Below are 144,179 nucleotides of genomic sequence, written 5' to 3'. Positions count from 1 at the left end.
TGCCTCCATGTCTCTGAAGGTAACATTGTAGCTTTTCCTTAAAATTAATATAATCACATGTTCATTCAGTATCTGGTTCTTGAATTTATTTTCTTTAAGTCTGAAATGTCGCATTAGTTATTAATAAATCAAAATGTCAACGAACGAACCAGCTAAATGCACATACTGTCACGACTTGTTCACTGTAGGAGATCTTTTTATATTTTAGGTTTTTATTTTTTACCAGTTGACAAACTTCCTCTGTAGTTGAAGAAGACACCTCCGACCACTTGCCTGCAAACGACTAATGTATGTGTTTGTGTTTGTTTGTGTGTCTGACTGTACTCGTACTGATTGTAGCTTCACTGTGGCAGCATTAGTGTTGAGCTGTCAGTAAACCCTCCGCTGGAGTGTGATGATGATGATAGCAATGTCGCTGTGGCAGGTGCGGTCCTGCATGCCATGCAGGTGATGTCTCTCATGCTCACTTAGCTAATGACTCCAATTAAAGTAATTAAGAGCTGGCACGGTGAAACCTGCTCACCCACTTGCTGCCAGCCCATCCATTCCCCTTCCTCTTCACCAGCACACATCAGCGCCCACCTCGCACCACAACATGCCACCATCCATCGGGCTACTTCGCTCCCCTGCCTTCCCTTAATCTTCCTCTCTCGGGCACCTCACCCTCTCTTTCATGCCACAACCATCCTCTGCTCCTGCTGAGGCCTTTAAAAGAAACATGAAGCCTAAAATCAACTAAACGCTCCACTCCAGAAGCACTTAAGAGACCCTCAGCTCAACTTATTGTCACAGAGACAGCCACGGAAGGGAGGAGAGCGAAGGACGGGTCCGGCAGGAGAAAGAGGGGAGTTAAATAGAGAGAGCGGATGCGAGCCAGGTCCTAACGAGGGGAGAGATAATTGTTTTGTTTTGTTAGGGGCCCTTCTTCTGCGTGGAGGGAGTTGAAATGACACGCCACACATGGTTTTTGGATGAAGTGGGCGAAGGGAGGGAAGGGGTGGGGGTGCAGGCTTGATGCAAGAGTGCTGAAAGTGTGGAGGAGGGGGTTGCAGCACGGTAAAGGCGGCCATATGTAGCACAGAAAACGACTCTAAAAAGCTGCAGCCACAACTGCAAAACCAATCCAATCGGCAGGATAAACGTTTCATTTAAGTTTCTCCAAGTCACGAATATGTTGCAACTTTACGTGTCTTTGTGTTCAGTTTTAAATTTTATGTTATGTCAGGAGAGGTTGAAGCGCAAAAACCCTTTTAGGCTTAGGGTAAGGATAAGATCATGTTTGGGCTTCTCTCACCACAAACACGGCTGGAAATTGTCCAGCCCATTCACCAGGATATAGTGTTAGCAGTTAATGTCGCTCCAAACCACATACCAAAGCAAGCCAAGGTTGACGTCTGTAGCAAGTGCAGTATATCACGTTCACATCAAATGCTTCTTATCGGCCCTTTACATCAGGAGGTGGAGCGGATGGGGGTGCCGTTATCACAGCCAAATGGCCGATCGCAGTTTACATCACACCTGTGGATATTTTGAAGGACACCTGGGGATATTTCCTTCAGTTCTTGTTGCGAAAAACCTGCCTATTTTTCACGGGAAGTTGGACAATTTGACAATCTCCATCTGTAATCGTGGCGACCAAAAGAGGTATTCTAAGCCAAACCATGATGTTTTTCTAACCCTAACCAAGTGGTCTATGTTCCTAAACCTTAGTGGAGCAGAAGGCTCAGTGTTGTGACGAGAGAGAAATAAGACTTCAACCTAAACAGGCGTAAAGTGTGACATAAAGAAACACCCAGTCACTCATCTATGCGTTTGCTGAAACGTTCTTACATTTATTCTGGTGATTGGGTTGAAATTGTCCCATGTTGCATCAAAAGTATCCAGTGGTTTCACGCTTTTGGATGTTGAAATGCTGTCTCGATGTCTTTCGCACAGTGAGACACGTATTGTAGAAATGTGGATATGGTGCATATGACACGTACAAATCTGAACGTGTTTCTGTTTGCAGAAACTTAACCTGCAATATTTGATTTTAGGCTGCCAGTAAACTGGAATCTGCAAGTGAAAGTGTTTTTTACGCTGACAGATTCACAAGCTCCCATGAATGCATTTGATTATGCACATTATTGTCTTCCACTCACAGAATACCTCCAGAAGATTTCAATGTCAAAATACAGATTAATCACAGAGTTCTTCAATATCACAGTCCACAAATTCCAACAGTGGGAAAGACCACTCAGGGCCAAGCTGGAGACACAACTTTGGCTCCCGAGCCCGGTCAGATTTATCAAAATTTATGAAACCGCAAACATATGAATCTCTGGAGTCTTGGTGTTCTTTCAGCACTTGGATTCCCAGACTGACAGTCGATGTTCCTGGATTTGTAGTTGGCGTGGCCGTGCAGACGTTTCTCTCCAGAATCTCATTACACTCTCTGTGAGGAAAAAGACTCTGATGTGAACCGAGCATTCACCTCCCTCTGTTTTCCTCATGTGTCCATTTCCCTTTTATTTGTCTGCAACATTTGACCAGAAGCTAATGTGAGAAGTGCGTCTGTGGCTCGTTATAAAACATTAAATGTGTTTAAATCTGACCGTAAAACCTTTTTTTTTTTGCAGGATAAGCTGCATCTGTCCCTCGCATAGCGACACAGTGAGAAGCATCGCTGGTGACATTCAGTTTTTCACTGTGAGTTATAAGCAGAAGCCTTGTGAAAACCACCATCATCAAAATTACAGCTGAGCACACTTTGGTAATCTGGCGACCAACAGCATCAAGCAAATTATCCTGGTGGACTGTGTCTTTGAGCCAGGACGGAGAAATCACCTCCAGAAGCCTGTCACCACTTCCATGAAGATAAATGGTATCATTACACAGTCTCCATCATGCATTAACTGATCTGGAATCCACTTTCTGCTCAAAAATGGAAGCGGCTATGGATTACACTCAGTCATCGGATAGCAGTGGCAGAATGCGCGACAAACATTGCAAACTCATTTTGCAACGGCGCTCGTCAGCTGACGTTTGACACCAAAACAGTTTGTTAATGTCCTCATCTTGAATTATGGTCATGAAACAACTGATTCCTGCTCTGTCTGTTAGCAGGATCAATACCAATACAGACACAATTTATCCAACACATTCTGCCAGTGTCATGGATATCTGTCCACAAACAGTCATCCTCACAGCGGGCAGGGGAGGAAGAGTAGCATGCCAGTGTGTGTGAGGGAGAAAGAGGAAGAGTGATTGAGAGACAGACAGACAGATAGACAGACACATAGGAGGTGGGGCGGGGGAGGGAAAGGGGGAGCAGTGAGCCAGTGTTCAAGAGAGATAGGCCAAGTGAGAAAGCGAGGGAGTGTGTGCATGTTTGAGTTTGTGTGGAGGGGTACAGAGGAGGGGTGCAGGTGGCATGGAGCTGGCGCAGGCCTGGCCCACTGTCCCCTGGCAGTGCCAGGCTCCATCTGTCATCAGCAGGAACATCTGCAGCCCAAGGTGCCCTTGTCACCCAGCGTTAGAGTAACGAGTTTGGCGTTTCCATTAGTCCAGGGCCCTCGCCCGCCCGGCCGGCTCTAGCCAAAACCATGGCATTTTGGGTGTGAGCTTGTGTGTGTTTGCCTGTGAGTGAGTGTGTGTCTAGATATGAGACGGAGAGAGGGAGAATGAGGGAGCGAGCTGAGGGGTAACTGGATTTGTTTGTCGGTTTGTGTGCGTGTGTGTGTGTGTGTATGCAGGAGAAGGGAAGCCAAAACAACATGGCAGTGCAGAGCGTTGACCCAGCTGGGCTGAGCCGGCATGTCGAGTCATGTCCCCTCCTGATGTGAGCGTGCCCAGTGCGCTCACACCGCTGCCAGACCCAATCTCTGCTCCCCTGTCCTCCTCGCTCTCTCTCACTCTTCCTCCCTCTCTCATCTTCCTGTCTTCCATCTGTCTGCCTCTCTCTTATGTGCCCTCTCTTCCTCACCTCTCCGTGCCCCTTGTAGTTTCCTCCCCCCTGTACGCAGAGTCCTCTCACACCCGGAGTCTATACTCACATTCTGCCTCTGAGCGCTATACTCACATTTTTATCTTCCTTGTGCCTAAAAAACAGATGGTACTTCTTTCCCGGCTCCCTCTTTTCATCCCTCTCTCTGAGCTCTCCCCCCCCCCCGTCCTCCCTCCCTCCTCCCCTCCCTCCCTCTTGTCCTGTGTTTCTTTCCATCCAGCCGGCGTATCACTGATCCTAACTGGCAGTCCACCTGTTTATTCTGTCCCCCTCCTCTAATTTATAAACCTGAATCATTCTTCTTCTCTCTCAGGGGCAATAAGACGGTTTTATTATTACTTATTGTAGTTATTACTTTTACATGACATTTTGTTAAGACTAAACACACTTATCAACTCCACTTTCTTTCAGCAAGATGGCTGCTGTTTGTGTTTGCACCACATGGTGGCTCTAACGAGCAGCAATCTGTCTTACCATTAATGAACCGAGCTTTGGCTGCAATTGTGTCAATTACCCACAGAATACTAATCAGACTAACATGAGCACATCAGAACGGGATAAGATTGATTATTCCTTTTTCATTTTCTGTATTACATGTAGGCGTGCATCATAAATCAGTTCTGACGGCATCTATGAAGCTAATGTTTAGCCTGAAGGTCTGAGGAGGGAAATTAGACACCGCTTAATAAAAGCCCCACATTCAGGCCTCGAGCAAGTTGGACCCCGTGAGCGTCGTACGCTCGCACGCTCAAATGCATTAACGCTCTTTATACAATATTTAAAAAGTCCCACTTAAAGCTGCAGCTTTGTTCTGCGACGCTTCAAGTCCAGTCACTTCCTGCGAGGGAGCGCAGGGTTTTGAGTTATAGTTAAGATTCCTTTTGCTCTCTTTTTTTCTTGGCCTGTCCTTCAAAGGTTCCCTATTCCCCTATCACAACTTTAAAAGTGTGCGAGCGACGGAGTGAGCGAGGCAGAAAAGGAGAGCCACAGCGAGATAAAGAAAAGGGAAGCGACAACTGCTAATCAATAAGATTTCTCCAACCTTGTTTTTTTTTCTCTCTCTCTCTCTCTCTCTCCCCCCCCCTCCTCCCCGAGGCCCGCGGCATTCAAGACGAGCCAAGACGAGCTTGGCATTGTCGAGCACGCCTTAAAAAGAAACACCTGCGAGGTGGAAGACTTAAAAAACCGGCAGAAAAAAAAAAAAAATCCTGCTTTTCGCAGCTCTTAAAAATGTTGGCAAATGTTCCATGGGTTTTCTGGGAACAAAACAGTAAAAAGAAAGAGCTCCCATGCAAGTGAAGACAAAAGGGGATGGTTTTCCATAGAGATGGAGGTGTCATTACACTTGAGACGGTTGCCAGATTTGGACTTATCTTACCCCCCCTTCTCCCCCACCCCCACAGCCGTCCTTGTATCTATACCATCTAAGTTTATTATCGGTGCCGGAGTGGTGTGGAAAAACAAATAATGAATGGTAATATTTAGCTGTTGACAAAATATGTATGTGGCTTTAGCGGGAGATGGGAACGAGGGAATGTGCAGAGAAACAAAGATGGAGAGGGATGGGAGAGAGGAGAGAGAGAGGAAACTGGAGAGGGGGGGTAACTAAAGCAGATGGCACTCTTGGCATCCACCTCTCTCTTAAATCTGTTTCTGCTGTTTTTCTCATGTGCACGAGGCTTTAACCCTGTGGTAACCTGTGTCCCGGCCTGACCCCGAACCTAACTGCTGTATGTAACAAGCCTGCCGTGTGTGTTTGTGTGTACACGCGCATGTTCATCTCTGGTGTGTCTCTGTCTGCACACTCGTCTAACCGGCACCCTATGGAAGCGAGTATCAGCAGCCTCTCTCAGGGTTTCGATCACAAACTTCCGATTGTGCTGCGTCTCTCTCGTGCTTCACCTGAGAGAGATATTTGGAGTGAGGGTGGCTTCTCGCCTCTCTGTCTCAAAATGATAGCTTGGCTTCACCAGACTGCTTCTTTCTCTCAAGTTTGCACAGTTTTCTGAACTTTTTTTCTTAATGCATTTTCGCCTCCATGCAGAACCAATGATCAAAAGAAGCTGTTATTGACAGGTGTGAATTAATCATGAGGGAAATGTAACTATGTGCATTTCCTCAGGCTCTTCGTTGAAGTATTTAACTTGTGTTTTATGCTACGTGTTCACACTTCTACTCCAATACCTTTATACAACAGCTGTAGTTACTCTGAAGGTTTTATATAATGAAATACTTCATTATTCATTGCTATCGATTAATTAATTCATTAAATGAAAATGAATTATACTTGAATCAGCTCAAAAATCTTGAATACAGAACATTTACTTATAGTTTTGTTACTTAGGATTTGTGTTAGTGCCTCAGTAATGCTTTCTACCACTAGAGATGGAAAGTATCTATACAATTACTACAATACTGTACTGTACAAGTTTTTCCATTTTAAGCTACTTTATACTTCTACTCCGCTGTTTCATAGAATGTACTTTCCATTCCACATTTGTCTGACAGCTATAGCTCCTACTTTTTAGATTCAAATGTGCATAAAAACATATGATCAGTTTATGAAATATGATGCATTACTACATTAAACTGTTCTATCTCATACAACTGAAAGAAAAAGTCCATTGAATTTACTTAATTTTAATGTGTACATCGGTCCGACATTATCAGAAAGAGGCCAACTGACATAGTTTTCCTCTTTTTCTCATTTAATTATTGTTTATCAAACCAAAACATTTCATTCACATTAGACTGTTTAAAAGAGTCATGTTGATCCAACATAATTGTCAGTTACTGTAATACCAATTTGTTGTGTCATTTTAAAGTAGTTTCATGATATTCAGTACCTCATTTTCAGCTGTAACTCCAACTTGTATCTAATATTAATATCCAATGGTATTATGTAACGTTATGTCCCTGGTGCCTCAGTTACATCTGTAGATCTTAGTTGATTTGTTAAAGTTCACTCATGTTTAAGTGTAACTGGTGTTGGTAAATCTGCAACATTTTGCAATAATCCAGTCATATAATATGTAGACATATAACACTGACAGGAGCCATCTATGCAAACAGTAGTACTTTGACTTTTTATACTTTAAGTACATTTTACTGTGAATTCTTGTGTTGTGTGTGTGTATTTATTTAACTTAACCACAGAAATGCAGGACTTTTACATATACCTCCATATTTGTCTTTTTAGTACTGCTCCATTAAAGGATGTGAATACTTTTTAGTGGTATAAAGTATCTATACATTTACTCAAGTACTGCACTTAAGTACAATTTTGAGGTTTTCTATTTTATTTTTCTTTATACTTCTACAAATAATGTTCTTTCTACGTCAGTACATTTTTCTGACAGCCATAGTTTCTACTTTTTATGTTTACTTAACCAATTAAATAACTTATTAACTAATTCATCTTAAATACAGGGTATTTACTTACACTACAGTTATGTTACTTTGTGGTATTGTTCCAACTTTTTATATTCATATATTATATACAAAACATGATCAGTTTATAGAATATGATGCATTACTAGATTAAACTACTTCATGAAGTAGTAAAGCTCAACCAGTAGCATTAATGCATCCATCGTAATGATTTAACAGTATAGTAATAAAACACTGACAGTAACTGTTTTTCTGCACAACTAATACTTTTACTTTAATTTGTTTTTTTGATATTTCTACCTTCACTTCGGTAACAGATCTGGATACTTCTTCCACCACTTGAATTAATCATCCTTTTGATACGACACACATTTTTGACAACTTGTTCAATTAATTTGTTCCAGGCACCATATTGTAAGTCAGTCCATTCACAGCTGCTGCAGATCAGAGAAACGTCTTTTATTTTCTCAGCCGTGAGTCTAGAGATCCGCCTGCGAGCTGAAGGAATATATTTAGTGGTGTAAGCAGAAATTTGCAAAAACATATTTGAGTTTAAAAAAAAAAATAAAAATGAAAGCAGAACATGAAAAGCAGCAATAAAGCTCTGCAGCGTGTGACTGACGGAGAATATTCTAGTGAGGTTCAAACACCTGGGACACCGTCGACTGTTTATTTAGGCCACATCCGTCTCTCAGTGCGTTGGAACATTCATGTGCTGACTCCCATACATGCTCCCGTAGACAGACTATAGATTTCACTGAATGCACATCACTTATATGTGGGGTGCCGCGGTGGTGTGAGCTCATTTGCATAATCTCCCATTTAAAGAGGGATGTGCTGGAAGCCGGTGGGGGGTTGATGGTAAGGGCTGGGGTGGGGAGTTTGGGAGGGGGTGTACAAAGTGCCCATTGTGCAGTCCCAGGATAGGGAAAATGCCCTGTAGGGCCTGGTCTGTGTGTGCGACTGAGAGTGTGTGTGTTTGCGAATGTTTATCTGTGTGTGGGAGCCACACCTGTCAGGAGAGCCTGAGGGAAGCAATGAGACCATGATAATGAGTGTGTCTATATGAGTGTGTGTGAAGACATGAGCATTAAAATCTGTGGGCCATGTCAATCTTTTATGTCCTAATTGTTTCCCTTTATTAACTTGGCTTCTTATTATGCCATTTCTGTCTAACACACACACACACACACACATATATGGTCACACATACTCCCACTCACTTTCTCCCACACTCAGCAGTAACCACACTCTTCGTCATGCCAAATCATAATCTACCCAAGACGCAGCAGGCCGATAGGATCATACTGGAGAAATAATGGTAAAATCTGATTTTTTTTTGGACCGGGAGGGGGGGCTTTCGAGGAAAAACAGCCCAGAAGTGCTGAAATAGCTGGTGGCTGTGTCTCTAATGGTAAAACGTAATGCTCAGCAATCTGCTTTATATCCCCGCCGCACTCATTAGATTAGTGAACATTAAGGAGATTGGAAGATTTGCACTCTATTGTTTTACCATGGCAACACAGGGGCACAGAGGCTACGCTGCTAACGGTGAGGAACAAGAGGTACGAAGAGGCTTTAAATAGACGAGCAGGAGGACACTGAGGGCTAAAGCTGGTATAGAGACTGTGTGAGACAGGTGAGCAGACAGACAGGAACCAAAACGCTCAAATGGAGCAGAGATATGGTGAATAATTCAAAAAATAGTCACACACACTCTCAAAAACAGAGGGGAACATTTCTGAACCCCCTCCCACACACACACACCATCACAAAGGTCATTCTACAATTATATTCTTTCTTCATCAGTCTGGGAAACAGTAGCAGCCTGAAGTTGTCCCCCTATTAATGACTAATTCCTCGGTTGGTTTGGCTCAGGGCAAGACAGAAAGCAGTGTGTGACCACCACCAGTAAAAGCAGCGCCGTGCTGGGATTCAGGAACGTTATCGGAGCTCAAAGTCCTAATTCCACACTGGGAATTCTGCCATCAGTAACATAATAAGTCCACTTTGGCTGTGAGGGAGAGAGAGAAAGGCTTTTTTTTTTTTTGCTCTGGAGTCTTGGCTCTTTCGGTTGTAAAGTTCCTCAGGCGAGCGTAAACAGATCAACAGAAAAACAGCTATTTTATTTCGCAGGCTCCCAGCAGTTGTACGAGCTAATAAGAATAACTATTAAACTCATGTTCTGGGTCCCAGGGAGGGATTTTTTTTTTTTTTTTGCAGGGGGGAGAGTTATATGACCTGAGCTCTGTGGGGTGTTTTACAGTGCTGGGTGAAGCAAAGCTGCACAGAGATTAGCACTGCGCATATCCACTGCAATTGCAGAACTTGTCAGAGGCTTATTTCCCAAAGCCTTCACAATCCTTTCCTCTTATTGGCCTGATTACGTTTCAACCACAAAGCAGAATTTGTCTCATTTTAGGAAAATCTGAAATTTAACCTACATTTTTTTTTGGATAATCATCATCCATAAGTTCATTTTGGCCTGATTTTGTTTGATAAAGCTGTGTTTTCTTAGCTTTTTGCGGACCGAGGCAAACTTTGGCAAAGACCAAGATGATCCACATTCCTCGTAGCTTGGAAAAGGTCACACAAAGCTTTGACAGAGCGAGAATGGACAACTCGGGGGAGACCTCCAAATTATATAAACGTTTACTTAAATTCTAATGAAGGCGCATTTCATTTTTTTCCTTAATATTGCAAAAACTCCTGCATGATCCTACCTGAAGTAATAGTTTTCTGTTGATGTTTTTTTATAAACCTAAATCACCTGAATTACAAACATACAGGCTCACTAAAAACAACGGAGCCTCACAGTATGTGAAGCAGAATTCAACAAAAATCTCTGTTATGTCCAGGTACCTTTCCATTAGCTATACACAGTGACAAGCAGGTTTAAAGTCATCCTTAAAGCTGCTCCAAATAGTTTTTAACATGATATAAACAGTCTCAATTTAATACTGATGCCTCTATAGACCTACATAAGCAAACGAGACCATCAGGGAGAAGATTAACTATTTCTATTTAGTTTTTCTCAGCAGACTGGACTGGAGGATCCTGTGTTGACATTATCCCAGGCAAAGGTACAGTGAGTAGTAAGTTAGCCAGTAAGAAAAGAAAAAAAAAACAGCCTCCTGCTCCTCCAGATTTGTCTTTAGATCATTTTATTTTCGACGTTATATTTTGTGGTTTTGACGGTGGAAACACGACCACTTCTGTCCACAGGGGGCTCTAAAATCAACAAAGTTCCTTGTAGTCGCTTTAAAGAGAAAAGCTTTGTTTCTCACTTGATTTACGTGACAAAAGAAAAAGAAAAACTCCCTTTCATATTTTATTGCTCATTATATCATGTTGTATGACTTGTGTTTTATGAAGTTAACCGTTGTTTTAGTAGATTTATGGTGTTGAGTGAATGGACTGCATGTCAGGTCATATTAGAAAAATGTCTAGTCCTGCAGCACTTTCATTATAAGTCAACTCTTCATACACTTTCTGAGCAGCTTTTTACTACGTGGCGCGTTACTCTGAAAAATTGGCAAAATAAAGTACACTCAAACCAGAGCGTGCAAACTAAATACAGTTTGGAGTGTGCTGCTGATGGGCACTATTCATCAATAATACAATGCACAAAGGAAAATGGGGGAGCACGGTTGTGAAACAGCTCCAGAAAGATCTTGGAAAACATTTTGATGTCTCTTCGTGACATTTAATTGGTCGGTTCTTTCCAAAGTTGCAGTTTGATTCACATCCACTATCGCACGTATTATTTCCTGTGAGTATAAAATGGTTCAGTGATGAGCGTGACCATTAGTACTGTGCCGAATTATGTGGTTGGAGTTTTATTATTGTGTCACGCACAAATATTATTCCCAGCACAAACAGGCTCACAAGACGCCGTTATTTTTGAGGAAAAGAGAACAGAAACCAGAGTAGAAACATCAATTACAAATAATACTAAACAAATAAACCATCCTGACGTTCTTTACAAGCTTTATGAACAACAGCAGCCAATTTATAGGCGTTCAGATTAAACAATCATTCCATTCTGCCATCGTCGGTGTGCCAAAACATTTCTGGATTTTGAACAGACATTTCGTTTAATGTAGATATTCTTAGCTCATCATAATGAGGACAATATAGAGTAAAGTGTGACTCATTCCCCTGGATGATTTAAATCAGATGAAGTATTCCTGATCTTAAAGGGGCACTATGTGGTTTTAGAGAAGAAATTCAAACTCAGAATTTTAATATTTACAATATTAATGAGGTGATAATACAAACTCAGAAATAATGATCTTTTCCTGTGTGTAAATAGACAAGCTGTTCTCAGAGGAAAACAAGGTCCCCATGACACTGTTTGAAGCTAGAAAGGTGGCAGGGTCCGCCAAATACAAGCAAAGTGAAAGAGTATGAAACTGTGTTGTCCTTTAAGGTCAGTGTGTTTATTCAGTTTATTCAGACATGAAAAATCAGTCAATGAAGATCTTTCTCTTCTGATTAAAATGTCTTCCCCAATACTACATAGTGCACCTTTAATTGTCCAATAAAGACATTTGACTCCTTGATAAGTTTGTTATAACAAAAGGTTCAGTGCCATAATTGTGCTTTATTTAAATATATGTTGAACATTTTGAATTTAACCTTTAATCCTTTGGCACATCTAGCGAGTAACTTTCTTCTGCTTGTGAAAAAAAATATTACTACACAAGCAAAATATTGTAATTTAGCTTCCTCAAACAGCACGAAGCTCTGAAGCCCGTGGAGAAATGTGTGATTTACCCCAAAGAAAAACCTTCTTAATGCCCCTGTTTTCTGACATATTAAGCAAATGATTCCACAATCTTTTCATTTCTCATTTTCGCCTCGTTGGTCCAGGAATGGATTTGGGACACAGCTGTGGTCCAGTGAATCTGTTGATGAACATCATAGTAACATCATGTACAAACCACTAGAGGCCACTAGAAGCCCTGTCCGTAGGATTGAATGGACGTAGAGTGTGTATGAGAGCATGCAGAGCATAATTAGTCTGTCTTCAGTGAGTCTTGGTGAAGTTTTTCATTTTCTAAAAAGCTTCACAACAATAATTCCTATTTAGACATGATGCGATGGTTGGTTTTACACACCACCGGCTTAAATAGAGACAAAGAAAAAAACCAAAGCACCATTTTTGCCACTTCTATTACTGAAAAGAAAAATAAATTACAGGGCCAACTGTTATATGTTACACAGTTCAGGAAAAGGCTATGGTTAAGCAGCCTTAATTCAAATCAGAACTTTGTTTCTATGTGTGGAAAAGATTTGGCCAAAATTAGAGACATGCTGCAGTCGCTCTCGGCTCCTATTCATTTCACATTAGTGGAGGCTCAATTGCGCCGAAGTGTGCAGTGACTGCTGAGGCCAGACCACAAAATTGTAGTTTCACTTTGAGCGAACACAATGTTAAGGTCAAGGAGCCATTTGACTATCACGACAAGAACGCAAATTATTGATGTCATGTGTGACTTTGACACAAAACACACACAGATTATTATCAGCATGGCTACTGTGGCTCTGACCTTTACATTCATTACTATCACATGTGTACTGCTGATTATATATAAGTGTATTTATTTATGTTTATTTAATCTAAAAAAGGGACAGTGCGTATTAATTAACACGAGCACTTCTGTGCATCACGTAAATGTGCCAGATTTAGTCACACAGGCTCATTTACATCTGCATTCTCCGGGAGGTTGATGGCAAACAAAAACATTAAAAGAGGACAAGAACCCTTAATAAAAGTTCAAATCGTATACTTAAGCAACGATTAACTAATTCATGATGATTCATAATGATTTAGTGCATGAATGTATCATGAATGTCTGCTGCTCGCCATTAAAAGCTGATCAAGTCACTTGGACTTTATGTGATTTGTTCATCATGAGTCAAGGAACGTTCATTCACAGTTTCTTTATACATGAATTGATATGCGAGTTACATAAACTTTATTTCAGGCTCATGTATTTGCTCAGCCTCCCTGAAATCTGTTCTCATAGAAATATGGAGCCATTTTTTTTTCTCAAAGCGGTTGACAGAAAAGAAAAAAAAAACTGTAAATCCAAAAAAACAGCTAGCTAAATAAACTTTTATGTAACCTGGATGCACATCAACTAATGTGAATTAACATTCCTTCTGATGATATATTATATCAACTGTGAACAAATCACATACAGTCTTGATGCATCCTGCATTAATTTATGCATTTAATCATCATCAGTTATGCATTAGTTAATCATTACTTAAGTATATGATTTGAACCCTTATAAACGTCACCAAGAAAACAGTCAAGAGAGAGAAACAGTCAAACATTGATATAACCACTATACTCTCGATTTAGACAGCATGGTTGGTTCTTCAGTAGCCACTGGTTTGTGTGATGTGATGTTCCTTAGTTCTGTGGGTCTCGTGTTCCCGGTATGTGCTGCTCAAAAGGAGAGAGCTGACTGCCCAAAGGTGCTTTTTGTGTATCTGGTGTTTTATTATCGCTTCGTGTTGTAGCTCTGGTAGATGAGTTTTGAGTGGAGGGTGGGCCAGAGCATGACAAATTTAAGAACCAAGAAAATATTTGCAAAATTGATCATATCTATTTATATTCTTATGAAGTGTTTCTACTCATTGTAATGTGGACTATACATGTCTTTGTCTAGCTGGTAGGACAATAGATGAAATCTGGACAACACATTTCAGATGTTATTACATTTTAAAAGGTAATGTTGTGGACAGAAACAAATTTTCTATCAAATCGACTTTGTAACATTTTTCACTTTGAGTTGTGCCATGTTCCTTTAAACCCTATCAGGTGGGACATACAGGAAAAACATCGGTATAAACTTGAATTGTTTATATTTTTCTTGTTTTTATGTAAAATATCTGACAATGTCCCTTTCAAACATATTGTGTTCTTTATCTGAATACAAAAAGATTTGATTTGTATTATTAATTTTAATGAAATGCTTTACAACAACTCGATGAACAATTTAACTGTTAAAGAAAAGTTTACAGTACAACACAGTTAAAATAGCATTTCTTTGCTGTATTACAAGCATACATTCCCTTTTTGACACAAAGAAAAATATGGGACGGGACGACTTCTGACAGTTAAACCTGACTTGCTTCAATATTGAAGGACTCTGACGTGGCAGACTTCAGGATGTGTTAATGTGCAAAATAATCTGCCAGTTGATCATGCCAGTGACACATGAAACAATATTCACAACTTGTTATGCACAAAAAAAAATAGAAAAAAATTCTGCTAGAGAGAAATTTACTTACCATGATCAAAAACAGAGTATGACATATCAACACTGATTTTTTAGTGGCTCTGGTAAGTTCTGCATGCTGTATGTGCTGACACAGTGAAGCATATCAGAGAACAAATCCATGTTACTTTTGTCCTGCCACCGTGTTGCATTTGTACCCGCTCTACTCCTTTATGTGTGAGAAATAATGGCATTGATGTAGATCCCTGAGGCCTCGGTAGCTAAATTGTTCCTAATGTTTCTAAAATTGAATTTGATTCTGTTCACAACTTTTTTAAACTTGGAGTTTTGAACGTGAGTTGTGAATCTATTATTATGACTAAATATTTAAACGCCTGCACTACCGGTGGGGGAATTTCAGGTTACTTTTGCACTTACTGTTAATTACTTTGGATGGGATAAATGCACACACACAAACACACCAAGTCGCACACACAAACATTAGCAGAAACAAAGAAAGATGCCAGTATGAAAACATTAACCATCAGTGGTAATCCGGAGCCAATTTTAAAGTTAGCACTTGGATTTGAGTCTCTCTGGGGTAAGTTTAACCAAAACAAACACAGAATGTACTTGAAGAAGACGCATGTATGCTGTTTGCTCTCAGCCAGTTCTTTTGTTGTTGAGTTTATTAATCAGTAATATGTCACAGCCAAAAACATGCTATGCTATGTTTTTATTTCATGTTCACACGTATACAGTTTGAGAAGCATTGAAACACTGAGATTAAATGTAAAACCGTCGAGAGGAGAACAGAGTAGAGACGGAGAGGAGAGTAGTCTGCAGTGTGTGCATTTGTGTATATGTGTGTTGGAGGACGTAGCGGTGTGTAAGCATGAGTTGGCGGGCAAAGTTGAACTCGCTGGCTTCGGCGCTGTCCTGGGTTTCCTACCAGTGTCTAAGCATTTAGCCGAGGTTGGCACAAGATGTCCATCACGCACACACACACATACACAATTGTATGCTTTATAAGGTGCCCACCGATGTCATGGCAACCCCATATCCTCAGCAAGAGGGAGGATGCTGTGTGCCAAAAAAATGCCATGGTAACTTTTTTTTTTTTTTTTTTTCAAAGCCACGTTGCCCAGAAACCTTTGAAGCTTATTAAGTGAAACCAGTAGGGAGACAAATGGACAGGGAGGGAGAGAGAGAGAGAGAGAGAGAGGGAGAGAGAGAGAGAGAGAGGGAGATGGGAGTGCGTCCTGTTCCAGGGCCAAAGTGGGTCTTTGTTTTAGGGAAGGGAACATTGTGAACCTGCAGTGAGGAGGCGCAGCTAGCTCGCTAATGGTGCCTTCAATGAGTTTTCCTGCATACGTGACAAGTCCACCTTAACTTATCATCAGTGTGACGGTGCATTCAGTTGTGTCTATCAGAGAAGGTTAACATCCATGTTGAGCTCGCACTCACACTTTCATCTGCTTTAAAAGGTTGCACCCGTCTGCTAGCTGGCATTACACGATGCTGGCAAGAAGTGGCTAATGGGCAGCATTTGATGGAGTGTTGTGAGCTGTGTGTGCGCTCTCTAACATTTGGCTTTTTAATGTGTGTGCTTGTGTGTGTGATTGCATTTTTAGTCATGATTATGTACCTGTATGCAAAGTGTGTGCGCGCGCGTGCTCATGTATGTCTTCCCTGTGCACGTGTGTGTTTGCAGTGTGTGTGTGTGTGTGTATGTGTGTGTGTGCGTGTGCCCTCGCTGTGTAATTAAATCAGTCCATTTCTCCTTGAGTTAGCTTGCGGCGCCAGCGGTGCTGCCCAGTGAGACGGTGTCAGGGTCTGCCAGTTTCATTAGCCCTGATGGATGACCTCATGACAAGCAGTACACTCACCTACACTTCAAAAAGAACACACACAAACTTTGGATGAGTGGAAAAGTGGACGTCTGTGTGTGTGTGTGCGTGTGTGTACACACGCCGGCATGTGTGCCAACAGGGACAACAGCGGGAGTATTTCATTTCATGCCCCTGTGCCCTGAAACTACTTTATGTGTGTGTGTGTGTGTGTTTGCATGTGTGTTGTAATTATGTACACATGTGAACAGGCTGCAATTACTGTTTCATGTTTTTAATCATATGTGTAAGTATGTGTGTATGAGTACAGTCTGCAGAACACCATTGTGAGCTGGGTGTTGTCCCTCTTGCACCATGCATGTGTGTGTGTGTTAGCAACGTTTTGCGCATGTCTGTGTGTACTGTGTACACTGTGCACCAGGGGCAGGGCTCGGCGCTTAGTTAGGATTTTTGGTGGCGATTTCCATATTGCCTGGGGTCATGTGGGCACCGTGCCCACTCCTGGTGCTGTGGGTGCCCGCTGAGGCGTGGGGAGATTAAAGCGGGCGCACGGTGCCACAAAGGGGCCTGTCTAGTGCTTTTTAATTCCCCTAAATTAGGGCACCGTGCCAAGGCAGCTCCCTGCTATGGCAAACACTCCATAACTGGCACCATAACTACTGCTCAGCAAGACACAGAGAGCGAGAGAGAGCGACGCTGAACACTGGAAGAAAACATTCCCTCACTCCCTCTCTTTTTCACACACTTGGACACACATGCTTGCATACTTGTAATTAGCAGTCTGTAGCCTTTGCTAGTTTGCGGGGGGACCGTCTTGGTGATTCGCTATCATTCACATCACTTCGGTCTTATTCAATGAGTTCTGTTGCAGTGATGTCAGAGGCACCAGTGGAATGTGCATGCTGGTGTTGGTTTGTGTGCGTGTGTGTGTGTGTGTGTTTAAATCTGCATACCCTAAGGGCAGTGGCACACCACTAAAGAAACAGTAGGTGGACACTTGGTTGGTATTCGTGTGTGTCTTTGCATATTTGTGTGTGTGTGCATTCATGCCCTCAGGGTAGTGGCATGCTGCTAAAGGGCTAGTGTACGGACACTGGGGTGTGTGTGTATGTCAGGTCTCTGAGGTCCTTTTCTCTGTCTGCCTAATCCAAATCCACTTTCTGAGGTGCTGCGTTGGCATGCGCACATCAACTCAGAGCACTGCCAGGGACTGCTGGTTCGTCACAGGATCTCTGATACCTTTGTATCCCATCTCATACATTTCTGCGTGTGATCCGGCATTTTATTAATGTCATAAAAGAGAGTTCGCAGGTTTAGAGGGAAGCAGATAGCGGATGTTTTTTTTGTCATTCTCACATCATCTTTTTCCGTGCAAGTCTCACTGCGGCTTTGGTCAAAACATTCAACACAAAGCGTGTGAAGTATGATGCAATATATGGGCTGGGAGAATATTTTGTGTGTGTCTGTTTTCCGCGTATGTGTCCGCATACAAACGCCTGTGTTAATCCCAGTCTCTCCCAGCATCTGGAGCCTTGACACAGTTTAAAGGGCTGGCTGTGTCCGCACAGAGCTGGGCCAGTGCTCACAACCACAAACACACATACACACACACACGCACACACACACACACGTAGCTATCTAGGGCACCAGAAGGCCCAGGCAACGCCAAGGCAGAGGCTGCCCACTTTGGCACCGCGAGGTGGGGCTGCGCTGGAGCTTTGGGGGAGAGAGAAATGGCAAGGGTGTGTGGTAGGTGCTGGGATGGATGGGGGGTGAGGTGTATGTGTGTTTGCGTGTGTATGTGTGTGTGTGTGTGTGTAGTACGAAGGCGAGGGTGGGTGGGGGGTTGGGGGCAACTGGCATGTGATAATAACCCTGGGAAAACGCCCATTCCCTCTGAAGAGGAAGGTGCAGAGGGAGGAGGGAGGGTGTAGTCTGTGTGTGTGTGTGTGTGTGAGAGAGAGAGAGAGAGAGAAATGCAGACATGGAGAAGGGTGTGTGTGTCCATAAGTGTGCGTGTGTGAGGTGTTGAAGGCACCAACTCCAGTCTTGGAGCGGTCCATCCTAGTGTTCTTATGCTAATTTTGTCCTAGCTTGGAGGACAGGTGCTGCGTTTCATCCATAGCTTGGCATAGAAGAAGAAGAAGACATGTCATCTCGTCTGTACCTTTCCACATCGATCCAATAATGATCCCTATAACTTCAGGACACACTCGCACACAAACACATATGTACACAGGGCAGAGCGAGGGTACCGTCTCCCTCTCTCGATGCCGTCTGCACCCCCCACACACACACAAACACCCCCCACAGCCCCCGTACTATCCCCTCTCCTCTATGTAGCACCACAGATGCCCATGTTGCCCTGCAACAGCTGTCTCACCATGTGCCCTACCAAGTGTTGCCACCCAATGGAAGGGAGAGGAAGTGAGGAGGAGGGAGGATTTGGGTGGGGAGGGAGAGGAAGGGTGGGTGAATTTGGATGGGAGGGACAGGGTCATGAATATTAATCTTTTTTCTTTCTTTTTTTATCATAAAAAGGAGCTGTCCTCATCTACGCGGTCATCATGCTTCCTTACTTTGTCTTAATTATTTGAATGCATGCACGCTCGCCCAGTGTTTCTGTCTTCCTCTTTCTCTCTGACTCTCTCTCTCTCTCTCTCTGTCTTTCTCTCTCTCTCATTTGGTTCTGGATTCGGTCGAGGTGATGGCCAGCGCCCATGTTTCCCCCCCGGTCACAGGAAGCCCCTGGAAGCAGAGTGGAGAAGGAGGGAACGTCAATCAGAAGGCGCCTTCCTATTGGTGCGACCGGTTAGCGGCACCCGTTGTGACCAATGGCCAGAGGAGGGGTGCATAGTAACAGCGGGGCATGGAGAGAGGGTATTTTCAAATGCAAACACTGGTCCAACAAGTCAGGTGCAGGATCCAGACTCGATCCAGTGACAGAACAAAATGGAGGGCCGGGATGGTGTGCCGCCATTTTGGGGCAAAATATTTTGAGTATGCATGCCATGTCTCCTTATTGAGGCGAAATAAGCGGCGAAAAGCCGTGGCAACAGGGTGACCTCAAGCATTAGTGTTCGCTTGCTAAAAAAAAAATCTCAATAGTGCACAATTAATGAATAATTAACAGTAGATCTGTGCCTTTTTAGAACACAATGTGATTTAAAGGTGCCACAGTCACGACTAAGCCACTCTAAATATTCTGCTAATTACTGAAAATTCTTTCAAAGACAGACATCTGTGCTCACAGAGACAGCCATACCTGTGACTTTCATTTTTATTTTGAAATTGGAAAAGTAAAGCAATGAGGCGCAAAAGATGCCAGGACAGATGGATCCAAGTGTAGAGTACCATCCGAGAAACTGATGCCACATTATGGTCCCCTGTGGTCTTCACTGCACGCTAAATAAATGCGGTTGAGAGCTTGAGACGCCCAATAAAAGAAAACTAATAAAAAAGTATGCGAAAAAGTACGAGAGGAGTTGTGAGCGAGTGTGGCACGGCACCCTCCTTGTGTATTTGTTCATTTAATTTTGAAGGGATGAAAGCAGACAGGCATAAAGAGGGGCAGACGTAGAGAGATCACAGCATCGTGTACCGTATTGGTGGGTAGTGTGCCACACAGTCTGCCTCCTAAAGCAATAAATCTGAAACAGCATAATAGATAAACGCAATTCAGAACACAAAATACCCTGCGAGGGAAAACTAATAAAAAACTGAGTGATTAAGTGGAATCAGAGCTCTTAGGCAGTATCTGGAGATGGGAGCTGTCGCCATACAAAGACCAGAGCGGGCCAACACAACAGATGAGAGAGCATAGGGACGGGGGGCCGAGAAAACGAGGGCTAAAAGCAGAGGGAACGAGAGACAGATGATGGGAGCGAGGAAAGGAGGGATGGAGGAGAGAAAGTGAGGGATGGATGGGGCAGCAGATCAGAGGGAGCCTCTAGTGTGTCTTGCTCTCCCTTTAAAGAAGAGCCAGGAAAACAGATTAGGAGTCCTCTTTTCTCCTGGGGGAGCACACACACACACACACACACACGTGTATACACACACACACACACACACACGTATACACGCACACACACAACCTCCATTCAACCGCCCTCCTCCTCCTCTTCACACGAACAGACAACTAACTAACTTTTACGCTGCACCCGCAGCTGACCTGCCCGGCCCAGAACAAATCCGCTCGGTGCTGAACGTCGTCCCGGCTGACGGAGAGGGTGGAGACATGGAGACACAATGACAGCCTGTGTGTGCCGCAGTCGAGATGACCTCACATCAGGTCACGTTTGCTAACTGTTTACGACACAAAGAGGAGTGATGTCAGGGAGTATCTGCCTCCTTCACCAACACTCAATACACAAATACAGACCGCAGCGTGTCACTGTGTCCTTCAGGGGAGGTTGTGTTTATATAATAATAATAATAATAATAATAATAATAATATGTTAAACTAACAATTATCTTCATTAACAATTAATCTGATTATTTTCTCAATTAATCACATATTAATTTAGTCTATGAAATGTACAAATTCTCAGAGTCCAAAGTAACGTCCTCTTCTGTCTGACCAGCATTATTAATATAATAATAATAATAATAATAATAATAATAAAATATTCAGAGAAAAGCAGCAAATCCTCACATGGGAGAAGCTGAGACCAGCAAATGTGGGTTTTTTTTTGGCATTTTTGCTTGAAAAATAATTAAATATCAAAACATTTTTTCATAGATCAACTTTTTGATTCTTCATGGAAAAGCTTCAGTCTTGATGATTATTATTATTATAACAAAATAACTGGTTTTATTTGAATCCACACAAAATATCAGACTCAGAACTGAAAACCGTGTGTGTGTGTGTGTGTGTGTGTGTGTGTGTGTGTGGTGTGTGTGTTATCAAAGCTGAGCCTAATGTCAGCCATTGATAACCGGTGCACACAAAGACACACGTCACTCTCAGATTCTTGGAAAGGTGAAGTGTTTCTCCAGAAAGACAAACGGCTCGTCGTGGTTCGTGCTCTTCTTCACACACTCTCCTGTTCGACTCTGACTCTCAATCTTTACTGACCACTCACTGCGAAACATGTCGAACTTGACAAAGCATTAAAACCACAGAGGTGGAAGAAGCATTTAGAGCCTTTACTTAAATAAATGTGACAGTATAACATTGTATGTAACAATACTTGATAATAAGTACACCTCTTGCATTTACAATCCTACTTCAGTGACGTCTTATAAGCCAAATGTACTTCAAGTATGAAACACATGAAAAAAACACTTTAGTTGTTTAACATAATAAATTATATTATTATATCATTGTAACTGATTCATTAACACAAAAGCAGCATTTTAATGTTGCAGATGGCAGATGACCAATCACTGCTTTATACACTGTTGTGTAGTTTAATCTACAAAAATCTATTAAAATTTTAGAAAATAAAACTAAAAAAAGAATATTAATCTGTAAAATGACTCAAGCATTAAGTACAATATTTCATAGCATAGAAATACTAAATAAAAGTACCTTCAAATTGAACATAAATGCTTTCCACTTCATTAGCTTTGGCCCAACATTTGGTGTGCGTTATTTATTGTCACTATTATTGCAGTTAAACGAGAAGACATTTATGCATTTATATATTTTTTATAACGGTTTCAAACAATAAGTCGTCAGACATCACTTTAGCTGAGCTTCACACTGATCAAACCCCTTTAAAAAAAAAAGCATCGAGCAGCTCCACGCAGGTTTCCCATGACTACTTTATTCAAGGAATGCATTTTAGAAAACGCCTCACAAAACAAAAGGAGGCTTGATTTTTTTCCCCAGAATTTAACTTGTGTACAGTTGCGGTACGAGAGACGGTGAGTTTCTCTTGTTATAGACACACACTTTTTGACTTAATGTGCCTGTTGTGATGTTAGATATCAGTAGACAGGTATGAATTAATCACCGGCATTATGTCTACTATTTTTCTACATTCTAATATTTTGCGTTTTTATTGTTTTTGCCTGTGTGAATGACCTTGCAAACATACTTACCTCAAATAACCCTCAGATTGAATGAATACATAATATTAAGAATGATGCGATCGGTGTATTTAGTTTGCTTTAACATTGCATTTTAACATTTCATAACATGTGATTTGGTGTCCTGAGGTCACATTTCTGTAAGAATGATGGTACGGCCACATACTGTAAAACATGAACTGCTCAGGACATCCTTCGTGGTCTAAGGCACAGACCATAATCACAACGTTCCCTATTCGTGTCTGGCCGGGAACCCTTTTCACCAAATGCCCTGTATATCGCTGCTGAATAACTACGAAATAAAAAGACTAAAATTCCCTAAAAAAAAAAACGAGAACACATTGTTCAATCTGTTTTTGGCCTCAGCAGATGATTTCAGAGGCCTCTGCTCTACAGCGTTGACACTATTAGACCTATATATTTGTGGGAAAAAACTCTCCTGAAGGCTGCAGCTTCATAATCTGTAGGTTAAAAAGTCTCCATGACTCTGTAGAGGGAATGTGCTCGGCTGGCAGCAGCAATGTGAACATACTCCACCCTCCATCCCATTCTCCTGTGCCAGGGCCGGGCATTCCTCTCCCCTCCAATGGCCGGTTAGCACCCACTCTTTTTCTCTTTCTGTTGCACACAAACACAGACTTACTCTCTTTTTGTCCCTATGCAAGTCCTTCAAACCGTCCATTTCCTCCCTTCCTTACTTGCCACATACATTTCCTCCTTCCCTCCTCGTACTTCTCTCTTCCTTCATTTCCCTTCCATCTTATTTTTTCCCCCCTTCAACAACCCTCCATCTCTGTCTCTCTCTCTCCCTCAGCTGCTCTCTCATTTGGGTTTATTTGCATGGCAGAGCGTAAAGGATGCAGACAGTGTGAGCAGGGCCAGCAGAGCCCTCCTGTGTCCATCCAGGCCAGGGCTGAGATTTGTAATGCTAGACAACACTCGGCAATGCGGGGATAAAAAAACCTCGGCCGCCGCAGACAAAAAGAGCCTTGTTTTTTCCCCTTCCCTTTCCACCGCTTATTGCACTTCTCGCACGGAGACGCAGAATCCTCAGGGTCGTTCCTTTTTAGGCGAACGAGGATTGTAGAGAGGGAAAAAAACCAGTTCCGCTCAGTTTGATATCTTGGTGCAGAGTATATTTTATATAAGGCCAAGTGAGTGTTTAATTTTCCCCTGACTTGGCTGCAGCAGAGGGCAGTGAGATCAGGCTGGGAGTCAGTAGAGCTGCAGCCAGGAGGAGTCAGAGTGAAGTGCTTTTAATAGGTGGCAGCAGGACTGAGGCCTTTGATTTGTATTTGTATTGTGTGTTGTACTTTGTGCAGTGTTCTTTTGTGGACTGCTGGCACCGATACCAATCTAAACTTTGGCTTATCAGCTGGGAAATAATAGTTATCCATTTCTCCAGCTCAGCTATTATTGGCTTTTCTTCATTTCTTACATCTATTTGATTGACTTTTTATGATACTGGTAGGCCCAGTGCCTTATAGCGGTTATAGTAGTTGCGAGTACTTTTGCAAATTTGTGCATAAAATATCGACACTTTGAAGCTGTAGGAGTGAGCTGTCAGTTCGTTTTGCATTTTTTTCCATCTGACATTAAGAGAAAGTCTTTCTGTTCCTCTCAGGCTCGTCAGCACTCCTGAAGAGATTTTCTTAATTTGTTTTTTCGACCTTGGTTAACACTCACTTATATTCGCCTCGCCATCATCTTTTGTAATACTAAATTTCCTTCTATCTATTGTGATGTGAGCCAAACAAACAGGTGAAACGTGAGCATTTTGCTCCCTTTCGCTTGGAAATTTGAGACGTGCTACCCTGTCATATTTTTTTTGTAAACGATAATCAAGGTGTTAAGTTTTGGTTCGGGGAGTGAGAAGGAAACATTTAACTTTTATACCGTGCATAAAACATCAGTTTGATTGATTTCTGATGCATTATTCCCTCAAAATAATCTGACATGTTTCCTCAAATAATTATGCACTTAATTATTCAATAGTCTCTCTGATGAAGCGTGTACCTGTTGATTAGGGTTCATATGTCCGTGCACCACAATCTCAGCTTCTTGCTTACCTTTTTTCCCTCCGCCCGTCCAAACTCGTAAACAAGTGTTGGCGCCAAGTCCATCTTTGATAGGAATGAATATTTATCAGCCACAATTCACCTCAGTGCCGTCCACTGACCGGCAATTTATCGCTTGGTCTCTCCTCTGATGATTACTTCCAACAAGTCAATCACGGTTTGCAGTCGTATTCCAGCCTGGAATCCAAAACTTGTAATTTTGAGGGAAAACGTTCACCCTGATTCATCTCGGGGGTTTACAGACGAGCATTTAGGACTTAGAAAAAGTCCCTCTGTGTTGTCTGAACTTTGCCCGTCTGATCCCACAATGTGCCCTTCTCCTCTCACAGTGAGGCTTTAGGGAACTTATTGCCCACAAAATGCTGGGTCTTAAAACAGTGTGGTATCAGAGCCATTGTGGTCTGCAGTAATGGCTGGTTTTTAAGGGGGCTGTGGTGAGATACACCGCTCAGGGCTTTCATTAACCCAAAGCTCAGCCTAATTGACACTTATAGGTTGCCTTACATGATTAGGGCCGGTGTATGCCAACACATTTCCTACAGTTTGTTTTGAAACTTTTGGAACGTCTCAACTGAATCGTTTTCATTTCTTCCAAGAAACATTAAAAAAGGATAAAACTTGTTAAATGTTCTGGCTCATTTTTTTTATTTAATTTTAACAAGAGAAATCAAATGTTCATGACCAAACCGTGTGCGTTATTTCATTGTTGCTGATGGTTTGGATGTCATAAAGAAAATGACGATAGGAGGATGAAGTTAGATTGAGACCAGCAGTCCACATTTTCAATAACATTATTTTAAGAAATTGAAATGAGGTCAACTGCTACAAACATATGGTGCGTCAGCATTAGGACGAGGCAGGATAAGTTATATTTAAGCCACATTATTAGAAAAAACTAACAGAAAAAAAAACAAGCAAGTCCTGTAGAATGAATGATTCAGTGAGCAGATTTTTAAAGAGCATATTTCAAAGAATTTGGCTCTTTTTTTTTGTGATCAGACTTTTTTATGAATTACACAACTCGTTCTTTAACAAACACCTCGCCAGTTTTCTAATAGTTATTGCTATTTTCACGCTTTTACTGCCATTTAAACACTTTAATGTTCGTCCAGTCTGTTTAAATCTGAGGCCTTTTTCTCAAAATTCCTCTTCATGATAAATTTACGTGATGAATAAACTCAACGCGGTTACGTGACATTTTTAAATGACTTGACATTGGGCGCAGTTTGCCCTCAGGTGTGCTTTGCAGGTAAATGCACCGATAATAGGCAGTTGGTTTTTTTTGTTGCAGTTTTTCGATTTTAGAAATATTTTTGCGAGCCATTTTTTAATATGCACTTTACTTTGAAAAGCTGAGAGCTGAATATTTGATTAGTGGACATGTTGGTGTCAAATAAACACAAATATCAAGTGTCCCTTTCGATCGTACAGCTGCGATACAGACCTGCACATTTTTTTCGTTCTCACAAACACCTTTGCTGGATTTTATGTCGTGTTTCCGGCCGCAGTTTTGTTACCTGGAGCTTGTAGAAAGTGTGTGTGGCCTCCTGCAGCCTCCGGGCTCTGTGGCTGCTCCTGCTGAGCACACAGTGCGCTCTCACTGTACAAACTGTTGTTTGTAAATTTAATTAAGGGTTAAGGAAAAAATCGTGTCGTGGGATTATTTGGGGTTTAGAGGCGCATTCTGGTGATTTTCCAATCAACTGGTCATTCTCCAAACAGGCCGTCGGGCATGTGCGAGCCTCCCAGTGAGCAGCAGCATCTGCAGAGACACCAGAGTTAATATTAAAAAAGGCAAATTTAGGAAGGTCATGATGTAAACTGTGAATATTATCCTACTGAATGATGCTGGTGTCATCCAGCCAATAAAACACCAGAACGCATAGGAATTATGAATTAGATATTTATTATTATTAATATTATCACTATTATTATTATTATTATTATTATTATTATTATTATTATTATTATTACATGTTGAAGTTGTTGTTGTGGTTGTTTAATTTCCATTCATAAAAATTACCCTCTGTACTTTTAATTATGCTTTTTATTATTATTTTATTGTGAAAGAAGCCTTTTTCTTCCTTCACTAACTCCAATAATAATTCCATTATTACATGTGACTGCTTAACTTGCCAACATTACCAACTTGTCACTGCAGCAACTTGAGGTTTGTTTCATGTCCCAGCTGGTGACCAGTGTTCATTTCACAAATAATAATATTAACACTTAAAAATCATTTTAGGGAGAATCATGGGACCATTTGTGTCACAAAATGATATTAAAGACTCATATTTGAGCCTGTACACGTTTATATAGACAACTTAATGAAATTGGCTGAAGTAGGGAATTTTTTATTTAGAAAATAAAATCGAAATAAAGAGTAAAATCTCTCACTTTAGAGCAAAAAATGCCCTGTAAGTATTAACGAACAGGTGAAAGTCTCCAGGTTGTCGTCAGCTCGCATTAATTGTCTTTGTCCTTTATTCTAGTTATGATGAAATGGCCTTTGTTGACCTCCATGTTAAGCCACATTAAAGCACTTTTCTCTCCCTGCTGCTGAGTAAAATGATCCATCACGGCTTCCGTTACATCAAAATCTTCTTTTTTGATTAAAAAAAACAAACAGAAAACGCCTCAAACGTCACCCCACAGCAGACGCACTTTGGTGCTAAACTGAATCCTCCAGATGAGGCTGAAACAAAAACTTAAATCACAAATTCAATTAAAAATGAATTATTGATGTGGCCAAATGTGAGGGGAGGTCAACATTTAATTATTGATAAGCCGTCATGTTGGAGGAATGTCATCAGACGTCTGATTTTTTTTTTCTTTTGTAATAAAAGGACGGATAACGACACACGCATGAGGAACAACACATCCTCTTGGAGCTGATTTATCGATACACCAAGGTTCAATAGTTGTGCATCCGTCTGTGCTGAGAAGGGAAGTCAGACTCGTGCTGTCCTGGTTTAAACTCAGCCTGAAATCACCTGAGCACGACACAGACAGAGGCTGGTTTCAACATTTGATTGGTGCCAAGAGCTGCGCTAAGGTTTTATGTTATATTTGAACATGTTTCTAAAATTGCTTCAATGTTTTACGTTTTCTTGGGTTTGATGAAATCATTTTTTTCATCTACCACAAATGTTTCCAGCCAATTTTTCTTTGTGCCATTCCCCTTTTTTGGGCACCACAGTGTCCCTACAAGTCCTGCTGGCCTGCTTTATTTACATCAGAGATGATTAATGCTCCTCATTCCACGTTTCATTAATAACTCTCTCAATTTTAAAACTTGAACTTCCCTTTGGCTCTTTTCCTAAACAACCAGGGAGCGAGTGTCCACCGGCTCTGCTGCTCCTGCTTCTCCAGGCTTCCAGTCCCCACAACTACAGCACTTTTATTAAAGAACAACACAAAACAAAACCACAAAAAAAAAGGCAAATTTGGAAATCTCCTGCGTTATTTCCCAGAAGTCAGATCTTTTATAGCTTACAATATGTCTGCGATGTCTCAGTCACGTCTAATCCTGTTGCTTCACTGCGTCCTCCTGTTGGGAGACACTGTGACAAGAAATCTGCGCTTGCTGAAGTGTTTAAAAGAAGCTTTCAAGTTAAAGCTCGCTAAACTCCGTCATTAAAATCACCACCAGTGTGAATTAACAGAATAGATTCAACCTCTTTATACAACAAAGCCCGTAATATGATCAGAAACCCTCTGAACCTCCTCTCATCCACTGGATCTCTGGGAACAGACTCTTTTCTTCTATATATTTTGGTGGCTAAGCAGAGACACCGTCCCTTAAATGAGTCTAATGACCTTTTAGTGGCGTGGTCTTCGCTTCAGATCAGAAGATAAGAAAAAACACCACGGAAACCAGAGCGGGAGCAGCTCGGGTCGTGCCCACAGTGCCACTCTGGAAACCTTCAGTACACGCAGGCGGTAGGTAGGAGCCAGTGCAGCCCTAATCCCCGCCGTCCGTGATTTAGCCCCTGGTCCTCCTAATTCTCCTAAAGCCCCAGCTGCTCCCCTGGCCGCTCCGCTCTCTCCGCGACAGCCTGCACACCGCTCGCTTTATTAATAATTCACCTAATAATTCGCCACTTCGACGCTGCTGCCCCCACCGCCCCCCTCCACCTCCACTGTAAACAACTGCCCCTAATTCCTCGTCTATTATTTGTGTGTGTGTGTAAACAGGTCGCACGCTGGTGAGGCGAGCTATTTAGTGGCTGATGTATATATATTTTTTTTCAGTCGGGAGGGAAGTGTAGGCTGTCTGTCGCGCACGGTGAGCTTCCATTTTACGCATCCAGAGCCACGCTGCAGCCCGGACGGAGCGACTACGTGTCGCCGCGCTGCGCTCTGCTGTGCCGTGCCGTGCCGTGCTGTGCTGTGCAGGCATTCTGCTTTATCGTAGCGAAAAAACGCAAGCTGCTCTTTCATCTCGTCAGCTTTGAGGAGGAGGCGGCGAGGGACCAGGGGTGTCCTCCCGTTTTTCTTTTTTCTTTTTTTTTTTTTGTCTGTGTGTGTGTGTGTGTGTGTGTCTATAACACCGCGTGTGTGCGTGCGCGTCGTTTGTGTGTGTGTTGGACCGAGAGAGAGAGAGAGGAGAGCGAGCGAGCGAGAGAGATACGAGGGTAAAACAGATCGGACGCGCGGCGCAGGAGACAGCCGCTTTTGGACACGTTTTGGAGACAGAAGCCGGCCGACCGCAAAGGCTGCGCACGGAAAAATAACAGAAACCAAACTTACTTTGCATCACCTCTCCCGTCCATTCAACGCGTTAGCGTGTTATTAATATTATTTCGGGGGAGTTTTTTGGCGTCTCCCAATCTGCTGGACAAGTTTCCCGCTGAAGGACGCACCTCGGGACTTTGACGCAGACGTCTCCCTGACTTCTTGCTGCTGGACATGGACGCATCTGAGGCCAAACGGCGGTAAACGGAGGGCTCGGAGCTGCTGTCCTCCTTTCCTCCTATCTCTTGCAGAGTGGACCCACTTTTGAAAGAGCGTGTGTTTTTTTTTTCTATCTGGGCCTAAGGCCGACTTGTTTAAAGGTCCCTTTTTTTGCTTCCGGCAACAGCGAAGAGACCAAGTCTTCCTCCCTCAGCCCTCACTCCCTCTCTCACTTTTTTGGAAGCTGAACTTTTAAAGGAAAATGGGGCATTGAGAGGGTTGGCAGATCTCCCCACGCTATAATGGTACGTGCTGTGTAACTCAATAGTTCCCCTTCAGTCGGGTCTATAGGGGTAAAGTCTATAGGACTGAAAATAAACCAAACATCATGTGTTTAAGTGCATCCCCGCGGAGGGTTTTTTTTAATTAAGGTTTCTCGTTTCTTTGTAAAAAGATCTGCACTTTGTTGGACGCGCAGAGTGAGAGTTGGCCGAGGGAGTGTGTGAGGCCATAGATGACGATACAACACACCTGTGAGCGCGTGTGTGTGAGCGTGCGCGCGCGTGTGTGTGTGAGAGAGAGAGAGGTGTGTGTTCACCTCGCTTGCCTGCCAATTTGAATCATTACAAAGCACCAAAACTCACTTTAATTAACATAAATTTAAAAAAAAAAAACATTTACCATGCAGCTCAGCCCAAAGCCTCACGTGCACCTAACAATGTATTTAAACGCAGCTTTTATATTTTAACCTTTAAAACATCTCTCGTTCATCTTTTTTTCCCTCTCAAACCTTCGTCAGAAACATAACGCTGTAATTAAACATGCATCTGGTATTTAACATTTAAAAGAAACAATGAAATGTGTTTCCTAATTGAAGCCGCTCCAGCCTCAGTGGTGGGTTAACAACGTGCAGGCTGGATTGTTTGCAGAGGCGCTTGTAGACACCGATCGACAAACTGGAGGCTGATCTTCCTGCGCTGCTCAGATCAAACAGAATAAAACACACACACGGCCGCACACTGAGGGGATCTGAAAGGCCGGAGCACAGTGATAGTATATGATGATGATGATGATGATGATGATGATGATGATGGTGATGATGATAATCTGCAAGCACCTTATAGTGTGGAGCATTCTGGCTCCACCGGTCTGCACTGTGCGGTTTTTTAGTATCAGAGGCGGCTGCTTTTTTTTTTTTTCCTTTTTTTTCTCCTCTTTTTTTTTTTTTTATCAATGGGCACTTCATTTGCGTAGTCGATGACACTTTATAGAGACTACAAGGGGGTGGGGAGGTGAGGTGACACACAGGCCGTCTTTGTGCCCCCAGAACAAGTGCTGAGAGGGCTTATGAAGAGAGCATCGTGGATGGGAGCACCTCCGAGGTGTTTAATGTTGATCAGGACAAAACAAAAGGAGGAATCTCTGATTGGAAATGATGATTTAATGATCTTTTAAAAAAAAAAAAAAAGTAGAAAGTCCTGCAGCATTTAGAGATAGAAATCTGATATTTGACTCTGTTCCTTTCATTGCTTTTTCTCACAGCATCAACTGATTACTATCTGTCTTCATGATGCTGCAGCTCAAAGCTTTTGAATTATTATGTCCATAAATTATAATCGTAATGTGCTTAAATTGTGACCTACCACATAATTTATCTTCATTACCTACTCAAGAGTAAAGGTGCCACGATGTGGCTCACTGGGTTGATTTGCTTTTTTGGTTTAAAGGTTGAGGGAGGGAAGTTTTTGTCGTAGCGTAGAAATAAAACACTTGGAAGAATTCACATGATCAGAAATCATTTTTTATGAGCAACACAACATTTGCAGGAGACAGAAGCTCGTTAAAGGTGCACTATGTAGTTTGGGAGCTGAAATTTGAATCAGAAGAGAAAGATCTTCATTGGCTGATTTTTCTTTTATACCTAAACAAAGTAAATAATCAAACTTTCTTTATTTACCAGCTGAATAAACAAACTGACCTTAAAGGACAACACAATTTCATACTGTTTGACTTTGTTTATATTTGGCGGACCCTGCCACCTTTCTAGCTTCAGACGAGTTCTGTGGACCTTATTTTCCTCCGAGAACAGCTTGTTTATTCAGTTATGGAAAAATTACATATTTCTGAGTTTGTAATATGACCTCATTAATACTGGAAATATTAAAATTCTTCTCCAAAACTACAAAGTGCCCCTTTAAACACAGCTGACCAAATACTTCCACTGAACATATTAATATTATTGCACAAAACAGGCGTAAAACAGTCGTCTAGGTCAAGGCTTCCTGTGTTCAACATAGAAATGTAATGTAATGGTTTAAATACACTTTAATAATGTGGTTTTTTTTAAAAAAAAAAAGAAATTGCAATTGTTGTCTCATCCATAAGGACAGAGGAAAATCATTTAAAAATAATAAACACGTCAGAAATTATCAGAAGTTCAACAAAATATGTGCGATAGTTGACAGAACTTGTAAATGAAAACTCCTGTCGTGAGCTTATTTTACTGCTGTTTATCCGTTATATTGAATCTATATAATGAATCCCTCGTGTATGTTTTAGTTTGGCTGAGGTTTTTTATATATTGTCCTGAAAACATCATCTGAAAGTGTCATCAACAATCAGCTAAAGTGTCTTTATACGGTGTTGGAGAGATGAGGCTGACATCAGCTAACTTTACAGGAGAAACCTGATTCCTGTCCCCCAGATGAGCGACAAATTGTCAGCTCGCTCTGTAACCCCAGAAGGATGTGAAGACATACTTTCCTGTGTTTAAAATATCAGCGTTACGTAACTTTATTATGGGGTGGGGGGTCACCTGCCAAAAATGTTTGTTGCCCTCGGTCATACCTGCACAACAACACCACTGTCAGGCCTTGAGCGGCTCAAAATGTCAAATTAAAGGGCCGTGTGTGATTTGTGATATCACCCTTCCAACTATCTGTCTGTTTGTCTCAAGGTAAAAGAACCATCAGACAATGCTTCATAATTGGCATGGATAAAACAGTCCTCATTTTGTTTTGATAGTAGGCCTATAATTTCACAGTTGGTTGCGCGGCGCGGTTGTTGCAGAGAAAACCTGCCAACCACAGAACCTGTCAGTCAAACCAAAGCCAAGACTTTTATTGGTGCCAAGCTGGGAGGTGGGCGTGAACCTTAGCATATTATGAAATACATTTTTTAGAGACATTTCAGTTGAAGTGGGTGAGACATTTTACACAAGCTCAACACGCTGCTTTACTGAGTCATACTCTTGTGTGTGTGTGTGTGTGTGTGTGTGTGTGTGTGTTGTAAGGTAACTCTACTCTTCCTGGTCTTTGCGGTAAACTCTGCTGTATTAGAACCATAACCACAAGAAAATCTCCCCACGGATCAGTCCTTGTGTGACACAAAGGGCCGATTGTACCAGCCCAAACCTCATTGTTAAATGCACATAGCCGGTGCGGCGAGGCCTTAACTGAGTGTGGTTTGGCCGTTAAAAGAAGCTTGAATGAGGATCCGTGTTGGGAAAAGGGGTGCCAGTGGCGTTGGGTTACCTAGTGTACGGAGGCGGCGTATGGTGCCACAGCAAAATGTTGCAGTTCAGTGTTACAACTGGCATAGTGTTATCTTAAGGCCAGCCTGTCGAGCAAGATTGGTAGTTGACAGGCGAGGTGCCAAGCCAAGCCGATCTTGGGGTGTGTCACAATGTGTGCTCTGTTCAAACTTGTCAAACAGTTTTGGTGAAAGTTTCTTTCTTTGCGCGGGATGGGGACTGCCATTGTTATGGCTGGCGCAGATCCACACAAGTTTCACCTCACTCAGCTGATTTGCATATAAGCACATTTGATTTGAACCCCCCTCACACCCCCAACCCACTCCATAAACACACATATGATCGAATTTTCAGCGTAAGTCAAATAGTTTTTGCTTGAGTCATCTGGATTTATATTGTACTCCTGCCTCCTGCAGTCAGGCCTCCATAACTGAAACTGTTCACACCGTGTGCCTCATGCCTCCTCCAGAATCCCACCGTTTACTATTGTGTAAAACACAACTGCGCAATTAAGCCTAATGCAATCTTCAGCACTGCGTCTTGGCTGCGCTTCTGACCCAACAAAAAACCTTCAGGACCCACAAGTGGAGTGAAATAATTAGCCCCACTCTGCTCAGCCATCCATCTATCCTTCTTTTTTTAATGCGGCCCCTCAGTTTTCTCATCTTCTTTCTTATTCTTCCCCGTTTTTCCCTTCACCTCCCCCCCCCGAGATGGCTGTGTGAAAAATCGTATTTTTCCAACATTTCTCCCCGAGGTAGCTTTGGCACGCACTCACACGGCGGCCATTTCTGCCTTTCATACACCCCTCACACACCGTGGAACAGATCGCCGGTGCGGCCCGGCGTCTTTGAAGTGGTTGCCATCTCACGCAGGTTGGCTGGACTCTCTCGTTCTCTCTCCCTACCCCACCCCCCCTCCCATTTTCATCCTGTGCCTTAAAGTTGGCAGTGCTATTCTCAGCCACTAAATCCTGATGATAAAAACGTGTTTAAGACACAATGGTGGTGATAATAATTATGGTTTTTAAAAAAGATGGACTGACAGCAGCGCTGATTGTGGCTGATGATTGTGCGGCAGCCAGAATAAATGCTTTCTGGAAACAAGGAGAGGGGCTGCACCAGGTGTGTGAGCAAGTTTTTGGTATGTAGGTGGTGAATTAGTGTGTGTGTGTGTGTGTGTGTGTGTGTGTGTGTGTGTGTGTGTGTGTGTGTGTGTGTGTGTTTGTGTGTAACTGCAAATTGAGATGCAGAGAGACAGAAAGATAGAGAGGAGGATCATTGATATGTTGCCATTCATGTGCTTTAAAATGGAGCCATCTGAGAACAAATTCCACCATCAGGGCCTTTCATACACAAAGCTCTGTGGAGGTGTGTGTGTGTGTGTGTGTGTGTGTGTGTGTGTGTGTGTGTGTGTGTGTGTGTGTGTGTGTGAGAGAGCAGGTTTCGGAGATCTCACCTCCAAAGAATTTGGCCATATGGTCGTCAACACATATACCCAGAGAGAGAGAGCGAGGCAGATAGAGAGCGAGCCAAGGAAGGAGTGTGTGAGAAAGAAAGTGAAAGAGAAGTGTCTTCTTTTGTCAGTGCAGGAAAGGCAGTTTAAAACACATCCTATACCCCTACCTTAGATCAGATGGCTCAGACAAAAAAGAAAAAGAAAAACCCTCCATCGCATCCCCTACTCCACATATTTGTGGAGTGGGAAAATCTGTCTCAATTAACACATTTGCATTGGGCGATGATGGACTCCAAATAGGTCACTGACTCAATCTCCCGCCTCCGAATCTTCCCTCTAAAATGTTAATTAAGGAGGGCTTTGAGATTTTTTCGCTCAGGGCTGGCCATATGGGCCGGGCATATGCTCTATATATATAGTACAATATATAATTCATACACTGCTGCAGGAGAGAGTGTTTGGGGGCCTGGAGTTTTTTGGGGGGTTTACTACAAAGGGAGTCAGTATGTTCTGGCCTCCCCAGTGGCAGGTACAGAGCTTAGCCTATTCATTAGCTTCGTGTTATTCACTGTTGCACAATGGGATTGTGGTTCATCAACACCTGTTTCTTTGGCTGACGACATAAAGAGGCCGTTTAAATTCTTCTTTGTCGGTTGGTTAATATAAAATGAGAGCAAATGATCTATTGTTGGAGTGCGGTGTGATTTATATTGTTTCAAAGAGCTCAAGTTAAAGGACGAGTTACACTGAGAATCTCTCTACATATGCACAAAGATATTCGCAAATAGTTAGCATGTTTCCTCACACTCTCCCAGTTGAACCAGTTGTCCCAGTGCCATCCTCCCAGACACCCATTCACCAGCAGAATGAGGCAGCGGCAGCCAATGAAAACAGCTCTTTCCCACCCGCAGCTTTTTGGGTCCGGCTCAACCAATCAGGGGCGGCTTGCTGGTGCACCTGACCCTGTTTCTGGCCGGGGACAGCCAATGGCAGGCGCTCCAGCACACCTGATGCATTGTGGTCCGTTCGCTGGTGGTCGGCAGGCTCGCGCTGGTGCGGACCCCCACACAGGTGCCGTGGATCCTGGCCATTATTCCGAGCGCCGGCCAATCAGATGCATCGTCTCATTATTATGTGGCCTGGCACACTTGGAGTGTTTGCGTTTTGTCTTGTGTGTGCGTGTGTGAGCATGTATGCGTATGTGTGCATCTGAGGAACTCTGCAACCCCATTCCCATAATGCTTTGCAGCCTTATCAGCAGGCCTCTCTCACTCCGTTCCTGGCTTCATCCTCTTCTTGAGACTCAACAATGGGCACTGTGTTGCCCCCTTAAGGAGCTGGAGGCCTCGGCTATAAAAAGAGACTAAAACTAAAAAAAAAAAAAAAACATGTTTATGGACTAATAAAGATGATTAGAAATCGCACAATTGCAGAAAAATGGAAGGTTTGCGAGTGCAGATTATCTGTAATAAAAAGCTGAGGGGAGAGACGGGGGAGAGAGGGAGAAAGAGAGTTAGCTGTACAGACCTCTCATTGCGAAGGATATGAATAGCCTTTGTTTTCACCACAACTCAGGGCTGTGTGGTCTGCCAATGTCTGGCTCTTATTATGGGGTTTGTGTCTGTGTGTCTGCGTAAGTGGCATGCACGTGTGCGTTGGTGTGTGCTTGTGTGTGTTTGCGCGCGAGGACGTGGAAAAAACGTACATACATATACGTGCAGGTGATTATATTTTCAAGAGCAGCTGAGACTGTGTGCATTTAAACGTTTCCACACAGCAGATACACTGTTTTCTCTCTGCTCCTGTTCAGCTAAATAAATGTGGCATGGGGTCTTGGGCTGGCACAAGCGTGCGTGCACGCTTTTTTATCCGTTAAAGTTGTGAAATGAAATAGGATTTCACAGAACGGCACAGCGGCTGTGGGATTTGGGCTCCCTTCGGCTAAGTAGAGTGGGATAGGTTGATCCAATCAACGGCAGAACTGCAAGGAGAGCCCATTTCACAGCTCCGGGCCCTGCCAGAACCCTGCCTGCCTGCCTGCCTGCCTGCTTGACTTAGAATACAAATGAAGCTCCCTGAATGCACACTTACACACACATGCATGCATGCACACTGGTACTTACAGACAGTCTGGCTGGGGATGTATAGTGTGAGAGTTGTAAGCAGACACTGTGTTTTCTGTGGAGAAATGAAACCAGTAGGGGTTATGAGGCTGTTTCATACAACACAGGTCAGTTTTTAGGGTTGTCTCACAAAGGGGAAGCAAGAAAATCCAGGTTTGATCAGGGTGACTTCAGGACACCATCTGTCACAAATGACCATCCGAATTTCAGCTAATTCTCAGAATTTTGTGAAATTGCACACTTGTTCTTTAACTTGAATATTTCCACTGTAACTGAGCATTTGTTTAAGAGTAAGAATTGTCAGCTCCAACATTTTATTTTGGTAAATACTGAGAGAGGTTCAAGCGGCCATTAAATTAGCAAATGTTTGAATTTCTGGACCCAAAAATGGTAGAGAACTGCTTCTTAAAAGTGTTTTTAATATCACGACAAAGTCACCATTCTAATTAATTAATACAATTTTAATAAACTAACCATCTCTTTGTTTTTTTGTTTTTTTCAGGCTACCGACACCTACCTGGTCAACGACGATCCTTCTAGAGGCCCAGGGATGCCTGAATGTTTCCTCGTTTCTGATACATACAGGGTATACACACACACACCACACACACACTACACACTCTCTGTCCTCGTCATGTCGATGTCTCACAGATTTATTTCCTGGACACTTTAACAAGCCCAGTCCATTAAAAATAATCTCCTTTTTCCTTTGTAAAGATTTACCGCAGTTGAGAGGAGGAGCACAAAAGACTCATCAGTGCATGTTGCAGGATCATTTTTACAGGGTCAGACTTCACCATGGGGATGTTAACCACTATATTATCCTCATTCTTCAGATCTTGAATGGGAGGTTCTGTGGGTTAATGTGTCCAGGAAATACATCACACAAACACACACACACACACTCACACACATTTTTGAGTGTTGACATTCTGCCAGTTAGCATGCACATCTCCTCATCTTGTCGTGAAGCCATGTGTCGATTGACGTGTGGCAACAGTGCCTTGCATGAACACTGTATTTCCTTAACGGGTCAACTTTTCTGATGCATGTATTTTTAACTTTCTTTACCTGATGCCAAGCAGTAGTTTGGCTTTGTGGCAGAGTTCGGACACATTTTCCTCATGTGGACGACAAAGCCAGCAGCCAGTTAAAGATATAATACGTAACATTAATGCATTTGTTATATATTTTGTTGAGTTTTATACTTACATTATCCCAAATGTTTCTCCTGCAGGACAGGTTCTGTGTGTGATCATTTTCATACCTTGTGTAAAAACAGCACGTCCTCCTTCAGGCCCCATTCAAAACTCTCGGGCTCCTTGGAGGACTGCTCCTTCGCCTGTGCGCTGTAATCTGACATGTCGAATTTACCGCTTACATTAAAGAAACGATGACTTCAGTTTTGTTCCTGTTGAATACCACCACGGTAGAGAGGCAGTAATCCAAACCAGTCAAGTTCAACGTATATGCAGCCATTTCACACAGTAAACACATAAAAAGCAGCAGGCGTAACACATTGCTCCGCACACACTCTCAGATTGCAAACAGATCCATATAGAGTCTCTGGGATCCGCACTGTGTATGATATGCTTGTTAGCCATAACGGCCAGTCAGCCATTTCTCTCTGACTGCATATGCCTGTATGCATTTGACTGGCGTGCTCCCTCCCAGAGCACACATAAACAGCTTACTCAAACAATATTTACACTGTACGGTGTAGTAAACGGCACAGTCACACACATTTTCCGTTCGCATATTTCCTGCCTTTTGAAAGGCGGCCTCGACCACCTGTCTCACACATTTAGCATGCTAATGGCAGTATCAGTATGCTACATCACTTTCAATATTTAATGGCCTAGCCACAGGCGATGGTAAACAGCGAGTATACGGGCAGCGCTGTGTGTCAACGGGAGACCACAACATGCTAACTTTAGACACACCATATGGTTTTCTCGTGAGCTTTTTAATGGCGAGCTCAGAAACCCGCCGGAGCCCCGTGTGCACTCGAGGGGCTTTTGTAGGTGATGGTCAGAGAGGACGCGTTTGATCTGAGTTTTGGAAGGAGAACCTGAGCGTCTGTGTTTTGTAACTCCTGTGGTTGCTATAGTTTGTTTGTTGCAGCCAAGCGCCTGTGTCGAATACTGAAATGGTTGTCTCGGGCCAGCCGGAGAGACAAAGACGGCCGGTGAAAGTCAAACAGTGTGTGTGATTAAGACGACAGAAAGAGAGAGAGGCAAAAAGATTATAAGATAGAGAAAGGTCAGTAAAAAGAAGCACGGAGGGATAGAAAAGGGGGTGGACAGAAAGAGAAAGAGGGAAAGCGAGGGAGCACACAAAGGCTCTGGGGTTTGGGCCTGTGCCGTGGCGGGGTGTGGTTTGGAAAGAGGAGAGACTATGGGAAAGGAATTGACTACACCTCAATATGCTTCACTTTCTTCCACTTTTATTTCGTATTTTTCTCCCTTTTCTCAATCTAATTCCTTCTCTAGCTGCTCGCGCCAGCATATCTTTGACCGCAAGACATTTGTGGCCGTGTACGTAGTATGTGTGTGTTGTGTACATACTGTACATTATATGCATGTGTGTCTGTGGTGTGAGTGTCTAAGTATCCAACATAGGCTGAGGTCTCGTAAAGCTGCACAGCTTCATATCCCCCTGAAAAACTTGGCATCCAAGCTCTGGGGTGACTTCAACCCCCGAAACCGCACCCTTACACACACGCACACACACACAGAATTGCATTCACACACACTTCCAAACACTCTCACTCACACACATGCACAAGGCAGGGGCTTATGTATAATTGCAGGCACTCTGCCTGCATATATGAGTTTGATTAGGCTGAGGAGCAGGGAGCGGGCGAGGATAAAGCCAAGCCTGATTAGAAACAGAGTGTATCGCTTCCATACAATACAAGTCACAATGAAACCGGTTTAGACCACTCAGTCCAACTTCAGGTATCTTTTGTCTCCAGATACGCATTCAGAAGACTAGAATATGACTTGGACCGGGTTAACAAATAAGAATCGGAGGAGTATCACAGCTGAATAATTTACAATCTTACAGTGAGTTAACTCACAACTTGCTGTTTGGACTTGTTTAGTTCCTTGAAGAAAATATAATGTGCCGTTGCTTCTACTTTGCCATAAGAAGCTTCCCCTAAACCCCAAACTGTGCAGCTACGGCCGCCCTCAGCCCAGAGTCAGGGCCTTGAATCCAGTCGTGACACCTTGTAAAATGAATTAAACACAAATAACTTTGGTTGCTGATGTTTTTCCGCTGCATCAAACACTTTGTCCACCGCACACTTTTCATTTACAGTAACAAACGCTCGAGTCGAGAATACAAGGGGGGGGGACCCTCTTCCACTTGAGGCACTTGAATGAGTTTACTGTGTGCTGAAAAGCTGAAAAGCTTTGTGTCACACTCCAGCTTGACGGGCCGACCAAACACGGCAGCGGCGGCAGCAGAAATCTCAGCTGTAAAATTCAAACCTTTGTTTCTATTCTGGGTCGCACTTGGGGTTTGCTTCTGCATTTTGTGTGACGGCGAAGGATATGAAAGTGGGAAAAGTTAATTGTGGGGAAATCTGACTCCTCTGTCATTTGAATTCAGACCTAAAGGGGCACTACGTAGTTTTAAGAGAAGGAACTCAAACTCAGAAATGTGATATTTACAATATTAATGAGGTAATGATACGAACTCAGAAATATTTATTTTTTTCACAACTGAATAAAAAAGCTGTTCCCAGAATGCTCTAGAAGAATCTAGAAAGGTGGCAGGGTCCGCCAAATACAAACATAAAACAGAATGAAATTGTGTTTTCCTTCAAGGTCAGTTTATATATTCAGTTTGTTTGGGCATAAAGATCTTTCTCCTCTGATTAAAATGTCTTCCCCAAAACTACACAGTGCACCCGTAAAGATTCAAGACTTATTTATAACACAAAGTCAAAAATATACTTAAAGCACTCGCTGGAAAGAAACTTTAAACACAACAAGGTTCCTTTTAAATATTAAATTGACACCACAAGTGAATTAAAAGTATTTCAAGCAATAAAATGTTCACCTCTGAGTAACAAAGACAAACTATCTATCTCTCTATCTCTCTATCTATCTATCTATCTATATATCTATATATATATATCTATCTATGTGGAAATGTTTGTTGCAGGACAGACAAAGCAAGAACAATCATCCCCTGACAAATGATATATACAGCAGTGGATGTAAACAGGGCGGCTGCTGCAGCGCTGTGCTGACAGATGGACCCACTGAAGAAATATTACAGATATTCCATATGAATTTAATAAAACTGCACAAAGCACGAGGAGGTGACTGAACTCGCCACATGCGCTCTGTGAGCCCCTACAGTATGTGTCGGGATACTGTATCTCGGCTTTTTTTTTTTTTTTTTGCTTTTTTTCTTTAAGCGATTCTTTGACAAAAAATTAAATAAATAAAAGAGAAAGTATTTCTTTTTTTTTTCTTTTTTTTAAACAGAACGATGAACATTTTTAAATACAGTTGGGTCCGTGTCGATCTGAAAGAGAAGCGGGGAGGGAGAGAGAGAGGGAGAGTGAGAGAGAAAGAGGGAGGGAGGGAGGGAGAGCAGTGAAAACTTTCCTCTAAAGTTGGTGCGGAGCTTTCACTGTGAGCGAGGCGGGGTTACAGCCTGGACTGAGCCACAGCGGCTTTGCAATGCGGCACCGCAGCGAACCTCCATCCAACTTTATTATCAACTACTCCAATTTTCATCTCTAGACACAACCATGTACTCCCCTTACTGCTTGACACAGGTATGAACAAATCGCCGTTTTCCACGCTCTTCTTCGTTGCCCTTTTTTTCCGGTATGGTGCGCCTCCGGTCTGTTTCTACTGTATGTGGTTACAGTGTTGTGCTGTGTGCCGTGCTGCTGCTGCTGCTGCTGCTGCTTGTCATTTGTTGCGTTTTTAAGGACCGTTTTTCCAGCTCTGCTCTCTTTTCCCCGATAGTGTTTAGCCTCCCTCTCTCTCCCTCGCCCTCTCTCCCCCTCTCTCCCCTTTCTTTTTAATGGCACTCCTCCAACGGGCTTTTCTTGTGCGTCTCATTGCGCATGGTTTGGAGAGAAAATGGCGCTTCTCCCAAATCTATTTTATATAAAACGGAGGTTGGAGAAAGGGGAAGAAGGGCTCGCTGCCCTGACAGTTGGCGACTAATTACAGTCGCCCCGAGGCAATAATCGGCTCTATCGACAAACATAATAAAGCACGGATCGAGTTTTAACACGGCTCGTTGAGTTGTGGGACAGTTTATTTTTTGATATGGAGGAGGAGGGTTTCTGACTTGCGGCTGTTATCGGAGGGCTGCCGGTCCTCTGCCGCGGTCGGCGCTGGCCGGGGGCCTTTAGGGTCACCGTGGACACGCTCACAACCATCCGACGTTGACTTTATTCCACTTCAGCAGCCTTTGTTTTAAAAACAAAAGTTTCGGGAGGGCGTCCTGAAGGCGACACAAGGAAGGGTGGGCGTGTGTTGTGTGTGCATGGCTGCAGTTTGATTAATCACAAATTGCAGCTGACCTTTAAAGACGCAATATGTTATTTGCCCTTAATTATATGGCTATTAGAGAAAAGGTGGAGATTTTAAAGGGATCACTTACTGTGAAAAGGAAATCTCGCTGCATCCTGTGCGTAATTTCAGAGGCCGTCTGGAGGATATGGCTCAGCTAGAAGTCAAACTGGTGATTACGTGTTAGTTTTTGTTTTAGGTGTCTTGATACAATATTATAAAATGTGTTATATAATTAAGATCTGGACTCTGAATATTCAGCTCGTGTTTTTTAATTAAATGAACAATGCTGGTCTCCGCTTTGACCTTTCGGGCCTCAACCTCTCTGTGCGCACTTCTGTCACTACACAGAAATAAATGGAGATCTATCTTTTTTTTTTATCAGCTCAAAGTCTGAAATCACCTTGAGGTTTATTATATTTTTGTGAAACTATCCACCAGAAATAATCTTTAATTGATCCGTGGCTGCACAAAGAAATTGCTGGAGCAGGTAATCCTTAAACGGCCTGTTCTGCCTTTCTTTCATAATTAATATTTGACGTGTCTCTATAAACTATATTTCCCACATGTGCTGAATTTGCCTCGTCTCCGTGCGCACAGCGTTTGTATCCGCGAGTGAAGCAAACACCATAAAACAGCTCGCAAACAGCAAAGGTCACGTCTTAAATGACCTTTCTGGTTTTCTCTTGCAGCGCCGCGCTTTTTTGCGCCCTTCCTGACCACACATTTGAAGTGGGGTTTTTTTGTCTTAGATGAAGCTTCTGCTCACAGATGCAGACACGTGTGTCTCCAGTCACTGCAGAGTTAACAGAGGAGAGCTGCCGGCGCGCAGAGCTCCAGCTTCAGGCCGCCGCTGGTCCGTTTTTCCCTCCGCCGCTCGGCTCATACCGCAGTACACACCGGACTGAGAGTCGTTTCCATGTTTCGCTATTTTCCCATCAACCCTCTCTTTAAAGATCAAGCTCAGTGTGGTCTTCACATTTTTTTAGTTTTTGTAGGGAGGGATTGTGGTTTTGTCTGAGGTCAGGAGCTTCCGTGAGGCAGTCCAAGAAACTTAATTATCAGGCTCATGCACTATAATTCTTACGCATTAATTCGCACTGATAGCTGATTTTGCATTATAAAGTCCCAGCTGTTCAGCTCCAGGCCTGTACTTACATGTGTGAGAGCTGCAGGGAGGTCACGGCCTGCCGCTCTCCTCTCCTCTCCTCTGCTCTCCCAGTCAACGCTGCCGTCATGTTCTAACACAGACAATCCCATCTCGACTAAATCTTTCAGAGATAATATTAGACCTTTATGTCATGTGTGGCGAAGCAGGGAAATCGCAGTCATTCCGTTCCTTAAACAGAACAGCGTGTGTGACTCGGACGAGCTCCGTGGAAAAACCCCGTCTCAGTATTATTTCAGGCCTTCTGCGCGCAGCTCAATATGTTTTCTGTGATTGTTTATAGATGTCTGAAACAAGGGGACAGCACTGCTCAGACTGCAAAATGAAATGTCATCACATCTTTCTTTTTTTTCTTTTTTTTTTGGTACTAGAATCAGAAGCTGCAAAATGTGTCTCCTTCATTTCTCCCTTCTTTCTTTTTTTTTTTTATTTCCTCCTGACCTTTTCTGGCGTCTGCTGAGCTCTAAACAGTGAGCGAGACATTTTCTAATCAATAGTCTATTTGATTTGCTCCGTAAAATAAGTCCAACAGCCCTACTGCATATTTAGCACAGATAATTTTCCAAGCCTGGTGGTATGAGGCAGAGGTCCGCATCGAGTTTCCTCTTTCTTTCCATTAATTAAAATTAATTGGCAGCAGATCCTCTCACACGAGCGCCGCATGGACGCGTGCTGCCCATATGCGCGATACATATTGATCTGCTTAGTGCTGCTGTTATTGCGTCTCCCGGTCCTGCTGATGGGTATCAAGCGGAGCTGAGTTTGTTTTGCGTGCTCTCAGATCTCCTCGACAGACTTGCGAGGATATTATTGGTCAGAAATGAACTTGAAGCCCGTCGTGCGCGCGTGTACGAGCGACGAGCTATACCTCTCCGCGTCACACCTGTCGTTTGAACTGGAAGGGCGAACATCCGCCTTTAATTCGCTTTAAATGGCTGTTTTAATGATCTGAAGCGGGATTGTTTGTAGTTTCTTTAAGTGTGTGTGTGTTTGGTGTCCACACCCGGCCACACACAGATGAATTATACTAAAGTGCATAATGCACGACTATGACTCCATTAAGACTGTAAATAATTCACAAATCACAGAAAACATGCAAAACCGGTGTAAACAATCTACAATGTATTATTAATGCTGATAAAAGCTTTGCTGGAAGGGCCTGGTAGGTGACGGACCCGGGCGGCCAAGAGTGGCGCACGCATGTGCACTTGCCAAACAGCACCGGGAGGTTTTTTGCGGGGCTACGTGGCATTGTTTCACATCCCTGTGACGGAAATGCATTTGCATAAAGTTTTAATGCGGTCTGAAGGTCGTCGTTAATTAAAACTTTTATGTGCTGCGTTCTGAAATCAATTATTTCAGACTCCACTTTAAGTCCCGCTTATCCAAATGAGATGTGGGCTGCTGATACACAAGCGCGTCTCACAAACACTGCCAACTTCTGAAGCTTTGCCGCAAACTCTCTCTTTCCCTCTCTTTCCGTCTCTCTGAGATGTTTTAACACTGTGCGGGAGATTGTTTAACTGTTTCCCCGCAAAGAAACAAACGCACACACAAAAAGTGTTTTGTTCGCTCTTAAGTGCTTCGTGTCCATCTCTTTGCGCTTCTAAAAGTGTGGTTTTTTATTATTATTATTTTTTTTTTTTAGAGTGGGAGATCAAATGAGTCCTTGAAATTCACTCGGCAGTGCAGATTGGCAAAGCACTTGAAAGCATGCAGTGAAAGCCATACATACTGTAGCCATGCCATATAGCCATAGCAACAGATAAAAAAAAAAAATAGAAAAAATGTGGAGATTTTGTAGTCAGTGTCTTTGGTGATGGAGATAAAGGAACCTGTCATCTGGACAAAATTATGTTAGTGCATGAAGTGTGTGCGAGCTCACGCGAGCAAGTTTGTATGTTGTCCGAAGCGTCTTCTTCCTTCAGTCGATTTTTGTCTCAGCGTCAGCTTCGTCTGCAGCTCCTCAACTAGACAAGAAAACAAACACATAAAAAAACAATTCAGCGATCATACATTTGTAATATGATCTATTGTGTCTACTCGTTTCGGTTAAAACTCTCGTTCGAGGCCTAAAAGTCCACACCAGGCTGCATTTGTGTGTAAAGTACATGTGTGCGTGCGTGTGTGTGTTTATTACTCCTGTCCCGTTTTGGGCCGATGGCTCTCCTGCGTCAGCCCTCGGTTCTGGTTTCACTGGGACCGGACGGTGACAGCGGCGGTGCTGGTGTAAGCCGAGGTGGGCCTGCGTGATCTGGTAACATACCAAGCCTTCGCCGGCGTCACTTTGCACCAAACACACACACACTAATCCTGCTCACACACACACACACACACACACAGAGAGCTAGTTGGTAGGCACAGCACAGGCAGGCGGAGAATAGGTTTGCTGTAGTGGACGGTAGACGGGGTAAGAAGCGGCCTGCCAACTGTGCCAGGACGACAGGCAGGCAGTGGGTTGCAGGCAGAACCCAGGGGTACATTGTGTTCTTTTTACTTATTCATCCTTTCTGCTGGAGGCAGACCAGGTCCACCTTACACTGCTTTGGCCCAGAGTGAGAGCTGGTAGGCAGGGACGGAGGGATGGGACGGAGGAAGGAGTGCAGGGAAGTGGGAGATGGCACAACATGTCCGTGTCAGTTAGACAGTGGCTGAATACATTTTGATTACATGGAAAGGAAAGTACTTGAATCTGTGAGGGACCGTTGGAGTTCATCCTCAGTTCAGATATTTTAAATTACATGCTGCGCATCATGTTCGTCAAGAGTTATATATGTGTGCAAGAACAAAAAATATGTTTAAAAATGTAGCCAGAGAAGAGCCTACTCCTCCACATCCGTGTGTGTGTGTTTGTGTGTGTGAGTCTGTCTTGGAGGTGTGTTAAATCCAGCACTGCGCTGCTCTGCTCATCCCTTATCTGTGCAGTCTTGCTGACCGCCCATAGAAAATGGATTTATCATGCTCAACTGAGGCAATTGGCACACCAGGGTAATAGGTGGCTGTCCCCTGGATGGATGGGCATGTGTGTGTGTCCGATACGTGTCTGTGTGAATATGTGTAGCCCCCCTCCTCCTGCCTCCTAGTGTGGATTAGGTTTAGGCTGATCTGTGGCCAGTAAGAGCAGGCGGCCCCTATAGCGGTCTTATGTTGGTCCCTGATATAGCTGTGTTTACCAAGCCATACGGCACACACATGTTCGTAGCACACACGCACACAGGCGCGCACATCTGAAATCAGACCGAACACTCACGTATGTTACAGACAGATAGACGGACATGTGGTGGAGGAGCAGCAGAGACACAATCACGTCAGTGTGCTGATGCTGAGAACATCTCTCGCTCGGGCCTTTGCCAGCTTTTGTCATGAGAGCAGAAAGTGCTCCAAAATCTAGATATACATGCAGTTATCTCGCTTGAGCGTTTGTTGCTGCGGTGCTCACGACCTGATATGATTTGATTTTTGGCAGTAGTTTTGATGTCACGTTCACAAACGATCTGATTCTTTTTTTTTGTTTGTTTTTCTTTGGTGCGCACGAGGGAAACCGAGTCGAACCTGATTCAACGCGAGAGCCCAAATTTCACTCCCCTTCCCGACGTCCACTCCTCTTTATATAAACGGTTAGAATATTAAATATGGCATGAGTTGCATTCAAGGCAAGGCAACTATTGACCTAACGCATTTCATACAGAGGGCAAATTCATATTGCACTGACCGAGCAGTGAGATACAGTTAAACCAAGATGCAGTAAAACCTAGTTCACACATGCAAAATTAAATTATATTGGTGCGATTTCTTGGTGTGAATCAGATCCATATCTTATCCTATCACAAGTGATTATTTTTACAGATAAACCTAGTCCCCTAAAGGAACCAAAAAATGGATATTGAGCCGATCTTTTGAACAGATCCCGGAAAGGAACAGAGCCGTACATACGGAGCTGTAATTCCCATTAGTATAGCAGTGGGTGAGAATTAAGTGTGTAACATGAACGGGTGATTGACTGATAACTGCTTATCCTCCCGGTGCAAGACTGCCATTATCTCTTCACAGCTTTGAGAGTCAAACGTGCAACTATCATTAACAGACTTTAGTTTGAGGTGATCAGACAGCGAAAACTCACAGAGAATCTTGCAAAGGAACCGAGGGAAGAGGAGACACAACACCCAAAGTACGGTGCCCTTGTTGCAGCTGCTTGGGACAGACTCCCCTTCACCTTCATCCCTGTGCTCCTCATCCTCCACCCCCTCCACCTCCTCAATTAGCTCCCTTTAAAAGAGAAGTAACGGTTAGTGAGAGATCCGCATTGTTCGAGGATGAGCTTCGGTTGTTGTTGTTGTTGTTGTTTGTCTCTCTCCCTCTCTCCCTCGCTGTCTTTCTCCATCCCCCTCCTCTGTCGCCCGTTCTTTTTTGATTTTCTCAGAGGCTTTTTTGTGGGGGTAACCCCACTGAATGGGACAATGCAGCCTAGCGTGAAATTAAAGCTCTTAGTTAGTTTGGAGTTGCTCAAAAGAGGATTTTACACATGCATGCATTCATACACCCTCCCATACGCTATAGATATAGCTAATTAGAGGAAGTACACCCTATGTCGAGCATCAAGGGCCCAATTAAAAGAGTAGGGAATACCTCGGTGCGCGAGATCTAGGCCAAATCAGCTCTGTGAATGCATTTCTAGGCCTTGTGTGTGAACAGTATGTCTGCCTTCTTAATCCAGGCGGGAGAATATGGACAAGGCTGATATGAGAAGCGCACAAGTTTCATTAACATATGCATGTCACGTACTCGGTAAGTAAATCAAGAAAACAGTGGGATTGATCATCCTGACAGGCGAGCGTCTGATTCAAAACAGATTGGGCTGCTCTTGTTGACTCTTCCAAGTCTCATTTTTTGGAAGTAGTCTCCAACGAGATGTCTGTCATGCATGCACATTACAGTTTTGGTTGATGATGTCAAGGGCATTTATTTGTTGCGTCTGATGATGAAGGTTTTTCGCTTTGTCAAACGAGTTTGCACGGTACTTAAATACGTAAAGCCTTGAAAAGTTAAACAGCGTCTCATCGGTGATGTTCTGCATGTGAAGCGTAACTTGTCTTGACATGTTTACTGTGTCTGATGGAAATACATGGGCAGACTGTATGGCCAATGTGTTGAATGACTACCTAAGGTCATTTATTTTTTGCCTGTGTGTGTGTTTGTGTGCGTGCGTGCGTGCGTGCGTGCATGCGTGCACGTGCAGAGGCAGACACTAATATAGAGCAGCAGCAGTCCACATCGCCTGAGGGAGCTGATGGCTGAAATATCCACCAGACCTAATAAATGTATCTGATACTTGATGCAAAAGCAACAACAATCTTTACTCCCAGTCTTATCAAGTTACACACGCACACACTCACACACACACACTCTCACACACACTCACATGCTTTTGTTCAGCCCTATTTCCTCAATGTAACTACTGGTCACAGAGGCCTGCAGTCCCAGCGAGGGAGCCAGTGAATCCAGTTAGTGAGTCAGACTTTGTGGAACAAAGTGTGCTGCTTTCTGATCCTCTCTCTCTCTCTCTCTCTCTCTCTCACACACACACACACACACTCACTCACTCTCTCTCTCTCTCTCCCATTGAGAGCGCTGGCAGCTCGCCAGGGGTGGAAAAATCTATAAGCCATTGCGTAATATACCATATCTTTACCTTGGTTGAACCCTGCGCAAGATCCACAGCTGTGTGAGCGCACAAACAGAGAAATGAGTGTGTTCGTTGCCTCTGTGTGTGAGAGAGACAGACAAACAGACAGACAGACAGACAGAGGGAGAGAAGACACACAGAGTGGCTTCTTTGTGGCTAGTTTTCGGCGCGTACCCTCATATAAACAGTATCACACCACTTTGATCAAACGCTGCTGACAAAATATTTTCCAAAGTAGAGCGAGTCGACGGCGTTCTGATCACTTTCTGGAGCGCGGTGCCAAGAGGAAAAGTAAGCTGAGGCCGTATAAAATTTATCTGTTTTTTTGAGGCGGTCGATGTTAAAAATGGAAATCAAATTAACTTCGTGTTTTGCTTTAATGACATATAAACTCCATGGCAACACCACTGTGCTTCCAAAGCCCAGTGGCATAAGCGATACTGGAGCGACTTGTTCTCCGTGCATATCTTTAGAATGGAAATGAACGCACAGGGCCGCAGGCTGAGTGGCTAACAGGGCCTTTCATGTTCGGCACTCCTCTTCTCATCCGGTTTCGATGCGCTTGGTGCTGTGTTTGTGCAAGTGCAGGCCTCTCTCGTAGTGTCCATCTGCACCTGAGGCTTCTTCGGGTGCAGATGTGACTGTTTGAGCTCCTGAAGGAGGGAGTGTAATGTTTTTATTGGACGCCTTTGTAGTAGGACTTAGTCACCGACTTTCAAACTGTTTAATACTGCGAGTTCACTAGAATTGCCTTTGTAATTGCTCTTATCTCGCACGCGTTTAGCTGCAAAGAAAATATCTAGATGTGGACAATAGTAAGCTACAATGAGATGAAATGCCAAACACTGTCTAATCAGTTGTCATCTTCACTAATATGATCCACTCAGCCAGTGATATCGGCCTTCCAAATATCACATGCCTGGACTGATTCGTTTTTGATGGCGGTGATTATTATTAAATGGTCTGTAATGACTACTGATAATCCCCATATGCAGCCGGGCACTGAGAGGAGGTTGTTTGTTAATGCACCACTGAAACCTAAAACACATGCAGATGTGTGTGGGACAAAACCGCAATTGAGAGAAGCCCTGCCATTGTTTTTAGTGCATGCTCGTGCTTAATTTCTTCCGGCTTGCTTATGGAAATTCCAACAACAAACGTGCAACTTTTCTGCACTTATCCTCCAGCTACACAGTGTGAAAGGTCAAACTGTGTTAGTGTGGTGATGGTGGTTTGGGCCTGAGGGAGGGGTGACAGCTGTATGAGGGAGGTATACGTGGGATAAGTTGGACACAGCATCGTTTTTCACCTCGTGTGTTGCATATGTATTTGTGCGAACGTGTGTGTGAGGCGGACTGCCGATATGTTTGTGTTTATTGACTCAAAGAGACGGGCCGTGGCTGCGTACACAGCGGTGCACGGGTGGCAGGGGTCCAGGCTCGGGGGAAACGTGTGTGTTTAAAGTACACACAGGCCTAATTATGCTGATTTAAGCATTCTTGCGGTCCTCCCTCTGGCTTGTGGTGAGTTAACTGGCACAGGGGCGTCCAGCAGAGAGAGAGAGCGAGGGGGGGGGGCCGAGAGAGGGTAAAGATAAAGAAGACAGACAGAGAAAAGAGGTTCAATAAAGAGATTGACTAAAAAGAAGACGAGGAAGAAAATATGTTAGTGTGAGCGACTATGCAGAGAAAATATGTTGCTGGTGAAACACAGGAAAAACATACAGCCGCTGTCACACTTCCCGGCAGGTTTTTTCCCTCCTCACTTTGGGGTTAAGAGCGCGCCCGCTCTTCGTATTTATTTTTATATTCAGATGTTATGGATTGCTCCGGGAAAAGGCCGTCCCTTTTCCCAGCAAGAGGAATTAATACTGTTTGAATGTTCTCTCCGGAGTCTAAAAGGAGGAATTTTGCAATGGAGTTTGGGGAGGTTTATAAGTGAAAAACCTGACCACTGCTAAATAAACAAACTTGGGGGATGATTAAAAACTGACCCCTGTTTGTTGACTCGCTGCTCTCTGGCCTGTGTGGGTGCACCTGTCTCCTGTCGCTTTATGTGCATGCATGTACCACGTAGTTAACAGAGACCCACATGAGAGGGCAAAACATTTTAATTATACAGGCAGCTCCGCAGGTGAGTCTCACAAAGGTGAATGGAACTTCAGACGGGTCTGAATATTTATCCACATGCATGTAATATTAGGTTGATGGCACACATAATCAATAGGATTGGGCACATGCGCAAATGTTCCACTTATTTAGTTGAGTTTAAAATGGAAAATGTGCAGAAATCCTACAGCTTAAATTGCATTAGTATTTCACAAACTTTTTTTCGTTAGCATATAACATAAGTCACTATCTTTCTCTTACATAAACAAAACAAATCCTATAAATTTAATTTCGCAACTGTTTCACAAACTGAAAACATCTTTTCCTAACTTTAACCAAAGTGTTTTTGTTGACTCAACCTAACCACAGACTGGCTGAACCCTGGTGATTCTGGTGTGACTGTCCTGGACTTTGTTCGCTTGCCATCCGCCCATGTTTCATTCAGTCAAAGAAACGTGGTGTGGGCATGAAAGATAACCGGCTGAGTCATGAAAACAATAAAAAAAAATCATTATATTTCATGACGATTTTACGACCTGCCGTGATACTACGTCGGCGTTTTTGCCTGTTTCAGACAGGGAACGAGAAAAAACAACTTCTTGGGCAAAGTGTTTGTACCACATCGTTGTCCCTCCTGTGTGTGTGGGATTCCTGCACCTCTCCTTTATGACTTTGTTGCCTAAACACTATCCAAAACATCACATTAACACCAAAGAGTACATAAAAGGCCCGCGCAGGTTCCCTCTGCAGCAGAGCAGAGCCGAGATTGATGATGTTGGCCCATGTGTGTATTCAGGGCGCCTTTCACGCAGGTGATAAAAATCCTGCTGGAGAGGCAGGCAGGGCTGCTCAGTGTCTCTAGGTTCATTCGATGCACTGAATCAGACAGGATCAACCGACACCAAATCTCACATGTGCTCTCCTCTGAAAATGTGCTCTCACTTTCCTTAAACTTCATTCCTTTCTTTTTTTCTCTCTCACTTTCAAAACCTCCCTCTTTCTTTTGCTTATCTTTGTCTGCGACTCTCACTCTCTCCCCATCCCTCAACTCTGTGTCTTTTACTTCAATCATCCCTTTCTCCGTTTTACCTCATTCTTTCCAGCCCCCTCCGCTACTCCTCTCTTTCATTCCCTCAGGAAGAGCCACAGTCTTATCTGGGATATGTTGGATTTGGTGAGCTTAAAAGCCACTTTACTAACTCCCTGTCTGCCTCTCCTGAGAACAGCACAGGCTATCTAAAACAGTTTCACCATTCGCCAGGCTTTGTCCGCTGGAATGCTGCTCATCGGGCAACTTTTTTTTACTCCCTATCGCCTCTTAATGCTAATCCCCTACCTGCCTCTCCATCTTCCAGACTCCCACCCTCCTCTCCCTTCTCTGTTTCCTCTCTTTTTCTGTTCCTCCACTGACTGAAATGCTTGATAATACACATATTGGGTTTCTTTGGTGATGTGAAGGAATGCTAATGTATCATAACCATATTACAGTACTTAGAGGAGGCAAATGGTGCCAAGTGCTATCTGGAGAATCAAATCTCTGCACAAGAGGCTTTTTTTCTCCGCTTAAAATTGAAAAATGGTGTTTCCATTTTGATTTTTCCTCTCTGGAAATGATATATAAAGCTGAAAGCCCCTCTAAAATTTGATGAAACAATGGCGCTGTTGTGTTCAATAATGCAATTTATCCAGGAATTGGAAGGCTAGCCTAAATAAAGACAAGGCCAAATCCTATTTTGCATCAGATTCAAGCATTTGAATATTGGCCACAACATTTCCCTATATGCAGTTCTTTGAAAATAATGCTGCCCTGTCCTCTCTGTGCAGGATTGTTTTGCATATAGAGCGGTTAGACTCGGTTGTCACACTGTGAAGTAAAACAACGTTTCTTAAAAAAGCATGAAAATACTGTGCTGATATTTGGAGCACAAAATACTTGAAGAGTGTGACCAAATGATAAGTGTAAATCCAGAAGCGATCCTAACAGGATATGACCAGACCTGGGCAGGCCCTCTCTGGCGTGTGGCAGGCGGGCTGGAAGGAGGGAGGATTTGCTCGTTTTATTATTAGGGCCTGTGTGTGTTGTTGATGGAGCAGCTCCATCCATGTTGACTCACAGAGAGACAGCGGTGATGGCTACACCGAGCAGGGGTGTCAGGCTTGGCTGATGACTGCAACTCCCTAAACAGCACTGCAAAGGCAAACCCTTCTTGCTGTGTGTGCATGTGTGTATGTGCATGCATATGAGTCTATGTCTGTGCATGTGCATTCGTGTCGACGTGTGGATCTGTGTGTGTGTGTGTGCAGGCCATACTGCATTTGCATGTGCGTATGTGTCTACGCTGTGTGTGAGTGTGTGTGTGTTTCACTCCTGACAGCCAAGAAGCCTCAGCAGCATCTGACGTGGCAGCTCTTGCTGCTTTCCGTCCAGCTCTCTCCTTCTGGCTCACTTCTCTGTGATACTATCTTTTCATACAATCACATGTTTATAAATGGAGACTGACTGGTATTTCATACCGCACCAGTTTCGCTGAGAGTTGACAAACACAGTGCCATCCGCTGCAAAATAACATGGCACCAGTAAAATATTTTCTTTTCTTTTTTTCTGCAATGAAACAACAGTAAATCTGAGAGATTCTGAGTAAAGGAGAAAAAGTAAAAAAAAAAAAAATCTGGCATGATTCCACCTGAGGCCAGAAAGGGCACATTTGGTTACACACATGCAGCTTTTCACTCACGTGTTATCCCGTTTATCAGCACAAATTTAAGGGATTTCAAGGCAAGGGCCAATACAAATACTACCTATAAATAATATAGCAGTATCGCACTCATTCTGCATAAAAATCACACACTATTCTTTTGTTTGAGTTATGCATTTAACATTTTAATTAAAGGGGAACTATGTAGTTTTGGAGAAGAAATTCAAACTCAGAATTTTAATATTTACAATATTAATGAGGTAATAGTACAAACAAATTTTTCATAACTGAATAAACAAGCTGTTTTCAGAGGAAAGTCAGGTCCCCAGAGCACTGTTTGAAGCTAGAAAGGTGGCAGGGTCCGCCAAATATAAACAAAGTGGAACAGTATGAAATTGTGCTGTCCTTTAAGGTCAGTCTGTTTATTTAGTTTGTTTAGGCATAATAATGAAGATCTTTCACTTCTGATTAAAATGTATTCTCCAAAACTACATAGCGCTCCTTTAAAGAAAAGAAATAACCGCTTTTTACTTATACATTTTCCGTTAATAAAAATGTAACACAAGCATTTCTTTTTTAAATCCAACACTAACCTAATTTGAAGCTTAGATCAGTGATAAAGCACTTGTCCTTGTTCCCTCCTACTTTTTCTCATGTGTTTTTGCCTTTTGATCGAGGTGGGTTTCCTCCATTTTATGTCCCCTCTGAGGACATGTACTTATGGCCGTCTGCCTGTGGTACTGTGGTGCTCCTGAGGTCTGTGCGAGGTGGTAGTTTAGGCTGGGGAAGTCAACGAGCGTGGTCACAGAGGAGATAACTGCACACACACTCTTCCAAAGGCGCCCGTCTGCATCGTGTGTCTGTCTATCCTCCCCTCACTTTGGTGGAGGACTCGTCTTTAAAAAAGGAAAGCGCTGGTTTGAGAGGATAAAAGTTTCAAAAATGATTTAGTCGCTGTGTGTGCGCGCACGTGTCCTCGTGTGTTTATGTGAGTGTGTGTGTGTGGCTGTGAAGGCTCTTTGTTTCTCGCCTTGCATGTGTTTGTGTGTGTCCTCTGTTTCTTCCGGCCTGGCATGGTGCATGCCCTACAGGGAATGCCACTCAAAATGGGCAGAGCGACCTTTAACCCTCGCACTGCCAGCTCAGAGACAGGCGTAACTCGTTGCCATATCAAGAGCCCGTTTCTCTTTAACCCGAACTCTGTCATGCGTGGCAGAGATTAAGACCCGGTTCTCAGGAAGCCATTTGGAACAGACACCTTTTAACCCTAATGGGATCAGAGTCGCACATGAAGCCACTTTGGAGCAGCCACCCACTCTTAACCCCTAACACTACCAACTCAGCGCAGACAAGGCAGAGTGCACAGGCAAAGGCCCAGCTCATATCATGCCACAGGGAGCGGGCACAGTTTAACCCTCACAGCGCCAACTCAGCACAGGCTGAACTCCAGCTCACATGATAAGCAGAATTAAATCTGCAAAGCTTCAGTGTTCCTGATAGGGAGCTCGCTGGTGCGGAAATAAGATGCTAATGTAGCAGGGCTGGTTTTCCATTTGCAAAGTAGCATACCACAAACATTTGCAGTGATCGAGTTGAAAAAAATGATAAAGACGTTTTGCTCTTTGTTTTGTTGAGAATTTGTCAAATTTGACACATTAAAGGGGCACTGTGTAGTTTTGGAGAATAAATTCAAACTCCAAATTTTAACAAATCTTTACAATATTAATAAGGTAATAATACAAACCCAGAAATATAATGTTTTCCATAACTGAATAAACAAGCTGTTCTCAGATGAAAATAAGGTACAGAACACTGTTTGAAGCTAGAAAGGTGGCAGGGTCCGCCAAATATAAACAAAGTGAAACAGGATGAAATTGTTGGTAATTTAGTTTGTTTCGGCATTAATAATAAAAATAAAAAAATCAGTCAATGAAGATCTTTCTCCTCTCCCCAGAACTACATAGTGCTCCTTTAAACCTCTGTCGATATTTCTCTTGTACAGCCATGTTTCAAGCTCGACAACCGTGGAATTATGAGTAGTAAAAAATAATGAAAAGGGTTTCGTAATAAAGCCAAGAGTGTAGAATCTCATCTCATGGTTAATAATTCCTCAATCACCAAGATTAGAATCAGCAGGGTTTCATGCATCGCTCTGTCTGCTGCGATGTTAATTTGGAACAATATCCTGCTGTACCTCAAAACACGGAAAAAGAAATGGCTGCATGTTCTAACACACGATTAAATCACAGCACCTCTAGTATTTTTTCTTTTCTTGCATGAAGGGAGAATGTTTGTGCGCTCCACTAATGCCCTGCTCAACAATCAAGGAAGCAATCAGTCAAACAAAAAGGTACGAATAAATGTGCCAACTGGCTTCTTGCAAATTATACATTCGAAACTAAATGCTGACAGACGATGTAATAGTTATACAAACCGCAGCAGATAAAGAAAAAGTATAATTTATAGAAGAGATACTTTCCCTTTAAGGGAAGTGTCGGGGCATGAGTTGTGGCATGAGTGGCTAAGAGAGAGAGAGTGAAACAGATAGAGGAAGAAGAGAGAGAGAGGGGGTAAAGGGAGTTTCTGCACTTGCCTGTCTGGCACTGACCGAGGAATGAGTGTACAAGTTTGAGTTTGGGTGAGTCAAGCTGTGTTAGAGAGAGGGAGAAAAGGAGGGGGGAGGGAGTTCCACCGTGAAAGGAGTGAGGAGATGCTGGAAGATGGATAGCAATCGAGATAGAGAGCGCACAGGCGATTGGTAGAAGAAGTGAGAGCGTGAAGCAGCAAAAAGCAGAGGGAGGGATGGTTGAAGTGCAACAACAATATGGAGTGCAGGACAGGGAAAAAGTGTTATAAAAAGAGGGGGGTGGGGGGGGGTTGCAGAGTAAGAGGTGAAATAAATAAATGAAGGAATGGAGGAGTAGGTGATGGTGGGTGTGGGGGGGCACAGAGTGAATGTGTGAGTTGGGCTAGTGGTGAAGCATTTGCATAAAGGGTGAGGGCACTCTGCCCGGGCTTTGGGGAGAGGTTGGCATCTCGCCTTGCCGACTGGCAGAACGAGGACCAGGGAGGAATAAAAGAATGAGGGGGAGCGAAAGAGTGAGAGAGAAAGTCTCTCAATAGTGCATCTCTTGTGTGAGGAGAAGCAGGCCTTGGCTGCTGTTGGAGCAGGGCATGGAGGGGAGGGGGATATCGGCTTTCATTATCTGCTTGATTCCTGCTGTATTTGCTAACCATGAGGTTCAAAGCCCTCTGTGCAGCTGTAGGCAGGGCATGGTAGCCAGTGAGTGCTGCTGGCATGTGCAGACTGGAACACTGTAGGTGTGTGCATGCAGCATGCGCTTCGGGTTAGGAGTGAGACAGAGTGTGAGACAGACGCTCTCCTTCCCTGTATGGTTGACGCTGCCACACACACACTCCTCTAGCACCCCTCACACACACACACACACACACTCTCCAAGTATCACACTGCCTACTTGACCTTATCAGGAATGGGCGCCCTTGCCGAGGGGGAAATGCTGCACACTCAGTTTTACTGCAGCGTCCTGTCGGAAAATGCCACACCAACAGTATGCACATGTGTGTGTGTGTGTGTGTGTGTGTATTCACTATGGTGACGCGACTGAAACTGTTGTAATGTAAATACACATGCAGTAGTCTATATGTATTCACTTAGCATACATGTAATCCTATATGGCCCCATTTAGCTGCAGCCACATGTTGAAATGGTTTTATTAAATCATTGTTTGCAGCGCATAGCGCCAGAATCTCCTAATTCAGTTTGAAATCTATAATTTTGCCCAGTTTTATTTAGACCACGATAACATCATCGCTGAGAGAAACATTCTTTCTAATTGACGGCACCATTATCTAGATTAGCATTAAGTTTTGCATTATGGGGAGTAAATGTATAATGTTTCACACAGCCCTTTATGCTGTTCCCACAATACATGCGGGTGTATGCAGTGTACAAGAAAACCCCAAATCTATTTAACAAATGAGCATCACAATGTGTCTTTTTAAGTTGTCCAAATTGAATTAGGTTCTCTAAATATTTTCAGAATATAAATTGAGAATTTAACTAACTTGTGAGGGTACAGTTATGTTTATAATCAACCATATAAGGTGAAATGTATGCAGATGTGACGGAGTCACAGAAAAACCACACAAACCTCAAGAAAATCCTGGCTGAATAAATTCTGGAAACTTTAAAAAAAAAAAAAAAAAAGTCATGAAGAGCCCTTGATCTTATCTTTGATGTGCTTACATTTGAGGCAGAAACAGTCCTCCCAGACAAATCCATCGCACCAACGTGAAAGCACATTTGAGTATAAAATTACCCAGGTCTGCAGTCATGTCCGAAGCCCCAGCCTGCCATCAGCGCTTGTGTCTCTGGAGCTGTTTAAAGTTTGTTCACTCTGTCTTTCCCCTCTCAGCCTCATGCCACAAATGGGTTCCAGACTTTCACACATAGTAATGCTTCAGTGTGTAAACAGGCGTAATTACAAACGATGCGCAGACACACTTTTAACATCAATCTGTGCCGATGGGAGAAAGAGAGCAGAGAGAGGGTAAGTTTTTTTTCCTCTTCCAGGGAGTTGAATGGATGAAAAGGTTTTGAGCTGGATGGAAATTGAAGGACTGGCAGTGATGAAGTTAAGGAGGAAATTTTTAAGAAGAATAATGCGGGTCTGTGTGTGAATACGTGTGTGGCCTTGAATAAGTGAATAAATGAATGAAAGGAGGGGAAAAAAGGACACTTATTTTTTTCTAATTCATGAGAGTTTCCGAGGAAATAGTAGTTTATGTCAACTTGTCCGTAATTATTTTATATCCCTGAGGCTTGTGAGGTTATACCAACCCATCACCTCCTAATGGCAGGGTGTCACTCACCACTAGTTAGGCCTGCGCACCTTACTTTTCCTGCACTCCTCATCGGAAGAAAATGTGGAAACTTCAGTCAACCCGCAGAAACACTATTTTTCTCTTCTGTCTCTCTTCTCCCTTTTTCTTGTGAGATGGTATTATGCCTGCACTGCATAAAAACGGTCAAACCTTTTTAGAAAAAGTGCAGAACAGTTTTGAAAAACAATTGATTTATATACAAAGACAAACAGCTCAAGAAACTTCAACCCAAATTACTCCAGACCATTTCGAGTGATTAGAGCACAAGCGCACGCACACACACACACACACACACACACACACACACACACAGAGGGAAAATAGTTAAAATCTCTTACAGTCTTTCCTTAACATCATCACTTGTCAATATGTGATCTCGCAGAGCAGATGTCAAATATGAATTCCAGTTGTGACACGTCCTGACACGCTGTAAACTTCATTAGCTTTCTGTGTGCAAATGTATGTGTGCGTGTGTGTGTGTGTTTCCTATCCTTACTCTTACAGGATAATTTGAACGGAGGTAATAAAACACACGTGTGTGTGAGACAAATATAATTTCATCAGACAAATGTGGCCTTCAGTTACGCGTTTTTATAATTTTTTAAATTAAGTTTAGGGTTTGTCTTTATAATTATATTTAAGAATGAATGTTATGAAAATAAAAAGCTGAAAAAGCAAAAGGCAAATGAAATATGTCTTTGGGTTTATTATTACTATTATTATTATTATTATTATTATTATTAGTAGTAGTATTATTAGTAGTATTATTATTATTATAGAACAATTGAAATGTATGTCAATTAAATACAATTTATAAACATGTTTTTACACAGAAACAGCCATTCAAAAAGATTATGACTAAAATGTTCTGAATTTTCATACTAAACTGGAAAAGACTGAAAGGTTTGATCAATTTTATGAATGATTTTTTATTAAATATTTCCCCTTTGTTTAAAACACACATTTCAATAAATATATAGATTTACAGGATGTTAGAGTTAATTAGCCTAATTCACTGTAGCAATTGTTAAAATGTTTTAAAATGTACCCTAAATTTGGTTTTTAAGAAATTTAAATTTTTAACCAACTAGTAAACTTTAAACTAACAAATATAAGAGGCTCAGATAATTCAGGTTATGTTGGTGGTATAGTATGAAACACATTGGGAGAATGTATTAATATAATTTAAAGGAGATCTGTTGGAAGGCTGTTTGAGTCCTTTTTATTAGACCGTAATTCATTTATGTTTTAATTTTTTTATGACAACTCTATTCCTTTTTGAATTTCATTGTGTCTTTTATTGGAATCACAATTTAAGAGTAAAAAAGAACCAAAGAAAATAATTTACCCTTGTGCTGCAATATAATCCCTCACGCCTGAAATCTTGCCTGAAAGAAAATTAAAAATAATGCCTGTTGACTCACAAACAAGGCATCCTAGGCATGCAGGATGTGGCATAAAATAAAAGCCTGACTTGATCTTTCTTCCCACGTATCCATTCCTGCAGAAATGTCAGCTCTTTTGTATTTAATTGCATGTCTATAATTCATTTCAGGTCATTTCTTATCAGAGGTCTTGACGACACTGTGAGAAAAAGGCCCAAGTTACGGTTGATAAAATCATTTGTATGCAAATATAGCCCACAGGCAGGAACAAATACTCTCTTTTTTGCATATAGGTGTTAGGCTTTTTAAACATATTCTGGTAGGCTACATAAATAAATGCGCAGTGAAGTAAAGGAGGAAAGCTGCATGAACGCCTTTGTGCACATGTATTTGCTTTGTTTACTCTGGTGAATGTTTGCCTTCACTGAGGTCACAATTCTGGCTGCACATTCAACACCTTTTAATTACAAATCGACTTTTAAAGAATTAATTTTGACCCTTTTTGCTCGACGTAGGCCGCACGGAAGCGAGGCTGCGCGAGGAGCCCGTTACCAGAGCTCAAGTCCAGTGTGTCAGAGCAACATTAACATTTGCACATATCTGTTATTTAGAGCAGTTTAGCTGTCAAGAAAATTACATTTTGTTTATTTTAACGAACGTGAAATTCAAAGAGTTACTTACAAACAGGCTGGAGGAGGTTAACAACCGTCTGGGAAGGTTAACAGACAGCTGTTATTAGCCATAAGTGCCGTTACACCGGTGTTGGGGAGATTATAAGTTTCCGGGAAACACTGAGGTAGGTTTCTTTTTTTTGCCTCTGTGAGGATATTAATTTTATATTTAGAAGAAAAAAAAGTCAAGGTGCAGGCCGTTTTGAGCTGAAGGACAGGCCACACAGAAGTTTGTGTGTGTTCCTCTTTCACATTGATAACTTCTTTAGCTAAAACCGTAATACATTATATTAGGTGGTCCTTAAGTAGTAGCTAAACACTCAAAACAGCTCATTTAGGTGTTGTCGTGTACTTAAAACCTGAATCTATTGCTTTTACCTCATCTTTAGGCCTCATTTCTTAGCGCTTGAGCCACTAACTTCACAGAATGACATTTAACAGCGGTCATTATAAAATATAGGCGTAATAGGTGGATTTGCACTACGCACTAAAATACTTGAATACAACACTTTCCGTTTTGCTGGCCTTCCTTTGTCTTGTGTTTTTGGCAGTAGCCGCTGCTCGACGCTTGGCCTCGGAGTAAAAACCTGAGGTGGTTTTCATTTCTCTGCTGTTCTCTGAGTTGTGCCCTGTCAGGGAGGAGGGCAGGAGGGGTGATTGTCTTGCCCAGCCTGGCGAACAAAGGTCGTCGGTTTTTTTTTCTTTTTTCTGAAAGACAGAGCATGGCATGCAAAGATAAGATGAGCCCTCTCGCTCAAATTATTGCGGAGCAGATACCTAAAGAGTCCAGTGACCAAGGCCCCGAAAAAACCGCCGCCCGCCTTTCGTTCTGCCCCGAAGAACTCGAGGCAAATAGGAAAACCCTCGCTAATGAGCTGAGGTTGAAAATGTCAGAAAAGGAGAGAAAAAGACACATTAAATAATACGGTGCCACACAGACTCATTTCTTAGCCAAAATCATAAAAGATCTTGCCGTAACTGCAAATTGTGCACGGACCTAAAAGCCAGTGTTATGATGTTTATGTGTATAATTTTGTATGTGGTCCAGGTTATGATCATAATAGGCCTGGCAGTGGATTTAAGTAAGTGATTTTAAAAGGGGGGATTTTGGGGGAGGATTACATATTTCATTCAAATAGTATTTGCCTAATAATGTGGATTAATTTGTAGGCTCTTAATAGGTTTTTTCATCCTCTTTTTGTTATATAAAGAGTTAATAAGAGTTATGTTAGTGAAAAAATGCTGCAGGGCTCGAACTATGAAAGCAAAATGTGTTGCTGCTTTGAATGGACAATGGAGAGGTTTGGATTTCCCTGATTGTAATCTTGGTTATCATCATTTTGTCTGTCAGTAATGGCATGGCTATATTACAGGAAGTGACAGTAATACTTGGCACATATCTCTCCTCTTCTTTGTCCGCGGCCCATTCATCAAAAAGTCTAGATCCCTTCAGTCTTTTCATATAAGTGACAAACACACCTCCGTCATTATTCTTCAAAAACAAAAACAAACACACACATCCTCTTTAATTCCATCTCCTCATGTTCCTTTTGCTCGTACTTTTTTTTTTCTAGCCTCCGCCATCTTCTCTCATTCCCACATTTTTCACGTGTTCAGTGTGGCTGTGTGAGGCAGGCGTATGTTAGCATGGACAATCGGCACCCGGCCCGGCTCGGCCTGGTCCAGATGGGGTCTGCTCCCCCCCAGCCCCCCCTCCCTCAGCAGTAGCAGTGACGAGCCAGTCAGCCAGCCAGCCAGGGAGCCAGCTAGCCAGCTAGCTACCCACCCGGGTAGCCAACCAGTCATCCACCCAGCCAGTCATGTAGCCTCTCAGCCAACCTAACAGCCAGCTCGCCAGCCAGTCAGTGGACCAGCCAGTCATCCAGGCTGTGGCTCCTCTGTCAGACACTGACAGAGGGAGCAGGCCAGGCTAAATCTGATGGTCCTCAGAGCCAACCAGAGGACTCTGGCCTTTGTAGGGCGTTCACACAGACAGCCTGTCCCGTCGCACAGCAGGGGGCTTCAACCCACAATCAAATGTCCGGGCCCTCAACTTTGCCACATGACAAGTTAGCTTTTTGTGGCTGCCCACTGTGGAGATTCCAATTTTGACAATGTCTCTATAATTCCTATGAGCCCCGTGGACTAGTTCATGGCAGTTTTTACAGCATAAATGAGCAAATGTGTTCCTGTTTTTTTGTAATTTGGAAGATTTATATTGAAATGCACTTCCAATAAGAAGAGCGTTCCATACGTATTTCACACATACATCAGATTATATTGGACTGATCCTTGGTGAGAGCCTTTGTCTCTCAGATATTCCTCCCATGGTGCACTGGGCACAGCTTGTCCCTCTGAGGTCATGTGGGTCAGCCAATGAGGACGAGACAGCGCGCCTGCCAGGGCAGCCATACAGCCCTGCGCTCCCTCACTTTCTGCTGCTGTTCAATCCCAATCATGTGTCATTGTGCACTTCACAATGCAACATGATGAAAATATGGGTAATTTAGTGGCTGCATTACGATCTATGATTTATTTGGCTATTAGAAAGACCAGTGTATCTGAAAGCATTAGACTGAGCTTTGTGCCTGTTTTAATATCCGCTTGCCTTTGTCAACAGCTTAACATGTATAGGCTACTTACATGAAGCTGTCCACCACAGCATTTTTAGCCGTCATTGTCCGCTGCATCCTGCCTCTCACCCCACAAATGGGATTGCTCTCTAATTTGGTAACAGAAACTTTTAATGTGTTTCTGTGTCTGTGCTGTTGGGGCTTTTAAAGTGGACTAACACAAAAAAGAGAGAGAGAGGGAGAGAAGGGGCCAGTTTGGATGTGAGAGTGCATTTTGAAACAGGAGAGCATGTTTTTGGATGGTATTTTTTTGTTGGGGCGGGAGGGGGGTAACGGGCATTTTCTTCCCCCTCCTCTCTTTGTTTGTGTGGTAAATCCAGGAGCAGCTGCTGGTCTCAGGGTCTAGTGGGATTTTGGGCCTGTGTTTTCTCATGCCATCCCATGCCAAGGTGGTGTAACGCGAGCAGAGAGAGAGAGAGGGAGAGAGAGGGGTGTTTCTGGAAGGGGGGCGGGGGGGGATGCAGTTGGAGAGCGAGCTGGTTTGTTGGGATGGCTGTGACCACGCTGGTGACGAAGGCGATGAAGGCGGAGGGGGGGCGTAGAGGGCTTTCGAAGGCGGGTGCTGTCTGGATTGGATGCATGTAAAATTAATATCCTCTGGACTTTGCCTTTGCGCTAGATTGGAACTTGTCTATTTGGCTAATGACGTACCTTCTGCCTGCACCACACACAGTCCCTGTCTCTCCCCCTCCCTCCCTCCCTCTCTTCCTCTCTCTCTCGCTCCCTCTCTCTCTCTCTCTCTCTCTCCACTACCAGCCACCAACCATCCACCCCCCACATCTTTGCTTCTCCCTCTGCCATCTCTCTCTTCCCTCCCTTTCAGCGCTGGGAGCGTGCGTATTGGCTGGGCTGTTTGAGACTCGGTGCCAAATAGGTGGGCCCTCTGCATGTTGGCACAGACTCAGTCAATGGTTAGAGAAGGAAAGTGGAGAGGAAGAGAGAAAGAGAGAGACAGAGTTGGAGAGAAAGAGGGGGAAAAAAGAAGCTGCACTCGGGTTTGCCAGCGGTCGTGCACACTCTTCCAACATTGATTCGGTCCTCTTGTTTTGTTTTTTTTTTTCTTCTTCTTCTCCTCCGTCCGCACCCCCCTTGTCCAGCTCTCTCTCTCCCTCTCCGTGAGTCTTATGCAGATCCTAGAGAATTGAACCAATAGCACGCGTCGCTTTGCCAAGCATTTTTTTTTTTGGTAGTTTTTTTCATCAAGATATTTTTCTCCACACATTTTTGCAAACAAAAAAAGAAGCTTGTTTCATTTTTTGACAATTTCATCCTTTTTGCTACAACGTCTATTTTATTTTGTTCGTGCACGTCCAGCATTTTAAAAATCCTTTTAGACCGAGAGATTGCTGAACTTCTCTACACTCTCCTTCTGTTGTGCTCTTGAACAGTACCTCTCCTGCAGCTCCTGCTACAGTACCTCCTGTGTTCCTGTGCTGGTATTACACTGCGCCCCCTTGGCCTGTCTCCTCTTTCTCAGCTTTTTTCCCCCCTGCTGCTTTTATTGGACACTTTCTCAGCTTCTCTTTTGCTTATTTTTTTTCACTCAGTGTTTTGTTTTCTAATATACGCAGCATAACTTCAGAGCTTTTTGAGTTGAACAGTCCGCTTTTTAAGTTTCTTTGCAATCGGCGGGGTGAATTTATGATGAGAGAGCAAAATGGTAACTACCATGTTATTCTTTTTTATATTCACATATGTTGTGTGATAACGACTGTTATTGCATCATTTTCAGTGTGGACGCAGTCATGTTATTTCTGGACAAATACGTTTAAAATTGTAATATTAGAATTTGGTCTGTGTCTTCTCTTATATTATTTCAATTTTGTGTGCATTATATATTTGTTAATGTAGTCACTCTGCGTTATGTTTTATAAATGGTGCAAGTTTTAATTTTTTTCCAAAAGTATACATATTTTTTAGAATTAATAATATTTGCTAGAATTAATACAGTCGTTATTTTAATGTTGTAATGGGTAAATGCAAGTCTGGCAATATTTTCATTTATGAATAACACATTTGTTTATATTTATTTAGGCAGGCACATAAATGTTTCTATTATTATATGAAGAAAACCCTTAGAAGAAGACAAACTCTCATTTCATACCTCTGTCTTGCAGTATTGTGTTGGTCAATGTTTTGTCAAGTGTGTCCTTCAATGTGATGTGTCTGTGTTAGGTGTTAGGTAGAGAGTGTATAGCATCCTTTCTCTCTCTCTCTCTCTCGCTCTCTCTCTCTCTGTCTCTCTCTCTCTCTCTCTCTCTCTCTCTCTCTCGGTGCCTCTCGCTCATTCTCTCCCTCCGCTCACACAGAGCGGGCGCTGCTCCTCCATGCTGCGTGCCGGTGCTAACTGCCTCTCTTCTCTCTTCCCTTCCTCACCCCCACTCCCTCTCTCCCCATCCTTCTCTCCCCCATTCTCACCCTCTCTCTCTACTGCCTCCTCCTGCTTCCCCCCCTCCTCCCTCTCCTCCTCCACCCTCCCCCCGTCCTCCTCCCTCATCCAGGATGAATTCCACCCCTTCATCGAGGCCCTCCTGCCCCACGTCCGCGCCTTCGCCTACACCTGGTTCAACCTGCAGGCCCGCAAGCGCAAATACTTCAAGAAGCACGAGAAGCGCATGTCCAAGGAGGAAGAGCGCGCAGTGAAGGATGAGCTGCTGGGGGAAAAGCCAGAGATCAAGCAGAAGTGGGCCTCGCGCCTGCTGGCCAAGCTCCGCAAGGACATCCGGCCCGAGTTCCGTGAGGACTTTGTGCTCACCATCACGGGGAAAAAGCCCCCCTGCTGCGTGCTGTCCAACCCCGACCAGAAGGGCAAGATCCGTCGCATCGACTGCCTGCGCCAGGCCGACAAGGTGTGGCGACTGGACCTGGTGATGGTCATCCTGTTCAAGGGTAGCCCCCTGGAGAGCACGGACGGGGAACGGCTGGTCAAGTCACCACAGTGCACCAACCCTGGCCTGTGCGTCCAGCCGCACCACATCGGAGTGTCCGTCAAGGAGCTGGACCTCTACCTGGCCTACTTCGTCCACACGCCAGGTATGTGGCCAACTGGATAATAGACACTCATAGGGAGGGATGCCAACACATAAACCCTCGTCATACATGCCCGTGTGCATGTGCATATAGATGTACACACACATTTGCATGATCACACACACATAGAAACACACTTCACACAGAAACATTTGCTTGTGTGACACAAAATTAAATAGGGAGGATATGACAGAAATAAAAAAAAAAAACAAACAAAGATAAGTGAAGTAAGTTTCGGAAACACTCAAAATTTTAGGATAGAATTAAAATTGGGAAGAAATCCATCTTATAATATTATATGAAAATTGTGTATTCATGAAAGTTTTAATTGAACAAAATTCTGCTGAATGAATAAAACAAACGTTTACCTCTGAGAATCAATTATTTGATTTTGTCCTCTTAGCGGACAACAAATAGTTTTGTTTTTTGACTTTTTTGTATTTTGCCATCTTGTCTTCTGTTTCTTAGTGTTTGTTTACATGACAACACAGTATCAACAGTAATAAAAAGAATATGTGAGTGTGTGTCAAGGGCATTCGGCCAGCGTGGTCTGGCAAGTATGTGTTCATTTTTCTGAGCGAGGCATTTGCGGCTTCCTATGAGCATGTATTTTGTGTTTTTTATAGGAAGGAATTTACATGCCTGTGTGTGTGTGTGTGTGTGTGTACGTGGTGCGTGTGTGAGTGTTTTTTATGAGATGATCGCCACTCTCAAATTGCGTATTTCTGTGCGATGAGTGTGAGTCGCTGTTTATAAGATTGTACTCAGTCTGTTGAAGTGTATGTGCCACGATAAGGCCATTGTAGCCAGGGATCGTCATTTGGCCACAGCCCAGATTGTGTGTGTGTGTGTGTGTGTGTGTGTGTGTGAGAGAGAGAGCGGGAGAGCAAAGCCGCGAGTCTCCTGCTCTCAGGCCGCGGGCTGCTGCAGCCTTCACCGTCTGCCTGAACACTAGCACCACGTTGGACCTGGCTGCCAAACACACACTCTCACACAAAAAAAGCCAGTGCTCACAGACAGCCAGTACTATTGCAGCCACCTTCACACCCATACACACATACAAACACAGCTAAATAAAGATACACACATTAGATAACAACAAAAAAAGAAAAACAACTCTGTCATCTTTGTAGCGCACTTTCACACGTAGAGCCAAACACGGTTTTAGTCACGATTGCGTACACACACCCACACAGCAACGCACTCTCAGCCAAGGACTATCATAGATACAGTTTGATACAGCCAAACATTGTTGTATCTCGGCCACCATCATGGATACACACACTCGCACTCGGCCAAACATCACTGTAGCCTCCAGTGCGCGTACTCTACACACACAGCCAAAACACTGGCTGTGTTATAGTTTTTCCCTGCATTGAAAAAAAAAAAAAAAACAACACTGTCACAGCAACCACACACGCATACACACATGAAACACATTTCACAGCCAAATCCTCCAAATACACACTGCTTCACCATTTGCTGGCTACGTATACATACAAACACACGCTCATGACCTAATATTATCTCAGCTGGAATTTTCTGGAAATTTCAAACAGTGACTCAACCGGCTTCACACACATACACACACACACACACACACACACACACACACACACACACACACACACACATACGCACAGGCACATATATATACAGCACTCCCCAGTCACTGCCCAAATACACACACTGCCTAGGCTGAACTCTAATGGTAGCCGCTAACGTGAGTGTAGCCAAATGCTATCACAGCCGTCCCTCAGACTCTCTCTCTGTCTCTGACGCACACACACACATACACACACACACACACACACACACACACACACACACACACACACACAATCTCGGCCCAGGCCAAACACCTCACACGGCCCGAGCCAAACCCTGGCAACAGCTCCAGCTTCACTCTGTTGGTCTGTCTGTGGCTGTGATAAACCGTAGGTAGCGGGCAGACCTGAACGGTGACTGACGAAATCTGTTGTATTGTTTTAGTGTTATTTTTTTTTTAAGGAGTAATTGTCTCTTAAATGTAGTTCTTTTGCTTAATTTTGATTACATTTTTCATCGACTTTGCTATTGTTCTATAACTGCCACAGTGCCACAGAAAAGAAAAGAGTTTTTAAAATGACTGACTGTGGATTTTCGGTCAGTGAGTCCTATTTTGGGATTTAGTAACATATCTACAGTGCCTATTTTTGCCCAGTTTATTATTAAATGTGCAGTGATGTTAAGCAGTATTTTTCTTGTAAATTATACTCTTAGAGCACACTAAATTATAGCGTTATGTTTGCTTAATTTTAGCTCAGGACATGTGTTCACATAATATTTTGTTTGTAAATTAAATAGAAAGCCATTTTACTTTCAGTTTTAGAAGGGAAATTATTATGAAAATGTTTGGGTTTTTTATCTGTATAATTAAAGCAATTATATAGTTCTAAGATTCTTTAAACGTGACAAATTTTCAAAACCTATTGAAAAGACTAGATAGCTCTCATATTTTCTCATAAAAAATACAGTCCACCTGAATCTGTAAATATTTTATTTGTGGTATTGTATTCTACTATAAGTGACATGAAGGATTTTTCAAATTGTTTAATAAATCAGATAATGGAGAATTGCACGACAAAAAGTGAAGAAATCTTGAAATGTTATATTTCAATCCTTTCATTCTCTGAAACTACACACACCCATATGGTAAATGTCTCATGACAAATTTTTTTTAACTTGTCCTGGCATCATTGGCTGTCCACTTTTCAGTTTGTTGCTGCGCACTCGTCGCTACAGTACTTTGGTTTACAGCAGTACAGTAAAGCATATGGCTACTGAGAGGGGCTGCCCATTCATAATGTGGACTTACTGTGTGCTCTCTCATATCTTATCTGACTTACACAGTATGCATCTGCACTTTTATCTGCCTCCAAAGAACCTGTGCTCAGTTAAAGTCCTAGTTGGAGAGACACTTTGGGGTCTACAGACAGAGGGAGACACAAAGGGCAAACCTGTCATAAAGTCGCCACTGTCACCACACTTGGCTCTCATTTACTTTTAATTTGTAAATGCGTATTTGTGAGCAAACAGGCTTAAAGGCCTGCATTATCTGTCACATTTATCTGTTACAGTAATGTGCGGTTGCATTTTTTTGCCTTAGCCGTGCAATGAATGACAAGATGCGCTCATTGTTTGTTTTTGTTTAGTTTGCGTTTTGTCGGTCTTTAGCATCTCTGTCTTCCTCGCTCCTCTTTGATCCCGTGCACACTTTTGTTTTGTCTCCTTAAACATCGCCCTCATTGTTGCTCTCACAGAGGTAAAGCCTCTGCTGATCTCTTTTGTTTATATTGTAGGAGACAGAGAGAGAGAGAGAGAGAGAGAGAGAGAGAGGGAAAGAGAGCGCGTTGGAAAGGAGAAGAGGCTGCTATAGTGATTGTTCTGTTTGGCAGCGCCCAAGCCCCGTTGGTGTGGGAAGAAGAGAAAGACGTCTTGTGTTTTGTTTATGACAGAGTGGCAAAAGCTGCCACGGGGAATCTCTGGGCTTGCCGTCAGGCTTTCTCAGGCTGTTCTGCAGCCAGCCAGCCTTTGAGATCCTCTCTGTTACGGAGCATAACACACTGCAGCCGTAACGGAACAAACCACGCTGCCTGCCACAATACACAACCTTCTCTCATGTTTTTTAGGCACCTCAGATAGAGAGCAACAAATCAGACAGAGCAACGTGTCTTTGAATATTGAACTATTGAACTGAAAACCTGGTAGGCAACAGGGGAGACAGGCAGAGTGGTTGTGGTGCTATATACTGAGTGATGCATTATTTTTAGTGTTTTATTAGAGTGAGTGATTGGTATCATAATGGAGATAGTGGCCCTTGGCCTGGAAGAGCAAAAGGTCTGCCAGAGCCACACGCTGGCAGCGTCCCTTTGATAACCTCTGAATGGAGTGTGTTGGACAGGCTTAGTTCACTGTACTAGTTTAGATATAATTCTCACTTCTGTTAGCCTGACTACTGCATAAGTGGGTCCACTTGTACATCAGAGGAGAAATCATTTAGCCGCTTCTCCAAGTGTTCAGCTGACTATTTGATTTATAACCTCTGTGCTGTTCTAGCTCAAACTCAGCACATTTCTGATTTATTCACGGTTGGAAAAATGGAAGATTAAAAAAAACATTTGTGAGGTCCAAAGTTAGCTCAGTGCACTTAGTCATATTTTGGACCTCATTCCTACTGCTTTTTTTTCAACGTTTCTTTCTTTTGTGCGCCATTAATGCGATCATGAAAAGATGTTTCAAATGTGTTTCCAATCAAAAGTGCAGTACAGGAAATTTGCAGTCACTCCGAGGGAGGTGTGAAATGTGCTCGCCGTGCCATTTCTGCCATGACCGCTCCACACTCTCCCGCTGTACGCTGCCAGATCCCGCCTCCCTCTCGCTATAGCAATAGTAATGCCTTGGACAACGCTGTGAGAAAGCCCGGAGAAACCCCAGCACTGCCCCCCTCCCGCCAACTCACTGACCACAGGAAGGATTCACTAATAAAAACCCCGCTTTTGTTCATCACTGAGGAGTATTCTGGATTTATGGGGGGGAAACAACAGAAATGTGGGAAAAAGAAGAAGGAACAGGGGAGTGAAAAGAGAAAAAGAGAGGCATCATTACAGTCATGGCTGAAATGATGAATGGCAACGTGTTAAAAGTTGATACTCTGATGGATTCCACAGGTTCCCAGTGCTCTGTGCCTCAGTATTTCTTTCTTTCCTGTGAAAATAATCTGTTGTTAATTACTTCCTGGATCTCTTCTCCGGCTCCCATGACATCACAAGGGTTGAGTGGACTGTCCTTGTGTATAAGTGTTTTTGTTTGTGTGTGTGTGTGTGTGTGTGTGTGCGTGTGTGCGTGCGTGCACAGCTCAGGATGACCCTCAGCAGTGAAGTAAGCATTGAGTTTTGATTAAATGAAATCTCGACACAGAGGGAGTCGGTCAGGTCTGAGGCTTTTGTATTGTGTGCGGTGGGAACAGGGCCCGCGGCGGCTAAGAAAAGCCCTCCACATGCAGAGCGCCTTTGGCATCGGTAGATGTTCTTGTTTAGTCGGGCCTGCGTCGTCTTTTGCACGTCTCTGTCTTTCTGTCTGGCGTCAGGGGTACGTCGAGGTGGCTACATATCAAATCTGAAGGGTTAAGATAGAGGGAGAGCCCTGTCAAATTAGAAAGACAGAGTGAGAGGGAGTCTTCTCACACTATTCTTGGCTTTGGAAAAAAGTCTGTGTATTTGGATAGCTAATGGCATCGGGCTAGCCAAAGCCCTGTTGTGTGCTCATTCGCTCCAAAACATGCACACACACACAGACGCGAGGCTAACATTGGGGTGTCACAGACGAACATAGATTGGTCCAAAACCGCAGGGTCTGCATTTATCTCATGAGACCATGATGACACGAGCAGACTCGAGGGAAAATAAAAAAACATGAGAAAGACGAGTCAAAGACAATGTTGTTATGTTTGGTCTTCCATTAAATTGACCAGCGAAAACTGGCATGCTCCGCGATATGGTGCCTTTGTCCTAGAAACAGCTCCCTGCTTTTTTAGGTTTTTACATAACGATCATAAGCCTCAGTTTCTTTGGCTCTGCCTGACTCGGGAGAGACTAAAACCCCTGAAAATTTCTGGTCTGCCCGCATCTGTTTCCTTTTGTGTGAAGAGTTTTAGCGTTGGGAGATATGAGGTAAACAGATTATTCCAGTGAAATCAGGAGGCCATCATCGTGGTGGAACAGACGAATTAGGCAGTTTGTGCTATTTGGCTCTTTTATCAGTTTTCCTCTGATCCCCTCTTTCTTTTTGAATGAACTCAGCTGTCAGATTTTTTTTCCTGTTTCTCCTCAGGAGAAACTGTCCGCTGTAAAGGCAACACAGGTTGGAAAGTTGAAGAATTGACAGACGTTTTTCAGCCTTTTATTCTGCAGTTCTTCTCAATGGAACACAGAAATCTTATTCCAGGGTCAAATTAAGTATCGCACATGTTTTCTTCGTTTCTAATGTTGCAAACCTTTTTTCCTTCTTGCAATTCTACTTTTAATTCAGCATTTAACATTTTGAAATACAGCTACCATGTTTGTGTAGTAATTTATATTTTGACAAAATAAAGTTTACATTAATCAATGTCACTTCCCAAATTCTTCACGTAGGCCCAGATATAATGTGCTAAAATCAATTTGTTGAAATGTATTATTGAAATCAAAATACATGTACTAACACTTTACAATTATATAAAAAATAAATCAATTTAGGATTTTTTAAATTTTACTTATATAAATGCTGAGCAATTTTTCATTTTGTTTAAAGGAAAAAAGGAGGGTTTTACACGTTGCTGAACCCAGTCTAATACCTACTGTTAAGATTTAATTACACATTAAAACACATTAACGATTGTCAAATAAAAATGGGTGTAGGCTAAGCTAAGCACGCAGTGATAAAAACAGCATTCTTTACTTGAGCTGAGTGGGCTTTTTTACGTGTTTTATTTGGAAAAAAAACCTAAAGAGAGCAAGAAAGGGGTAGAAAGAAGGGGGAAGAAAGGAGAAAAAGAAAAGACAAGAACGAGGTTATTTAGAAAAGAGAGAGTCAGAAGCAGCGAGGGGGTGGTATTGTCTGTATTAATACTGTGTCTTCCCAGTGCCGGGTCTCTTTTCAGGCTTTTGTAGCGGCGCCAACCATGAAATGTGTCTGTCCCCAAAAACCATATACCCACTCAGGAGGGTTTCCCGACCTCAGAGAGACAGAGAGGAGGAGGAGGAGGAGAAGGAGCAGGAGAAAGAGTGCAGTGGCCAATGCTCACTATCAGGCAGGCCAGCCAGAAAGGAGGGAGAGCCAGGGAACATGGCTTATTCACCGGGCTGCACTCACAGCGAGGCCCTGGCATCGGCTGCTAAGTCTGGCTAACAACGCTATTCAGCACCACACAGCCATAGTCATGCTAGAATGAGAGTCACAATACTGCGTTTTAAATCCAAAGAACCATTACTTTTCTTTTTGTTGTTTTTATTCCGTTTTTTCCCATAGAGTTATTTTGCCTATAAGAGGTGGCTTAGCTGAGGTTTTGTTGCTGAATAAAAAAGTTAGGTCAATGCTGATTTAGAAAACAAACAACAAAAACAATTAAAAGCCTTTTTCATTTTATTTTGCACATGTGGGTTGAAGAATAAAGATATTATTATGTGGGTGAGTTTAACGCTGATGTTCAGAAAGTGAGAGGAGTTGAGAGGAGTTGTGTCGGCGGCCGTTTTTGGCACGATGCTATCTCTCTGTATGGAAGACGCCAAATTTTCATACACAGTCCCTGCCAACCTCCTCCCTCTGATCCTCGCTTTCTTCTCTTTTCTTTTCTTTTCTTTCACTTGTTCCCCTTTTTCTTTTATTCCTCTTTAGGGTTCAAATGAATGCCCCCCCCCCCAGCCTCATTAGCACCCCGGACTCCTGTTTGCAGCTACAGAAAAATGTATAATAACTTGTAAGCACAAACATTTTAGAATTCAATAGGACCATTATCCTTGTTTTTCATGAAGGCAGGCCATCATGGGGCTGTGAGCCTTGACTGTGAGTTTCTTTTTTTTTTATTCTCTGATGTTTCTTTCATTTAGTATGCAAAGATGTTTTGCCACCAGCCATCCAGTTGATATATCTTCACAAAGACTGGCATCCTGTCTTTTTTAATGGTATCCTTACATTTCATATTCAATCACAGGCTTTGCTTGAATTTTTTTGAGCTAAAATATTTCCAGTAGAAATTAAATTGGGCTGTGAAATTAAATGGGCTGTGAGGCTTGATTGCAGTTTAGTTTCTCTTTTGTTTTGTGTAAATTTATTGCCTACACTTTACAAGACTTTCAGAACATTTTATTTGACCGCTGATTAGGTTTGGTCGTTTATGTTTTCACACCATTGGTGGTAGATTTGTACCAGATATTGTAAGCCGTTTTTCAAATATCTGCACTGTTTTGCAGCAGACCACTCGCTCTTCTTGAGAGACAACCTTCATGAGGGCATCGTTTGGTGTTCGTTACACCGTGAGAAGGAGAGCAGTTTAGAGAAGACAGAAAGTGGGGTGGGGGGGCGAATGAGCGAGCTCGCTGAGAAGCACAACAGAATGCAGAGAATCAAATTTGGCATGCGTCTGTGTAAGCGAGTAAGCTTCAAATCAGTTTGGACACAGATCTAGGACACTAGACGGGGAGAAGAAAGCAGGATGAAACGGGATAGGGAACGACATGGGATTGAGAGGGGGGATAGTGTGTGTGTGTGTGTGTGTGTGTGTGTGTGTGTGTGTGTTTAGGCGATGGGGGGGTGTAGTTAAGTAGAGGATGAGATGGAGGGGGCTGGTGGGTGAGGTTGAGCGGGTGAGTAGAATGGGGGGGGGGTGTTTGGTAGAGTGTCCCTCAATGACGACTTGAAAAACAGGCCGGTAAATAAATGGAGTGGCAGTAAACAAGGCTCGGCGCTTCATCAAAAGACTCCATTCATCTGTGAACAGGAGAGTCTCTCTTTTCTCTGAGGAGACAGAGAAAGGAGCCCACTGACGCTGACGAGAGGACGGCGCTTGTTTAGATAACAGGATGAGTTTGGAGTGGAATGGCGTTGTGTGTGCGGGTTTGTTCGTGTTTGTGTGAGTGGAGGGGGTGCAGAGCAGGTGGGATGTGGACATAGTCTTAACGAGTGGGGTAAGGTGGGGGTAGAGATAGTGTGTTTTTTGTTTGTTCTTTATCACTAGCGTGGATTCAGGGAAGGATTGTGTTTTGGGGGTTAGAACTGTGGGATAGGCCGATGACAGTGTGCGTTTGTGTGTCTAGTACAAAGCGGTGTAGGGGGTGCTGTGCTTTTGGCAATGGCTTATGTGCGTGTCTGCACAGGCGTGCATGTGTGTGAGAGTGCATATGTGCATATGTCTGTCTGCTCATTATACATGGTTATTTTTTCCAGACTGAGTGCTATGCTCTATTTTGCATGATTTACAGTCATATGAGCCAAGCAGCAGGTCTTTTTTTATGAGAGAGAGACGGAGACTTTGTATGTAGAGTGATGGGGTCTCAGGGACAACACGGTGAACCGGCCACAGCAAGGTGCGGTACATCACTCTCCGCTTCAGCTGTTCATGATTCAGCCCGTTAGCCTGTCAGCCAAGGGAGCCAGGTGTAAACTAAGTGCTAAAAAGTCCTTTTTGCACATTTCCGTCATGTAAACTTTTTAATTAAGAGGAAGTGAATTAATGAATATAGAGATCAGGGTTAAGTCACCTCCAACCACTTAGTGAATTCTGACTGAACAAGCAGGGTAGAGAAGTGTCTTTAAAAAGCTTTAATTCAGCGTATGTTTAATTGTGCCACACTCAAGTGTAAGTGTTAACAGTTCCTTTTTAACTTGCCTATAATCATTTAAGAGCACATCTTGGGATAAAAGTGGCCTTGTGGAGTGAGATATGAGACGAGTCGTCTGTCTCTTTAACTCGACTGATCAGAGTAGTAGAACACATATACATTAATCATGTCATTCACTTTGCCAAGAGACTCTTTTAAAAGCCCTTTGTGTTGGTTATCAGCAGCATCCAGCATACATGCTCACACAATTTCTCGCTTGCTGCTTATCTTTTATAGGTTATCAATGATGTTATTTTAATGTTCTTCCATCAACACATCTTTATCAAAACAAGTCATTTTTGACTCATTTAAGAACCACAGGATTGATTTAAAGGTTGCCATAGCACTCAAGAACCCCCCTTCCCTTCTCTCTATCCTCTGTCTTGCCACCCCAAAGTCCCCCTCCCCAGCCCACCGCCTGTTCCCCTCACGTTTATTGGACCCAAATTTGGCTGGCACCATGGCAACCAAGGCTCCCAGGGAACCTTGCCTGGGCAGAATCCAAGGTGCCTCCAGGGTGGCACTGGCTATCGTTGTCTGCGTCAACGGGCTGACGCCGCGGCAAGCTGCTACGAGAAGGCCAGCCCGGCTGTGGCTGCGTTGGGCGTGCTAGCTTGCTAACCTTCGTTAACCAACTACCAGCTTGACCTGCCATATCCGGTGTCATTGGCCACCGGTTCCACTGTTGTAGGCCTCGGCCACTGCAGCATGGGGGAAAGCAGGGGAAACGTTTCACCACGCATATTGATGTGGCATGGCTGGGTGCCCAGTTCTGCCTCCCACATGAGAGAACGCAGGAGAGAGAGACGAGAGAGTTAGAGGGAGAAAGACAGCGTAGAGATGCATTTTCAATGTATAATATATGAGCGTATATGTTATTTTGAACAATGCCTTTCTACCAGGGTGTGTAAATATGCAGCTGCACACATTCGGCACTGCATGTCTTGCCAAAACGTGTATGTTATTTAGATGCCTGATTATTATGATGTGTACAGCACTGTGCATCTGTTGAGGCAATATGGTTTTATGACGGATGCTGAAAACCATCAGTGTGAACGAGAGGTGAAATTCATTCATGAGGGTTATTGTTTTATTGTATTTTTCTACAGAATGTTTTTTTTTCTCTACAAAGTGTGTATGTGGGTGTGCTTGTGTGTGAGTGCATGGCTTCCTGTGTGAAAGTGAATGTATGGTCATCTGCTTCACAATGTTTAATTGCAAACAAAACAAGCAGGTGACGCACAGAGTCCTCATACTTAATGTGATGATTATTATGTGTGATCCAGATTGTATGCTAAATAGAAAGGACACTTGTGCATGTTTGTATTCATTTGCGGAATCCTGCAACACTTTGGGCGCATTATCTCATTGCATGGATTGGCACCTGGAGCCCGTGCATCCACCCACCCTGTCACACTCACTCACAGGCTGGTACAGCAGGGATCCATATGGGGCACACCTCCTTACCTCGGATTTCCTCAGCTCGGCTTCCCTGCTGTGGCACAGTGAGCATGGGAGACTGGAGCTGTAGGGTCCTGCTGACTTAGAGCGTCTTCCCAGTATGTCTTCCCAGTTTACCCTGCCCTGGCCATTGTCAGTTTGCCAAAAATATCAGCACTTTGGAGAAAGCTGACGTACTGTCTAGCTTTACAGAGTGGAGTGCCTTTGACACTCTTTGGTGTACATAATCTGGAGCCCAGCTCTTTTGCTTTAGACACCAGAGCTACAATGATTAGTCGTCTAATCGATAAGTCGGATGAAAGAAAATTAGTTGCCAACTATTTTGAAAATAGATTAATCATTGAAGTGACATTTTAAGCAAAAATGTCAAACATTTGCTGATTCCTGCCTCTTAAATGTAAGGATTCACTGCTTTTCTTTGTCTTTGCAATTTGAAGACGTCGCTTTGGGCTCTAGGAAATTTGGCATTTTTGTCAAATTTTTGATACTTTATAGACAGCACGATTAATTGTGAAAATAATCGGCAGATAATATATAATGAAAATAATAAATAATAATAGTTGCAGCCCCATTAGAGTAGCAGGCTGCCATGATCCACCCTACTTGAAATGAAATGAAAAGTAAATACACCATCAGTAGCTGAAAGTGTTGCTTGACAATATAAATACAATGATAAAAAAAAAGTATATGACTCACTTTATAATATCAGTATAAAAAATGCAGTTCCGGCAGCAGTCAGACTCTGTAGTGGAGCCTGACTCAAAGTCTGCTGCTGTCTGTGCAGCACATTCCAGATCTTAACTGCACAACGGGTGGGTAGAGCAACACGTTGACTCTGCAGGGAAGGAATGGATATCTCATCACCCTACTTTCTCAAACTATGAGTCAGTATCCGTAATTGGTCAAGAGCCAATCACTGCAACAGAAGGCCTCTACTTGATGAAAGTAGCAGCGTGCAATTTGCCTGAGCTCAGGTTCAGATTAGCAAGAAACTTTGCAGAGGGGTTTATGGACAGTTTAGTTGTGGCTTGGTATTGTCTTCCTGATGGTTTGGTCTCCCATTTTTAACCACTCCTGAGACTTTTTTTTCTCTCTCTTTGCAAGGACAAAGTCAGTGTTTCTTCCTAACTCCTAAGTGAGTTCAGCCTGTGGCAGGGAGACAGTGAATTCGTCATGCGAGGTGTGTAAGGAGATATGGTGTGTGATCCATGACGGTGCTGGCGGCAATGTGCACGCTCGGCGCTGCCAGCTAGTGTAAAGAGGCCAGAGGTAGAAAGTTGAAGAGAGGGAGAAAAGTTTGGGACTACATTGTTTGAGACTACGCAAACAGGAGATTGCGTATTATTAAGTAGCTCCATCCTTGTTTGTTTCTCTTTTTTTCTGTAGTCTCTCTCTGTGTTCCTCCTGACCTGAAATTGGGGGTTAGATTGAGGATAGTGACGGACTAATGAGCCCCCTTTCCTGCAATTACCCTCCTCTCTCCTATTCTCTCTGTCTCTCTCCATTTCCTTCTCCCTCTCAAATTCTCTGTGTAGCTTTGTCTGTTCGTTGTGTTCATTTTCTCTTCCAGTCTAATCATTCTGTTTTCCTCTCTCCCTCACTTTCTCCTTCTTTTTCTGTCACTTTCTTAGGGAGTAGTGGTAAATCAAGGTGGCACTTCATCTTTAAAAGCAGCATGATGGTCAATTAGAGTAATCTGGTCCTAATTTGTGGTAGATTGCTATCTGAGATGTTGGATGGAAACGCTGCTTGTTAATAAAGAAAAAATGCAGAGCTGTGCTCCCTTTCTTTTTGTTCCCTCCTTTGTTTTCATTTGATTGGGGTTTTTATTTTTGGCCTTCTCTCTTGGGTTTAAAATAGTTTTCTTTTCTCGTTTTTTTCCTCTTTCTTCAATGTGACCCGACTCACAGTTCTCAGAATCAAGAGTACGATTTTTATTAAATGTAATGAGGTTTGGAAAGTGCGTTGTGCTTTATACTCTGCATATTGGCAGCAATTCCTGGTATATAGGATAATTCTTACTTTCCACTCACTCACTTTGTGGTCGAAACTGCCTCTTAGCCACAGGAGGACTTTTGTATGTGTATTAACGTGTTTAGCTTGAGGTGTGCATGAAAAAGAACATGATTTATTTTCCTTTCATGGTGCCTGGCTGCTGTTTGTGTTTACTTTGGTTGCTAGCCTTCTGTGTCTTCCTCCCCACTGCGCTCCGGCCATGAAATAGAGCAGAATTGTCAAGGGTTTGGTTGCCCTTGCTACTTTTGATTTCTTTGGCACGATGTATCTTTACATCCAGAAAACCCCCATCCTTGATTGTGAAAGCCACCAGATATCTCTGTATGTGCAATGGGTATAGCAAGGTGGAATTATTACATTGACACGTTTCAGTTGTATTAGTTAACATATAACCTTAAGTATTATTGTCTTTCTGCATGTTTAACATTTGACTTATGTCATTAACTTATCTCACTGTCATGGCTTGCTTTTAGCTGCATTGGCGTCAGGGGTTTGAATAACAGCAGGGTGGCCTTCTGACTCAGGTTAAAGCTCTGGTGGTCGGCAAGCACCCAACCAGTTTGAGTGGCCTTGAATAAGGCACTGAATCCCTACCAATTCCAGAGGTGCTGCTTTATAACCAACCCTTGCCTCTGACCCCACTGAGCATGGCAACTAGAGTAAAGAATTTTTACAGGGGATCAATGAGGTATCACATTAGTAGTAACTCCTAGCGTAGCACCATGCTCTTTGGATGGTAAATGCCTTGCACAGGTGCTAATGAGATGCTACCTCCAAGCCTAGTGCCAACTGCTTCACATCCTATCTCTTAGTCTTGTGCCAAGTAAAAGTCACTCTGATGCTAAATCCTTGCCTAGTGCACCGTGCTAACAAGTCCCAATCTAGGCTGATCCTTATTAATACAGTGGGTCATGATCAGCCTAAAAGCTAGCATACTGCTGCCCTTTATGTGGCCTGGAGTTATTGTGGAGTGAGCCGAATGACAGCCTGAGAAAGAGTGGGATGAGCAAGAAGATGAATAAGTTGTTGAGTTCTGACTGTATGTGACACATGTGTGGCTGTTGTTGATTAAAAGTTGTTGTTGTAATTGCGGGGCTTAAAATGCCAGGTGGCGGATGTGTCCCACTAATCCCCTATCTAATTTCGAGGTCCAGGGGTGAAGCTCTTAATCCGAAACACACACATACGCACACTCATAGTCTTGCAAACACACATATGCACGTACACACACACATCCCCCCACAAAGACACATATGCACATACACGTGTTCTCAGTCCTCTGTGTTAATTCTATGCACACAAAGTTTTGAAATTCCCAAGAAAACAACTGACTTATTAGCAAATGCCTCCCAAAATGTTTACTATACATAAGTATGGCAGCATATGTTCACTTGTTTAGTTTCACAAGTTTGACCTTTCCCCCTGCGGATGTACTTTTATCCGTTTGTTTTTCTGGTTGGACTAAGCATCTGTGTGCAGCCTTGTTTATGTAGGATAGCTTTAATTGACGATGCACGCTGTCCTCATCTCCCATACCGCTAACCACACACACACACACACACACACACACACACACGTAAGTCAGTCTTTTGCTTTCTCTTTGCCGTTTCTCTTTTCTGTTTATTTTTATGACTTAAGTAGTTTGCAGCAGTTGTCGCCGCACAGTGAGGCCATACGTACAGAGGTACACTTGAGATAGAGGAGTGTCACAGTGACGGGCAGATAAGAGGGTTGACTGGCGGCTCCACCCTTTACCTCAGTTCACCCTTGCTCCGCTCCGCTCCACTGTATGTGGGTCAACCACACAGTGCACAACTTGCACACAGTGGATAGCTACAAAAAAAGATGGGGTGGCTTCTTTTGGGAGGGGCAAGGGGGTGGTACTGTCTACGATGGTTATCTCTCTTTTCTGCTTCTCGGATTTTAGCTGTCTGAAGTATATTTCTCAGCACAGCAATTTCTCGTTCATTGAGGTTTTATGTGATTTTTATCTCAGTTTAACTTTAGAAAAGCTTTCCTGCTTTACTCATGATACTTTCTTAGTATCGTATAATCCTTTATTAACTAAAGTTCTATAAATATACAGCCTTAAAAAAACTTTATTTGTTCATTTATATACCACAGTAGAGTTCAGAGAGTTCAGCTCCTGCCATCTCTTCTCCCACTTTCTCTTTTCTTTGTCTTTCTTTCAGCCTTCTGCTTCTCTGTGGCAGGTGTGGCGGCCATGTGTTTTAAGTATGTGTAGTAGTTTACAGCCCAAGCTAAGAGAGGGGAGGAAGGAGGGAGGCGGGAGGCAAGCAGGGAGGGAGGAGGAACCATGTTGGGTCATCTCAGGTGAAATGTCTCTCTGGGCATGTGGGCATGGCCTCAAACAGAAGAGGGAGGGGTCAGAGGAGGAGTCTGTTGACACACAACAAGACAGATAGAAACTTAGTTATAGGAGGTGTGATCAGGAAACCAGTTAGTTACCAATACTTCCTTAGCAGAAAGTCAAATGTAGAATAAATTCCTTTCTTTGATTTATTCTTATGTGTATGATGATTCCAGTAGCAGGAATGAAAGTCTTGAAATGAGAGAAATAGAGTTGGAGACGAGGGAATAACTCCTTCTGGCCTCGAGCTGTGCTGTGGATGCAGAAGGAGTTCCTAATAAAGGAGAAATATGCATCTGAGTGATACATTGAGTGACCAGGAAAGAAGTGTTGTGAATTCTCCGTGACAGCAGCAAGATGTGTGCTCAAACTTGGAGCGCTGAGAAAGGTGCCTCATCAGGGGACCTCTGTCAGAAAAAATAGGGGGGAAACGTTGAGGAGAAACTTTTAGAGGGAGGGAAAATAAACTAAGGGTGGGAGGAATGGGGGTATGACAGATGATTTCCCAAGTTCAGATATGAAAAAAGGGCGGAGTAAATGATAGAGAGAAAGGGAGGGAAAGTAAGAAACCGAGAGAGAGAAATGGGGAGGTGGCAAGAAAGAGAAAGAGAGTCTTGCAGAGAGAGAGAGAGCTTCTTTGCAGGGCGGGTTTCCTGAGGTCACAGTACTGAATATCACAGAGGAATGTGGAATGCTGAACTTCTGCCAAGGCAAACACACCGGCCGGGCCACCGCCGCCCCCAATGGCCATCAAGGGCTGCTTTATGTACACACAAAGACACACAAACATACAGTCATATATGTGCATGACCCTATATACAGTGCAGTCACACAGAAAGCCTGACGCACACTGGGATTGGATATACCGCACTGTGCACACACATGCATGCACTTGTAGAAACAGCCATGCTGTCAGCACCTGCAGCAGATGTAATTTTTTTGTAACTGTAGCTGACCACGCAGGCCTGTGGTGATCAGAGGCAGAGTTCAGGTATCTTTTAACTGCAGTTCTCTGCCGCCATGATTACTCAACTGGGAAATTCATGCTCTCAAATGAGCGTTATTCAGAAATGTTTTCATTAGTGTGTGTGTGTATAATATATATATACAGTATATATGTGTATGTGTGTGTGTGTGTGTGTGTAGAAGGAACATTATAATGGACCGTGACAGCATAGCTGAAATGCAGGGAGCTGTAAGTTATTACAGCTGTGACACGCACACACAGACACACACGCACGAAATGCGCACACAAATAGACACGCTTGTGTATAGTTACGCACTGAGTGAATGACTCATTTATTGCAGGTTGGACAAACATGTTAAAACACACTCGCACATACGCTGATCCAGTGACTCATACGCCATGCACACACATGCTAAACTAGCGTTTGATGTTTTGTCAAGGACTTAGGTTATATCCGCCGTCGGCTAAAAATAAATGCGGCGTAGATGCAGAGAAGATCACCTTTGAAGAATTCACTTCAAGTAGAAATGATGAAAAGAGAGAGAGATAGAGTGCTCATCCAAGGGCCAAGAAACTCTTCCATTTCTCCTCCGTGTTCATACCAAAGTCAAATGAGAATCACTCTGAACATTTGCAATTGATTGAATCAAGGAGTCTCTGCCGTACAGATGGACAGACTCAGACAGGTTCAACAGGATGAAGGACGGGCTGTAACCACAGAAGAAGATGCACAGAGAGCAGGGAGAGGAGACAGGAAAGTCTGTGTGACTGTTTTAGTGCGTGTGCATATATGTGTCCTAATGATTTACTTGTGTGTGCTCGCGCACAGGTCCCTATAAAAGTTAACAAGACAAATTGCTATGTCTCTATCCCTGGTTGTTTTTCTAGCTGTTGTAAATTTAGAGGCTGAACTGTGTATCCCACCCTTTTTCTTGTGTATGTGCTTGTGTATGCGTGTGTGTGTGTGTGTCTGTGGGTATGTTTGACTGTCTTTTTCTCCTCCTCCGCCACTCTCCCTCTGTCTTGGAGCATGCCAGGGTCAGAGGTCATAACAACTGAGCCACTCTGTCGTTCTTTGATGTGGTTCACCACGCAGATGCACGCACACACATGCAATCATGCACACACACACACACGTACATAAACCAAGGTCAAGTCAAGACAAACAGCGCTCACACTTACGGCCTTGTGCCTCCGTTTGCTCTCTCTCAAGGCGCTGACAGCCAAGGAGAAAAAACAAGGCCAGGGTTTTGCTGTGCTGGTCCCTGTGCTTTGATGTGCTCTCATGTTTGCCACATGCACATCAGCAGGTTTTGACAACAGGCCTTAGGCACAGGAAGAGGTACATATGTACACATGTTAGGAAATGGATGCACACTGTGTGTGCACAAAGGACCGGGGTATTTTGAGTTTAAAGAAAGACAAAAATCTATATATTCAGATGAGAAGTAATCTGTAGGATCTGGTAAAAACCTCTGTTTATACTAGTAAGGTGAGGTCATAAAGTTGTTTCATTATCTCAACTTTTTATCATGGCTTGAAGGCTTGGAATTTAAAGATCTCCACACATGATTAAGACATGCACAAAAACTCTCTAATGTGTGTCTAAAAAGATTTTTACAGAATTCAAATATAGTTACCATGTTCAAATCCTTGAAATGGTACCTTTTCCTCCCTCCTAATTCAAAATTCTCAAATGTGTTATTGATAAATGAGTAAATAATATCAAATAAATAGAAATATGCAAATATTTTTTATTTCACAAGTTTAACTGCTTTGCACAAGATGTCTCCTACTTCACTGTATAGTCCATTCTCGGTGTATGTTCACTGGGGGCTTCAAGTTCCCACATCACTCTTAAAAACAGATTTTCAATGAGCACAGAGAAAATTTACACTTCAAGCAATGAATTTGAAAACATCCTTCTAGTTTCAAACACTGCATGTACATCATTCTGCACAGTAAAGCTCAAACATGTAACTTTTTACCTAAAGTAAACATCTCTCAACAATAAACATGGCCATAAACAATTTAAATCAGGAGAGTGGCCTCGTCTGTACAACAAGGCTTCCCCCCTTTTTCTGACAGTAGCACAGCAAAAGGGGGACCTGTCACTCGAGGTCTACAACCAGACTACTGTACAAGTCATGTTCATTATTGAAGAAATATAAAATGGTGAAGATCCAATTTGTAAATTGGCAACAATTTGTCCTACAGGGACTCTCCTCTACCAGAAGTTTGAGGCTATAAGTCATGTTCTGAAAGTAGGCAGGGTTTGTGTGGATTTGTGTGCGTTTGTTCACACCACAGGAGTTTAAATGAGCTCATTTAATTTGTGCAAGTGTTTGTATGCACACACATGTATTTGTTTATGCGGTTGCTCACACATGCACAGCCAGCATGCATGTGTGTGTTTTTCATTCTGTCCACACCCTGTCATCTCCCTCCTTCTTTCCCTCCATCCCTCTGTTCTTTCCCTCCCTCGCTCTGAGCTGTGCAGTTGGGAGAGGCAGGCCTGGAGTCAAAAGTGCAAGTGTGCCGCTTGGCTGATGAGTCACAGAGAGGCAGCTTTCCCCCCACTGTTTGTAAATATGTGGTTACCCTAATTGAACGCAGCTCCAGTTCCCAACAACTTTCATTTCTTCTTTTTGTGTGTGTGTGTGTATATGTTTGTGTGAGCTCGGCCACAGCTGGAGCAGCAGGAGACACATGGCACTGATACACACTGCAGTGCCAAAAACACACATACACACAATAATACATAACATAGGTACGGAGGTCCACTGGCACACACACACACACACACACACACACACACACACACACAAACACCCACTCACCTTGGCTCCATGTAGCATATCTTTCTGCCTGTCTGTTTATCTTTCTTTCTCAAACACGTGCACACACACACACACACACACACACACACACACACACACACACACACACACACACACACACACACACACACACACACAAAGAGCGACTTTAACATCTCTCCATAATTACAGGCTGTGAGATCCCAGTCTAAAGGCTGTGGTTTGGCTGGCCCTCCTCTCCCTCCATTAAGACACTAAGCAGCGTGTGTCACTCAGCACTTGGACGGCTCCTCTCCAGAGGTGGCAGCAGGGGGCCAATAAATGTACACTCTCACTCTCACTCTCACACAAACACAAACACGTCCTGCGTAGAGGTGTTAGTGAGGGGCCAGAAAATGTTTTCCCTGAGGGCTCTCTCTGGGTGGCAGTGGCATTGCTACTGCCAACTACCACAACTCATCTCTGTCCATTTTATCTCATCTTTGACACGTTTTACGCTCTTAACTTTACTCGCAGGCAGAAAGTTTTGAATAAATTAAGTTAATCTAATGTAGATTTAATCAAACTCACCTCAGTTTGAACCTTACTGCCACGTTTCCATATCATCCTAATTCTTGCAGTTTCTTGAACTAAACTTTAAAAACTTCTGAAGACTTCTTAATGTGACTGTAGCGTAACTTAATTTAGTCGTCTGCTATTTTGACCTTTTGACCCAAAACATCCCCTTAACTAATCTGCCCATGTTATCACAGCACACCCAGAAGTACCCTTTGCTAAATTCATCTCCCTCAACCTCTAATTTTCCTTTCCTCACCATTGCAACACAGACTTTAACATTTTGGTCCTTAAATAGTTTTAATAGAACTAATTAGATTATGTCCTCCTTCACAAGCCCAGAAGCAGGTTCTACAGAATTAGACTTCATTTTAACCTATTTTTACCTACCTTTTTTTTTTTTTCCTGTAGTCCTGTCTTGACTTTACTTAATGATCCGTGAGCCTTTCAGTAAACAAACATGAGACGATTTTCCCCAGATTTAAGCTCATTGACGTCATCCCGTGCAAATCTCGAAGGTGGTCCTGCGGTGGCAAATCCTATATAATTTCTCTCACAGCACCTCGATCTACAAACTTTGGCTTACAGTGGCAGCTGAGCTTTACCTTTAGCTTTACCTTTGGTAAGTGAACTGCGAAATCATCACCTTAGTTGTGCTTTCCCTGTTATGAAGTATTACATTATGAAGTAAGATTAGTTTTTATAAGTTTAAGGTTGAGGATGGTGTTCTTTGATGTTTCCTGGTCTAAACACAGTTTCTTAGACTTAGCTTTTTAAAAACGACTATATCTCGACCAAAATAGCAAACGGAATACATTGCATACATTCATAGTCGTCCAAAAACAACAAACGCTCAAAAATGTCTTTCAAAACAGTGCCTTAATGAGTTAGCATGACGGCAGCTTATTGATCCATGTTGTACTTGTTTAAATAAACTCTTTTGGATATAATGTTTTGATTTCCTGACCTCGTCATGACTCCAGTAAATTAGCTTCAGGTGCTTAGACTGTCACCTGCGGCTCCATCTGTGCCCATCATTAAACTCCTCTGTACCTAAATCGAATTTGATTTGATTTACCTAAGTTGACTCTTGCCTCAACCAAACATTTAGGGTCATGGCACATTCAGCTCTAGCAGCAGTCTGATCTCCCTCTGACCCTGCACACACCCTGACATACCAGTGTGGCAAAGCCATATTAGCATTAGACTCTCTGGCCTGGCCTGGTGTTGGTAATGGCTGATTAATCGACTGGTGACAGTATCAGAGCTCCCCTCAGTCCTAAAGCTGCTTAGCCTCTCCGGGGCAAAGCCAGAACACCCCGTGATTGTGTGTTTGTGTGTGTGGATGTATTTGTGAATAGTACTGTTAGAGCAGACCTCCCCATCCCAAAGTACAGGAAAAGAGTGAAATGTACCTACTGTAGGTCACTGATGATTTCATTACATTTATGAAGAAAGCACTGTGCATTAGTCTGCAATATGATTTGTGTCATATGATGGAAAAGCAATATGGACAAAAGAGTTAGTGACTGAGGGAAACAGATGCAGCTGTGCAGACACACTCAAATAAGCATGCACGCACACACAACGGCCGTGACAGTAAACACAGTTTAAATCCACTCGGGGATTACAAATCCACTTATAGTGGGTCAGCCTGACTATGTCAGCTGCAGATCCCGCACTGATCCCGCTGCCCGTCCACACTGCTTCATGTTGCATATTTGAAAGAACTAATATGAACATGTTGAATTCCCAAGTGGTTAGTTGCAATGCATGAAGCATGTGTATATGAGAGCAAAACACACGCACATATTGACTGTAGTGCATTATGGTCATCCTGCTTTCTTTGCGTATCGCAGATGTTGGGACTTTGCAGTCTGTTGAGCTTCAGAAGTGTTTTTCTGGTTTAATGTTCTGAGGGTTCAACTGAACATAGAAGCAGTAAAAGTAGAACACCTAATGAAAGAGTAGCAGCAAAGAGCAAAAAGGAGAGCGTTTGTGCCTGAATAAGTGTGCACGAGTGAAGGAGTACATCGTCTGAATGAGTAATGACACATATGATATTGACTTTAATCACATCTGTTTATGTGATTTCATCTCCCTCCATTCCCATTGGACCTCCCCTAGTTCTTGGAATGGGCCGCAGCCTGGCCTGCCAAAAATAATCGCTTGTTTGCTGCTATTTACTTAAATCTGTCAAAGAGGCACTGTTGGAGCCCATGCTGTTATGGTTCCCTCTTTTGCTCTGTGTGCATGCGTGTATGCAAAGTACACAAGGACATGTCAATGTGTGTAATGTTCTATACTGTTCTCTCAGTTGTGTGTGAGAGTCAGACGTATCCAGGCATCCCTATCCAATGGATACGCACTCACTCTCTCTCTCTCTAACACACACAGACACACACACAACCAGAGCCAGCCAGCTAGAGAGTGTGAGACGCCTCAATATCTCTCAGTGAGTAGAAACCTGGCAGAGGCACTGGGTTCATCTCAACGTCTCTCTGTGTGAGACCAGAGGCCTGTGAAAAAAATACACCCCTCAGACTATAACACACACACACACACGCACGCACATACACAGCACCTCTGAGAAGTGAAGAAGTGTCAGACAGGGGTGTTGGGGGGGGGATTTGTGTGGTTTGGATGTTTGCCTTTGTCAGATGAGCGATGTCATTTTTCCTCCTACTTTATGAAAGACGAGGGGAGGGGGAGAGTGATTGGTCAAAGAGCATGCAAGGTGAAAGGATGCCAGGCAGATGTCAGCTCACACCTTCCCTCCCTTTTTCTTCATCTTGTGTGCTTTCTTCATTCTCCGTCTCCGTCTCTCTTCATCATTTCTCCTAACCTTTTCTCTCTCTCATCTTTTCTCTTTCACTTTGGGGTCTGGAGGCATCACAGACCGCTCCCAGCTGGAACCCGGTCTGAAAGCATCCAGGGATATATCAGTTATTATTAAACCTGCTCTCCGATTGCCAAATACCTCATCACTCATGTGCACTCACACACACACACACACACACACACACACACACACACACACACACACACAGGCATATGCACACGTACACACACCACCTGGCAGAGTGAAGTAACCACTTTTCTCACAGAAGATAGACATTAAAAAAGAAGAAGAACAAAAAATACCCTTCTGATTAGAAGTTGAGGAGCTCGTCGTAAATCTTCCCCTGTGTGATGGCAAAATGGTAAACACATGTCAAAGCTGTCTTCTCAAACTGCAAAGCTCGCAGAGCGCCTTTTTGGAAGTCTTCTGCGTAACAATAAATGATTGCACCACACCCAGCGGCCTGCGGTCCTTATCCTTATCCAAACTAGACATTTATAATCAATCACAAACTCGTTAAATGCCAATACTCACTCCTCTTTGATGAAGACATTGCTGGATAGAGTGTGACTCTGTTATAGAGCATCACACACTTACACTGCAACAGTATAGACATTTTTTACTGTCAAATATAGCATCTTAATTCATGAGAGTGCATACGGAGCATTTGATTTACGATAAACTACTTTTCAAGTTTTCATTCTGTTTTTATGCAGCTGAGGCAAGATTAAAAGCACAAACCACAGATGTTCATATGAAACAATAACTCAAATACATTGTTTTTAATGTTTTAATTCAAACCAGATCTGTCTGTCACTCCTGGTCATGTCTGCACAGACTCAGTCTGAGTTGGAGATAGTGGGGTGTGTTTTCCCTCCGTTCAGAAGAACACATTTGCTACCATTTTTTTCTCAAACAGGATGAAAAACAACTTCACAGAACAAGATTATAAATCTATCACAGCGGACATGAAGCTAAAGCTGTATTTTCTCCAGCGTTATCAGTACACCATTATATAATGGTCTTCTAATTAAGTTAATCACTTGACACAGGAAGTAACAGAAAATGTTGTCTCGTCATATCTGGTGTTTCCTTAATTAATTAAGTCATCTTATTAGTCAGGTTAACAGTTCATTTTCAGCTAGGTCCCACACCTTAAAGTCTGTGTTCAAAATCTAAAATCTTGCATCGCTGTATATGTGTGACAATCTAAGCTACACACAATCAAACATCTTAAAAAAGCGACAACTATTTAGGCCAGTGTTCACCGGGATGAGTTTATCTTTAAAAAAACAAATAAACAAATGATTGTTTTTATTATTGATCTACCTGCAGATGATTTTCACAATCAATCGATTAATTGTTTAGTCTATAACATGGCAAAAAACTGTGAAAAATGCTCATCACAATTTCCCAGAGCCTAAAAAGTAATGTCTTCAAATTCCAGTCCAAAACCAAAAGACTCTTCATTTATTATTATAAAAGACAACAAAGCAGCAAATCCTGACAACTGAAACAATTAATTGATTATCAAAATGGTGTGCAATTAATTTTCTTCCATTAACTAAACAATTAAACAACTAACCGTCGCATCTCTAAACATAACCTGTGTAACCTAATCCTAAAACTATGAAGGGTAAGGTTGTTCCATTCATTTGTTGTGCTGCCTTACCTGCGTGACAAACCAACAGGATATTTGTTGTCATTGCAATGTTATTATAAGGCAGCTTTAAAAGGCAGCAAACCGTTCTTCCTCTATGGTTTTTCAGTGCTGTCTAAACCAAAAGTGCTTCCACACATTACTTCTCTGATGGCTTTGTGTCCTGATTGCATGACTTGGTCATTTTCTCCATCTTGCATAAGGGAAGAGAACGATAGTCTAATTTGCTGAAGGCTACAAAGCTTTACCATGAGTTCAAGTTCTGAGTTTGAGCTTGAACTTGAACCCTGAACCAGAGCTTGAAGGGGTCAAAGCCAGTTGGCAAACACCCCTCCCCCCACTACTTGTAGCGCTCTCTCTCTCTCTCTCTCTCTCTCTCTCTCTCTCCCCCCCTGTCTCCCCCTCCCTCTGTGTTGGAATTAAGGAGCGGTGGCGGCATCAAAGGCCTGTCACCACTAGAGTTAATGGAGCATCACACGTGTGCATTCACACACACAGAGGCATGAGAGACAGGTCCTGCAACTTGAGATGGGGGCATTTGGAGATTTGGGATGGGGGTATTAACAGCATAGAAAGGAAAGCGAGAATGTTACTGAAAGGGTCAGAGGGCAGGCCAAGGAAAGCAAGTGTGAAAACGAAATGTTACAGTGTGGTTTTGAATAAGTCCATGTGTGAGCATGCATTTGTGAAAAACTGGAGCAAAGAGAGGTCATGTGTAGAGGTCAGATCCTTTTGAAAGTACATGGGGGAAGTTTGTAGTCATAAGCAGCAATGAAGAGAGGCACTTGTTCAACATAAAGCCTAATGTCATGCTTACTTACACTTCAAACACAAAGTCTGCGTACCCACTGGAGGGAAATGTATACTGTTATCAGACACACACACACACGCTGCAGTCAGCCATACAATATATACATAACCACACACAATGACATGCACCTTCCTGAAATACACGCACACAAAAACACACACATACCAAGAGCTGGGTTAACAGGGTACAGTTCCTGTTGCTTCCCTGATCAAACAATGGCAGCTCTATTACAGGCCTGACAAACCAGACTGTGCCAAGGGAGAGTAAGAAAGAGAGATGAAAAAAGAGAGGGAGAAAGAAAGGAAGCAGACCGAGAGATAAAGGGGCAGAAGGCTGAAGAAAAGTAGTCAACAAAACAGGCTTGGCAGAAAAAAAAGAGACTAAGGGGAAAAAAAGAGAAAGAGAGAGATCCTCTTACAAACAGGACATACTGCAGAGTCCTCCAGGGTTTTGTCTCTATAGAAGTTGCAACACAGAAGCTGTATTTCATTACCTGAATCCAAGCTGCCACCTGCGAGGAGAACTCAAGATGTGCATGTAATTGCATGCCTAGATTTGCATGTGTTGTGTGCATTAATATGAGCACATGTGGGTTTGTGCTTGTCTATGCACAAGTCCACGTGTCAGTCTACTTGCGACGTCGATCTGTATTGTGTGCGCTCCTCTCCAGTGTGTTGTACATCAGGAAGAGGCCAGCCAGTGTGTCTGTCCCCCTCTGTTTGACACTGGCGTGTACAGATCCCCTGTAAGGACAGAACCTCTGCTTGGAACAAGCCACCCCTGTGTTTCCCCTCCTCCTTCTCCTTCTGCATATCCTGCCTACCACGTCTCTCCAGGAAACGCTCCTCCTCCCTTCCTTCCTCCCTCCCTCCCTCATCAACCCCCCGTCACTGCTGTCTGGGGCCTTTATCACTCCCCTACCTCCTTCCTCTTTCTATCTATCTGCTAGGATAAAAGAGTCAGTGAAGGAGTACGTGTGAGGGCGCACTCCTTATGTGCATAATTGTCCCTGTGTATGTGTGTGTGGGTGTGTGTGTGTGCACCTATGTAACTTTGTGTGTACATGGGTCTTTGTCTGTGCAAGTGTGTCTTTGTATATGTGATTAAAATTCTGTTGACTCTAGCGAGCTAGCTGTGTGAGGGCTCCTATTGAGTCAGAGCAGGTGGGCTCCTGCTACTACAGTCCTGCTAATCACTCCTTCCTCTGGGTGACTGACTGGGTCAGGCAAAGGGCAGCTGACATACAGAAAGCCCACTGTTAAGGCCAGATAGAGTGAGGAGAAGGCAATGGATGATGAGACACCTTGTCTACTTGTAAGGCTATATTAAAAGGCTTTGGATAGTGATCTGGGCCAGTGATGCTATTTGGTTTCCATCGCCACACGTCCTGTTTTGGGAATTTCTTGAATTTCTTAAGGAAAAAGAGGTAATACGGGATTTGGAAATGATCAATGGTCTCTTCTTTAGCATCTTTAAGCCTAAAGTGAAGCAAAGTGCGCCAAAGTTCAAACATACTATTCACAATACTGATACAATATACTTAACAGGCCAGCAAAGCTTTCATCTAATTGTAAACCCACCGTGACGTCACAAATTTGTTTGTGGACTACGGCTTTAAAGCTTCGAGTTTGGCATAGTGGCCGTTGCCATCGATTTTTTAGTGTGACAATATTTGGACGAGAGGTCTTAGCAGGGGAAGTTATCCTGATTGTATCTGACTGAGAACCCAAGAACACACTGTGGTAGCGACGTGTCAATCACAAGGTAGCCATGCTTTAAAGCATACTCTGCTTTATCATCTATTTTACTCTAAATGGTACTGTGATTTACAAAATGAACATAATACTATATTGAAAAAGACTTCTTTTTGAAACCAGTGGAGTCGCCCCCTGCTGGCCATTAGAAATGAAACTAAACTTTGCCAAGCATGAAGCCCAGTCTGATCGAAAAGGATGTAGTGCAGTCCATAAGATAGAAAGTGTATTTACAGATTTAGTAATGAGCCAGTGAGTGTAAGTTTGTCAGTGTGCCAGCATATCTGTTTTTCTGTTTTTTAGACATAATTAATGCCTTGTGGTACCAGAGGTCTTGTTAAAGTCAGAAATTTCCAAGATGGGAATTCTGTGAACAGTATGACTACTGTCCTGCCAACGGGTCAGATAAGATTATGTCTTGTAGTGATAGCCAGACAGTCAGGCAGCTCATTAACCCTGCTAGTCGGCAGACTGACTACATCAGATAGCTTGTCCACAGTCAGTCAGTTTTTTGTTTTGTTTTTTATTTCAAGGATTTCTCAGATATCATGATGGTATTTGAAATGAAAAGAGAGATAATTACTCCTAATGGTGTGTCCTTGTATGCTAATGTTTCTCTTGCAACTGAAACTGACTCTAAACTAAGTAAGCTTCTACAACTGAACAGTCACTCATTTATAAATCACATTTGCACAATAAGCAAGTTTGCTCTCTGACCACAGGACCTGTTGTCCCTGTATGTCCAAATGCTCAAATAACCAAAATTGGCAGTAGTCGGCAAAGAAGAAATGCGATTTTCTGACTAGTTTCAAGCAAACATGTAATAAACCTGTGGCAGGCCTATTGCGTGAATCAAAACGCGTTTTTTAATTTGTGCTTTAACCTGACTGTTCTGAGTAACCTTGCGTGTGTGTAAACATAGTGAATGAGAGGGATGCAGGGAGATGAGTCCACCAGACATGACGTTCAGGGGCCATCCAATACTGAGACACTGAGATGCTCCAATGGCCCACAGGCTTTGATAGAAGAGAGGGAGAATGAATGAGAAAGAGAGAGAAACGGCATTTTCTTTTGTCCTTGATCAGTCAAAGGTCTGAACAAGTGTGTGGGAGTTCTGAACTGTGGCTGTTGAATTAAGTGTGTGGTTGCTTGATGTGGTTTTTGTGGGTGGGTGTCTTTATGCTTCTGTCTGTCATCTCTCAACCTGTCCTGTGAAAGTTTACAGCATAACAACCTGCTCTCTGGTGCACCCCAAACCTTTTCAAATCATCACAAGTGAGTGTAAGTCAATCTGCAAGTGCATGAATTTATTTCTGGTCAAACGTAGAAATATTATTTTAAAAGGTGCTTCATGATGTCTGCTGAAGAGGTGGAGCTTTTCTCAAAATTAATTGTGCGGAAATTCAAATATTCAAAACAAAAATTATCTCTTGTGTGACTAATATCATTTTTAGAAAATGGAATTTTAAAAAACATTGGTTAAATGGAAGCTTAAGTCAGATGTATGTGTATCTATGTCTGAAGCATCCAGCTATATATTTTCATCCTGGACTATTGCCCAGTGCTGCCCACGGTTCCTTTCCTGGCCCGAATCCAGTCCAAACTACAGATACACCAATCAGACTGGTTGGAGCATTAACAGTGAAAGGAGATCACCTCTAATCTCAGATTTTAAAAAAAGTTACATAAAGTATTGTGCGCTGTGGAGTATTATTTCAGATACCTTGGCTAGCAACCAAGACGTTCTTAGGTCTGGCAGGGATTGCAGTGCTTTTTTTGTGTGTGTCCCCCCGGTGTAGAAAGTACAGAGGGTTCATTGTGTCTTTTTCTGTCTGGGCGAGGAGGGGGAGCATTCGTGTGCGCACAAACCCAGAGAGCGCGCACCTTCCCAGAAAACCCTGCATAAGTACGTTGTAAAGCGGAGATGAAAGTCAGTGTGTTAAGTAGAAATCCACCTCCTGCGTCTTCCCTCCCTCTCTCCCTACTTCCCTCCATCCATCTCCTCCTCCCTTTCTCCAGCATTGGTATTTTTTTTCTCCTGTTCCCTTTCTCCCCGTCAGGCTTAATGCCTGCTTACAGCTCCATTTAGGCTGCATGCGTGGAAATTGGGTAGGGGATCTTGTGGGTTTTGTGTCCTTGGAGATAACCAGTGTGTGGGAGGTGACAAAGGTAGCGTAAGCCGTTTGAGTGTGTGTTAGCATGTGCATGGGTGTGTGTGTGTGCGTGTGTATATGTGAGAGTCTGCTTTAAGTGCAGGAATAGATCTCTGACAAACGGCGGTGCGGAGGGGTATGCATCTGTCAGTGTTGTTTGAAAAGCCAAAGGAGAGTTAATCTGAGCGAGTCACTCCACCTTGTGTTTGATCAGCTCGCCGTCTCAGCTCCGACTGCATCACGCTGCTGTGCTCTGCTCCCAGTCCAACAGTGTCCACAAGTAAAATTTAATCAAAGTCATACACAGTTGAAATTAGGGGTGAGACACATAATCCTTAACGCAGTAATACAATGGCACTAATATTGCAATATGTTCTGCAGTGTTATGGAAGCAGAAGGGTTTTTTCCATTGCTCCACACATTTGAACTCTGAAATGTTCTGCTTTTAGTTTATAGCTGTGTTCTGAATGACGTAACATGTATTCATGTTGCTCAGGCTCAGACACTTCATAATAGTAAAGAAAAGCAATGTGTGGTTGATTGCTGCTTTCTGAAAAATAATTTAGTTTAATATTGTATATGATTGCCATGCATGCAGGGCTGGGTATTGGTGATTATGATACCTCAGTGTCAGTACTAATACCAAAATGATACTTTAAGATAATTTGCAGTGAGAGTTCTATCTCTCAAAAGAAGCCAAAGTCAAATGCGTTTGACTCTAATTTTGTATTAACCCAAAGCAGCTGCATGAAAACTTTTTTCAAAAATAGAACACGATCTGAAATCAGCAAAGTTACTGTTTAAATCAGCAAATATCTAATAAAAAAAATCAGAAAAAGACTAAGAATCTTGTGCCAATGTATGCTACTTTGGTCATTTGCGGTACTCTGTGCTATGGACACAGATCTAAGTAAATCATGCATTGCAGAATCTTGTACCGTGTTACCATCGTTCTCATGGGCAAAACGCAGTATTGTATTATGGCTTGCCCTGTGATTCCCAGCCACAGTCTGTTCACCCTGCTGCCATCTGGCAAAAGATACAGAAGTATCCGTTGCCATACCACCAGACCGCGAAGCAGCTTCTTTCCTCAGGCTGTGAGACTCCTCAATTCATCCTCCGCACTCGGCTCTATGAAATTGTTTTGTTTTTGTCTTATGTAGCATAAAGGGACTTCATCTCAGTTTGGTTTTACAACCCTGGTGTTGTAAATTGACAAATGACCAAACATGTAACCTTTAATAGATAGAGGACTAAATGCCTTATACCTAATGTCTCCTCCTTTGCTTTCTCCCTTATTCACTCACCTCCCCCTCTCTGTTTGTGTCCATGCTGATGTGTAAACCTCTCTGCTCTTTCTATCCAAGTGATGATCAGCTTGGCCTCAACATCATCAGCACCACCACTGCTGTCATCAGGGTCCCTATATCCCCACTAGTTCAGTCACTAATCCTCTCTAAACAATCCCTCATGGCCCTGATTTACCATTAGCTTGTCAATGAGCCCAAATAATCACCATCAGCTATTAAGGAGCCAAAGCAGGAGGATCTGTGGCTGTTAGCCCAACCTAAGAGCTAATAATAAGGACTCGGTGGGCCTTACGCCTCAGGCTGAGCTGTATGATTTTTGGCTGAGCGTTGGACCCACAGCCAGCCTGAGCTAAAACAATCTGACACTGGCTTATTGATCACGCACATTGATTAGAGTGTGCGTAAGGCATGAGTGCTAATATGCATGAACTCGATGTCAGAGTGAACTCTAACACAGTATGACATAAACTTTTTATTTTACATTAACCATAACTCCTTCCTCTTCCTCCTCCTCATGTCTCTGTTTCTGCTTGCATCTCCCATGAGAGAGACAATCAGTAAGGGCGTCAGTAGTTTCACCACAAGCCCCCAAGTGGATTACATCACCACCTCTGTTAACGACGCTGTCTGTCACAAGCCATCAGCATGTCGTTGACTTCATACAGTCCTCTACTCAACTCCATCGTAGTGGTGGAACCAGTTGTAACCAGTCATAGCGAGCTACAGGCGTGACCTGTTATATCAAGACCTACTTCTCACTGAGATGCATTGGATTTTGATTATTTGCAGTGGTTTTTTGGTTTGTTGAGTCTTTCTGTTCTCCATTATATGAAAATGAGAAGTCCTTCTGGAGGTAAACACAGTCCCATACAGGACACATCTGCAGGATTGTGTAACAGGATGTGAATTTAGTAACCTATCTACATAAACCATGGGAGACACATACTGTATTCTCATTCCTTCATCTGCCAGATTTTCCTCTATATTGCTCGAAGAGAAAAGGGAGTAGGTTTGACGTATACAAAGAATAATATATACAAAGAAGAAAGAGTATTGATATCACAAATTAAGTGTAATCATAAATGTTTGTGTATAGTGGAAAGACGGAAGGGAGAGAATAAAGTTTGTATGAGTTTAAGGTAGGGAGAGGTTAACTTGTGAAACAGAAATAAACAGAAATTGACTGAGAAGAGGCGAGGAATAGACAAAGCTGAGCTGTGATTGAGAAGGAAACAGAAGAATTAAGATAGAGAATGATAGAGAGGGGGGAGGAGGATAATTGCAGGAAAGGGGGATTATTAGTTCGTCACTATCCAAAGTCTGGAGGCTCTCAGACCAAGGCCGTGGATAAGTGAAATCATATGGCTGTCTCATCACAGAACAGAGAGAGAGAGGGTGTTGATGAGTGCAGACGGTTTCAATGTAGCTGTAAACATTCATTCAACAGCACTCATTAAAACAGCCAACTCATTTATGCTATGGCCCATATGGCTCTGTGAGTGTGAGTGTGTGTGTTTGCGTCGTTACTTCCCTCTAATGCATATTCTTTATCTGCATATTTTCCACACTTGTGTCATGTGGTTTTTACATTGAGCTCGAGTGCGATCAAGTGGGTTTGTAGCAGTTTGCGAAAAACTTGTCCATGAAATAATTGGCATCAGGGTTCAACAATTAAGTGTGTGCAGTGGCAAGGAGCCAGAAGAAAGCACGTTGGTGCAGTAAAGTCAAGCTTTTAACAGCCTGATTAGGACAATGAGCTGAAAAACATAATAAAAGAGTATCATTGTTTTTAAATGGCCCCGACACCTGATACATGACTTCACTAGAAGGTGAACTTTAAAATTCGCAAAAATACTAGCCAGTCATGGTGCACAGTTACTGTTTTAGGGAGTTTATTTGAATGTGGAAAAAATACGTGGTATCAGTTCAAGAAAGCTATGAGATTAAAAGGACATTCATTCCTTCATGGAAGGTTGAATTTCCCACAAACATGTCAGTAGACATTTGTTTTCAGTTACATTTCACCAGTTTTCTTTCATCAGGTCTTCTTCCTGTCAAAGAAGGACCAGATGACTTAGTCTTTTAAGTGTTCTGATTATAATAGAAAACAGTGTGTGGTGAATGATGTCAAGTTGGACTTGGAGACAAAATTTTCACAGATTAACATTCACACTTTTTAATATGCTGTTAAATACTGTTTGATTGCTTAAGGTAATATCTCAAATATGACAAACTGAAACAGCTTTTTTAGGCTTGTGTAATTGTCTAAAACCAGTAGTTTTTTTTCACAAATGAAGATAAAATTATTTTTTTTAGATCATATCAAATCCATTTTGAGTTATTGTATAGGCTTCATAAGAAAATGTGGGGTTATACACACAATTAAAGCTGCAACCAAAAGCATTTAATCTTTAAATTTGAGACACAATAAGACATTAGACTTGCCAGACAATATACTGTACTGTTGTCAATGTATTGACTTTGCCATATGTATTGTACTAAAAAGTAGTTATGCGCAAAAACTAGTCATGGACGTTTTGCAATCGACACTGATAACCGATACTTAACTCCTTCTCATATGTAATTCCTTGCCCAATTTCATTATTTATTTGTTTGCTTGTTTTTTGTCACAGTTGTATGTTTTTTGGCAATATGGTGAAAAAAGACCAAATACAACCAGCTGTGGGTGTAGAGAATGAGATGATAAAGGCTGTCTATCCTAAAGTTTTACTCTGGTCTGGTATAGGAAGAACTTGGTGTCAAGATTAAATAAAAAAAATGGAGGAAAACAAAAAAAAATATCAAAAGAAGAAGTTGGCTAGATCAGCCCTGTCTCTGAAGGGTTTCATCTTGGCCTTGATGGATGAATGAAAAACACAGAAAATGTTAAACACTGTTCGGTCTCTAACCTCCAGCTGTGGGCTCTTGTGAAGTCTTTTCTTTATCGCCGTCTGCAATCGTCTCCTCTTTGCTCACTGTGAAGGTCCTTGGCTATAAATCGCCAGTAGAACTGCACAACCAAAGATAACGCTAATGCACTTGTAAGCTCAAACCAGTCACTTAGCTGGGATATTTACAGTTTTCTAGAGAAAGCCTCGCCTGAGGGAGACACTTCAAAAACAGAAAGAGCTGAATGGAGAAGAGTAATGATGTGTTTGTTAGAGATAGCGTGAGCAGCCTCAGCCTTTGAGGTGATGCAGAATGCTGTATCTGTGGTGGTGTTATGTGGTTTTCTTAAACTCTTATTCAGGCAGGCAGGTTGACTGATTATGTCTTTTCATTTAAGGCGATGGCCTGGAGGAGTGTGTACAAGTGGAGGGAGCATTTAACGCACCTGAGAGCTGTCCAGTATAACCTCTGTCTTGTACTGTTGATTAATGATTGGATCAGTGTGGGGATTTAAGGCCTTGCTTAAAGGATAATTGCGGTGGCATTCCACCGTTTTCTTCTTGATTAAAAGATCTACACTAACAATGAATTGATCCTGTTAACAAGTATTGTCTGGTTATCTAAAGCCTGATATAGTTAAGTCATACGCCTCAATTGTTGTCTAAAAACAATTAAACACCCATCAGTGCACCACACTTTTTCATAGGGTGACGAGCCTTTACTAGATGAACAAAACTGAAGTTTATTCTGACTCAATCCCGCATACACTGTCCTGCTGCAGGCTAGCTAAAGCACTAAATGTTGACCGGCTATTTTAGGAAATTACATAGCCTTTTTGAAAAATAGAACTTTACATAATTTGACAATATAGTCAAAGTTCTGCATCAAATATGCATCAAGGCATCATTTGTTTCAGAGTAGTTTCAGTAAGTATACCGTAATCCTCATTTTAATTGGTGGATAAGTAAGCAGTGATTAAGTATTATTTCCCAAATTAACAGCTGGTAAAAGTTTAATATTAGCCCACCCTGCTCACAGCGAAACCTCACTGCTACCCAACAAAAAACTACCGGACCTGGCATCAATCGTGTAACTTTACTACATTAGTTTCAGCCACAAAACTTTCAAGGCTTCAGGTCATCTCAAACCTCCCCACAACCTTCTGTATGTCTGTTTGTCGCTTCTGACTGTCGATATCTCTCCCAGTCTGTCCTCAGCCAACCCTGAACGGCTTTACGTGAGGGTTTGGTGGTTTTGGGAGCTGCTTTGCCCAACATCAATCCTGGCCTGACAAGCAAAATGCCTTAAAATGACTGAAATCCTCCCAAAGCTGATAGTACAGGGATAGAACTGGCTTATGTGTTCCAGTGGGATCTAGAGGGAGTTAGATAGAGAGAGAGAGAGAGAGAGAGAGAGAGAGAGAGAGAGAGAGAGAGAGGGCAGTTGCTCCACTGTTGAATTCAAATTAACATATAAGAATCAAATCACAAAACAAAGTATCTCAGAAACATATGGTGGAAGCAGGATAGACTGAAACACTGTTAGAGGCAGAGAAGGTGGTTGTGTGGTATCAAGAAATGAGAAGCACATTTTCATTATTTTATTCCGTCACACTGACGCTCCATTCTTTCCCTCTCTCTCGTTCCCTCCATCTATCTCCATGCTCTAACTCCCCTGTATGTTTATTTTCTTCCCTTCCAACTTCCCTCACTCGTCCATCCATCTCTCCTTCCTCTCCTCCCTCCCTCTCTCTGTCAGTTAGCTCATGTAAACTTTGCCTTCCCTCATTGTTTTTCCAGGGGAAAGTGCCTCTGCTTTTGATTAAGCCCAGGGCCCCGCTCTAATACCATAACCCCCCCTCATCCACCTCCTCCTCCTCCTCCCCCTCAACACACACACACTGTACCGGCATCATACATCATGTATTGCTTTGCTGCTGAGCAGCGCAGTGGTTTGGCTTTTGCAACCAGCAAATGATTGGCTGCCTCCAGTATATGTCTCTCTTTGTGCCGTTATAAATTCTGAGAGATACCCAGTTATCAGTGTACAAGTATGCATCGACATACAAACACACACAAAGACACACACAGGTGCCTGTTTGGGAGGTGGACAGCAGCAGCACCTGTCTGCCAGCTGTTTGTTGTCCCTTGGGGGGGTTTCAGCCGTCTGACTGACAGGTGAGGAGGCCCGGGGCTGAGAGCCACAACACAGCTGGCCTAGCCCAGATGCCGAGGAGGGACAAAAATCCTCTGTCTGTGCGTGTGTGTATTTTTTGTGGTTGCCTTTTTTTAACTTTTGAATAAGTAGAGGCTCTTTTTGGGGTGGGCTCGAAAAACTATTGTAAACCGGTGAAATTGACGGACGAAAGCGTGGCCTTCATTTCCTTCGTACTTTGTTCCTGTCATATCTCTCATTTTCCCTCTTTGTCATGTTCTAAATATCTCATAAGGCACTGCACTTTGTCATTCATCGTCTTCCTCTTACTCAGACTCCACTCTTCATAATTTCATCTCTCCCCCCGTATGTCACCCCTTTCCTCTCCCCACTTCTTCCTCTCTTCCATCTCCCTCCCTGCTCTCCTTCCTTCCCTTGTTGCCTCTCTTTCTCCGGTTCCCTCCGTCTCCCCTTTTCCACATAAAGCTGTTTTTCATAGAAGCCCATGCAGCCTGGAATAGCATTCCCCCGGGCGCTGCAGGGTGAAACACTAGACTTTTCTGAGCCCCAGCCAAACAGATGCTGGCTCTTGGAGTCCCACCAGAAACAAGCCTTCATGCTTCTCTCTTTTTTCTCCCTTTCTCTCTTTCTCTCTCTCTCTCTCTCTCTCTCTCTCTTCCACTCTCTCTCTCTCTCTCCCCCCCCCCTCTCACTTTCATGCTTTTTTCTCTTCTATCCCTTTTCTGTCCCTGGTTCCCGGTCTTTCTTCCCTTCTCCTGACACTTTCTCACACTCCTCTTCCCTGTCTGATTCTTTCCCCTCCTCTCTGTCAAGGGCGACATCTTAGTGTCCTAATCTCATAGCAGAGTGTCGTCCAAGCAGTCTGGCCTCGAAAGTCTGATCAGCCTCTGCTTCGTCAAACTTCCGCCATCGAAATCCCTTTGTCAGGTGCCTGTCACTTTGTGCTTCCTTTTAATAAAGGCCCTGTGCTTGGAAACAAGGGGAGCAGTGGAAAAATGGGGGTTTTCTTTCCCTTTTTGTCTTACTTTTCCTTCTTTCCTTTATAAGTCTATACTCATACATTTTCCTTCCTGCCTTCTTGCTGTCTTTCCTTACAATTCTCGACCCACCTCATCCCTACTTTTTTTTATTTTGGCAGAACTTGCTAGCCTGCCCCCCCCTTTTCACCCTCCTCGTATAGCTCCTTCCTCTACTTTTTCTCTCTGCCTCTCTTGCTCGCTTGCTCAGTCTTTAAATTTGCTTGAACCCAGGGACCCCGTCTGTTACGTAAATGGGTTAAACACAGACACGCATGCGCTCACGTAGTGTATGTACACACATGCCTGCACATACAAACCCTCTTTTCACCACACATGCACATGCACACACATACACATACACGCGCACACACACACAGTGAGCTATATGGCCAAACTTGGCTTTGCAGCTTTTGGCAGGCATTCAACTCTCTCCCGGTCTCCACTATCGCTCACTAGCTGATGCAGTGTTTACATGAGCTGCCAGTCACAACCAAATCAAAAGCTTCTCCCTCTGAGCTAAGAACAGTTGGGGGCCGAGGAGGTATGCTGTGAGTGCAGGGCTGTACATTAACTTTTTTTTTTTTGTTGCACATAGAGGTTGAAAGTTTTGTAACATAAGCCACAGAATTAAAGCAGTATAAAAGCTCTGTTTCCACCACAAGTAGTGCAGTTCATTAATTAAACTGGTTAATGAGACTGGTAAAGGACATTAATGTTGCATAAAGGGCATACAAAATCCAACACTGTCTTTATTTGGTTGAATACACCTCTTGCTATAGAAAACACCCATATATTACACTTGGAATGAGTAGTACAAAAAATCTCAGTAAATTGATCATCATGCATACAATGTTATTCATATTAAATTCATATTGATCATCCAGTATAACTCTGTAAAGCGTTTTTGTTCTCTTATCAGTGGTAGACACAAACATGTGAAACAGTTTAACCACTTTAAACTAGACATCAAAAGATTATTGTTCGCTAACAAACCAATTCAAGTCATTTGCCGTAACGAGGGTCTGTGGGCAGACATCACTTAATAAACAGGCTCATAATGTAAGGGTTGTTTCCTCAAATCTTTTCTGGAGCCTCCCTGCGTCAGCAACAGAACAGAACAGTTTGTTTTAATTATGCCTTTTTTATGTCTTCTTTTATTTCGAAAATGATATATTGGCAGTCATTTTACAATGCAGTAATGTAAGCAAATATTCTTTAGAAAAAAGTCTTGTTGGTCAAAACACGGAAATAATCCAACTTCACAAAACAAATACTTGCATACTTATCAACACGATGGATGACATATACTTATACTATAAAGAAACACGCTACAAAATCGTCCTCTGCAGCCCTACAACACCAACACTCCCCCACGGTTAGCTGCACAGCTAACAGAACTAACTAGCAGCTAGAGTTAGTAGCATTTAGCAACGTATATGCTACATGACAATTAGTCAGTGTTACAAACATCCGCCTGATAGTTTTGTCCTAATGACAAGGAGCAGTTCCCGAATGTAGCATGAGTGCTGTTTTTTCTGTGACTAAGCAACTAATGAAAACTTTGTTTGACTGAGACTCTTCTCATCGACTAACTGTTTTGTTGACTATTAAGGGGCAGGCCTAGTACTTTGGTATGAAAACCTGCATTTTTAATTTAGAGAAAGAACACTATCACATATACATGCATTTGTAGCTAACCAAACCTCTTAAAAATCTGTTATAAATTCAGCAGCTTATGATTAATGTAATTGGGGATAGACCTCCTGCCTTGATAGACATACATGTATTTGAAGGTATGACTTTCTGACTGTACCAAAACAGCAGCTGTGTTGATGCATATCTGTCAGATCTATGGGAATGGACTGTTCCCTAGGAATTTTGGGAATTGGTGTTGGATGTATGGACTCAACATTCCATGACAGACTACAACTGTCAAGTAGAATGGTGATGTGTTATCTAGTTACCTCACACCACCTCCTGCCACCTATAATTGATTAATCATTAAAGTCATTTTTTGAGCAAAAATCTCAAACATTTGCTCGTTTCAGCTTCTTAAATATATTGACATAATGCTTTTCTTTGTCATTTAGGATAGTAAACAAAGAGTCTTGGGATTTTGGACTGTTGTTTTGACAAAGGAAGCAATTTGAAGACGTCACTTCGTGCTCTTTGAAGACTAAATGATTCATTGATTAATCGTGAAAAAATCGTTAGTTACAGCCTTATCACACACATGCATGGCAAAGATGTATCACACAGGTGCTACAGCAGTAATATTTCATTAATCGCATAGACAGATTTTTTTGTAGCATGTGTTACATACAGTACATGTCACACTGTACAGCCCTGGGTTGGGTATATTTAATACAGATTTGACTGTATCCATTTTAAGGACTGAATGTAGCCATTTGTGTTGTGCTGCTGCGGTCTCAGTGGTGCAAGATCTTTAAAACAGGTCCTCTTCAGAGTAGAGCTACATGATGACTCTGGACTCTTTTTTTGAAGATACTTGTTTTTTACATAATCAAAATAATTAATAGCACAAAATGGAAATTCTTCAGTGGGTTCAGCAATGTGAGGAGTTTTGTTAATTTAAGTAGCATATTATTGACCATTGAAGATTTTTGTATCTTGATCTTTATACATCTGGTTTTGACAAAACAGCCATTCATACTCAGAATGAACCCTGTGAACCCTCGGGTATGTAAGCCTGTTATAAGGTTATGTAACATATTATGGTGGCTGCACCAGGCATTACATCACTGGTTAGATTACAGGGGATCAGGTCTGCTCACACACAACCTCTGCCCCCAGCATACACACACATCGCTCCCCATTTTATAGCTCTATATAATGCGGATAAAAGCTTGCGTGTCTGTTTAATGAATTCTGCTAATTTGATGAAGAGAATAATAAACAGTGGTTTTAATGTTTCATTCATCCTTCTGTTCATATTCCAAAATGAGTATCAGGTGTGTTTATGGGAAGCCCTTTACCTGTAAGTTTGCATGCTTTTGGATAGGGGGTTACACCGAATTTAATTGATTAGGGTCATAGCTGAAGCTAAGCAAAGCACTATTAATATGGATTAACTATACAGCATAGTGGAATACGATGGTCCAGTTGCCATGTGGCCAGTCAGATATTGTTTGTGTGTCTGTGTGTGTGTGTGAGTGTGTGTGTGTCTATGTGTGTGTAGCTTAGCTGGGGCTGAGTACAGGGATGATGTGTGGGGTGATTGTGGTAAGGAGGTGAATTAGATTTAAAATTAGAATTAGTGAGGAGACGTTAAGCGGGATGGGCTTACAGGCTAAGCGCTGCGAGGTGGTGGGGGGATGTGATCCTTATATAAACACTCATGCACACACACAGAAAAGCAATCGCACAGCAAGATCAATCATTACATGAATGCCTGTCTGGTCTCCACATGATAAAATGCAGGTGAAGTTAGACGACAGGAGAAAAGGGAAGAGGGGAAAAAAAAGAAATGGTTGAGTGGGCAGACAAATGAGGACAGACACCCACAAACATACACATACAAATGTTTTTGACTTGTTGCTCCGTGGGTACACACATGCTTTGTCTGTGATCCAAACTCTAAAAAGACTGAAGGCCTCTGTTGTCTGGCAGAAGCCTTGGAGTCGCCTGCTGTCTTCTGCCCAGACTGAGTGCTCTTTTCTGGGGACAGAGAGTGACGATGGCAAACGTTTATGAGAGTGAAATGTTTGTCTGTGCATATGCTGATAATAAACACACTTCAGGTATACGCCATCGCTCTGTTTTTCTCTCATTCTCTCTCTATCACACAAACACACGGATTGACACTATGTGGCAGCGATGCAGCTCCCCAGTGAGTGCCTATACCACCAGACAGATGGTGGTCTGCTTTACTGTACATCCACATCCTGATTGGTTTATCTACTTGTCTGTGTTGGTGCCATCACTTTTTTGTCCGGACTCCAAGCTGTTCTATCCTAGCCGCGAGGGTTACCACCATCTCTATTTGTTGGATTAGCTCGTTGACATTGTTTTTTTGTTTTTTTTTGTTCTTTTTTTTTTTTTTTTTACTGTAACTGACTTTTTCCTATGTGTTAAGATTGTTTGGCAATCTGTCCCCCCTTGTCAAGCATTAATGCTCCCTTGGTTTTGTTGGTAATTATGCTATAGTTTTAGCCTGTTTTTCAGTGGTATTTATGGGGTCACCTGTGTTGATGATGTAGTTAGAAGGAATTTCCTGGTTGAATCTTTTACTGAGAATCCTGCAGCCAGCTGTTTATTCATGGACCACCACAGCACTACAGCCCTTTTTCATTAATTTTGCATGCACTCCATGCACACAAAACATTCACCCATTTTACCTGTGTTTGTCACCCTGAGCTGCATCAAAGATCACATACCAGGACACGCAGGCTTCACCACTGGTGATGCAGACTACTGGGCTGACTTCAGGCTGGCCGTCGCGCCTGGCTCCAGCTTCCTCACATGACCTCACCCTTTGCCCCTCACCACTCTGTCCATCTGCCTTCACCAGGCAGCACAATGGACAAAGACTGCCTCAAGAGTGTGTGTGTGGTTATGTGAAAGTGTGTCAGCTTTACCAAGCGACATGTCTTTTTAAGCATTGTGTTTTTGTGTGTTTGGAGTGTGTGCACCAAGTTCACAGTCTGCCTCTTCTGCCATTTACCTCTCCTCTCCTCTCCTCTCCTCTGCCACCCTCTCACATTCTTCCTACATGGCCTTTAATCCTCGGTCTGCGTAGCAACACTCAAACCAACATACTGATTCAAACACGCACAACCACCGACATGAACGCATATTGACATGGCACAAAATGAGCGATCATCAACCCTTGTAAACCTCGCCAAACTTTGCTTTCATTGGCTCATACGATCTGACTTCATGGCTGCGATTGGCCAGTGTGTGTCCACACCCCTGTGTACACACAAACACACACACAGGCATGCACACATAAGCACATTCAAACACACTGTTTGCTCTACTTCCTGCGTTGAGCTGTCTGGCTGGCATCATCTCCAACTACAGTGCCAAAGGGTCAAAGGTGACCACCGCTTGGCAGCACTAGCCCCATGTCCTTCCGCTCCTCTGTGGGTGTGTGTGTGTGTGTGTGTGTTGTCAACGTGACAGCGTGACCTCTTTGATCAAGTTTGATCTCCTGCAGTTTTTCTCCATGTATATATGCAGTATAATATACACAGCCTTTATATCCATCACTGTTTTCACTCTACTCCTATACTTGCCAACAGCTCCTTTCCTCCTCTCCTGCTAGCATCCCTGCTCCTCCTTTTCTTTTGATTCCCCCCCATCCACCTCCTCCAGCCCTCTTACTTTCTGAGTCCCACCCTCCCTCTGTCCACTTGGCACAGATTGACAGGATTGAGTCACTTGGATTGTTCATACTTCCCAGTGAGACACATATTGTGTCAGTGTCCAGCCCACTGAGTGCTGCACTGTATGTGTACAACCCAGCAGAGAGCAACAGTGTCTAAAACCTACTGTATATAACTGCCTGTGTCACTGTGTATACTTAACCAAAATTGCACTGTCGCACGGAAATATATGTGTTAATTTTTATTATATTGAAAAGTTTTTTTTTCCAACAGAAGATAATTTCGATCATGGCTTTTATGCTTTCCCAACAGAACAATCATTATTTTCAAATGCCGTCAAATGGGACGGATTCTCTCTTTACTTTCATCATTGCATTTCTCATGAGCAAAGAACTTAAGAGATCCTCTGTAATTGGGTCTCTTGCTTTCAAGTGCGGCGCATTCACCCAACTGACTTTTCGACGTATTGTTATGTTCATAAAGTGGCACATTTTGCTCTGAATTTTCATTGAAGTGTTCCTCAGGAGAAAAAGACTTGGCTACGGGAAGAATGTTTGTTATCACTGTTATCTCAGTGGTGCTTTTGGAGGAATTGGCAACCTTGCTCAGTATCACTTTGTGGGTGTGTGTGTTCGTGTGTGTGTGTGTGTCTGTGCTGAGGATGTTTTCTCACTCTTATCGACGTGTCCTTGGCTGTGCAAGTGCTCCAGCGTTCTATTAGTGTAATTCACTTTCTTTTATATATCTCACAAAGAAACGGTAAGAGCTTGACAGATAAAAGTAAGGAAAAGCCTATCAGTGTAAAAAAATATCACTCGAGAACAAATAATGTTGAATAGGGAAGGACATGGGCATAAAGCAAGTGGTTTAAGTAGTTAAAAATTTGAAATCAATGATATTTTTTACCCAGATAGATGAATGAAGGGTAAATATAAAGTGCACCAGAGGAAGAGAGAGGAATTGAAAGACAGTTCCAATGCTAGAACATGGGAGAGGCTTACCTTAAAGCACCCCTCTGCTGGCCAGACAGGAAGTGTGTGTAACAGCCTCAGCACAAAGACCCACAGTGTGTATCTGGGCCAGCAGGAAGAGGGACTAAGGGAGGAGAAATCCAAGTCTCAACACAGGCCTTCCCTCGCTCCCCAGCACTGTATTCAGCTCTGTACTGTACTTTCTCTGCAACATTTCCAACTTTTCTTTTTGCAAAGCTGCACTCAAGTGCTCTGCATTGTACTAGTTTACTTCACTCCAATTCTCATTTGACTTTTTACCCTTATACTCTCAACTGTCTTGTATTCTTCTGAAGTAAAGTTAAACAATGCTGTACAGTGTCAACGACTGCACAGTTTTGCCATGGCTTATTTTCATACTCTGCTGTCCAGCATACATTCTCCCAAACTCCCTTGTAATTTATTTTTTCGTTGCTTTCTTTCGGCAAAGTTTTCACTTTTTTTATTGCTGTTCTTTTCTGCCACAAATATGCCTTCTGTCACAGTGCTGTTTTTGCGTTCTTGCGAATCTACATTCCCCCGGCTCACATATCTCTGTGTCTCTGCACTTTCTGGTAGGTTAGGCTTTGTCTAACAGCGCTCAGCTGCCTTATGGTGGAGAGTGCATTTTGATTTGAAACACTTTATTTGAACACGATAGTGTGCACGCTGTGTGTTGGATCTTGCTATCTAAGGGCAAAATGCAGGAAGGATAAGCTCCTACTCACATCTCAATAATATTCACGGCTCCATATTTCACTTTGATTATATTCACATCACATCTCTCTCTCTTTTCATCTCTTTGTCTCCCTTTTCTCTCCGTTTCCTGGCCTGCTTCTCTACAGTCTAGAGAGTGAAGTCTGAGCTAGCTGAGACGCCTGGCCCAAGGCCTTGTTGCTTTATTTGCATTTCACCATGCTCTCTATGTGCCAGGAAAATGCCACCTGGTGGTGATAACTCCCTAGTGCAGCCTCCAGTTCAGTGTGAGTGTCTCTCTCAGATGTTTGTATCTTGTAAGAGCCGCGTAGGTAGTGGCGAGGGTTAAGTGTACCCCCACTGCCCCCCCCTTCTTCCTCCTTCCATCTCCCTCCCCAGTGTTCCCCTTCTCTTTCCCTTTCCGGCCTTTGTGCAGCTGTATTTATTTGGGCTGGAGCAGGACTGTGCACAGACACTGGTCCTGACCACACTTGGGCCCCCGCCCCGGTTGACGCCTTTAAGCTGAGTAGAGATGGAGGTTGACAGGGTAATAATGCTGGTGTCAACACCACTTACAGGACAGTTATATCAGTATCAGCTCAGCAGGGGGACGTTCACACTCTGTTAGGCTGGGTCGTGAACCGTGCTGGGGGCCCCCAGCCTCAGCCACACACACACACACACACACGCAGTGCAGTGGGGCCTCTGCTAATGAAGCAGCTTAGATGTACATGATTGCTAAATGCTCATACTCATACAGTAAACACACTTTTATGCACACATGCACACACAGGCTGAACTCATTTAATTCAACATGTATACTTTTTCTTAACATGTTATTTTGAATGTTTTTACATTCGTTATTTTTTAAGCTAATTCTATGCATGTTAAAGAGTTTTATAAATTCAGATTTTATCAAGTCAGGTACACTTGATATCAGAGCCCAGTGTGCTTACTGTTCCTGACACGTGTCAGCCGGAAGAGTGTGTGTGTGTGTGTGTGTGTGTGTGTGTGTAAGGCTGCTTGTCTTCTTGTGAATCTTGCTCCTTGAGCCACAGAGACTTTGAGCGGCTGTCCAAAAGCAAGTCTTGACAGCATGACTCCAAAGCACAGAATCCCATTTACACTCTACGATCCATATTAATTATGAATCAGAGTTCTGTTGGAAGCCTCTGTGACCGCATTGCATAGAAATGATCACAGTAACCAAATGGGATGCTAACAAGGTTGCCTGTCTCAAAAACTGTATTATCTCCCAACTAAAAGTTTTGAGCGACCTAAAGGAAATGACAAAATATGAAATATACATAAGGCTCCTTTTCTGTTTGGCGTAGGAATCCTGAGTAAAGTCCACGTTTGCTTTTATTTTACATTCTGTCTTCGGATACACTAAAGCTTCTTGAGTTCTTCCAACTCTCTTACATAAATTGTACCTGCCACTAAACAGGAAATACCCAGATCATGCACAACTAACACATAGTGTTCCAGACAGATGGTTTAAAATTAAGTCCTACCCCAAAGTTTTTACATAAATTCAGGCCAATTACTATAAAATCTTCTTCTTTCAAATGCAAGTTAAGAAGTGGATAATACAATATGTGGATAGTCCTTTAACCAACAATCAGAGTGGATCAGATTAATCAGATCTGATCCACTTCAAATTGACATTGGCTCTGTTTTAACTGAACTGAACTTTAAACTTCAGTTAAATACACAGATTTTTATCAAGAGTGACATTAGTTGTTTATGGAGTTAAACCTCTCTCTTTCATAATTTGGCAGATTTTTGCAGCACCAGAATTCTTCACATCACTCTGATATTTTGTGACTGTTGTTAATTACATAGTTATTTTACTGATGATATTTTATGTCATTTAATCTGTATAATTTTTTCTTTCAATATACTTAGAACAAGATGACAAGGTCCTGAATACCGACAATCTTAACACAGTGCATTGTTTCACATGCTCTGATTTAAGGAAACAAGCCATGGCAAGTGCTCGGATATTAAGTCCATGACTCATTTTCACCTCAATACAGTAAAATGGTAGAGGAGGGAAACAAGAATGAAACAAATGTGTTAAGCCTTGTTAAACTGGCTTTTTGGGGCACCTTGTTAAAGAAAAAGAATAAAATGAAACTGATCTCATGGTGGAGGTTGAGGATCAAAGCTTTACTTCAAGCTTAACTTCATATATTGATGTCATGAGGATAGACAGCCTAAAGTAGAAGAACCAAATGAGAACTCCAACATCAACAGAGTTTCATACAAACTTGTGAAACCTGGCCTAATTCATACGCACATAACAGTAGAGTCACACATCCTGTACTGAAGTTAATAACTCTCAGGGGAAGTCATTTTACACTCCTCTGAGTAAGCATTTGGCTTACTGAAATCCCACAAGTAAAGTAGTTCACCCTTGATATGCAGAATATAATATATCCACTCAGTTTAAACCATTTTAACAGAAATTGGAATTGATTTAATTTGTCTTTTCTTTTAAAACCTTTTTTTTTTTTTTTTTACCACATACAGTAATGAAAGACTTAAAAATGGTGTAATACCTTTGGTTTTCATGCTCTTGCTCTTGGAATTTCACAAAATTGATTTTTATAGGCCAGTGGGTAGGCTAATTTAATATAATCTAGCCCGTTTGGGGATACTACCTCTGGGCCTACATACTAATAATTACCCTAGCTTATAATGTCGCAGCTTGGGAATACCCTGGTGACTTAACAAAGCCAATACCTGGATAAAACGTGTCTCAAGAAACAGTTAGGGACCCGTTTTTCAGAGGCCCATATAACCCACTGTTGGGTCACAACCCAGGAATGGAGAACGCCACAGAATACTGTGTAGCTGTGTCACACAGGTCCTCAGTAATCTGCACTGATGGAGCCAAGAGGTGATGCTGGGGTGAGGATAAGAGGATGAATGGAGAGAGGGAGGAACAACAGGAAGGCGTGGAGGGGATAAAGAAGGAGGGGGGTTTGTATGGGCATCCAGCCAGCCACATAGCCCCCCAAACCTCCGCTCAGCACCCCACCCTCTCACTATCACCCACTCCACCCATTCCCTGCGAGTTCATGCATACTCTACGGACCCATAACCCCCTCCCTTTCCCTTTCCCACTTTCTTCTGCTCCCCTTCCTATCCTCCATGCTCCCAGACTTGTAATCCCCCTCTACCTCCTCTCTCTGCTCCTCCCTCCATCATTCCCCCTCGCTCCTCTCTTCCCCTCCTCCTTCTCCTCCTCCTCCTCCTCCCCTCCATCTCTCGCTTTCTTTCCATCCCTCCCCTCGTCTCTCAGCATCCCTCTCTCCTGGGTCTTCTTGCCGTGGTGTGGTGCTGTTGGCAGAGCGTGGGCGCAGGCGGCACACAGACGGGAGCACAGATGGGCAGCAAGCTGCGCAGGGCGGCCAGGCACACCTGCTCCACACACACACACACACACACACACACACACACACACACACACACACACACACACACACACATACAGAGCCCTACTCTGCCACCTCGCCACACAGCCTGCCTGCCTGGCACAGTGGCACAGTGATACAGGGACACAAACACAAATACACACAGACACGCATGCATACATACATACATACTTACATACATTTATTTGCACATCCGTACGTACATACAAACATTTGTGCATACACAGATTTGTACATGTATTTGTAGTGTATACGCTCTGCAAACAGTGGTTTCTATACACGTAAAACCTCATTTCACCGTAGAAAATTTCAGTTTCTGCTGACATTTATATTCTCTTTTGACTCTTTAAGATTTCAAGTTTCACTTCTAAGTGACTTCTAAGTTTTTGTTTAGATCAGAGTAAACATTTGAAAAGGTCACATTCACCCTTCTGGTTCACTGCATGGGGATCTGGTTAACAGTTTTAGGACAAAAGCATTACTGCACACACTCAAGTAGCAGTGATAAAGACTTCTTAACACTGAAACAGAAATATACCCTCATATGACACAGACTTAAATAATTAAAAAATAAAACAGAGAAAAAAATATATAAATAAAAATGGAAAAAAAATAATAAAATAACGTCCAATAAAAGAGCTGAGTGAACATCTGTGTGGGATAGCCGGGGGGATTAGGAGGGTTTGGAACATTTTAAGCGCATTAAGGATTAAAAAAAGGTCAGAATGTTTAGCAACATACCGATAAACCTCTTAAGCGAAACCCAATTGGGAGGCTGTACCGCGTTATCCTGTGTTTTGGGGAGGAGAAGAGAGGAGAGGGGGAGAGGGGAGCTGACATTTGTTCCAACAAGGAGGGGAATCTCTGTGAACCACCAGTCTGTGCACAAACATATGGACACACACTGGTTTGGTGTGACTACAGAGTACATTAGCTCACTTGTTGGTTTGTACGTTGATTTTAGGAGTGTGCGTGCCTGCACTGTACAGACTCACAAATGACCAGCACTGTTTATGCATCTGTCAAACAGTGGTGTGCCACTGCAGAGCCCACTTGTCACTACTTTCATTTCTGCCTTTGACTTTTACTTTGGTTTTATCCTAAGTTTATAATCACCAGCTTGTATGTTACCACACTTGGAGAAATGTTATTTGTGCATTTTCAGTTTATTACAGTAGTGTGCACACCACTTTTAGGTCATATTTGAGTTGTAATCTGGGCTTTTTGCAACAGAGCTTTAGTTCCCTGCTTTGCTCTGCTCCACTGGTTGTCTGCTCGCCACGAGAAGTGACGGACTGGCAACTCTGCCTGACCCCTATCACCAGTCGGTCAACAGCACAATCCAACAGGTCACTGAGCCAAAGCTTAATCCACAACTGATGGATGGAACATGGGTTGGTTCGTTGCTTGGTGGGATGGGTGATAGAGTAACAGGACAGAGGTAAACAGTGCAGCATGTAATCATGGGGGAAAGAGTAGAGTAGTGAAGAGAATAAATGGAAGAAGCACAATTTCCTCATGCCTAATTGGTAGAACAGGTAATTTGCCAATGACTCCCAAAGCGTACTGGACCTTTGTTGTTAATTGGTTAACATTGTAAATTGGTCGCAATTTAGGTTTAAGCACCAAAACCAACTTAGTTAGGTTAGGAAAAGGTCACAGTTTGGCTTAAAATAAGTACGTTAGTTACGTAAGTAAAATTAATTTACGTTCTGTCCAGTTTAACAAGTCAATGTTGACTTTTCGCATCACAGGGGACATGAACAGCAGTTTCCTGACTGAAAGTGACCCATCCATTGACTTCAACCTCCTCGGACTTTGTTGCTCTTTATACCTGCCTCCCATCTTTGCCTCCACTATATTTATTACAGCCACTAGAGTTTGTTGCAATGGGTTGCAAGAATCTGCTTGCACAGACCTATACAGCCATGTTTTTGCAGAGGACGATCTAGAAGAAGTTATAGTAGAGGGATCAGAATGATTAGTTGTGTAGGTTCAGAACAGGGATGGAGTTGCTTATACTGTGGAAAACCAGATGAGAATGTCACTTAATTCACCAAAAAAATGGTGATGAGAAAAATGCAGTACAGATTGAATTGATGAGAGGAAAGCCACAGAAATATATGCCGGATGTGAGAGAGATGGTAAGAATTCAGCCACACAGTAAAAGATGGAAGGATTGTGAGAGGGAGAGAGCAACCACAGTGTGGGGTACAGTACTGTATGTCAAGGCCATGATGACTGAGGTTATGTTGATTGTGGTGAGGGTCATGAGATTTGCCCCCGAGCCTGTAGGGGAAATTCTGCAATCAGAGACCAAGGACTGCAGCCATCATTAAGCTGCAGCCACAAAGAACAACTACAGTTAGAAAATAGACTCCTAACACTCACCACAGCAAACCTTATCATCTGCTGAAAGGCTAATTTGTTAGCAAACATTTAGTGGTCTTTATGCAACTTATCAAATTTAGGTCCAATCTGAGCACGGCTTTGGGCTGCCAACCCGACAAAAGCTATTCCAATCTTTTTGTCTCAACTGGAAATGGATCTTACACTATTCATCAGCCTTTCGTTTACTTTGCTTCCACAACACAGAACAAGACTTAGTTGTGAAAGCATTAATTTTCAGATTTAGTTTTACTTACTCACTTTTGACTTCAGAATTCTCTCCCACATGTTGAGGATGTTTCAGGCTATTTTCACAGTGTCGAAATCAAAGTAAATTAAATTGAGTATAAAGCAAAATTGTTAATCAATAATCAAAGTACAATCTCAAAATTTGACTTAAATGACATTTTAGACCCAAGTTGAAAGGGAAAGCCCAGTTCCCCAGTTTCTTGATGTCTGTGGCACCACATTGCCCCAACTATTACATCAATTTGATTGACTCATGCACAGAACATGTCAAGTCAATCTTGTCAATCCAGTCAAACATTGTTGATTATCAAAACTGCCCCAACAGTCCTATGCATGCTTTCATACGTGCATCATCAGGTCACACTATGTACTCTCCATTTTTATCTCTGTGTTGTTTTTTAATTTGCTGGGGCTGCAGGGTAGCCTGAAAGGTTTGAGGTTAGAGATGGGGTTGCTGGCGGTGGAGGTGGAGGGGCATCCATGGAGGGGGGCTGCAGGACTATGATTGGGCTTGCTGAAGGGAGGGCTTTGGGGGGCTGTGGTGGGAAGATAAGGGGCTGGATGTGTGGTTAGGAGGCTGAGAGGGGGGAAAGGGGGTTGCGGCTGCTGTTGTAGGCTGCAGCTGGCAGAGCGGCGATAACCAGCAACTAGACCTCCTCTGTCTTACCTCCCTCTCCCCCTGTCCTCGTCACGTCTCTACCCCGCTATATGATGCACTGTTGAGCTCATCAGTAGCACTGATGTTCAATGAATGATGTAGTGCTGTGTGGTAAGTAGTCGGCTAAGGAGCCTAATCTTAGAAAAGTAGAGCCAGAACTGTTGAGAGCTCCAGTATCTAGCTAGGTCATCTTACTGTACAGTCTCCAGGACAGCTTTTCAGGATTTTAGTAAACTCTTTCTCTGTAGACATCACAAATGAATTAAGAAACATCTTCTATTGGAATAAGAAGACTTTAAAAAATTAGGAGTCATGGCATCTGCTGTTAACCAACAACACGTATCCTTCTCGTCTCACTGATGAGCTGATGTGGTTAAGTCAGTCAAGGCCTCAGGGGGAATTTGAGGACAGCTATCAGTGTCCCTGCTACTGCGCATATCTGCCTGACAGTCTCTTATCTACCATGAGCCTCAGTTTTCACTCTTGGTCTTTCACACCTCAGTAACAGCATAACATGTTGGGGTCATGACAGGCCAACGATAGTTGAAACAGGGCTTCTAAGTGCAGGGTTTTTCCCAAATGTGATATGTCCACATTGAAAAACCATTGCTCTCTTTAACTTAGTTAGATATATAATACACGAGTAGGAGGATATTATGGTAGTGTAAACAAAAGTCTCCAAAAGGGATATCAGTGAGATAGCAGCTCCATGGTGTCAGTTCCACGGTTCTCCCTGGTGTCAGGAAGGCCTAAACTTATTTTTTTAGTCCCCTCTAGATAGCAGAATTTTGTAGATAGGAAACAGATTTTGCTAAGATTTCACTTCGGAAACTTCGTAACTCTTTGTACCTTTTAACGTCCATGTGTACGTTCCCTTGTAGTCTGTTGAATTTTTTTGGCAGCAAAAACAGCCTTTAACTTATGATTTCGTATCAGATCTCTCAAGCATACTATACAAACAGTAAGGTGGCTGTGTATCCAACCAGCAGATGTATGGTGTGAGAAATAGAGTGTTTACAATATTGTCGAGCCCTGTGGTGAAATACTACACGACGGTAAAAAGTCCAGTGAAGTCAGGTTGTTTTTTCAACAGCTTTCATTGGCCATCATATATGTTTACTCTCAGTGTGTACCTCAATGTTTGTCCACGTATGAGTGTGTGTGTTTGAAAGTGTCTGGGTGCGTGTGCGACGGGGGCGCAGCCTCGTATGTTTGGAGTGAGTGCCGTCAGTTAGCTGGAATGTGGCGCTACCGCCAATGCTAAGATGGCTGCCAAGCTCTAAGATGGCTGCCAGGATTACACCCAGCCAGTGAGAGACAGAGAAGAGCGAGATATTCTGCATGAGAAAAGAGGGGAAAAAGAAGCTCTCTTTCATTTCTGTGCTCTTTCTGTCTTTCATTCTCGCTGCTCTCGTCTGTCTCGCCCCTCTCTCTGTGGATAAGCAGTGCTTCGTAGGCAGCGAGACAGGTCTGTTATTGTTTCTGCTCAGTAATCTCTGGCTTAGTGTGGCTGCAAGGCAAGTGCTGCTGGCAGGAGTCTGTGTGCTCTGTTATCACCTACAGCCTGCAGATAAACACCTCCTTTAGTTAGCTTGCTAGCTAGCTACAACCTAGCTAGGCCTGAATGAATGGCCAATGCATCCCCCCCCACACATACCACACTAGTCCTGGAAATGGAGCCCAGTCTTATTCACCAACTCAGACACGTGGTCGCAAAGATTGAGGAAACACATACCGCTAGCTTCCCAGCCTGCGTTCCATATCTATAAACATAAACACTTTACATATTTTTTCACCGCTTGTGCGAGAATGCGCCGACTCTAGACCAACTTTACTCAGTGCCTTTGTTACAAAACTTCATCTTGCACCCTCCTCTTTCCGCCTGCAGCCCCTTCAGGTCTAATTGCGGCCCTTTGTTGCCAAGACTTGGCATGTTTGTGTCTGCTCATGTGAGTGAAGCACCAATGCTTCCATAGACCAGTCATAACAGGTGTGTGTATGTCTTTGTTTTGCTTTGCTGTCATTTAATCCCAAGAGCAAGAGTTTTGACTCAACTTTAAAATACTCTGCCTCAAATCCCTCGGGTCAGCCAGACTGGCATGGTCACCCTTTTCACAGGGTCTGTGTGTTTATGTATTCATGTGTGTGTGTCCATGCAAGGATTACAGCATGTATTAAAGTATGAAACAAAAATTAAAGAAATAAACAGATTGAGAGAGAGTGTGCATGGTTGTGTGGGTGTGTGTTCATATGTGTGTGTGTCTGTGTATGTAAGGTGCTCTGTTTACGCAGACTAAATCCCTACCAGCAAGAAGGTATTAAATAGGATTAGGGCGAGGGATATGATTGCGTGGTTAGATACTAAATGGCATAGCAGCACACTGTAAATCATTGCACCTTAAGTCAGGAGGGACAGAGGGAGATGGGAGAGAACATTCTTAGATACAAGACTGTCACACAAAAATGTGTGAATTCACACACACACACACACACACACACACACACACACACACACACACACACACACACACACTCACAGGATGTATACCATGCCCCAGCACATACACACAAGTCCCTCTTATTCCCTCACACCTCAAATATCACCATCTTGGCAGCATGGATACATATATATGATTCACCGAGACATTGTACACTTACCAGTATGTTTTTGATTCTTTTTATTTTTAGCATACAAACCTAACCATTTGTCTTTCTCTCCTCTCCCCACCCTGTCTCTGTTTCTGTGCAGAATCCGGACAATCAGACAGCTCCAGCCAACAGGGGGACACAGACATCAAACCACCGCCCAATGGTAGGTACACACACGCACGCACAAACACATGCACAAATCCATGTCCAAACGCTGTCAAATTAGCATACTAGAATTGATTCCATCATGCTTATCAGTCTTAACATTTTCCAATTATGGATCCAATTAGCAAACACACTCACACAGATGTTGATCCACAAACATAGTTGCAGATGGTCGCCCTCTCAAAGGAATGTGATTTTCAGGGTTTCTTCCAATTTTTTTTTTTTTTTTAATTCATGAATTTTTGATGGAGTGTTTTTTTTTCTGTCTCTCCATAGTTTTCTATGTATGTCTGATCACATCCTTTTCTGTACAGGGCACCTGAGTTTCCAGGACTGCTTTGTCACCTCAGGGGTGTGGAACGTGGCAGAGTTGGTCAGAGTGTCACAGAGTAAGTTCTAAAGAAAAACTTGACAGAGAGGCAAAGGGACAGAAAAAAAAGAGTTAGAACCGCAACAAAGTGGTTTCAATATCCACAGTATGATTTGGGGATGTAAAAGTACATTTTTCCCCTGATTGGGACTAAAAACTGCCACAAAGCTGCACCATTTTGATAATGTTTTCATACCAAAGGAGCCCAGTACAATCCAGTGTATGCCTTGTAAGTGTACGTACTACTGAGACAAAATGTAACTGTATTGATGATTAATTTTCTCTGTTGAGAATATTTCTGGAATATACTCATCATCTTAACTAATTCTTACATATTTTCCTCTCCCCTTGCGTTCGTCCCTGTCAGCTCCTGTAGCCACGGCGTCAGGTCCTAACTTCTCATTGGCTGACCTGGACAGCAGTCCGAGCTACTACAACATCAACCAGGTGGCTCTGGGGCGACGCTCCCTCACCTCCCCTCCTTCCACCAGGTAAGCAGTCCCACAATTCCACCAAGAGAACAGTAGTATACGGATGTAGGGAGATGTTTGCTGCCCAGGAAACACCAGTGACCATTATACAAGTCCAGCTGTCCACCATTAGTGGAGTCCCTTGTGGGTGAAGCTACCATGTGGCAGTAGTAGTGCTACCTTTGTATGCGATTCTCTGTGAAGCCAAGGGCAGACTGCACGGAAGTGTGAAATCACTGTAATATCTGCCAACGGTACATTGCTTCTTATCCGAAGGATGACTTTACTGGCAAGTGAAGTACGCCATTTCATTGAGGTTTCCTGCTATAAATGGCATTTGGTGCTCCAGTACATTCCCAGTCTTGGAATCTGTCCTGAACCTCTTCATATATGTGTGTGTCTCTCTGTTAATAGCTCTCCTCTTTATGAATGTGTGATTGCACTCTCTGCTTTTTCTTAACTTGTCTCTTTCTCTCTTCTTACTTCTGTCATCTGCTGTCACTTTAGGTCTGAGGTGGAGTTGTACGCAAACCTTCCACGGAGGTAGTTATAAACACCTACAAAAACACAAACTAATGCGACACACGCACTAAAAAACACACTTACACACACACACACACACTCTCACACACACTTAGAGAGAGTTTCATCAGGCTGTCTTTGCTTCCTAACTTTTCTTTCTGTTTCCTCCTTTTTCATTCATAGTTTTGACATTTCTTGTGCTGTCTGTTCTGGCAACAGTAATGTTGTTTCAATGAAGATGCCTCTTTAAATGATATGAAATGTCCTTGATCCATACATGATCCCTGCCATTATATGTTATTTTGAAAAAACATGCCTCCTCTCCCCTTCTCTTTCTGCCTCATCTTCACCCTCCAAAAATCCTCTCCACGGTATCAGCTCTACCAAGAGGAAGTCATTAGATGACAGTGAGCTGGAGAGCCCCACAGATGATGTTTTCTACCCTGGACGCTCGCCTGCTGCCAGCTCCTCCCAGTCCAGTGCGTGGCCTAACGACATGGATGCAGGTACCACCCGCCCCACCTCTTTTTCACACTCCTGCCTGACCCCCACCCTACCACCACCACCAAAGTCCAAACTGATGCCTTCATCTGACTTTGTCTCTTTGTCACACTCCCTACCTCAATCACCTGCCTTCATTCTGGTGATGTACACCCCTCCAAACCTGACTCTCTCCCACCACCTTCCTTAATTCCCTGTACCTCAGTCTGACTAGTCTACACCTTAGAGAAACAGCAACAACTAAGACTGGAGCTCTTAAATAGAAAAGACTGATAATTTGTCAAGAAAAACAAATATGAGGAATGCTTACTTTATCTATTATTGTTAAGGATGTGATAGCCTGCTTCTATTAAAGCATATAAGTCATGTAGATTTGAAATAGAGATGTTTAAGTGTTCACATGCTACCTGCCAAAATAAAGGAGATGTAGATAAATAATGAAAGGCCTGGTTTAGGTCCTGTCAGGAAGAATATAATTGGCAATAAAACCATTACACAGTCATCACCTTCACCATGCGGTGATGCTATTTTACACTGTTTGGAATAGTCTCCTCCTTTATTGTTACATAAATGGTTTAAAACCATTGACATGTTTTAAATGACACTCTGTGCCATTTTTTTTTGTCACTATTTTGTTTCAACACCATCACTACAACCCCAGAAAATTGAATTTATCATGGATAAATGGTGCTAAATGCCATCCACCAAATAGCTCCAGACATCAGGACTGTAAATGCCAAGATGCATCAAGGATGAAATAACAGCTTACAGCAGCCTGTATTAAGGCTTTATGTTGGTGTTTCCATTGTTTTGGCAGTAACCACTACCTCTGTGCTTTGGACATTACCCTCTTTATTCTATCTCCTCAGTAATCCTACCTCATCCCTCCAACAACCCAGTAACTCCAAGAAAAAAACCCTCTTGTTTACTTCACTTGAGTCCCAAGTCTCAAGGCTTCATATTTCCTCATCCTTCACCTTAAAGTCATAATCACACAGAGTTTACCCTGATGTTGTGTCAATTATCAGTCACTCACTACCTCCTTCATACACAAATGCTCACTCGTAACTCTCTCCCTTTCCCTCATTCTCTCTCTCTCTCTATCTGTCTGTCTGTCTGTCTGTCTCTCTCTCTCTCTCTCTCTCTCTCTCACTCTTCCTCTGTCTCATTGTTAACAATACCCTTCTCCACTTTCAGTGCAGCACCATTTGGCGAGTGTGCAGGAGAGGAAGATAAAACATGAAAACGATGGCGTGCAGTTTCCTTACCATGGTTAGAACAACATTGATTACACTCATATATATTTGCTATTTATCAGCCTATATGTAGCTCAGTCATTCCTCTGTGTATGTGTGTATTATACAGTATATGTATATACAATACATGTATATAATATATACTGTATGTGTGTGTGTGTTTATATGTTAGTTGTATGAATGTCTGTGTTAAGGGTACAAGGGACTACAGTATACTCTATATAATGTCAGTGATGTTAAGTTGGTATCAGATTGATTTCATTGCTGCTGATCAAAATTTCATTTCCTGTGACACAGTAGCACGATTGTCAGAGATAATCCAGTTCAGGCTTTACTTATTTTCTGTGTGAATCATGAGCCTACAAGTAGCTCACCTCAGATCCCTGGCTTTATCGCTCAGAAGTCCTGTCAGTCCTCCAGCGGCACTTTAACTGACAGATGTCACCAGGGTAACACTGACAACAACAGCAGGCGTATTCACATGCTGTGCCCAATTCTGCCTCACATGCACACACATGCACACGCACATGCACAGTGACTCACTCATACACACACACACACACACACACACACACACACACACACACACTTGTGCGCACATAAGTGTACTGTACATACACAGACGCCCCCCCTACACGTGCAATGACTTATACACTTACAACCCCCTGATACGCAGACGTTCACACATTGAAACACATGCTTATCAGGCTCCCCACCCCTGCAGGTGTTCAGGTGTCTGCCTTGCCTCCATCCCTCTGTCGCTCCATCCCTCCCTTGCCTCAAATCCCTCATTAAGACGCTTACCGTCTGTGGATCAGAGGTGTAAAACCCTTCCTCCTGCTCCCTAGCTCTGCCTTCAACCCTCCATCCCTGTCTCCCTTCTGTCTAATTGAAAACGTGTACAGCAGGAGGGACCCTGGGGAGGGAGAAAACATGTCAGAGGAGAGAGAAGAAGGAGAGAGAAGCAGAAAGCAAAGCAAGTGGATGGGAAAAGTGGGAGGTGAGAGATGGAAGAGAGGAGAGAAGAAGACTTTGGTTGAGTCAAATGGTGATAGCTAATGAGAGAGAAGGGTTATCAGGATGCGAGGTAGCGGAGCCAAGAGCCCTGGTTAGGTTTTGCCCCAGTCTACTCTCACTCGAGCCTCAGCGGCTGCTCTCCTGCTCCTGCTCCACTTAGCTGTAAATGTAATTAAGAGGCTGTTCATCAGAGCCACAACAGAGGCTGCTGCACGCCTTAGCGCACCAGAGCCTCACCTCCCATCTTTTTCCTGTGTCTCTCACTCGCTCTGCACTGTGTGTGTGTGTGTGTGTGCACCATGTCTTTACTCTCCAAAGTGCACCACACACAGCCTTGTACACTTCCTAATGAGTTTGGCAAATAGAGGTGTAGAATGGCGTGCAAATCTGGACCCTTTACCCAATTAATTTATGAAATCCAAGCGAAAAATTAGGAAGCCAAATGCGTTTGTAATTATCTGCCGTTTTTTTAAAATAATTTTTTACTGTTGTGTGGGTTTGGAAATAGTTTCTAACTGCCGCTAGCACAAAACACGCAAGAGAAACCAAGGGATAAAAGGAGAGATTGAGGTATGGGAGAGCAAGGATGGAGCAAAGAGAGAATGTGTGATTTTGGTACGGTGTGTATCCGATTTTCCAAAGGATCCCACCTGCCACAGGCAAAGCTCATCTGGGAATTCTTGTCCAGGTGGGGGGTATGTAAACAAGCAACACACACACATGCACACACACACAAACAAGCCAAGGGGCTTCTAAAAAAAATTAAATAGAAAACACACACACACACAGGTGCGCCTCACCGTCTGTCCACAGCACCATCTACTCCCCCTGTCTCCCTCCATAACCAACAGAACACACGCATTCAGCAACACACACACACACATACACAGATGTATGAAGATGCATTTATACATATAAATCACTCAAACACAGATACATTCAGAAATGCACATGGTAGATTTGTGCACACATATCACACTGCCCACACACACACATGCACAGCTGAAGCATGGACCCAGATGGTGTTTCTGCGTGTGTGTAGCCTTGGGATCCGTGAGGATGCTGGAGACATCTGCTCCACAGGGGCTCGAAGAGGGGTGGGGGAGGTTAGCGGAGGAAAACGAAACAACCATGATTTCATATTAGTTCCAAATGATTGTGAAATTTTCCTGAGACACCAGAGACTTGTGGTGGTGGTGGTGGTGGGGGGGGGCTTTCTTGGTGCTTTGAGTTAAATGTTACAGGCCCGTAGGGGGACACGGCTGGGCGTCCATATGTGGTTCAAATCACTGGAGATAGGAGAATTCCCTGACTTTCCCTTCACTATCCCAAACCCCTATCTCCTGTCTTTTTCAACTGTGTGTGTGTGTGTGTGTGTGTGTGTGTGTGTGTGTGTGTGTGTGTGTGTGTGTGTGTGTGTTTGTTTGTGTGTGTGTGTGTGTGTGTGTCTGCGTCTATGTGTGCTTCAGAGGCGCATCTGGTGGCAGGCCTGTTAGTGCAAAGAGACAGAAGGGTCATCATGGGAGCGCTTGATTGGTTGCCAGTGAAATACTAAGGCTTTGCCAAGAGAGGAAACAGTGCAGTTGTGGCACATACACACACTCATACGCACACTCATACACACACAAACAAGATCAGACCATTGCACAGTCTCTGAAGTGTTGAATATTGTCTTTCACATTCCCTTGGTGATAGTGACAGTGCTATAACTTCCTATATATACAGATGTCAATCTTCATCTGATCCTCTCTGTCCTTCCTGGCTCTGATTCATTTTAAACTTCCAAAAATAAAAACACATAACTACCTCCCTGAAACTGTTTTATCTATAAGGTTCTGGTTTTTACACTTTCTTCCAATTCTCAGTGTTTCCCAGCTCTCCCCTCTAGTGCCTTTCCTTGTTTAAGTCTCTGCAGACTGCTCTTATTTCCACTCTGCTCCCACAAGTGTGACAGTGTCATAGCAATCACTGCTAACTATTGGTGTCAGAAGTGGGATTGGGGTTGTCTTCATGCTTGGAATCTGTCTGACAGTACAATACGCCCCCAGACTCCCGCTACAGTGGGGGGAGAAAAAAAAAAAGAAATATATGTCTGCTAAAGACATAAATGGTTCACACATATTCACTCCCACCTGCTTGAGACTTAACTCTTTCACACAGGGAGGGAAGGTTTTACACGCCCCCACACTCCCATAGACTTTCACACGTCTCCAGCTGGAGAACTGAGGAGGAATCGTATTTAATGCCTCGTTTGATGCGGAGGGGCCACAGAAATAGACTACAAAACAACAGTCTAAAAAAAAGTTTAAACGGAGAACATTATCACATCAGTCACTTGTTAGGAAGATTAGAAGAAAAGTTAATGGAAAAGAAACATGTCCATTGTGTCATCAGTTAAATGTGGCGGTGTTTTAAGGGTCTTTGTTTTTTCCGTGATTGGACGTGTGCTCACGCTTTCGAGTGTGCTCTGAGTGTGTAAGCGAGCGTGTGTGAGCGAGAGATAATAACCATATTTAACATCTTATGACATTCCAATTTCATACATGTCGTCAGAGCAACGCATTGAAAAACAAGACACTGCTGCATTTTTCACAGGTTCTGCTTTGCTCTCTCGCTCCCTTGCTCCCTCGCATATTTTCATGTCTCCCACGTTCTTCTCGCCTCTCTCTTTCTCTCTCTCTCTCCCTCTGTCTCCTCTCTCTGTCCGTCTGCTTGTCTTTCGCACTCAGCAGCTGCCGTGTCCATACTGTACAGTGTGTGCTATTTCTGAATGAAGCCTTCTTCTCGTGCAGCCAGCCTGTGAGCTTCGCTGAAGCCAGACCACAACTAGCTGACTGTGGCTGAACGGTGGCCATGCTCATACACAGAGAAAGCCCAGAGTTGGCACCTGAAAGAGAGAGAGAAACAGAGAGAAAGAGATGAGACAGAAAAACATACAGTGGCACAGTAGAGGTTATTGTAGCTAAAGATGTGCTTTGGCTCGAAAACAAAGAGCAGATTCAGATTGGCTTTAGCTATTTTTTCCCTTTTTTTCCTTTGAAGACATGCACTTAGTCTTTGAAATATTGCTCAGCCCATATTATATGACTATAAAGCTGGGAGCTGGGAATCCTACAGTATATCTCTGAATGACTTATTATAGCCTAGAGTCCTATGATCATGAGTGAATGGCCAACAGCCAAAAGGACAGGGAGCAATGCACTGCCATCAACAAATGAGGAAATTAAACAATCTAATCAGAAAATCATGATTGTTCGAGTCCCCTTTAATAAAAATCTTTTTTTTAGTGTAGCCAATTAAATAAGCAACATTTTGTTGATTAAAACCACCTCTCTCTTCTCCTCCCTCTTCCCCCCCACTTTTTTTGTTGATCCCATTTTTTTTTTGCCAGGACTGTCCTCGCCTGGTTCACTTAAGAAGCCGGGGAAGTTTGATTTCAACGCCCTGACTTCCCAGACGAGGTCCCCCCGCATGGCGTTCACACACCACCCGCTGCCTGTGCTGGCAGGAGTGAGACCAGGTGAGAGCGCTGCCATGAACCCAACAACCCCGATCCCCCCTTTTATAATCTGAAAAAGAGAGAGAAGGAAAGGGAGTGTCAAACTTGATCCTAGATTGCCATATTTACACCTCCAAACTCCTCTGGAAACAAACAAAATCAATTCTGCAAAAATGTGCCTGGAAATGATGAAAATCCCAAATGTACTTGCTGAGAAAGCAAAATAAAACTTTAAAATCCTGCAGTTGCAACTGCTGAGAAGCAATATGCCCGCAGAGTTTCACCTGTTCAGTGTTACTGCTACCATCATGGCTTGGCATAAATTTCTCTCTCTCTCTCTTTCAGCCTCTCTCCATCCATCCATTTTTACCACCATCTTTGTGCCTGTGTGTTTTTAATATTGTCATTGCATGGTACCATTGCTGCACCCATGCCTTTGTGACTGATTTGCCTCATATCTTACCTGCTTCATGCATCCATTGTAATGTTTTTAGAGATCTGTTCTTGCATTGAAACTGACAAAGCTGTTTATTCTCATGTAATGAACTTGACTGAGTGTGTTAATGCACCAAACCACACTTTGATTTATATTGCAATGAGACTATACATTGCATTCAGACACAACATCTCACTATGTTTGTTTTTTACATGAATGTGCTTTTTTGTGATTAAAGCGCAAATACACATTTTAAAAGGAGTAAGTAACAGGGATCTGAGTCCATGCAGTTGCACAGATGTCGACTGTAGTGTGTACAATTCTTAAAGTAACATCCTGTTTTCAAGGTCCTGTTTCATTCCTTGTCCTCGTAAGAGCTTTTCGGTCCTATAGGATAACCGACATGGTTTCTCCATCTCCAGTCGGAGAATTCCCAAAGTCTCCAGGATCTCAAGTTTGCCAACAAGTCCCTGTAGGCTCGTCTCACTTTTCAAAGGAATAAATATGTCCTCCTCTCTCTATCTCTCCCTCTCATTCCATTTGTCTCTCAAAGGGATGGTTTGGGCCTCAGCCAAACCAGACCTACCACGTAAAGGTCATTTGGACTCATTGCCCTCCATGTTGAAACGTATTGAATTTTATTTGTGGTGCTCCCCACAGTATATTTAGAAAATATAGTGCAGGCCAGATCACCATTAAGCCATGTTGTTTATCTGCACGGAGCAGTCTTATAGCCTCTAGAGGATCCAAAGCACCAGATTGAATTTTGCATTTGAATTGATTTCTAAAATTTGCTCCTCTGTTTTTGTGCGTGAGTTGAAGAGGTGTGAGGGACTGGCTCAGGTTTCTTTGTTCCCCCAACTAACTTCTCACACTCTGAAACTGTGTGCCTAGACTGTTGGCTAAGAGGTTTTCATGTAACAGAGAGGCTGTAATGAGACAGTGTTTAGAGATTGTGTATGGGTGCGTTTGTGCACGTACGCATAGATACACACATGCGCGCATGTGTAAATTTACACTCTTGTGGAGGACTCTCTGTGCTAAAATGGCTGCCATCCAAATGGAATGTCCCTCGGAGGCCTTGGTTCTATAAAGAGACTGGAGGATGATGGGAGGGAGGGAGGGAGGGAGGAAGAGAGGGATGAAAAGAGAAATGGGGGTAGACAGAGAGGGGGAAGAAGCAGTTAGCAATCATGGCTTGCCTTGGATGGACTGGAGCTGTTAGCTCTTGTTGTATAGGTCTAGTGAGTGTGGGTGTTCAGGGGTAAGGACTGGATGGTTTATGTCCTGTTTTTGGCTCCGGACTGATGTGGAGAGCTGCCAGATTGACTGTTGTCTGATTATACCAGTCTGGAGAGTCCGCCATTGTGACGGTGACTACAAACACACACACGCACACACACACACATACACACACCAATATACATACAAAGACGCATGAAAGCTGCACAAGTCATAGCAACACATTCATTCAGACAGACTGCAAAAATACATACGGACACAGAAACGCACAAAATTCATTTCCACACAAAGACACAGCAGACACACAGCAAACACAAAAAGATATGCAAGAATACACCAAACAGAGAAAGTTTGTACAAACAGGCACTGACACACTCTGTGAGTACAGCATACACAAGAGATAGTAGGTGACAGACATAATCACAGATGCTTGTTCGCCAGGCTCCCCTCACCTAGCAGCTTGCCTCTTTAGTTTGGTGTGCCAAATTGCCAAAGCCATAGAATCTCAGCAGAAGACAGACAGTGGAGCCTAGTGTGTGTGTGTGTGTGTGTGTGTGTGTGTGTGTGTGTGTGTGTGTGTGTGTGTGTGTGTGTGTGTGTGTGTGGTTGGCTGGCTGGCTGGCTGACTAATGTCTCCGGGAGGCGTTTTGTGGTCGGTTGGGAGCGGAGGGGAGATTCTCTCTCAAGCTTCAAACTACTGGGCAGAACCGCACAGCAAGGATATGCTGCTGATTGATTACACATCACCAACAAGCAATAAAACAAAAGTGGAAAAACCCAGTGTGTGTGTGTGTGTGTGTGTGTGTTTGAGAGAGAAATTGAGAGGGAGCAGAGGGGAGAAAATACTGTAACACACTCTAGCGTGCACAGAACTTTGAATGTGTGTGTATGTGTGGTGATGCCAGGCTTAGCAGAGGTACAGAGAAATCTAGTGGGCTGATTTATAAAATGAATGGGACCAGATGTTTCCCAATAGCCAGGGATAATGCCAGTCATTTGTAAGCAGAAACAGCTTCAGTCAGTCGACCACAAGAGAATGTCACAGCTTTTTTCTTTTAGGACAATAAAAGGCTGAAGCAGCAACCTGGTCTATGATGCTGACTGTGTTGGTGCTCAGCTGGAACATAATGCATGTCTTGTATACTGTCATAGGTGTGCATGTTAATGTCCTGGATAATGTAGTTTGTATAGAACACTAGAATGACCTGTGTCTCACTGTATTTCACCCACTTTTGGTCTCTCTTCTATCTTCTCCTCACGTTCTTCTTCCTCCTCTCTTTCCCCTTTTCACTTTTCTCCTCAGGGAGTCCCCGTGCCTCAGCCTCAGCCCTGCACTTCCCTTCCTCCTCTATCATCCAGCAGTCCAGCCCGTACTTCACCCACCCCACCATACGCTACCATCACCACCAGGACCCGCTTAAGGAGTTTGTGCAGTTTGTGTGCACCGACGGCACAGGACAGCCCAGCGCACAGGTAAGTGGTCTATGGCTTCAGCGAAGGGAAGTGAGGGAGGGTCTACGGTGCCAACTGACATAAAAGAAAAGTTGATAGAAGTCAGTTTGCTTTTGTGGACTTTCCTCATGAAAATGAAAAAGAAAGAAAGCGGCAGAATGGTCATATGCGGAGTGACTGCTACATCAAACATATCTTAGTTATTAGATATACAGGTGCGACAATGTCATGTGAGTCTAGACCTATTTCACCAGGGAAGAGGAAAATGGTTTGAGGGCAATTGTGTCAACAGGAGGAGGCAGCCAGATGTTCTTAAACAAAAGAAAAACGCTGGAGGTTTGAGGTTAAACTAAGGTGGATGGAACTTAACCACATTTGACTCATCATACTGTAGGTTCAACATGAACTTATCCCACCCACAGTTATGTTCAGGTTTGGGGAGTATCTGGAAAAATCCCTTTTAGGCAGGCTATAGGGACAGGTATGGCCCAGATGAGACTGGTAACTGGAAGTGGATTTATTATAGAGAGGCAGTAGGGCTGCAAACTTGGTAGAGGGTTTGTAGACCGATCTAGAACAGCGCTGTTTGGAGTTAGGTATCCACTGAAGGAAACTGCAGCTCTCGTTGGCCTGCTGCCATTTCAACAATCTTCTCAAAGGGCACATCTTTCCCAGCCTGCACTGTGATCTGTGATCATGAATCATAAAAGATATTTATCTATACACAATTTATGTGAGTGCTGAAGGGAATTGAAGAATTGTTATAAAAACGCTCCGTGTATCAGATGAAGCTGTGAGTGGCTGTAGTGAGGAGGAAACTAAGTGTGGAAGCTAACTGGGGCACAGAGGGAGGTGTTTCTGGGTCCAAATCAGTGCCTCCTTTATAACCCAACAACCGGCCTACAGTCGTCCTGAAAAGGAGTTTCAAAACATCAAAGCCAGCTAACTGACAAATGGTCACAAAGAGACATTTCAGAATTATTTCACCACACATTCAGTTCGCTGCAGGGTGCTGGTAGGACTGTAAACCTCTACTGTAAACTTGGCCTTGTGAGCAACAAACCACTAATTAAGCCCTTTTTCATGTCCTATTATTCTTCGTTTTCGTTACTTCACCACACTAAAGACACAGTGTCACTTGTCAAATTCCACATGCACAATGCACACACACACACACAGACACCCTCATTACTGATTTTCCCTTCTTTTTTAAATTCTTACACTGCACTATAATAACTTTTCTTGTGGACAACTTCATTTTTATTTTCCCCTTGTGTGTTGACAGTGTTCATCATTTTTCCACTTCTAATTTACCTCAGTATTTTTGGCCAGACTGTCTGATATTTTTGTTTGTTTCATTTTAAAATTGTGTGAGTTTGGTGAACTCTCTTGTCCCTGTGTGCGAGCAGTTGTGTGTGTCTGACTGCACTGAGGACTACTTGTGTGGAGACTGTTGAAACCTGTCTATATATGAGTGTCTTACCCTTACACGGGACTCTGTGTGTGTGACTTTATGTCGTGTGTGTGTCTGGCTCCCTGTACATTGTGTATTCTCGGGGTGTGTCCCGCTCACCCTGTCTGTATGGTCCGTCTGCAGCCTAATGGAGGTGGCCAGAGCAAAATGCCGGGCTCCTTCCTGCTGCCTCCGCCACCCCCGGTGGCACGCCCTGTGCCCCTCCCCATGCCCGACTCTAAAATCATCAGCACGCCCACTGACGGCGGACTCACCTCACCCGCATCTCCGTGTAAGTCACCCCCAACTCCCACTCCCCTCCACAAACCCCATTACTGCCCCAGTCTCCCCACAGACTTCTCATAGAGGCCAGTCTGAACCGATTGTAGGCTCCAGTAGGTTGGTTAGCTCTTAGCTGGCAGCTACTTATTCGTCTGTTCCAAGTATTTCTGCATCAAGTTTGTTAGGCTAGAACTGATGTAGCCATCATAGAAGTCTCAGTATTTATGAGCAGTGCAGCTACACTTTCTGTCATCTTGTAGTACAACTACTGTAAAAGGTCTGGGACTTCTACAATGGCTCCTGCTGTAGTTTTTCATAGTTTAGCTGACTGTCTGCCTCCATTAAGGTTGCAGTCTGCTCAGTCAAACACTCAGCAGCCCCAGGAGCTTCACTCCTATTTCATCCATCACCTTATGAACTGTACGCCACTGTACTGTACTGTACTGTACTGTACTAGCAAGATCCGATTCTGTCGAGGCTGAAGCCACGCCTTTGCCAAACCAGAGATCCTCTTTCAAGCTCTTCTGTATCTCTTGCTCTGAAGTTCAGTCTTCTTTTCTCTCTTCATGTCATTGCAAATCTCCTCAGCCTCGCTCCTCTACACCTTCTCTTTCTTCAAAATCTTTTTATTCCATCTCTCTCTTTCTCTGGTTTTCGGTTTCCTGCAAGCACCACAAGAGGCAGTGTAGTCTCTCTCCCCTCTTTTTGATGTGTTTTGTAGTTTGGGGGGAGCAGAGCAGAGCAGGGCCCTGTGCACGTTGCCTCTGTAGCCGCAAGCCTTTGATCAATGCAGACTTTGCATGTCTGTCTGTGAAAGCGGCAATACAATCTACCCCCTTCTCTCATTTCTTTTTTGCCCTCTCCTTTTCTTTATTTGATATATTCTCATATCCTCCTTTCTTTGTTTCTTTTTTCCTTTATTTCTCTCTTTTTTCTTTTTAAAGGAACAAAATTAGGGCAGTTGGCGTGGACTCCAAAAAAACATCATGCCCCACTTTACCCACCCAATCCCCTCGCCACTTTCACACAAATCTCACAACAATTAAAAATTGAGAACAACAAAAAACATGGAAATCACAGTATAACAAGAACAACCCAATCTCTCTAAACATGAATGTTAAAATCTAATCAAACCTGTCTAATTAGTGCTATACTGGGGGAGCGGGAGAGAGGAGTGTCATCAGGGAGCGGTGAGGCTTTGGTTGGTTCCACCCAGACAGGTGCGGTGCAAGAGTCGGGCCATGGGAGAGGCACACCAAGAGGGGGCACTGGACGGAGCAACCGGGGCACCTTCTCCTGCTTTTATTTTGACTTTTTCTCCTCTTCCTGTCCTATCAACCTTTCCTCCCCTCCCCTTCCAACTCTCTCAGATTAACGTGTCACTTTTATTATTTATTTATATGAATATCTATATAAATAAATATCGTACTTTCCGTCTCTTTTCTCTTTCCGGTGACTGTTATCACTGTTTTTTTTTTATTTTTGTTTTTTTTTACCCCCTCTACTTTTGTCTCTGATTCTCAAGATATTGTAATTACAGTCACACACACACACACATACACACATACACACACACACACACACACACACACATACACACACACACACACACACACACACATGCATATGTTACAACCTCACCCTCACTCATACATCAGTTTCCAGCCCTGTCACTGTCACCCCCACACATCCCCATCCCCTCAACCTCAATCAAGTCATGCACAGCACAGGAGTCCAGTGAGCACAACTGCCCTAAATTTGATCCTCTGGCATCACTGAATGGTGTCACTTTGGAGGCAAGATTCTCCTCTTAACCAATTAAACGTAAATGGAGCATTGGCTACCACTTGTGATGAATACAGTTCCTCCATTGGTCACCCTATTATTAAGTCCACAGTGAATCCTCAGTGGTTTTCTATGATTACGGTGGCTTACTACTGAGGCCAGGGGCTGCTGAGGAGAGTCTGTGACTAACAGCGCAGCCATATTTGGGGGAAATAGCTTCTTCATGTTAACACTAATCATTACAGGCTGTTCATCCCCTTGTAAACCACAGATTAAATGGTTAAGTGAGGGAAAACAACAATGAACATGCCCACAGTATGAATAAATCATCCATGTGACTAACAGGGCATCAGTATCCCTGACCCTTACTGTCTTCTCCCAGTAATTCATCTGACAGTGAATTGTAGTCTTAGCAGTAGGTTAATATTATATTTAAACATATCGATAATGATGACGAGAGCATCAAACTCTATGAGCTCAGTGTGTATGTGTGTGTGTAAAAGCATGTACACACTTGTCTCTTTCTGTTTATAGCATACTCCACGCCAGGCTCCACAGCTCCCAACCGGTTTGTCGGCATCGGAACACGGGACAACTTTCTGAATATCCCCCAGCAGACTCAGGTACCCCGCCAACCTCCCTCATTTAATTAACATCCACCCATCCACCTCTCCCTCCTCCTCCTCCTCCTCCTCGTCCTCTGTTTTATGTCTTTTTCTTCCTTGTCCCTCATTAGCCGCTGCAAGCCTGACTCTGCACAGTAGATGATACTTTGCAGTGCTCCATTACTGTAGGCATCTTTTGGTTTGAAGGGACAAGCATGTCATTCAGAGTGAAGGCTGTGAAACAGAGGCAGTGCTCTGACAATGACTCTGCATTGGCAACTCTGCTATGCTTAGTGATTCAGCCCAGTGTTGATCAACAGTTTTAATATTTTGAGATGATTTCAGTAGTCGGTCATAACTGTCACCTGCATCATTTTGCTAATGATTTCGGAAAAACAACCCCAACTCCAAGTCCACTTACTAGCTTTTTCCACAGCTTTCAGCCACGCAGTCTTAATCAGTGAACTGACTCAGTTTAAATGGAGATGGATCTGTCGACATCCAGTAGCTCCGATAAAGAGGAGACGTTGAGCCTTTCCTGTCAACAGATACATGTTCATGAAATCCAGTGTTGCCAGCTTAGTAAAAGTAAGGATATTGTGTTAAAATACTTACCCAAAGGAAAAGTACTTGTGAAGTGAAAGTCTTGATTATTGTGGGATCCCATATTCAGCATTTTTCTGATTATCAGAATCTGTATTTTTTTTGTTTGTTCGTTTTTATCTGATTGCCAATTAAGTAAATTATGTATTTCAAAGTTGCACTAATTTAGCTCTGACATGCAATGTGCAAAGTAACTAGTGACTAAAGTGATCAAATAAAGTAGTGGAATAAAAAGGTACAATATTAGCTTTCGAAATGTAGTGGAGTGGAAGAAGAAAGTAAGTTAAAATAGTCTTAAGTAAATGTACTTAGTTACATCCCATCACTGATGAAAACTGAGCAAACGCCACCTGAACACTGTGTGATATGTTTGAAAGCCAAGTGGAACTTGAGTCGGGATTATCTTGTCAAAACTTTGAACCTTAATATGCTCATATAAAATCCATTTTTTTAGCTCCTCATGCTGAAAGTCCTTTGTGAACATGTTGTGCTTGTCCACATCTTACACACTGCCATCTCTGAAACACATGCAGAGGAATATTTTAATGAACCGGGGGAAGTAAATATGTCACATCGACTTGATATTTCCCATCAATTGTTTGCAAACTTGCCCACCTACACTGACACAAAGTGTTGCCCAAGTATCAAGGCCTTTAGTTTCAGCATTGGTTTACAGTGTCTGTACCACAGTAGTTTCCCCACCGTGAATGTAAGCAGTGCCAGTTAGTTTCAGCTCCAGCAGTGTTGATTTATCTCTGCTCGGCCCCACAGTGTGTATTAGTGCAGCGTGTGAGGCCAGTAGTGAACTACATTGTGGTTTCAGCTTTGGCTGCGCTCTGCCACTGGGCTGCAGTGTCTTGGGCCTCCTCCATCACCAACACAACTTTTCTCATTAGGGGCTAACCGCACCTGCCTGCAGCCAACTCGGCTCTCCTGTCCTCCCCACACATGGAAACAATCTGCATTCCTCCTCGGCACAGCTCTGCTCGGCTGCTCTGCTCCCTCCCCTCCCCTCATGCATCAGCGGCCCACCCTCCCTCTCTCTCTCCCTCTATCCTCCTGCTGCTCCCTCTAGTATTTTCGAGCTCCCCACCTGCACCACTCTCCCACAGATGTAGCCCTGGCACTGAGGGGACATCCAAACACCGTCCAAATGTGTGTGAGCGCGTATGCACACGCACGCACATACACTTCAACTCTGTGCCAAAACTCTTGCCCCTCATTTTCTCTCCTAAAAAACAACAGGGCTTTTACAACAGCTTACATCTGTTCAGAACGCTTATTATCTCCTGCTATTGCTTATCAAACACGATTGAAAAATGTCCACTTTGAACGTTTCTGCCGGGTTTACGGCACGCACAGCGAGAACCTGGGCAACTGGTCTCAACTGCTCCCAGTTAGCCGAGCCTAGTAGGTCAGTAACAAACCCAGCCAGAGTGAGTAACGGAGGTCTCTGCCTATCCTGCTGTTCTCTGGCATATGGAGAGGTTCAGACGATGGCCCTGCCAGCCCGCCTCGCCGCCTGCTAGCCAACTAGCCAAGACAGAGGGGAGAGAGTCTTCCCACTGCTGTCGGGACAAGAAGCAGAGAAAAGCTGGTCTGAGGAGCTCTCTGGTGGTGAGACCTCAGCCTTGCAGGGAGAGAGGGGGACGAACAAAGTAGGAGGGACTGAGAGAAACGGAGGGAAAAAAGAGAGAGAGAGGGAGTTAGTCGAAGCTCGCTGCACTCCACAGTCACGTCCCGGCTGTCTGGTTGCCCGCAGCAACCAGACATGATGTCATAGGCAGTTGAACTTGGACTCGAAGGGGGGGTTAGAGAGAGGGGGTCACTCTCCACTGCCAAGGATTACACTGGGAGAGCTGGAGTGAGAGAGGGAGAGGAAAAGAGGAAGGGGGTTAAGGGAAGTCAGAGCCAGGAGGAGGAGTTTATCTACTAACACCAAAGAATCATGGGTAGGAAGGAGGGAGGCAGAGTTGGTGGAGGATAGACGGAGGTCGAGGGGGGTTAAAACTCTCTCTCGTTCTGTTAAAGGTGGGGCGATTCGCTGCTCTCCCCGGGCCGAGGCCTGTGGAATGTCAGTGGCAGCCAGAAGAGCTCCGCCTGTGCCAAAGCCTTCACTTTGCCCTCTTATCAAACTGAGAAACTGGATCCCCGGTGTAGCTGCCCTCAATAGCTTTACAGTGTAGCCTGAGACCACTCAGGCCCACAGAGCAGAGACTTATTAGGAGGATCGCCTTGCATGTAAACTGGTAGCGCATGACAGAGCAGTTACAGTCCCGTGTTCGTTCATTGGAAAGCCGTTCAGGGCTGAAAGAAAAAAAATGCTGTTTGTAGTCCTGAAATAACACAAGTGTTTTTAATGAGTAAAACGCCAAAGTCAGCCCTCTTTAAAACAGCAAGCGGTAAAATAGAGGTTGTAACTTTTTCGACACTGTATGGGACAGCTGAGCTCAGCAAGTACTGTAAGTGAGGGTGGAAAACGAGTAGTAGGTGGCCACCTAGTGGAGGAAGGAGTATCTATACATGTTGTTCCCAACACTTTTAAACCCTGTAAAACAAAGCAACCTCTACTCATGATGCTCGGTTGCTGCTTGCATCGACCACTGGTTGTAAAACATGTAACATTATCATCTAGTTATCCGATAATTTGCTAGAAAAAAGCTTTAAGAAATGTGACATTGTGTCGTATCGATCAGACTTTTACTCTTCAGATTTATCTTGTGACGCTTTGTCAGGGTCCTGAACCCAAAATTGGGAAAAGGGCTGCGACTAGCAGTTATTTTCAATAGTAATTAATCTGCCAATTATCTTCATGATTAATTGATTAATCGTTAAAAAATGTCAAGCGAAAAATGCTTTGCACAATCTCCAGAGCCCAAATTGACGTCTTCAAATTGCTTCTTTTGTCCAACGAACAGTCCAAAACCCAAAGACATTCATTAAAGCAGCAACATTTAAGAAGCTGGGACCAGCAAATGTTTGAAATGTTTGCTTGAAAAATGACTGAAATGTTTAATCCATTATCAAAATAGTTGGTAATTAATTCTTTGATTGACTGATCGTCTAATGGTTGCAGCTCTAGATGAGAACCAGTGATGAACACCATGCTCTTTGTCGTACTTCACACCTTTTCATCTGTTGTGTACCACTTCTACCTCCTTTATTCATACCAGTAACTTGGGTGTGTGTGTCTTAGTAGTAATGTGCTCTATTTTTCACATCTTATTCTTTCTCACTGGAAGCTGCAGCTCAAAACTGATAATAATCGAGACTTAATTTAAATATAAACCTGCTGATGTCGATTAAAGACTAATTTCTTTTCTTTTCTTCTCTCCACAGTCCTGGTTCCTCTGACAAGGCCTCTCTGAATCAAGAGCTAAAATTGTGTCATGAAAATTGGAAAATTTGAAAAACAAACACATCACCGCTGATTAAGAACAGACTGCTGACACTCAAAGGTCTTTCTCTTTCGCCAACACTATTCAAAGTACTACTACAGACCCCCCCCAACCCCACGCCCACCCCACCCGAAGAGGACTCCCAATCCAACACAATTTGAGCAGGAACTTTCGTCCCCCCCTTTATGCAGGAGGCTTCAATGAGATTGAGTGGACAGGCTCAGAATGCAAGGAGGAGGAAGAGGAAGATGAACTGTCTCACACACACCACGAAATGTCAGAAAGGAAACACAATATGGCACCCTGACAAATGACCAATTATACATTTGTTGTTTCTTTTTTTATGATTTTTTTTTTTTCTTTTTCATTTTGTTGTCTCCACAATGAAACTCCATGCATTGGCTGGGAGATCCAAAAAAAAAAAAGTAGTGGTAAATGGTGACGTCGGATGTGCAAGTTGAAAAGATTGCCACCCAAACTGCACGCCTCCATATCCTCCAGGTGCATGGTCCCACCTGACCCACAACCCCCACCCCTTCCACCCACCACCACCCCACCTGCAGCTCCATGCTACCCAGGGTCCAGACCGTAACCACAGCCGCACGCCTGCGTGTCGCCACACTCTTCCGCTTCGTTCGCTCAGCCCTGAGCCTCTTTTCATTTCTGATTGGCCAATCATTGGTGACACCATGTGATGGTGTGACATATATGCACTAAGTGGCTGGTCTTTGTTTACCTGTCAAAGTATCAGGGCGTCCTGCTGTGGGAGAAGCGATAGCCATGAGGCGAGTACAAGCGAGTGAACACACGACAGACAGTCATAACACTAACTCTACATGTGCTCGTTCGTCCCCTCACCTATGCACTATTAATTTTAATAAGGGATGAACAGTATTGCACATCGATGGTCAGATGAGCGATCAGAGAAGTGAGTCGAGGCTGGCTGCCGCTGCAGGGATGAGGCTGTGCTAACATTCAGGTCTAGGCCCTGAAACATGCAGCGCACATACGCACACACTCTCAGACACACATGCACGCTTGCATACAGCACATACAGACCATCTTCTCCAGAACAGTCGGTCACACAACCACTCATTATATCATTTGTTATTATTCATAGACATGGATTTTAATTTACAGTAATGCACACGCAGCATCAGCTTCATATTATTAGCTTTCATTTTGTTTGTAGGTGTTTTCTTGCGATTTTTTTTTTCCTTTTTTGGCCAGATTTGGTTTTGGTTTTTGTCTCACTTGGATTGTTTTAATCTTCTCTTGCATGCCACAACACTTTTTTTCTTTAGTTTGCAGTATCGCGCTCAAATTTCAGCGAAACAGTAATAGCAGTTTCTCAAATCTCTCACGTATGGACAGCACAGTAACAACAGCTCATCACATGCATTGCATTGCTTTATCCTGTATCCCCTAGTCCGGTCACAGAAAACCCCAGAGGACTACACACAGACACACGCGCACACACACACAGACACACACATAAAAATGCACACTAACACCACCAACAACCTGACATAAAATTATAAAGGGAAGCCTTTATATTTGGTTCTCCAAACTGCCTTTGTTAATGGTTTTTCATTCACTTAAGATTTGTCTTTTTAATTTGAGATATTTTTTCTATGTAAATGTTCACATTGAAATTGCTCTCGGTATTATTTTCATCATGACACAATCCAACAAAAGCCGACCTCACAAAATAACTGGACTGCCTAGCTGTTGGTTCTGTTTTGCAGGGATAGTAAACAGGGCTGAGGCCCCGTTCTCAGCCTCTCTAGTAACATTAGCTCTATGTACTAAAACCATATATCAAGACTATAACAGTATATGAAAGTGCCTCTGTATTCCCTTCATGCAATTAGTAATAAACTTGACTTCAGGTTCTCTTCCCACATATAAGCTAAAGCTACAGGGAATGGTAGCGATGGTGCATGTGGAAACCATTGGCCTAGGACAGATCTTTATAGAGGACTGCAAACCTTTTTGTAAAGACAGAGAGAGAGAGATCTTATACATATATATTTATGATATATGCTCCTTTTTAACTTTTACTACACAAGCTGGTTGGCAGTCTAGTTATTTTCTGAACTCTCACCTCCCCCTCCCCCCCCCACAACCCGTTTTCAGTAACATCACCTCACTGTTACCAGTACGGAGCAACGACACACGCCATCGCCATCTGCAGCGCAGCATTATGATATCTAGATGATCATGTCAAAAATCGACAGTAGGTTTGAAGAAAAAAAAAGTGTTTGTTTTTTGATGGAAAGTATTATTATTGAAAAATATGTGTCGATTGAGCCACGTGCAATGCATTGGGTAGATCATTGTGTTTGTCTGTTAGAGATTTTTAAGAAAGCTAAGAGAAAAGAGAAAAAAAATGTATTTGTTTCAAGTCCGTAAGCTCCGGGACTCTAAACTAGAGGGCCATGAAAAATCCTAGTCTTTGTAAGTTGGGGGTTATTTGTTTTTATTTCCTTTGTCTCTTTTTTAATGTTTTATTTGTAATCAGTTGTTTATAAAAATGTGGGAGGGCTGAAGGAAAAAAAATTCTACACAACTTGAGAAAAAAAATTCTCTATCATCAGATGAAAACTGGTGCTTTAACACTATAAAGTACATTCAGAATTATTGTAAATGAATGGTAATGAACAAAAATAACAGACCATTAAGGAAACAGCATTATTCCTCTCTCTATTTTTATTCTTCTTCTATTTGTATTGAGTGGGGGGGAGAGGTTCCTATTCCTTAAGGTTGTGACACAAAAGGCATTTTGGTTCAACCTTTAGAAAAACAAACAAACAAACCCATACCGTCAAGCCAGAGAAACCCTTCAGATAACTTACCCACTGCCTGAAACTCACCAGCAAACAAACAAAACAACCCTCCCAATTTTACTCATTTTTATCACACACGTACGGCATAAATACACAACAAGTTTCTCCCCGTTCTGCGGGAGATACTTCACATCCAGAAATCTTTTCTTCCCATGATCATGTCGACTTGTTTCCAACTCTGAAGCTGGATCAGATTCAGCAGGTTGTGTTGAGACCCACATGCAATGGAAAGAGTATTAGCTTCTGCCTCCTGCACAGATAACAGAAGTAGAAAAAGGGGCGAAAATATGAACCATTTATGAAACAGGCAGCAAGGTGAGCCTCTCCCCTGTTCCACCCCCTCCTCTGTAAATGACTCTTATAGTGCTTGTGCTGTAGTGTATAGTTTCCCAGCAGTTAAAGGTTGTCCCTTAAAAGTGCCTTTTGTTCACAGACTCCATTTTGTAATCCAGATCGCCCCCCTTTTTTTCGAAACGGCTCGAGGTAGCAGGTTGCCCCTGAGTGCCACGAGGAGGCAAAAGTTTGCCGCCTATTCAGCGCTCAGGGACAACTTTGTTTTTCCCTCCGCCTTCGAAATGAATCCCCTCCATTGTACCTCCCCTATATCCTCTCTTCCTTTTCAAAGCCGTATATATATACATATATATATATATAGTACAAAAGGAAACTGGTGTGAATTAGTTCTTTACTTTTTATTGATAAATGATGACAAAAAAAAACTTTTCGAAAAGGCAAAAAAACTTGTTCTCGTTCAGCTCTTGCTTTTTTCTTCTTCCCCTCTGTCTCCACTGTCTGTTTTCTCTTAGACACTGGAGTAGTCTGTAACTGTGTGTCCGTCACTCTCTGTCTATCTATCTCTCTCTCTCTATCTCTCTCTCTCTCTAGCTCTCTCTCTCTCTCTCTCTCCTGCCCTCTCCGCTGTTGGGAGGGTGAAAAAAAAATTGCCGAGAAACTTTTTGTCTGAGCAGAATGCAGTTAGCTCACATGTTATTCTTGTCTGTATGCTTCACATTGTATTACCATACCCATCTTCTTCAGCTTCTCCATTCAACAGCTAATGTAAGTGAACAAATTACGCTGACGGGCTTTTGGGGGTGTCCTTGGGTGGGTTAGGAAGGGACGACAGGGGTTCAGGGGTTTGGGGTTGAAGAGGTTTTTACGGAGAAGATTGACGGGGTCGAGAGGGCTGGATGAACTGCTTTGGGATGTTGTAAAGGGGCTGCTTTGACTAGGAAAAGAGTTTGCTCTTCTTGTTTTAGCTATTTATTTTTGGCTTTGTTTTATTCCCCCACCACCCACCCACTTTTTTTGTTTCCTTTTAATTTGGATTTCTTTTTGCTGTCGGGGTATGCTGTCGTTTAGGCTCTCTTTGAGGAAGCCTTGGACTGTAAATGAAAGCTACAAGCACCTTATAACCGGACTTGTCCTGCACGAGGCTGAAAGAGGGGGGTTGCATTTCCAGGACATATCCCACATTCACTCAAATCTCTCAAAGTGAAGTATTATTGTTCATGGCGGGTCTCACACAGTGAAACCCTCAGCAGTATTAGCCATTTACAACACACCAACCAGATAGACTAAAAAGCCAGCATGAACCTGATCTCTCCGATTTGTGAGGATTCAGGGAAGTCCCTCCATTTTTTCTCCTCTTACCACCTCATGCTGGACTGCTCCGTGTTTTTTGTTCTGTTGTTCATTTTGTTCTTTATCTTCTTAAGCGTGTATGGTTATTGGTGTAATAAGGCAGCACCCTAGGCCCCCTGACTCCCAGCTCTTCTACGCCTCCGTCTACGCCCTCAGTGCAGCACCACTTCTTTGTGAGAACACCCCCAGAGCTCTAGGTGAAATGCATGTGTTAATTACAGTTTCTTTTCCATAAGAAGAAAAACACAGTTTGAGAAGAGCAGCACCTGATTGAATAAAAAGGATGTTCTTGACTGTACCTTCTTGCTGTGCCATGTCTTTCTTTCTATGAACTGGTGGCTCAAAGAATCGGCTACTTGTCTTCATGTAACTCTTTAAGTGTGTATAATTATTTTATAAGTCATTCTGATCACATCAGATCCTGTTTGAGCTCTCATCTTTAAAGTTGGTGCTGTCTATGTGCTGTTTTCAGCTCTTCATCCTAAGTGAACCTGGATCATATACACGGGGTAAGAGGACATGTATCTGTGTTACTAGAGTAGTTTTTCAAATAATAACTAAATAAAAATGGTATCATTTCAAAGTTGCAGTTTACATCCATGTCTGTCTAGATAATATGTATGTAGTCAAGACTGAAAAAATTTAATAAAGGGTATTAAGTGTATTTTCTGGCAAATTGGAAGTTACCAGTATATCGTCATGTCTGATTCAAGTGAATAATTTCCAGTGAGAAACATGCTGTCTTTACTTTGAGACTATTTCTACAGATCTGATAGAGTTTCATTTGCTACAGAGCTTGTGGTGGAAAACAGCTGTGTGTCTATTAGTGTGTAAGTTCATTGAGAGAAACAAAAAAAATGGTCAAATTATTTGTATGTGTTCACACGTTTGGCCAATAAAGCTGATTCTGATGGAACACTGAGGAGCTGTGACTTCTACAACCTAAATGCTTCACTCACATGTTCAACCAAGCAGCACAGAAGACCTCTACAACCTGCATCCACCATCAGTGTCACCAATTCAGTATCCTCCCCTTCTGCTCCTGAGTTATGGTGTTGAATAATGGCAAGAGAAGGGATTTTTGCAGAACATTATGATGTCACGGTGAAGTTGACCTTTGACCTTTCTGATTTAAAATATCATCACTTCATAATTTTATCTGAAATGTAATTTGTATAGTCACAGTGACCTTTGAGCACCAAAATCTAATCTGTTCATTCTTGAGTTCAAGTGACGTGTTCGCCAAATTTGAAGAAACTCCCTCGAGGCGTTCCTAAAATACAGCGTATAAATACAACCCAAAAACATAAAGTCTCCAGCTGTCTCTGTGTGTCCATGGCTTTGGTCCAAGACATCTGAACAATTTTTGTATTTTTCACCTTTAGACCGAGGATGAATACTACTGATGTGATGATCCTCTAAATTTTCATGTCGAACCACCAGCAGGTCAAACGTTTCACCTGTTTAGTGAAAATGAAGTTGTTTCAACTTCCCGTTTTTGGTTCTGTGAGAAAATGTCTCAACAAGTATTGGAAGGATTTCTGAAATTTGGTAAACAGAGTCATGGTTCCCAGAGGATGAACTTTAAATCATCAC

General features: G+C 43.1%; 1 protein-coding gene across 15 annotated transcripts; it reads left to right on the top strand.

The window, feature by feature from the left end:
• The first annotated feature begins 29,071 nt into the window (after positions 1-29,071).
• LOC311250434 (nuclear factor 1 X-type-like) lies at positions 29,072-142,881 on the top strand. 15 transcript variants are annotated; one of them, XM_084342117.1, is made up of 14 exons: positions 29,077-29,778; positions 37,089-37,172; positions 65,889-66,420; positions 119,135-119,197; positions 119,514-119,588; positions 119,937-120,060; positions 120,547-120,582; positions 120,940-121,067; positions 122,260-122,334; positions 126,727-126,855; positions 129,816-129,985; positions 131,562-131,709; positions 134,019-134,107; positions 138,032-142,881. In XM_084342117.1, the coding sequence occupies exons 1-14, from the start codon at positions 29,776-29,778 to the stop codon at positions 138,044-138,046; spliced, it is 1,671 nt and encodes a 556-aa protein (XP_084198243.1). In that variant the 5' UTR covers positions 29,077-29,775; the 3' UTR covers positions 138,047-142,881. The 15 variants fall into 15 exon arrangements, with proteins under 15 accessions (XP_084198254.1, XP_084198250.1, XP_084198252.1 ...); XM_084342124.1 differs by lacking the exon at positions 120,547-120,582 and having other exon boundaries at positions 29,074-29,778; XM_084342126.1 differs by lacking the exon at positions 122,260-122,334 and having other exon boundaries at positions 29,075-29,778.
• Positions 142,882-144,179: the final 1,298 nt, after the last annotated feature.

Source organism: Pagrus pagrus (assembly GCF_965226575.1).
Source record: "Pagrus pagrus genome assembly, chromosome: 2".
Lineage (NCBI taxonomy): Eukaryota > Metazoa > Chordata > Actinopteri > Spariformes > Sparidae > Pagrus > Pagrus pagrus.
Note: the sequence above shows the minus strand (reverse complement) of the source record. Positions and strands in the feature narration are given on the sequence as shown.

What these genes read in the sequence shown, in the direction of transcription:
- LOC311250434 (XM_084342117.1), top strand. An exon ending in GTTGGTCAGAGTGTCACAGA is followed by an intron (nt 119,589 to 119,936) that starts GTAAGTTCTAAA and finishes CGTCCCTGTCAG; the next exon opens with CTCCTGTAGCCACGGCGTCA. An exon ending in CACCTCACCCGCATCTCCGT is followed by an intron (nt 131,710 to 134,018) that starts GTAAGTCACCCC and finishes TTCTGTTTATAG; the next exon opens with CATACTCCACGCCAGGCTCC.